Genomic DNA, 108700 nt, shown 5'->3' with positions numbered 1-108700 from the left:
AATAGCCCACACAACCAGACTCCGTGGTGCCAGCTTAGAATGCTATCTTCTTTTACCGTAGCTGTGCATACTGTAAGTCATCTTGTTTGAACGCATTCTCATCCACAGGAAGAGAATGCGCAGGCCGATGCACCTAATCAGAGATGGATTGCCTGTTTGCACAAACACGGCGTGAAACCTTTTTCAAGTCGTATCACATAGAAAATTGTGGTGCGTCAATCTCTTCCACGTAAATTTTGAGGACTTGCGAATGTTTTTTGACCCTGGATTTACGTCACAGCTATGATAAGGAATACGGAAGAGTGTTTACCCGCGTAGCAATGACGATAATATCGTGTGCATCATCCAAAAAATTTAAACTGGGGTTCCTTATCTCGATATATTCCTTCAGAAAATTTATTTCCGCAAGAAGTGAGGTGGCTGTGAATTTCCATGCCCAGAGACTGTGGTTGACATTTTAGTGAAATATATTTTCTTCGCCCGACCGTGATATAGTGAAAATGGAACACAGTTATCACGCTACAGAGAAAAAGAATATGTTAGTTCAATCTGAACAAAGACGCACCGAGGTCACTGCTTTTTAGACAGCGGTACGAGTGACGACCCAGCAGAGTGCTTCGGGCGTCATTCATTAAATGTCATAAAAAACATAAGGCAGGGCGATTAGGACCGTTGGCACATGTTGAGATGTATCACAAGGGCGCCATACCGGGAAAGCATGAAGTTGAAAACAGCACAAAAGACCACACACTTAGTCGCGCAAGTTTACTTCATGCGTCACATTATCATGACGGCTTAGTTACTTCATAAGTCACAGGCAATAACTTATTACGAACATAGTAATTAACTGTGTCACATCAAGGCAGACCGCTTTGCAAACTGCGGGTAATTCAGATATATCGTCGAGAATTTATTTACAAAAGTGCCAAATTATACATCGTCAAATAATTTATGGCTCTCCTACATTAAGTATCATGCGCTCTAGAAGAAGAGGGCACTGAGGAATATAAAAACCTGTGTAAGTAGAAGCAATAGAGCCCTTTTTAGGCTCGCATTGTGGTACCCGCTATTAACGCGACAGCGGTAGAGAGCTCGTTTCGAAAAATTCCGGGGCCGGCGTCGGCGTTGCTGTCGGCGGCGGCTTCGTTTTCCGTGGGCGAAAAACTGAGACACAAGCCAAATAAATAAATAATTAAAAACCATCGGTGCGAGTGAAAATCGAACCCAGCCCTATTGGAAAAAGTGAAATGGTGGACATGGTGGAAACCACCATCCACCATTATAGTGGATTAATGTAGTGGGTGGATGGTGGGTGGATAGAGGACGGTGGTGGATGGTGGACGGTGGTGGGTGGATAGTGGACGGTGGTGGATGGTGGACAAGGTGGGTGGATAGTGGACAGTAATTTAGGTGGGCAGATGGTGGACGGTAGCCTTGGTGGGTAGAAATTATGCTGTGTACAAGGTACGTGGCACGTACGGAGATGGCGGGCATATTTGTCAATGAACTATTTCCCTTTCAATGCTATTTGAGTTATATTTCAAAACATATTTGCCTGTTACACAAGGCATACAGGTTAACCACAGAAAACCAACTGGTAACTCTCAGCTTTGGTTCCAAATGTGTTATCAGGCAAAACAGGCACAATATTACCATATTTGCACTAAGCAAAAAGCAGACTGGCTCAGTGAATAAGTTTATTCCCTTTTATACATTGCTTGGCGTTATGCTTACTCCTTTGCCTCGACGAGCAGCTTCTGCAGAAAACCCTCGTAGAAAACCCTCACCACGACATCACGGTAGTTCCTCGGTGGCTATAATTGATGCATTTTCCAAGCAATGCATTTCTCCAAGCAACCTGAAAAATATTTAAAAAGCATCATTAAAAAATATAAATGATTTTTTAGAAATCAATATATTGATGCGTCTTACACTGCTCCTTTCAATCAAATAAATAGATACTCTAGTGAGTCCTTGTTGCAAGTATGACATATTGTTGGGCTAGTTGGTTCATAGGTACAGCAGACACCTTTAAAATGGGCGAAGACAACACGTTAGAAGACAGAAATAAACAGACACACACGAAGCGCACGGTGTGTGTGTTCTCTGCGCTTCGCTCGTCTTCGCGCAGTTTATACGTGTCTGCTGAACTTACGACTAAGTGACTTTTGAATTATTACAGTAAAATTGCACTACAAATCACTACAGCTGGTGAGGTACTACCGGCTGTTATGTTATTTTTTCGCGAGTTGCCGTAAGCGAAATAGTGCCGGCATTCCGTGCGGGGACAATTACTTGCCCTCGCAACAGGTCGGCAGCGTTCACGTGATGGTAGCCCTTGAAATAAATCTTACTAAAACCACAAGTGGGTCAGTTCTCGCGGCAATTAACCTACCCCTCCCAAAATGAACGCGCGATTCGCTAGCCAGCGTTGAGCAAGAGAAAAAAAAAACACACCGAAACCACAGCCTAAACTTTCAAACGTTGCAACGGCAAAAGAAATCCACATTGGACGATGCCGGCGCCCAGCCAACGGGGATACACAGCCGGCCAGTTGACGCTAGCGCTGCAGTGCCGAACCCCCACCCCATTCCGCCTTCCCCAGAAGCCCACCTACCACATTATATCGTCCTTCAGGGGCGGATAATGAACAAATTCCCGTTAATTCCGACGTAAAAACTTATGAGTATACAAGGGTGCTAGCATAATCAGTGTTGTTTATTGCATCACCAAATGAAACTTATCGCGCCTCACCGATTCCCAGTCACAGCACAGCCCGATGGCAGTAGCAATAATTTTTTTAGTTTGGTTATTACAAGTGCAGTGACGATTGTTAAATACCTGGGTAAGACGAGAGCCTTTCTGTCGAAAATTTGATCTATGCTTTCAGTTTTACGGCGGGTAGTGCGCCCGTCTCACATATCCAAGCACTTTGTAACAGTATCCATTAAGCTGTTCACAAACGTCGGGCGGGAGCAGCTTCAACACAACTGCAAAGACATTCAGCACCACCGTATTCAATATCCCTTGCCAATACGGATAGAGCAATAATAATGCATAACGTGCACAGAGTAGCACTCAGAGCCCTACCTTTCGCAAGAGATGCTGGCAGCGTACACGTTGCGACGTCCGCCGGTCTTCAGGTGATGTAACGAGTCGGCGTTGGCTGACCACCCCGTTTGCAGGCATCCGTCGGTCTAGAGGCAATATGGTGAGTTCATATGTGCACAAACTGTCACGTCGATTCTCCATGCCACAGCGCGCGTTGCGAGAAACTATTCCGGCACTCTTCATCGATGATGATAACCAACAAAGAAATCGTACTTGGGAAGCTGGCGCCTGCAGCTCGCTTAGTGTGCCGTGTACCGCGCATCACACTGATTCAAGATGTTCCGCCTAAGTCAATGACCGCAACATAAAACACAAAGCACGGGCACGCACGAAAATCACCCGCATCAGCACAAACACAATCACCACGCCATTACCACGTTGTAAGCAGCGCGCCGCCATGTTAGGAAAGAAAAATCTGGGAGGAGGACGACAGCGGCGATGCCAGTGGCCACGGCCAAAACGAATTTCACTTCCGACGATGTCGGACGTGACGTCACCGCCGCCATTGAAACAGCGCTTATGGCGAACACGGCCTCAGAGACGGGCAGTAGACATTAATCTCGGAGGCTAGGTTGTAAGGCGCTACCAGCACAGTGAAGAGGAGGGAGCTGGGAAGCAGCTGCTCGGCTCAGATAATAATAACTGCTGGGGTTTGACGACGTCCCAAAAGCACGATATGATTTTGAGAGACGCCGTAGTGTAGGGGCTCCGGAAATTTCGACCACTTTGGGCTCTTTACATGCGCCAATATCTAAGTATACGGCTGTGCTTTGCACCTTACCCCCGTCTAAATGAGGTTCTCTGCTCAAGCCGCAAATTGTTTTTGCAATACAGTACATTGTCAATCTGTTTACGCGAGGTGATTCGGTTGCAGCATGCATTTCACGGGCCTTTTTCTCAACGTTTACATCCGTAGCGCACATGATGTTGATGTTCACTTCCAGCCTTATCATAAATGTGAGCGAGCAGCAAATTCAGCGCGAATGTTAAAGCGCAACAGGCGTGGTCTCGGGTAGTTACATCCCACGGAAGTCCAAAAATTAACTGCTATCCAGTGATCACTAATTTTGCTTTTTCTTCGTGCTCGAATCAATATTCTTAGCCAAGAAAATCGTATTAAAATTTACTAATAATCAGGCAATACGCTCTTGAGCATTTTTTCGCGATCGATACAATAGGTACTGCAAACAAATGTAGCATTGAAAACGAAAGCTCAAGGGGCTCGTCCACTCACCACAAAAATATAGGTTTATTTCATGTCAGTCAATAAGAAATAAAGAAAAGGCATGCTCACAAGGGGTGTATTACAAATACAAAACAAGTTCGATCCTGTCTATTGAGTTTTACATTGCTCCATTAGGCTTTACCAACAAGCTCAAAATGCTGTTCATTTGCACTGCAATGATATTTCACATTATACTCATAGTAGTGGCCACTGCTTTCGAGTATTATGACGGTGTTTGGCGCAGCTTCTCCAGCATGGTGCAGCCGGTACACCATCATTTTCCTCACCCACCATTCCCTCGCTGCTTTCCACCATTCGCGCCATAGTGGGCGCTGTCTCCTACCCCTACCCAGTATTTTGCTGCTACTCTCCACCATCGTCCACCATCCTTTCCACCTTACCCAGCTAACGTACATCATGCCACCCACCACTGTCCACTAAAACACCATGATTTCCAGCATACCCAGCATTATTTCCACTATATCCACCACCTTTTCCAGTATTCACCATGGTAGTTTTTCCGATAGGGAGGCCTTTTGCATGGCCAGCAGGTGTTCAACTGTGTCTATGGCGCAGGGCAACAATGTTCAAGCGAAGGTTTCAACAACACAGCTTCCTTCAATAAACTCTACACTTACGGATCGCTTCGACACATTGACTAGCGATTGGATAAGTTTTAAGTGACAAAACCACAATTATGCAATGATATATCGTTGTTGTGGCTTCCTTCGCGACAATCGTGCACTTCTGCATTTATCAGCAATGGCATTTTCTTTAGAAATCATACCCTCTGCCCGATCTTTGGCTGAAGGCTATTTATCTCCAAACAAATGCCTTAGAGAAACATATGCAATTGCCGCGGCGGCTGCATTTTCAATGGAGGCGAAAATGTTTGAGGCCCGTGTACCTAGATTTAGGTGCACGCTAAAGAACCCCAGGCGGTCGAAATTTCCGGAGCCCTCCACTACGGCGTCTCTCATAGTCGTATCGTGGTTTTGGGACGTTAAACCCCAGATATTACTATTATTAAACATATGCAATTACATACAGCGTCGGCGACCCTACCTAAATCGAAGACCTACCTTGTTTAATGCTTCGCATCGGTGAAGCAAACTCCAAGGCTCATTTACTTCACCAAATTTCACGATATCTGACATGGTTGTCTAGGTAATCCTGGCTAAACCACGCAAATTTTGACATATTCTCATTAGACAGTTTCGATTGGGGTACCAACTATTTCCTACGTCCAGGATAATAGCCGTGTAAGTTAGCGACGGACTTAAATACATTGCACACAGTGCGTACACCTAATTGATTGTGAAACAGCTAAATGTAAGCAACCCCGCCTCACATATAGCCCGCTTAAGCTTACTGGAGACCGTGGGCAGGCAGATAAATGTCATTAAGGGTTTGGCGCCATTCATATGACCAGGCAAAATAAGCGCCATGAAATTTCGAGAAGCTTAGCCAAGATTGCTATGTAATGAGAATTCCAGAAGATCCACTGTGGTAATTGTTGCCATGCGAAGAAGCCAGCAACAAGTTGGCTACGCGAAATGATTTGTCTTTGAGACATGTTTTACGAAGATAGCTGAACTTTTCGTGTGAGTGAATTACCTGCTTGTCTGAGTTGCCTCCAGTTCCGACGTATCCACTACGCCATAATCATTATCTTTTTGCGAAGCAGGCATGTACCGACTACACCATTAATAATCACGTTGCGAAGTAGTGAGGTACCCGGTACCTCTTTGTACCACTGCTATACACGCAGCTATGTACACCTGTCAGCAAAAATTTTAGGAACGGGGAATTTTCGAAAAAGCTATATTTTCGCTTTATCTGTCAGCATGAAATCCTAATAAATACGTTAGCCTGCAGTTGGCATTGCAGCCGATACTGTCACCAGCTCCAGTAGAAGTGTTGCCCAATAACAGAGCAGAAATTCGCATTTGTAGTGGGGCCCGCGTCCCGTAAACTTTTGCGGACGGCTGTAAATCGCTGCGCGCTTTGTTTACACTGGGCTAATGATAGCGAATAATTTTGGCAGGGTCAATATTATTCGGTGGGAAACTTTGAACCACACATTCGTTACACAATTCATCCTGTGTGACAACTGGTGGGATTGCGCATACCTGCCACGAATCTGTGAACGCGGCTCCTCGCACTGCATGACGAGTGCACAGGGTTTTTACGCAGTTTCATGGACTATCGTGGGTCTGTGGAAGAACGCCCAAATGCCGCGTAGAATACCTGTGTGCAATTCTGGCTTGACTGTGTATCTAACGCTAAGGTACATTATCTACACATTCAAGGCTAGTTTCCCAGTGTAGCATGATGCCGAAACTGTTTCTCCTATGTACATAGGTAATTACTTGCTGAACAGTGACTGTGCAGGTACAGGCGCGGTCGCGTCTGTGTAGAGCGCGCGAGCAGCCGGTTTTTGCTCTGCGAGGTGACACCAGGGGGATGAAACTTCGCGGTTTTTCTGTCCCGTGACCGCAGCGATCCTAATGTTTGGGGGCTGTACTACCTACGAGCATGAATGAACGTTGTTGTTCCATTTTGTATTTATTACGAGGTTACTTATTATCTCCGGAGTTTTTAATACGCAAGTGAACCGAAAAGGTTGCAGTTCGAGATTGCGAAAATACGAGCGCCACCCGGAGTGGAAAAAGGGAACTGCGCCGTCCTATCTCTCACGGCGAAAAAGGGGCGTTTCTTGTGGCGCGCCCATGACTGCTACGGCCTACGGTGTCCCAAAGGCCGCTTTTACCACCGTAAAGTTTGTTTTAGCGAAAGCCTTGCAAGCTTCAGCGAAACAGACGCATGAATGGATTCGCGCCGTCATCACAAATCGTGCTGTGTTGAGTGGTGTCAAAATTCTTCACGCCACACCGGCATAAAAGTCTTTCGAATCCCGGCGGACGAAAGGTACGATCTGCATTCTGGTCGTTTTATTTTTCTACGCTTGCACGGCATATCAGGATGCGGTTGCAGCGGTAGCGTAAAATATCAAGTTGTGTTTTTACTGTATGAATATACGTTTAGGCAATAAAGCATTCAAACAAACTTTGCTCTTTATTCTTGTCTAATTTATGTGTACACGTAAACAAAAACAAAGTCTTACTTAGAATAAGTGGTGCAAAAATACGTGGATGGGCAAACCTTCATCAAACAGAACGCAACGATTGCCGTTTTGATCATGTGGCGGGTTGCGTAACAGGAAGAAGCTCGCACACTCGCCATCTGAACTCCTTTCGCTCGCTCAATTTGGCTGGAGCAGAGCTTGGCGCTAAATCCCTCCCCCGCCCCCCTCAGATCCTCAGTCCTCATCAAGATGGCGTCCCCCAGTGCGTGTCGGCAATGCACCGCCATGTCTTTAGTACCGCCCCCAAACACCAGACGTTCGTCCGGCGCTGAGAGCGAATATCGCATTCCATGGATGGTATAGGAAGTTTCACTCCCCTGGTGACACCTTGAGGCAGTTTCGGGCTCTGACGTGGTCATTCTGACTACCAGGCCGCGCATGCTCCTGACACACCATATCAGAGTCCGAAACTGATTCAGGGTGTTGCAACGCATAGCAAAAAACCGGCTGCTCGTGCGCTATACACAGACGTGACCGCGGCTGTACTTTTGAATCAGTGCACAGGATCCTTTTATCACTCTATACAGTATTCTCCAAGCTTGCGATTCAAAATTTGTTTATTTATTGAAGACAGTCACGAACTCAGCTGTCACAAATGCGTAGCTGCGCGGTTGATATGTATCTAATTGCAGTATGCCACTCTCTCTTCTGCAGCTTCACCGCGATTCAAGAATGACTGAGTGGCGCGATAGTCTAAATACCCACTTTGAATTATCTTATGTAGCATCTCTCTAGGGTTTTTTGCGTACTTGCTTCGTATTTGAGGAAATGTGACATGCTAAATGCGTGCCCTTGAAATTTACCTGCCGATATCATCAATCTAGTTTACGATTCTTGTGGGCAGGAATTTTCTAACTGATAGAGAAATCTATTATCCTGCATTGCTTGCCACCTCATGTTCCTTTAGGTATTGACGTATGTAGCTGTTACAATATTTTTTTTTTTTGCATTGGGGCAATGGTGCAGCGGGATCTTTGATGCATTCATCTTTTTACGAAACTTTGTGCAGTCCGTCTTTCAACGATAGAACTATCTTGTCCTATAGAACTAGCTTGTCCTTGTCTTTTGTGCGCGCTAAAAAAGTTTAAATTATGGATAGAACTACACTGCAAACCGTTTCACACCCTTATAGGTGTATTTGCGATAAAACACCTATCGTACACCCTTTCTTTTCTGTCAATATTATCCGAAAGGGTGTAATGTCTTCTTTGCACACCCTTCGCACACCCTTTTTCTATTTTTGGGTGTACAATGGGTGTATGTTCTGTTAAGCACCCATGGGTGTTCTTTGAATTCTACACCTATGGGTCAATTCACGCATTGAATTGACCCATAGGTGTAAACAGGTATCGTTGTATTGCTGAATGCAATTAACTGAGACACTGAACACCACGGGCAACGCCTCCTGAAACCACGGGTCACCACCCTGTTCGACACGGCGTCTTGGCACAGGATACTGTTTCACGAGGCACCTGAGTGTGAAGCTACCTGCTCGTGAATCAGTAATGGTTCACATTGGTTTGCTAAGCTTGCCACTAAATTTTCATTCTTTTAGTAGTGCATCACAAGTCTGCTGTAATTACAAAGACGCATGTATTTTGCCTACTTTATTAGGCAAGTGGTAGTGAAAATAAAATATAGCATCGTCGTGCCTGAGGTTCTGAATGCAGTGAGTCAACTGATGTTACTTATTTTGAGCTCACATATATTTAAGCCTTTACATACCGATTTATTTTTGAGAAATCGTTTCCAAAATAATTTTATTTATTGCTTGATTGGATTGACACGTTGAATGAATGCCCGAAATACATTCGGAATAATATATGTATTTGTTTAGCATTCATAAGCATTTGTTCAGTTTAGAGGTAGTTGGCTTCACTGCACTGTGATCATCGCAAACACCTCTCCTAACGCTTAATCTATAGCATACATATACAGTGAAATCTCGTTGACACGATTCTGCATAATACGTTTTTCAGCCTAATACGTTCTCCTTTTTATTTCCTGCCAACATCCCTTGAAAATATTGCATTTTCATGCGTTTAATACCATCACACTTTTGCCAAAACTGGATAATACGACCGCGAAAGTGGATCTTGACCGATAATCGAGAAATCCTGCGTTTATTCTTCGCTATGACAGCTCCCACCGCGTTCCAACAACTCACGATCTGCGCGTAGCAGAGCCGCTGAGACCACAGCAGCATCAGTTTAGCGGCGAAAAGATCGCTGCTAGGCGATCTTTTCTTTGAGATTATATATATACAGGGCTGGGCAAAGATACTTTGAAATTGTATCGCGATACGATACCAGATACTCGGGCAAGAAGTATTTGAGATACAGATACAAGATACTTCCGGAATAACTGTATCCGATACGATACTTCCCAATTGTATCTTAAGATACTTCGATACATTTGCAAATTTGCTATTATAGATCTATATAATGAAGCAGCAAAGGCCTATGTAGAAATGTGTTTACTTGAAAATTTCTCAACTGCCACCAACTTTGCTTAATTTTAATAAAATACCCGTTTGTATAAAAAAATACTAACTGTCTTGCTCAAGGTATATTAGTTTCATTCCTAAACAACTTATTGGGATTTGTTTGGCTGCTTAACATGACAGCTCTTTAACCGCTGCGCTATTAGTGGTTTTTGCTTCACACTTCTGTAACTTATGGTTGTCGCGGCTCTGCTTGTCGACCAGCTAGCAGGTTACCATCTACTTGCAAGAACCTTATTAGGATGCCTCCGCACGATGGCGCAAATACCGCTGTGCAGTCTTACCTTGTCCGCAAGCGTATTTTTGCTTTTGTAATACCGCATCCACCAACAGGTGTAGAGCAGCAACAACGCTGGTAGCGATATTGTTTGTGACGCATCGTGTGTAGACGATGAACTATTAATCGCACAATTGATTGAGGACATAAAACTGCTGTGATTTTTCATATTTTACTTATCTGCTGGCGTAAAGCGTTCGCTGGGAATATATTCACTAACGTGCAATCTTTTACCATTTCTTCTTCGAGAGAACCTGAGCCGCCAGGAAACGTCTCAGACGTGTTCTAGAGCCACAAAGCGCCACAGGTTATCACTGCTATTCACACTATTGCCACTTCTCGCTCTGCTTACCTCTAGATCTGTAACAATAAGAATACTTTAAGGTGGCAAAGGAAAATCAATATATTTAAGTCAAATAGCAAGGTGGTTCCATATTAAACAATCAAAGTGAATAAGTAAACAGGGTGTTTCACGTAAGTTGAACGAAATATGAAAAAAAAAAACATGCGGTTAACTGCCGCTGAATGAAACCAAAGGTATTTGGTGTACCGTCATGTGGTGCTCGTTATGCCATGCTTTGTCATAAGCTTAACTGGTTAATTAAATAAAGTCAATTATGCGACATTTTTAAATATCCACTTTAGGGCCAACTGCGCTTCGACACATCGTAGAGCGCATTTAAAAACGACCGATCCATTTATTTATTTATTTTTTTTGACAGCGTACATGCTCCGTGGTGAATATTTTCGGGCTTTTAAAAAAAGCCCGCGAAATATGAAATGAAACTACGTTCGCAGACAGTTAAAAAATAAGAATAAAGCAGAGAACGTTTTTTACAAAAGACATATAACAATAAACAGACGGGAGAAATAGATGGCTCAAAGCTTGCAGCAAGCGGCGCAAAGCTCGATACACAGCGAAGCTGATCGGTCTCATGCATATTTATTCTGTATCTATAGGCATAACTTGGCAGTAGCGAGGCTTGAACTTGACTTGAACTATAGCTTTAGCGAGGTTGAACTTGTCTTGAACTTGGCTGTAACGTTGCTGAACTTTTGCTTTAACTTAGCTTGAACTGTTGCTCGAACTTGGCTGTAGCGGGGATGAACTTTGCTGTTACCGCGCATGAGACCGATCAGCTTATGGCTAGGACCAGTCTTCGTCTTTCGAGTAGACTAGCAGACGGCATCGGGCGCAAGCTTCCATCGTCGTTGGCGTAGGCCTTCCGTCGCTTTGGGGTCTTCTCGAAGCCGCCGTTGCCTTTCCCGTTACCTAGTATTCTCTCGTTGTACGTACTCGGGGTCTTCGGCTCGCCGCCGTCGCTTCGCAGCCATTTGTTGGGCAACTGTTGCCTTCTTCATTTTTAGGGGACCAGTGGTGAGTAGGGGAATTTACTCAATTTCTGTGGCACATACCCGTTTACGATGATGACAGTATTTTGGTTCATCGGAGAAGGGAGGATGCAAATGGAGGACAGCAAAGAAAGCACTTGTGCTAACAATCAAATTATTATTAAAAGAACTTCTCTAACAATTTAACAAGGGGAACAAAGACACAGTACGTCAAAATATTCCCTCTTACGTAAATGCTCGTTCTATTGCATCTAACGTCGGCACCGATAGAGGGACGTCCTTTGCATGTAAGTCAATCTCATCGTACTTATGCAAGTCAAGCTTACATCCACGAGATCTTTCAAATCGCTGATGTGTGAAAGCCGCGAGACGCAAAGCAGCCCCATTCTTGCATTCTTGAGACTTTGCAACGAAGCACCACGCAAGACAAACTTCGATAGCGACAGTATAGCGGCATCAGAATTTGTGCGAAAGACGCCGCACGCATTGGAGTACGCAGCGGAGTGCAGTGGCTATGAACAAGTGTCATGACATCACCACAACTAAAAAGAAAGAAAACATCTAGGAAAAAAAGGGTAGGCTGCGCGTAGACGTTCGCACGCTTGTTTTTGTCGAGATGGCTCGAGCGTCATCACGTGACTCTGCTCCACCAATAGGGACGCCTAAACCTCATCACCTGTGCTCGCTGGAGCGCTCTGGCGGAAATATACAAGAATGTAACTGTCGTTAGTTTTATTGAGGTGGCTTAGTGGCAGCAATATCAGCTTGAGAACCGAAATTCCGGTCGACGTTTATTGTTTCGCACGGTGGTGCTTTTATAGTAGTATCTTGTATCTTAAGATACACGATACATTGCTGAATGTATCGGAAATACAGATACAGATACTCGTTTTGCGAGACGTATCGCGATACAGATACAAGATACCCAAAGAGTATCTAAGATAGTATCTAAGATACATGTATCTTCGATACTGCCCAGCACTGTATATATACATATATATTGCCGCTTTGTGAGGGCCCCCCGTCCAGTGAAGGGAGACTTTAAGCCCTGCTTGTAGTCATGCAGCCCTTACTGTGTTGTCGCAATGCTTACTGCGATTCGAATACACTGTGTAAAGCATAACAAAACATAACACTGCCGCAGAAAGAAAGCTGCGCCCACGCGACCCAACAACGGCCGGCGCAGCCGCCGCGGCCGCCGCGCGTGAGCAGCGCGCGGAACAGCTCTATCACCACGTGACTTATGCAACGCGCTCAGACACGCCGCCGGACTCCATCGTTTTCTGCGTGTGTTGTGCGTCGCCTCCCGATCGGTCGAGTTTTGCAGTCGGTGTTTCGGTTGTTTGAAGTGTGCCTGCTCTGTGTGCTCGTCCTTTACCTTCTGCCAGTGCTGCTTATTACGAAGATGCACTATACTCAAAGGGAGACCTGCAGCTTCATATCGTGGAGCACTCGAACTGAAACGGTATGTACCACTATCACGTTGCTACGGCCAGCGCTTTGTTAACTCCGAGAGCGCGATCTAATGCCGTTAACTAAGCTTTTCTTAACTGGTTGACGATCGGTGAGCATTTGTTAATGTAGCGAGCATATGTGAGTGCATTGTTTCATCGGGATGAAGGCAAAGTTGTGTGACTTTAGGCGCGGGCAGGCTTTGCTTTGTTTGGTGTTGAAAGCAGTGTGCGCATGCGCGGCTGTGATTCGGAGGGGGATTTGAACGCAGTTGTGGCGGTGCCCGCCTGTCGGCGGTGGTGTTGGTAGGGGGCCCCGCTCTGAATGAACCACTATTTCGATTTAACAATAGTTGGGTTGTGATGGCGCCTGTTACCTCTAAGCGTCAAGCGTGTCTAAGGCGCGTATGCTTCGGCCTGTTGGTAATTCAAGTGCATTTTTTGTCGCGCAAGAAAAAAAAAAGAAACAGGACAGAAAACAACGACGTGGTGTCCGCGTCGTTCTTTTCCGTCCGTGTTCGTTTTGTGTGCTAAAACTACCGTGATGCTCGGGTTGATGCGTGTGGGTCATTTTAACGCAGCATGTTGCTTCGTTTTAGGCACGCCGCGCGAAGCTCGCCTAAGTGCTAATACATTCCGTTTCGTTAAATTCGTACCGATGTTTTAATTCATCCGTAACATAGGTTTCCTGATAATGCCGGCACCCGTGCACGGGGAGCCGTTCGTTAAACTTGACTTGTGTTCGAATGAATTTTTCATGTCTATGTGTGGCCGAATCGCCTTAAATACCTGAACTGTGCTCGAGCATCAGTGTGCACTTAGACGTGCGCAGGGTTCCCCATCAGGGGGGAGGGAAGTAGGAAGGTTAATCGCTGCCCCCCTTCCCCCGCCTTACTAAAAAGTCAAAGTATGGTGGCAGACATTGCGCCCCCCCCCCTCTGTCTGAATTGACTAGGGGGGGCGCACCCTCCCCCCTTCGTGCGTACGCCTGAGTGCCCGCGTTCGAGCACAATTTATTTTATTCTGTTTGTTTCCATTATGTCTAGCTTTCATTATTTTGTTGTGGTTATTAAGAGTTATATGCGCCTCGCCTCGCTTTGGCGTTGTAACTTCGCTAAATACTTTTACGTGTACAAACATTAAAAAACGCAGTTTGCACGACCACCTCCAATGATATTATTTGGTAAAATAATGATTTATAAGAGATTTTAAATTCTCCAATCATCTTCAAGGCTGCAAGTTGCAGCCTTGAAGAGAAGTCCTTGTGCATAGTTTTGTTTTATATGCTTTTTATCGATGTGCAGGAATCCTTCATGCCACTAAATAATGCTCCTTTTTCTTTAAAAATGCGGATGATATTTGTCAAATAGTACTTTCTCTTTCCCAAACAAGCTAATTGCACGTAGAAAAGCTGTTAATTCTCTCCAGTTCCATATGGGGCATCTTATGAGCTTCATATTTGGATGGTACTATCGTGAGCAATATGAGCTCGAACATGCGAGCGCGTGGCGAACAGCCTTGAACCTTACGTCGGCTGATTCGCAGCGGCAGCTGTCGGAAACAAAGCGGAAAGGGCGCCGCGCTTCCACTAGCTGTTGCCCCTCCCGCTTCGATATTGTTGATGCGAAACAGCATCTTAGAGAGTGTCAGAGGCCGCTAGCGGTGATATGAATTCCCATCAACGCGAACAGCCACATCAGACTAGGTAGCTGCTGAGATATCGGCTGTGACGTAGCCTGCCACGATACGCAGGCCATGCTTGCGCATCGTTATCTCGGTGGTGTCGGCTGAGGATTTTGCCGCGCCTCATTTATTTATTTTGTTATCATTGCTAGCGGTCATTGGCACGCAATCAGCCGACATCTCGCAGCAACGCTAGCGAGGCGGGAGTACCAACAGTCAGCGGAACAGCCCCCCCCCCCCCCCTATCCCCTCCAGTTTCGGCAACGCCATCCACGTATCACCCTATCTCAGTTTTAAGGCTATTTTCCACGTGCTCGCATGTTCGAGCCCATATTACTCACGATAGTACACGGTACAGAAACTGTTATTTACTGAAACAAATAATTGAAGTCTGCGTAGCGCTTTCCAGACAATGATCTTTTTATTTTTTATCATGCAGGGAGAGAGCGTTCCAATAACACCTTGCATTGTGTACGATGGCCCCGATCTTCCCTATGCAAGCAAGCTTTTCCTCCCTGTGGACGAAGAACTGCTCTTCAGTGTGTCCAATGCCGAAGAATGAGTAGCTGCACTCATGGCAGCACATTGGCTGTTAAATATCGACTGCCATCACAAGGTGTTCTTCTTGGCCAGTGGGTAATGACTCCGAGGACACAAGTAGTAAAGCTCCTGAACATTTTCAAGAAAGCCTAGAAAATAGGCCTTAGCTTCTGCTTAAAGTATGTCGCCACCTGTGATTAACTCGAGCTTAAGCCATAAAGTTATATTTTCATATGGTAACGAGTAGTTATTTGTTTTACATTATACAGAAACGAATACTATGGCGGTACTGGTATTTCATTTCAATTTCTTGCTCATTTTCTTGTGACATTTTAATACAAGCCATTTTGTCTGCCGATTTCAACATTTTCTCGCAGGTCATTCCACTTTGTGGTTATTGTCTTAGTTTTTATATTCAAAGGACTTTGTGACTTTTTTGCAGTAGTTTTAATAATTGAGATCTTTTGCTATTGAAACTTTAGCTTAACAAAACTGCCAGTACTTGTCAGTGAAATTAGTGCATCGAATATTGTTTTAAAATTTATTTTTGAGCTATATGACAAGCTTTAAGTTTTGTCAATATTTTTTTAAAGAAATAAATACTCGTTTTATTCAATTACCAATGATTCTGTTGTCTTTGCTTGGAAAGGGATAATCTATAAATTTCTCTGAACATGCCCGTGTAAAATTTGATTCCACTTTTGTTATGTAGGTAATGCTTCTGCAGTGCTGTCGTTGTCATAACGTCCCTATTCCCATGCATTTCCTGCATATTGCCGCATTTAGCATGCGCTGCGACGTGCGCGTCATGGCCCGATTGCTCACTTTTTTGTGTTGGAGCCACAATCTATTGCTCTTGAGAAAGTGGGAAATATTTCATAATTCCAGCAATGTGCACAGTTTTCTACTTCACTCATGTACTTTCCCAGAAAAGAGATAATATGGAGGCCTGCTGTGGAACACGACGTTCTGAGTCCTTATAATGTTGTGTGAGTTGTCACGGAGCATTGATACCCTGCTCGTGTATCAGCTACAGCTGTGTGATGGCAGTGTTTACCCTACTAAGAAAGTCGACAACAGGCACAATGGTGTGGGCACTGCTCGAATTTGGAAACTTTATCAATCCACTTTCTCATCAAGGGATTGCACATTTCTGAACTATTTCCTTAACAGAAGAACGACCACACCGTACCTTGTGTGTTCCAGTTGATTTCAAACACATACACTGATGTTATGCAGCCATTTAAGACGATGGTACCTTATTTTATCAACTGCATAAGTGCAGCTATAAGAAGTGGCACCAATATTTCCCGTCTTGGGAAGGGCAACTACAGTGGGAAAATTCATTCTGGGGTGCGCCCAAAGGGACCAGGTGTCTGTAGTGCCCCAAGGGGGCTGACAGGGAAGAAGGTTCATTCGTGCTTCTCCCTGTAACTGCTACCTTTTCGAGGGCGGTTTCATCTATTACACCCCACTCGCACGGGTGTAGCTTGTTCTAAGACCCATACTGCACTATACGGCTGTGTTACAATGAAGCATGTTAAATTGAATTCCTCATTATGAAGTGGAAATAACGCCCTTGCTTCATATTTTGACACAAACGCCTTGGTCATTTGTGCTCCATGTCATTTGTGCTCCTTGTTTGGCGGCATACGCGATGCCGCTCCGCACACTCGAGAAAGATCATTGAATACCGTAGAATTTGTCTCGGATGTACGAGCTCTGTGTTTATTAAAGCTTGACTTTATTTTGTACTATTGGATAACTGTGTGAACATCTTGCAGTATGTGTCAACACATTTTAGGTAATGACTTTGTATTCAGTCACGATTGCACTGTTATGTAAGGGCCATATATGCCGTGCTTCATATGCATTATAAAATCTGTGCTGCTGCCAGGATTTTCCCTCTGTGGCAGGAGCCACTATAATAGGTCATGCGCCCTTGAAAGGACTAGCTAAAGGGTAAGCTTTCTAGCGTTTCAATGCGAGCCAACTGGGAGGGGGGAACCACTCGAATTATGGAAATTTTTGCCTGGGTGTTTGGGTGTAATTGTGCATAAACACCCTAACGCCCTTTTTCTCGTTTGGGTGTAATGTGCTTTTACACCCTACACCCTTTTTTTCATTTGGGTGTAATATGCTTTTACACCCATTGGGTGAAAGTTTGAAATTACACCCATTGTATAGGTGTAATCCTGCTTGGTACACCTATTTTTTGGGGTGTAGGGGTGTGAGTTATAGACACCAAGTTACACCCATACGGGTGTAAAGTGGTTTACAGTGTACTATTCTCAATTGAGGATTCCTTGTTTTGGGGTTAGCTTTCTCTTTGCAATGAATCATGGGCACATGTATAATTTAATAATATTTCAAATTATGCGTCCTAAAATCACCATATGATTAAAAGGCACACCCTTGTGCAGGGCTCGGGTAATTCAGACCATCCAGTGTTCTTTCACACACACCGATGTCATGTAGGTCAGAGAACTCCAGCCTCAGTGACAGTGACTGATTGTACCCCCCTTTGCACGTGCAATGCTCTCCTTCTCTCTCTATCTCTTCCTCTTTCTATTCCCGTTCCCTTATCCCCAGTGCAGGGTAGCAAACCGGAAGTTCGTCTGGTTAACCTCCCTGCCTTTCCTCTTCTCTTTCTCTCTCTGTCTTCTCACAGTACAGGGACATAGAATATTTTACGCTACTTGAAATGGGACCACCACGGCAGGAATGAAGACCGTGACTTTCGGGCCAGAAGTCAAACACCGGTGAGTTTATGGGTACATTTCAAAAGTAGTTTCGAAGGGATATGTTCACCACTGCTGCCAACAGGTGTCTGCCGCCACTGTTTCCAATGATAAGAGATGCACCCCACATAATACCGCGACTGAACATGGACATTTTGCCTAACAAGATGCTACTGTGTAGTTTTGAGCCAAGCTAAAGCTTGCAAGCAGCTCTGGAGAACGGCGCTTCAGACACGTCCGATCGCGCAAGGAGGTGCGTGTGCGGTTATAGGTCGTCCACATGGACACACGCGAGCATGTGGCCACTGCGAGCATTTTTACCTAGTTCATGTATATTGCAGACACTATTTTCATTTTTGGCGTTGCCGTACCTAGTTTAAATGACAACAGAGGTGGCTGTTGCTACTATAGGTGCCTGATGCAGCCGTAGACTTTTCTGTTGTACAACTGACATTGCTTGCCTTCACAACAGATGCGACCAATATGGTTAAAGCAGCGCAAAAACACCGACGAAGAAGGAGACACAACGAACGCTTCAACCATAATGGAACCTTACCAACTGGCCCAATTGTCCACCTTGATGCAGCAGAAGCGAGTTCTTTTGCGCTGGTGTGTTGTTACAACAGAGAGCCGAAATACCACAAAAATGCTTTTATTGCCGCAGCAATGCTCGTTATCATAACATGCACCGAATCGTCAAAACAGAAAGTTCGCTGAAATAACCCAACAAGTTTGCTGTATTACTACAGGTACCTGTTGACACAAGATTTCCCCAAAAGAGGATCGCCAGAGACGACAGGGTAGGAGCAGTACGTTATGTTCCAAAATACTAGACTCCACCATAAGGTCCTGCCATCCTATTCTCTCGTAATTTTCAACTGGGTACCATTCCCTTCTTTGGACAAGATTATTTTAAACTACAATATACGTCCCTTGTAAAGTGTACTTTGAATACTTCACATTTTATCATTTTTTATGCGTGTGTGCACGTCGAAGCACTACTTCATCTGCTCAGTCCTCGCAACCGTGCTTATCTGCCTGGCTATGCCCGCTGCGTGGCAAAGGCGTTGGCGATATCTCTCCAATGAAGCTTATATGTGCTAGCCTCGCCCTTGGAATAAGCACGGCAAGCTCTACTCCAGTGTACCCTGAGCCTGTGCTGCATGTCCCGCGCAGGCTTCTTAACACTATTGCAGAACAAAGTGCTTCATAAACTACTAGAAAAAACACAAAACCAAGGAAGGCTTTCGAATCAGCGGGAACGTTTCTTAGATGCTACATAAACCAACAGATAATGCAGCAACGCATGCTTTCCTTGCCTCCATTGTTTGTTGACGTTGTTATGTTTTGTCTCAGAAAGGAAAGTCTGCGTCAGCGAATGTAGTGTTTACAAATCGCGCGCGAGCGGGGGCGACGAACGTGACTGAAGCAGCGATTGAACAAGCGGACACATCTCCGTCGCTCGGAGGGCGCATGCGATGACGTCCCCTCTCGTGCGATGCCTGCCGTGGATTACTACCCACGCAGAGAGGAAACGCCTCGCCTGTGCTGAAGGAGCATGAAGGAACGCTGAGGGTGGGGGGTGAAGGAGGCAGGTGTGGCCCGAGCACCAACTGTGAACTCTGATTCTAAGGAAGCAGTCGCGATTGCTGGTGCACGCGCTGTCCTGGCAAGCATCAGTCGACGGCTCGTATACCTTTCTACGTGATGTGCTCTCGACACGAAGAGCGTGCCAAAAGCCGCAGCACTCCCTGGAAGAGCCGTATTCTCTTACACCAGCGTTTTGTAGAGTTAGGCGAGATCGGTTCCAAAGGAGTTATAACTGCCAGCTTTAATTCGTATAACATTACAATTTCTTGGTATCGCATTCGTTGCTTCGCCCTTGCGGTGAAACTGCCATTTTTTATTTATAGTGCAAGAGGTGTATTAGAGGGGTTGTAATGTTCACCGCAGTGCCCATCCTTACTTCAATTGGTCGAGTCCGAAATGTACAGAGTAAATGAGGCACACCTTGGGTACGAAAGAGATGATGAATAAGAGGAATGTGAGGTTACAATATATCTTGTAAAACGTAGATGACAGTCACCATCTGTAAACGAAAATTTTCGTTATCGCTACCATTTTGAGTTGCAATTGAAAGTGACCTGACTCTCTGGTTACCCAAGCTTATTGTACTTCAACTAATGATAGATCCAATGCTCTCTTACCGTGGGCGCCTTCGAATCTGACACTGGGCATTTGTCATATTATCAATTAACATTTATGCACACCTTTTGAGAGACGTAACGAACAAAAATGCTCCATAAGGATAACCAATTGATTGCACACAAATACTTCAGAATAACGCTCAACGCGGATATAGCAAAACCACTTCTCTCATCAATGCAACACAATAACTTACTTAATTCGCTAACACTCGCGATACCAATCAGAATAAGCCACAGGCGCTCAAGAAGCAACGAATAAGAATCATCGTCAAGCAATTGCGGCCCACAATATCCTGTGCCATTTCAAATAGATTATTAAATAGTCTATATTCCCCGAACATCTGTCAGTCAAGGAGACAGTTCTCTTTGTAAGTATTGGCGGAGTGTTTCCTAATTTCACAAGTCGCGTTCCAGTGAACCGTGATATTCCCGTAGGCCTTGTTTACAAAAATCTCGGTCGAGTATCTAAGGACGATATCAGACAGTTCGCAGAAAACAGCAAGGCGAATTGTAAAAACAAACATTCAGCTGCTCTTTCTAAATGCTGCACCAAAGGTCCCTCTACAAGCCGACGCTGCATCTTCGACATGTTGGGATCGTCAACGTAGTTGCACCAACTGGATGTTTTATACACGTTTTATTGATGTAGGTAGTTCTTTCCTTCAATATTCCTAGGTAATGCACATTTGTATCGCCTTTAATTGTATGCTATCTGAATCCGTTATTGTTAGTGGCTTCACGTTTTTCGGAAACACTTCAGCACAACGGAACCTAGATTTACACCTTATTGTCATATGCATAAAGATACGTCCTTACTTGGTACACTACTTTAAAGTGCACTACGCCATTTACAATTGCGTATAAACAGAATGTGTCGATGTTAGCACGAGCCTTTGATTTGTACGCTTGTGGCAATGAGACGTAGTCTTCTCGATAAAATACGGTTTGATGTATAGGCCGTTGTATTAGTGTAAACTACGCGGCAATCGGAATCCGTCCATATTGTACAGTTCTGAGAAAATAGCGTGGGAGTCACAACCTTTGTTTTGTCTACTTGTTGTCTTCAAAGAGGCACTAATGGAAATTATGAAATGGCGTGAATATTACCAATAATAATGGTAATGTTAATATTATTGCGATAGCAATTATATGGAGAGTCTCGGCTGGTTTTGCCGTCCCCGTCGCCGCCGTCATGCACCGTATATATATATATATATATATATATATATATATATATATATATATATATATATATATATATATATATATATATATATATATATAAGGCCCAAGGAAAAATAATTCAGAAAAAAATTAGCCGCGTATCTGCGTGCTTCGCCTGCAAATCTCGTCGAAAGACAATAGAGGAGCGCTGCGTTAGATGTGGGCGCCATCTGGCAATACATCGGGAAACGAGCTTGTGCAGAGGGCAAGGAGGAGGAAAGTTGTTTCGTTCCTCCGTGGCAGAGGGCTTTCGTTGGCGCGTCGCATTTTCAGCGCAGCTTAACAAACTAGGGCGAGTCGACGCACGAAAGAACAAATCCTAAGAAAGCAGCTAGTTTGGTTGCTCCGAGTAAAGATTAGCGCCATCAATCACGTGCATTTGTTGCGATAAAGAAATCCAGATATGGTTTGACGGTTGGCCGCGTGGCCGTTCGCAGGACGAACAGCGTGTGTTGGACCTCTAAGCCTTCCAACTGCGGCGTGGTTAACATCGAGCCAAAAACACGTCTTGCAAGATGAACCGCTTTAATGGAACAGAAAAAAAAGAAAAGAAGAGGGCGAGCCAGCGCTGCTACGTGAGCACGCGTCAGCTCGTGAGGAGCATCTATAATGATGATGTTTGGTCATCTGTAGACGAATGACGAAGAAAAGGAAGTCACAACAGTCTCCCGCGCCGACAGATGACGTTAGTTGGCTTCCAACGGGTAAAGTAGCTGTACGGGCCGCTTCACAACAGAGCCGTCGGGCAAGCATAAAGAGCAGGTCCTGACAATGCTGTCTCGTCCGCTGATCAGTTCTTCTATGCGGGCCAAACTCCACAGTTGCCTTGGAAGCTGTTTATCCCCGAGTAGAACTACGTTGCCTTTCTTCAAAGAGTCATTTCTTTTGGCTTGGTTGGATGTAAAGTTCCTGAGTTCATTAAGGTACTCTTTATACCAACGACACCAAAATGCTTGCAAATCATCTTCTCGCTTGCTCCAAAGTTTCTTCAGAGCATCGTTGGTAGACTCGGTGTTGATTTTCAGTTCGTAATGTGGTAGCGTTGTCAGTCTCCTTCCAACGAGAAAATCTGCTGCAGATAGGGGGTACGGTTCATCCACGTCGTTGAACACGTAAGTCAAAGGTCGAGAATTCACCACGGCCTCCACTTCTGTCAGTAGAGTAACTAGCTCTGTCCGACTGACAAGCCGTCGCCCAAGCATCTTCTTCAAGCAGGTTTTTACAGAACGAACGAGTCTCTCGTAGAACCCGCCCCACCAAGGAGCGCTCGGGCAAATGAATTTCCATTGGATCTTCGAGGAGGAAAAGAAGGCGAGTACGTCGGGGTGTCTTATCGTTCGCCAAAGCTTCTGTAGGTCCTTGGACGCTTTGACGAATGTTCGTGCGTTGTCGCTGTAGATAGTGTGACAGAGGCCCCGCCGTGATACGAATCTCCGCAGGGCGCAAAGAAAATTCACTGTGGTCAAGTCTTCAACCAGTTCCAAGTGAACAGCTCTTGTCACCGCGCACGTAAAAAGAGCGATGTAGGAGCGCTCGTGGGGATGCCCTTTGATGTATAGTGGCCCCGCAAAGTCAACTCCACTCACGAGGAACGGAGGGGCTTGAGTAGCACGATCCTGAGGCATACAAGGTGAAGATTGCTCAACAGGTTTACTCTGTAGGCGTTGGCAGATGACACACCGTCTTATCGTTTTCTTCACAGACTGTCGTGCTTGAAGAATCCAAAATCGTTCTCGAACTTGAGTCAGAGTGTCTCGAACTCCCCCGTGGAAGACCTTTGCGTGAGCATGATTGATTATCAGCTTACTGAGGTGTGAGTCTTTTGGTAGGAGGATGGGATGGCGAGAACTGTACGAGTCGTCAGCCCTGGGAGCTTTTCCTTGTATCCGAATAAGCCCGTTTTCGTCTATGAACAGTCTAAAATGTCCAAGTGGACTTTGTAAAGGGAGCGGTTTCTTGCTCGCGACACAGTCTGCTTCTTTACCAAAGTGAGATCTCTGTTCCTCTCGAAGCAAATAGCACTCCGCTTGCTGAATTTCCTCAGCAGACAGCTCCCCAGACCTATCATTTTCCTTCTTCAACCTTTTGGCATAACGGAAGACCCATGCCGTTACTCTTAAAAGTTTGGTGAGGCTGCTGAATCGTTCAATTTCAATCAGCGATGGCAGCAATGGTCTCGTATTAACAGCATGGGTACTGACCTTTAGTTCTCTCTCAGCTGCCTCGAGCTTTCCGTTTTCGATGTCAATCCTTCCCCCGTACACAGGCCAGCACGTATCAGACATTGCAAGCCATCTAGGTCCAAACCACCACAACTGCGACTGGCTCAGTTTGAGTGCAGACAAGCCTCGAGTGAGCAAATCGGCGGGGTTTTCTTTTCCAGGACAAAATCGCCATCTGGTATACTCAGTCAAAGTTCTGATTTCTTGCGTCCGGTTCCGCACAAACTCCTTCCAGGTAACGGGATCCCTGTTAATCCAGCAAAGTGTAATCTGGGAATCGGACCAAAAAGTTGCTTCACCAATACCAAGGTCGCAATTCTTCACGACGTAGGCGTACATTCGGGCTGCAAGCAACGCTGCCATCAATTCCAGCCTCGCTAGTGTGACCGTCTTTAAAGGCGCAACTCTAGTCTTTGCCATCAGTAGCATAGTCCGGACGGTGCCACTGTAATCGGCCGTACGAAGGTAGGCTGCAGCCCCGTATGCCGACTCGCTTGCATCAGAAAAGATGTGGAGTGCTGCCTTTTGGTACGGGCCTTCTCCGCCGGCTGCTAGGAACCTTGGAATACTGAGGTCACTAAGCATGGTTACCTCCTTGCTCCATTTTAGCCAGACAGCAGACAATTTGGGTGGCAATGTCTCATCCCAGTCGAGGTTTTCCTTCCATAGATCTTGTAAGAAGATTTTCGCCCGTACTAAGAAAGGTGAAAGAAACCCCAAAGGGTCGTAGATCCTTGCAACAGCCTGAAGCACAAAGCGTTTTGTAATCCGATGCTCCTGTATGAACTGGAGGATATCCTGGGGCTTGAACGAAAAGGTATCCGTCTTCTTGTTCCAATGAAGTCCCGGTACTTTCAGAGGTCCAGAAGGTGAGCAAAGAGATTTTTCTTGTGAAGTGATTCCTTGTTCGAAGACGGCAGATACTAGAGCATCGTTGCTGGCCCACTTGCGAATGTTCATGGAAGCTTGCCTGAAGATCTCAATAATTTCTTTGTGCATTTGGATAGCTTCTTCAGCTGTGTCGGCTCCAATCAGAAGATCGTCCATATATATGGAGCTTTGCAATCGTCGAGCTGTCACAGGATAGAGGGTTTCTACGGACCTGAAGTGGTGTTTCAAAGTAGCAGTCAGTAAGAAAGGACTTGAAGTAGCTCCGAAGGGCACTCTAGTCATTCTCCAAACTTCTATTTCCGGCATTGGGCTGTTCACTTGTGGGGAAGTTTTGAACCACAAAAAGCGGAGCGCATCTCTGTCTGGTTCTCTCAGGCCAATCTGTAGGAACGCCTTCTCGACATCGGCATTCATCGCTACCTTGTAGCGTCGGAAACGAAGCAGTAGGGTCACTACGTCAGGATTTAGATTTGGGCCAGCTTCCAGGTTATCATTCAAGGACTTTGAACCAGATTCGTGAGAGGATGCGTCGAATACGATGCGTACCTTCGTAGTAGATCGGTCCTCTCGTATTACAGCTCGATGTGGCATATAATACAGGGGTCCAAGTGGATGCTCTTCTGTTTCCGGTACTCTTTCAGCAGATCCTTCATCGAGGTACAGTCTAATAGTCTCATCGTATCTTTTCAAGAGCTCGCTGTCCTTGTTAAGTTTCTTCATCAAACTATGCAGACGTTTGGTTGCAACTGCATAGTTCTCTGCCAGGTCAACCCTTTCCTTCCACGGTAGCGCGACTTCGTACCGATTGTCTTTCTTCTTGATGTTGTTCTCGAATTTTTCCAGCACTGAATCGGCGACCTTCGTTTCTTCGTGTTCGGCCTTGATCCCGATACTTTCAAGATCCCAAAATCGAGTCAGAAGTTTCGAGATGTCTTGCTCTGTCACCGTGGCTCGAAGGACTACGACACTGGCACTCTGTATTACGTTGGTTGTAGCAGACAACGGCCCGTGAACAGTCCATCCCAGTCTTGTCTCGACAGCTTTCAGCTTTTCGTGCACAGGCTTCACGGTACCAGTTACTAGCTCCCAATAATAGTCTGAACCAATGAGGACAGCAATCTGTTTGTCTTCAACTCCTTGCAGAGAGAGAGCTTGCGTATCCAATTGCATCTTGTTCATTTCTCTCAAAACGTTTTCTTCTGGTACCGGAATGCATTCACTGCATATTGTGTCCACCACCAGCGCATCGATTGAAATCGGAATTTTCTCTTTCGCAGGGAGAATCGATACTCGCACCCTCTGCATGGTTTTCCGCGCGTTTTCACCACCGAACACGCCTACGGTCAACGTCTCCTCTTCTATTACTTCGCAGCCAAGTCTTTGGGAAGCTTTCGCCGTAATGAAGCTCCGCTGACTTCCGCCATCGAAAAGGACTCGGTAGCGACCAGATGTTTTGGTTCCTGATATGGTGGCCGTCAGAGTCTGCAGCATTACGACTGAGCTTGGCTGCTTGGAGATTAGATTGACCGATGCAGATAGCACCTTCTCCTTGTCGCTTCTGATCTCTTCCGATGCGCAAACGGATGTTGCGTGCCTTCTCGCACACTTTCCACATTTCAGCCGGCTTCTGCAATCTTTCGCCAAATGGCCCTGCTTTAGACAACGGAAGCATCTTCCGGCTTTGGTAAGCATCTCCTTTTTGAGCGAGAGGCTGATCTCCTTTTTATCACAAACTTCAGCAGAATGCTTTTCGGAACGGCAAAACAGGCACTTCTGCGGACTACTAGCTGAGCTTTGTAGAGCAGTTGTCGTGGAAACGTCTCGTGGATGGCTGGGCTTTAATCCTCCTTTCTCTGGTGTGCGACGACTTCTGTGTATCTCTTGTTCGGCCACAGCTTCCCGACAAGTCAGTTGAAGGTCGAAGAATTCCAAAAGCTTTTGAAGCTCGTTATCTTCTGCATTCGAAGAAGCTGCAGCTGATGATGATGCCTTGCGCGCCTCGTGAAACCGAAGTACCATGTCAGTCGGGAGAACTCTTAACAGGATTTCTCGCAGCATGGTGCAATAAGTTGTCGAGTTCGTGCCAAGCGCCTTGAGGCTTCGAATATGAACCTGTACTTTGTCGTACAGTTTCCTCAGCTGATGGACGTCTGCTGATGATGACACCGGTTTGAGATCCAGCAAACCTTGTAGATGATCTTGAACGATGATCTGTTCATCTCCAAAACGTTTCTTTAAAATTTCAATGGCGTCTGCATAGCACTCTTCCGTAGCTTGCAATCCCGATATAGCTGAGGCGGCTGCTCCGGTCACCAGACTGCTCAAGTAGTTGAACTTGTCAGCTATGCTCAGCTCGCTGTTGTCGTGAACTGCTGATGTAAACTGGGTCCAAAATCGCGGCCACTGTCTGCGGTTCCCGTCAAATTTTAGGAGTTCTAGCTGCGGAAGCTTGCTCTTGCCGGAAGGTAACGGGTGAACGTTAGTAGGGCGTGGGGTTGGAGGCGACAGACATTCATTCAGTTTGACGCGTAGGTTCGCTGTCAGGGTAACAACCTTGTCACGGTATTTTCCAGCGTCTAACGTCTCGCTGTCTAACAGGTCGTCTGGCGTCTCTTCAAAAATCGCCTCATCAACTTTCTCTATCTGTCCGTAAAAGGAGCTGATTCTATCGAGGAGTACACTTACAGTAGCTTTCGTGACCTCTCGATTCTCTCGCAAGTTGCCTTCCGCCTCGGCCAACAGGACATCGAGTTGAGACCGCAGGCTGTTGCGTCGTCTAAGCTGTCGTTCCATTCTGTCGCACGCAGTCGGGGAATCTCGCTGAGGTCGCAAGCGCCGCGTCTTCTTAGCTGTCGCGGCTCCGTGCGTCGATGATGTCAGCGGTGTCTAAAGGTCCCGGGTTTTCGGCACCATGTGTTGGACCTCTAAGCCTTCCAACTGCGGCGTGGTTAACATCGAGCCAAAAACACGTCTTGCAAGATGAACCGCTTTAATGGAACAGAAAAAAAAGAAAAGAAGAGGGCGAGCCAGCGCTGCTACGTGAGCACGCGTCAGCTCGTGAGGAGCATCTATAATGATGATGTTTGGTCATCTGTAGACGAATGACGAAGAAAAGGAAGTCACAACAGCGTGTACGTTTTACGCGTTCAATTTTTACAGAAACCAGAAAATAGGTCCATAGTAATACCTGGAGTAATACCTGGAGAGAAATCGCGAGACATCGCACTACCTCGACAACTTGTTTACCCTGTGTTAAATTTGCTTATATATATATATATATATATATATATATATATATATATATATATATATATATATATATATAGTCTCAAAAGAGCAACATCGACAGAAGTAGGAAGTGGTGGAAAGTATCAGTAGGAAGCACTACCTTTTTCGTGTCATCCTCCAAAACAGCAATGACTTCAGCTATGCCCGCGGTTAGTAAGAGTAGCCTAATTGACAACAAACAGGTGACGGTTAGCGTAAACATTCCCAGATGCTCTCTTCTATTAGGTTATAGTAGCGGTCGTGTACCTCTCATACAGTTCTCATTCACGTCAGAGGCCACGCGTCGATAGTGTAGCCAGGTACGAGTAGCGAACGAGAAGGAATGTCGCAAAAATATTGTCAAGTTTTATAAATGTGCCCAGCTTTAAGAATAATACTTTGGCCGTTTATTACTGAAGCGTATGTCCTTTCAAGTCGAAATATTCTTTATAATGCACTGAACCCCATTTTTTTAAAAGAATATGATGCTTCACTTTTGTACGGAAACAAGAGCATTTGCGTCTCGCAAATCTTGCACAAGTTTTATTAAATACTGCAACATACCACTTGAACGAGCGTCAGTCAAGCGAACTGTACAGTTGCATAACTTTTTTTTTTTTAGATCCCTCGCCGTAGAGCCATCGGACGCAATGCTAACGCGTTTCAGTTTAACGAAATTAGTGCAGAGCGCATTTCAGTTCTACGAACATATTTTGTAACAGCATCCAATGCCTCTCACGTCATATTCATCAGAGATTGTCTGAAAGACTAGATGCAGACAGCGCTTTGTGTTTTGTGGTGTGGTCACCTGTTACTCTCGCGTTGAGACATGGGACACATGTCTACAGAAGAGAATGTAGCGAGCGTCCTACATCTGGAAGAAGAAGAAGAGAAGGAAGCAGTAACCATTCTAAAGCAAGCACCAAGACTTTCATCTAAAGAAGCTGATGTACATGAATAAAGTAAAGTCCTTCGCTGCCCAGCAGATGTTGTGCCGTAGAAGGTTTATGAGAGCATGAATACGTTGACTCAATTCCTGAACAGTGCAGTCCTAAGTGCAGAAGTGCAGTGAAAGGCTACTACTTTTAGGGGCGTAGCTCCTCTTAGTCTAACCTTGTCACGTCTCCGTTGTCCGGCGTATCTCCCGGCAGCCGGCAGTAAACGGCAGTATCTGTCCGGTGGTGGTGGTGTGCGGCGTGACCACCCTTACTGCGCATGCGCATACCCTCTCCACACACCTCCTCTCCACTCCCCCTCACCATTCCCCATGTCCTCTACCCCTCTCCCATTTCCCTCTCCACTCACCCTCTCCCCTCCCCTCTCCACTTCCCCTCTCTACTTCCCCTCTCCCATAACCAGTCTTAAGAACGGAGGGGGCGTGCACACATGAAGGCTCCCTAAAGACAATGCGCTGCGACAGTACGTGATATGTATCGCCCTCTCCTCTCCTACGCTTCCCCCTCTTTCTCCTCTCCTACGGTCCACCCCCCCACCCTATCTTAACTCGCGGCGCAGCGGCGCTGACGAAGGCAGCGTCGCGAGGCAGCGCCGCGGCAGCGTCTTGATTGAAAAAACCGACCGCTCGCGCTGCACAACCGTTCACTGACCACCCCGTATATATAGGCACTGGATTTTGACCTCCAAGGTAGTGCGTGTGTGCGATTTCTCCTGTGCGTGATTAAACAATGAAAATTCACAGCGGACATGTAAAATTAAAGTGAGCTGCAAGTCGTTATAACTCTCTCGAACCTTTAGTATAAACGCGCCCGATCTCACGTCGGTGATGATGTACTGGGCAGAATTCACGGAAGACTCACGGTTTACCGATGAACCTCCACAGCTTCACCCACTCATCACCATTCACTCCGTGGATATGCTGTGATTTTTTTTTCAGAGCATGCTAAATACGAAGAAATTCACATTCAAATAGGCAGCATTGCCAATAAAAGGGTTCAAGCTCCATTTCAACAACTGCTGTTTTCTTTCGCTGTTGACAAGAAGTTGCAACATAGCCATTTTAGTTCAGCAAACTTTCACTTTGAAGAACTTTTTCCTGGGGTCCCTTGAAGTTTGTTCTCGTGAACTTTCATAGTATAACCCTTGAACATCGTGCAGGCGGTCAAGAACAATGAACATTGACGTGAACGGCACTTCTAGAGCTGGTTGACTAGTTCTTGCTTTCTACCATCTGTGGAACTGACATACATGTGCCAAGCAGAGCGAGAACAGGAACGAACGTAATGGAGGTCAACCCTGTTTTGGATGAAAGAGATTACGGGGTGTATAAAAAGAAAGAACAGTGATGAGGGTGCTATATCGGTAGAACATGTCTGCCTGCCCATGACATCAGTAACATAAATTACACCATTTCCCGCTAAAGGGGATAATGAGGCGATGCGAAGCCGGAGCACTTGCACGATCGCGTTCCGTTGGCGTTCGTTGGGCATGCTACCGCCCTTGCGTCGTGGAACGCGAAGAGGATCGCTACGCGCGTCTTGTGTTAACTCTAGCCTGGCCGTTAATTCTCACAGGGCGAGCGGGGAACGCGGTCGACAGGCTTGCGAGAGGGGGGCAGCGTAGGAGAGGAGAGGGGGGAGGGGACGCGCATGCGCTGGTGCTCATCGCGGCGCTGCGCAGGAGAGAATTTCGGCATGTCTAGCCCGCGTTTCAGAGGAAGAGTGGAAAGGGGGAGGGGAGGTGAAGTGGAGAGGGGTAAGGGAGAGGGGAGGGGAGAGGGTAGTGGAGAGGGGAAAAGGGAGAGAGGAAGAGGACAGGATAAATGGTGAGGGGGGGTGGAGAGGAGGTGTGTGGAGAGGGTATGCGCGTGCGCAGTAAGGGTGGTCACGCCGCACACCACCACCACCACCACCGGATTGAACGCCGCCATAAGATACTTCGCATCTAAAAAACCATATCGCAAGTTGGTACTGCCATATGCTGAGGAAAGCGATGTAAAATGAACCGGTGCAAACAGGCGCCTCACCAAGGCACGAGCAGCTTTGTGTCCTGTTGTTCGCCAACTAGCGCGTAGTAGACTTGAAGTAACATTCTTACTGCATGCTTGAATGGTATCCTTGAAGACGTAATTTCCTTGTAGGGCGCCTGCAACTACATAAAGCAGCACCTAATTGCCCTGTTCATAGAAACACCGCCTTTTTTTGTAATATTTATTATTGTGCGGTCCCACCCATCGCGCCCTATCCACAAAATCTTTCCACATTGCCCGAATGCATTGGAGTGGGCACCCATGTCTTAAGTAAGACCAGCTGAGCGTGCACAATCTCGAAAGTCTTTTTTTAGTTCAAAATGACCCGAACAAACAGGATTGCGGAAGCGCTGAGATTACATCCGCACATCTTTTTTTTTTTCTTTTCTGAGGCGCTTCTGTGTCTGCGAGTTCATTGCAACGCGCTAAGTCTCTATAAAATTACTCCATAAGAATGAATTTACAACGGGCTCTTAGGCCGCACCTCCATCTTACGCTGTGACTGTGATAAGTAGTTCGTGTAGGCCGCGCGTGTATTTCTTCTTTTTGTTTTCATTTGAAGATGCACCTGGTTATCGCAGTACACTTCGTACTGAATAATGAAACAAAAACTGTCGCCAGCGGATGCATGACTCTACATCCGAGAAAGTGCCTTGACGTCTTCGATTCCTCACAATTCTTGCAGGAGTCTTGAACAAACAGTGAACTGTGAGCTGACGTCTCTAGTGAGTGACGTCACGGGCACACTCACGACATTACTGCACACGATAGCGTACTTTGGCACGCCCCTTGACTCCTCCCTCCGCTCCCCAATCAATGACATTTTCGGACTGCAGAGTAGAGTAACCAATTCACCTAAGCATTGACGTGAGCATCTGCTAAGCGTCATTTGCTAAACCAGCTGCTGTCACGGACCTCGCAGGAGGTATCAATACCTTGAGCAGTGTGCTTGATTGCACTGGTTGGTACATGGTAGACGACGAATAAAGCAGCGCTTAGGACGGGACGAGAAGAAGACGCAGAAACTCATTACATTAATTTTCCGTATAATATTTTGCAGCACTTCTTATTATACGTCACGCGAGCTGAATTTTCGACAAGCCCATCATCATTAATAGGCTAAGTGAACACAGCAATCTGAACACCTAATTATCGTAGTCCAATAGCCATCGCATCGGGCTTGCGCGCAGGTTCATTCGCTACGTTCTTTCACTCCTCCGTCATCTCTGCGAAAAACCGCATCTTCACTGCAATGATGGGTGAGAACCGACATGGTGGTGGCTATTTTTTTTTTTACTTCTTAGCCATGGGTACGATTCTATCTTGACAGTGGGTAAGCGAACAGTTTCTATGTAGAGGATATATGTATATACAAGAACAGAAGCAGCTGACGCTCATGTAGAGCTTATCACGTATAACATGGTGGTCGAGTTTGGAAAGAAAGTGCTATCCAAACCAGCAAAGATCGAACTCTTTGTTGGGCGACCCTGTGCCCAGAAAACCAAACACTAAGTGCAACAGCGGCCTCCGCCTATAATTAACACGTGGGAATCCTCGCGAACCAGCTGCTTTGGTAATTGCAATGTAGAGCAACCATGTTCTTAATATCGTAGCTTGCTGGATGTGGACGAAATACTCCTCGCTTTGTCAATTTTGGTCGTGTGAGATACACATGCTCAGAAGGCCTCCTTCTTGCATGTGCACATATGCTCTCGTTTCGTGCGCTTGACTACACCAAACATTTCTCCAATCTCTGCTGGGTGTGTCCAGATAAGATCGAACACGAGGTCCCGGTCACTATTCCCGATTTTGATGAAACTTGCTGTAGGTCGAGGCATTACACCGAGAACAATGGTTTCGAAGTTAGTTCTGCGAAAAAAAAAAATTGTTCGCCTGAAAAAAAAAATATACTACTTCGGCCGCATAAAACTCTTTTCTTCCAATTTTGCGATTTGTGAATTTTGAGCGCAGCTAGGGAAAAAACGGTGCACATCTTCGTCACAATATTTATTCCCCTCAAAGAACAAGAAAAATACAATCTTCCGAGTCTCTTATTTTTCTTGCTTGTCGAAGCACTTTTGAAGAAAAAAAACTACAAACTTGGCAAATCACACAAAATACCTGTGTTTGAGGAATTTATTGCTGCAAACAGTTTAAAGTGAGGATAATAAAAATTGGTACATATTAACTTTGGTACCTTCGCTCTCTTTTAAAATAATTTTCGTTGTTTATCGCGCTCCCTTTTACTCGATGATTGGGCTGAAACGTAAGTCATTTACCAAAAACGCCGAACTTTGAAAATAGTTTTCTCAAAACCATTTTTAATTTTTTTAAAAATCCGTCCGATTGAAGTCAAGGAAGTCAAGGAACACCGTGCGTGAGCAAAAAGGAGCGCCCTCTGTAGCAACGGAGGAAAATTGCGCCGCTTAAGTAGTATGCTATGTCGCTGAGAGTTAAAGCTGAATGTGGCGTTTCTAATGGACAAAAGAATACACTTTTGTAGGACCGCCGTCAAAACCGGGCGCACGGTTGTTGTTGTTTTTTTTTTGTTTACTTTGTGCGGTAAACTTGGGGGGCCACGCCTGTCGGGGTGCTGCGTTCACCCCGGCGCGCTGCGCGACATGGACGGCTTTTGGCCAAAGGAGATGCGACCGGATGGGCCCTTACGGCAGGCTTCGAAGTGCCTGCGCGTCGCCCCGCGCGGTACTTGAGCTCCAGAGATGGGGGAGCCCATCTGGTTTCTTGTCGTGCCGAGAAAAAACATGGTTGATCCCTCCGTTATAGGAATCGGAATAACGCGAAAGTAAAGCGTGCCCTTACAGAAGTAACTGAATGTTTACTGTACATTGATATAAGAAAGTTTTCACAATGTATATTGATGCCTGGCAGCTATAGCACCGCTTAACGTGGATGTGCCCACTTTGATGATTGGTGGTACATCTCCATCCCGACGACTAACGTCCCTGCTAAAGATTCAACAAACCCTTGTGGTAGCTGTAGTAGTTAACGTTGAAAGCGTAATCAGAGGACTAGGTGTGATATCCAGAAGAGCGTCGCATATTGAACGCAGAACTTGGTCGCCATTTCGCGGCATGTTAAAATGTGATTGAACACCACGGCCAGACCACTGGGCCGGACTAGAGGGAAACGCAAAGCGCGTCATGCCGCCCCGGTAGCCCTGCCGCGATTTTTCTAGGGGCGAGCGCGTGAGCGGGGAACGCGATGTTACAGCAAGGTGAGGCAGGCGCGCGTCGCAGAGCTATGAGCGAGGCCGACGCTTTTACGACGCTTGGCTAAGGTGGCCACCTCGCGGTGTGTTAAGGCATTGACAAATTGAATTGAAAACGCGCCGAATGGGAGGCACGTGTAACGCGTTGCAGGTGCTAATCGCGGAGGACAGAGTAATGACCAATTACTTTACCGCTCCCAGAGGGCAACACCATCCAGCCGACCGGGAGAGTGGTAGATATAAAAGGCGCGTTTGTAAAGCCTCTAGAGTCTGTGATTGTGGCGCAGCGGATAGCGTGCCCGGCATCTGTTGTTGCGGACCGAGCGGTCGTGGGTTCGATGTCCGTTGAAGGAACTCTTTTTTTTCCTTTCGGTCATGTATAATTTTTCGACGTCATTTCCGTGACGGAAATACGTCACTGAAATCTTGGTGGACCCCGGCGTGTTAAAAAAGGAGCCCTTTCCACGCGGGCGGCAGCACGAAGGGTTGGAAACGCCGTCGTAATGACCCCGCTTGATTGCCCAGTGATGCCTCCCGGCTGCGCATAAATAGGCCGCCTACAGGCACTGGCGCCGCGTTGGCGACGTTTCGCATCGGTTCGGCCCCGCCGTTTGCCGTCCGCGCGATTCGCGGTCGCCACCCGAGGAGGTACAAGACAAAGCGGCCTTCTTTTTGGCCAGCGCGCGTTCGCCGGAGACATTTGTCACGTGTGGCGTGCATCGGGTGGCTCAAGCGGCGGGCAGGCCCTTGATGCTCGAATGCGTGAACGGCGAGGAGCGGGCGCACGTCGCTGGGCAACCGGCGCCCGGTCAGCTCCTTTGACAATTGTTTGCGCGCTGGCATTCCTTCGGCGTGGTAACCATTTCCGCACTTTGCTTTACAGTCTGGTTCGGCAGAATCGCTCGAGCGGGAGTTTGGTGTGACGAGCTTGTAATTGGTGCCACGTGTAACGTTGTGCACGGAGGGGGGAGCAGTGAAGTGGCCCGAGGGTGGTGTCCCTTCAGCAAACGTGTTTCACATGCCACCAGGGTTGTTTTTCTTAAGGACGTTTTAGGGGCGAAGCTCCTTAAGGCGGCACCCGTTCGTCCCTCGTAATCGTCGTCATCGTAGTAGTCCGTAACAAGTCTTACGCTTTGACCTCCAAGGTGGTGCCGGTGGGAGATTTCTCCTGTGCGTTGTTGAAGAATAAAAAATTCGCAGCGTGCGCGTTAACTAAAAGCCGAATTCTTCTGTCTCTCATTCCCCATTAGCAGCCATTGGCATGTTCCAGTAGGAAACGTTAGTAGAAGTAGAAGTGTAAGTGTTAGCTAAAAGCCGACTTCTTCTGTCTCTCATTCCCATTAGCAGCCATTGTTTACCTCCAAGGTAGTGCCTGGTGAGATTTCTCCTGTGCGTGATTAAGCAATAAAAATTTTGTTCAAAACGTCGTTGATTGATGAAATAAACCAACGAAAGACGCCAGATGTTTTGTAAAAGCAGAACGAAAGAACGCCAGTTGTTTTTCTTAAAGTGTAGTAGTAGTAGTTGTATGTAGCCACCTCGCCCGATCATCAACGGGCGAGGTGGACCGGCAACGGCGCGAGGACCCTGCCGTACGAGAGTTAAATCACACTAAAAGACATACTTTGCGGGCGATACACTCTAGTGAGCTTTCAACTTTTCGTCTTAATGTACATGATAAAGAAATTATTTCTACGAAAAACGCAAGGCACACCTTGAGCAATATATTTGGTATTGGGACGCTAAATGGAACCATGAGGCGATGCGAAGCCGGAGCACTTGCACGATCGCGTTCCGTTGGCTTTCGTTGGGCATGCTACCGACCTCGCGTCGTGGAACGCGCGTCCTGTCTTCCCTCTAGCCTTGCCTTTAATTCGCACAGGGCGAGCGGGGAATGCGGTCGCTCTTGGCGCTCTTTCGCTCGGGAGCGGACTTCTTCCTTGCATTTCACCGATCACAAGTGATAATGAAGGGACCACGTAAACCAACAGTACAATAAAAGTTTGATGTTTAATATATACACGATGTTTCACACTCTTTATATTATGTACTGGGCGCATTTCACGGAAGAGTTTCACGGTTTACAGATGATTCCCTCCGTAGCTTCGCCCCACTCATCATCATTCACCCCGTGGATATGCTGTGATTTTTTTTTTCTATTCTTTTCTTATCACTGCACGCGTACATTTCGCTCTAGGCACGTGTCGCGTCAGCTGAGTCTGCCCTGACCACAACTTTAGTTTACTTTGTTTTTATTTGCCTCTTATTGTGTGTTGTTTTGTGGCGAGGAGCAGGAGCCCGCATAAATGTAAGAAGGTGGTGACCTGGTAGCGAGTTCGTTGATTTGCTGCATGCACCGCCCAATTATAGGGCAAACAGGCGACTATTCGCCGACAGTAATGTGAAGGCGGAGCATCGGGGTAATAAGAAGCGGCCCCGGCGTTCCGTCTGGTGTTCTGAACCGGGCTTAGGGTGTTAGGCACCGTCGGCTCCGCCGAATCCCGTAGGTTCGCCCTACAGACTATTCAGTTCTAAAGTGTTTGTTTTCATTCTTTCTTTTTGTAACTTCTATGCCTGTAACTCTTCTGTAAATATGTAAATACAAGTTAATTGTCTTGATTTTCCTCTAATCTTCTCCAGTGTATCTTATTCTTCAAGCGACCAGCGAATCCAACGCCGCTATTCGCATAGCGGCAGTTCCCACTTAATTCTTCCCACTTCGTTTATACCACCTCGGGTGGTGCGTCTCGGGCGCCGAGTGTGGAGTTTTGTTTTCTACCTTCAAACTTATTTTCACCTTCCACATGTTTGTATCACATCGGGTGGTGCGTCTCGGGCGCCGAGTGTGGAGTTTTGTTTTCTACCTTCAAACTTATTTTCACCTTCCACATGTTTGTATCACCTCGGGTGGTGCGTCTCGGGCGCCTAGTGTGGAGTGTGGTTTCTCCCTATCAAAAGAACCTGAACTTTACTACTTTGATATTCACAGCTGTGAGTAAGAGGTATTTGTCACCCTGAACGTATGTGTAGACATGGCCTACATTTAAGTTACATCATTTCTCAAAAATGAAGAATAAATCAACGAGAAATGTAACCTTGTTTCACTCCAAAGAAAACCTATTTCTCAAAGAAAACTCTGAATATTAACTGGACATTACTGCCACCTGTGCGCTCTCATTTACGATATGTTGACTGCAGCAACAGGCTTATTTCAGTTGTTGGGTAGTTGTCGCTGCACATGTCGTGAGCGACGTTGGGCGCTCATCTTGTTTGCGAACGTTACGTGATTTTATTTTCTCGCGTCGTTGACATTACACAAGAAATCGTTGAGTAACGCCATTGACAGTTGACGAGACGACGTAATCACGAGTGGAGGCGTTCTTCGGGACATTGTTGATAGAAGTAACGACACGCCGGCGTTAGCTATCGTCCGCGGCCGCGTCAACGGCAGCGCATCTTTTTTCCTGCGCTCTCACCTGTACCGTCACGCGCGAGTTACGTGCGTTTTTTTCATAATTCAACAGTGAGCGGTGCTCCTGGAAGTATTCACGTAGTGGTGTTAGCGTTGAGAGTAAATTGACTGAATGTATTAGGAAGCACAAGCGAGCGCCTTTCGACGGAGACAATCGCATCATGCATACGTCGGCAACTGGAAAGAGCAAACTGTGGTGAGTTCTAACAAACAAACTCATTGGCTTACCGAGGCTAATCTGCCCGTGTTTTGTATCGCGTACAATGGTATGCGTAACTAGGTTTCTTCATTGCGTGGCCAATGTCGTGCGGAAGAGGCGCAACGTATCCCAGGCTAGAAGATCGAACAACAGGAATTACGAGCTAGAGGCAGGACTTCATACTTGAACACGTAGTGCAAAAGACAAGGACTCATGGAGTTGTTGGAAGACCAGACGAGCGCCTTCTTGTGTCCTTCTTTTTTGGCTCTACTTGTTCATGAATGAATTGCTATGAACTAACCCGAATTTCAGATCTCGTAGGCAGTACTTGATAAGCAGATATGTTTTCCTCTAGGCTGCTAGCTTACTGCAAACTTTTTCCAATTACAGGATGCGGTCGCCTCGTGCCTTGATTGCGACGGGAAAGAAGTAAAAAACTGGCGTTGCTTTATTCACGTGATTCTTTGTTCCTTGTTGCGAACCTCGACCTGTCGTGCAGCAATTCCGTTGATGCATGTTTTACGGGTACAAGGCCTAAATGGTTTGGTTCTCTTAACGTGGTGATGTATGCTGCGGATGCTGTGTTTTACTTTCTTCGCTTCTGCTCATGTGACCTTCTTCGGGATGCTACGGACGATACTTCGAACGTCTGAGGTTGGCTTATACTGCTCCGCGGTAACGTCACGAGGAAGGTTAGCCTTACACACAAAAATCGTATTCGCTCGAAACATGATCGCCCTGTCAGACCGCGCACGATAAGCTACGCAGAACAGCCGTACAGGACCTTTTCAGACAAAACACTTGTGCCTCACAAGTCAGCAAATTGTAGCGCTTCGAGAGCAAAATAGAAGATATAGAATCCCAGAGAGTTTCACTTACCAAGGCTGGCAGCGTTAAAGTGCTCTCTAATTTATTTCATCATGCATGTTCTTATTGCCGGCTTATCTACTTCAAGCACCAGCCCCGTGTATGCGTGTAATGCGCAAGCGGACACTAGAGGTCGAGACATGATTTGTCAGCCCGTAGGAACTGTGCATGGTGGTGGCCCAGGTTTGGTTCCCCATTCTGTGGATGATTTCTGATGATCAGTCTGTAGATCGCACCACGAAAACAGAGTATTTCCAGCGCTGGAGAGCTAAGGCAACATGATCGCCTACTTCCGTAGTCATTTCATGCCGGTATCAATGGATGTACAATGTATACCGTTAAAAATTAAGACAGCTCAGAACTTGCAGCGCCAAGACTGAAGAAACAGCGGAGCTGGGCAGACTTACTTGTTTTTCTTTATTTCTATATTTATTTATTTTTTCTCTATTTTGCTGTCTCTTTATTTTCTGTTTCTTTCTATTTATTTATTTCTCTCTCTCTCGATCTCTCGCTTCCTCTTTCTTTCTCTCCCCTTCTTTGTTTCTCTCTTCCGGTCTGCTTTTTTCTCTCTTTATTGTGCGTCTCTTACTTTCTCTGACTTTCTATCTTTTATCTCTTTCTTCCTTTTATTTCTCCCTATGTCTCTGTTTCTCTCTCATTTTTTCTCTCTCTCGGTAGCCATTCACTCGCCTATCCGATTTATTGCAACCTGTGCCGGACAAAGGGGCGCAGCGGGAGGACGCGCGCCGGGCCCACATGTTTGGGGAGCGAAACAGAAGATGACGAATAGAGCGCACGCCAACCGAGTTATTGCGTTGACTATTTTTAGCGAAAACTTTCCCATTTCGTGTTCAAGGGAAGGACATTCTGTAGTCATGCATATAGTCCATGAACTGTTCAGTCCGTTATTGCTTATTGGTTAGAAGCCAATAACAAGACTAACTTTTAGAAGTTTTGGCGGAATTGGTTCATACAAGTGGTGCAGTAAATTCTACAATTTTCTCGCCACCTGAGTGTCGAAGCTTTCATTCAACAGGTGCACACACGTCTTCTTTAAGGCGGAGTGAAGGCAATTCATTGCGATTCCTCTTTTAACGAGTTTGGAATAGGTTCTGCAGTAGCTCCGGTGCTTTGCGACATATTTTTGGCAGCTGTAGGCGAGCGCATTGAATCAAACATGCAGGATCCTCGCGTTGTAAAAATATGTAGGTTTGTAGACGACTTTCTGGTGATCTTGAAAGATGTGCAGAGTTCCGAATTTCAAGATATCGTCCACAATATTATCCAGGTCTTCACTTCCAACGGAAGTGGGCTCAACTTTACATGGGAGACCCCTGAAGACCACAAATTGCAGTTCCTTGACCTGAAGTTGTTATTTAGAAACGACCATATATGTTGGCAGTACAGTCCTAGGTCTCAGAAAGGGTTACTTCCTTTCAACAGTGCGCATTCCAAACTCGTTAAAAGAGGAATCGCAATGAATTGCCTTCACTCCGCCTTAAAGAAGACGTGTGTGCACCTGTTGAATGAAAGCTTCGACACTCAGGTGGTGAGGTTGGAAGAAGCCAGGTATCCGTCGGCGCTCATCACCGCAGTTTCAGAGGCATTGCTTCGAAGGATTAAGTGTCCGAGCACAAAAGCTAGCCAAGGCAAGCGAAAGCAGCCGATACATGTCATTCCATATATCCATAAACTGTCACACAACATTAAGAAGATTGCCTCGAGGCACGATGTTCAAATTGTGTTTTCTGCGCTATGCAAATTGTCAAAAATATGTACAATGACGAGAAAGGATGAGCTGCCACAGTGCACAACACAGCATAGGAACAGATTCACAGAGTGTGTGGCAAATGTTGTCTATGGGATTCCCTTGAGCTGCGGTCGCCGATACATCGGCCAAACAGGAAGGTGCTTCAATGAGCGCGCTAAGGAACATAACCTAAATGTTCGAAAAAAGTCGGGAGGCTTTTTAGCGGAGCACTGCAGGAGGTGTGGTTGCTCGCCGGCTTTTTCCGCTACAAAGTTTTTAAAGAAATCAAGTGACAGGACGGAGCGGGAAATTATTGAAGCTTTCTTTATTAACAGATCCTCTGACAACTGCGTAAGAAGGGCTTCCGTTTTACTGAGCGACGCCGAGATTCAGTATCTTGATGGTTTTATTTAGCTTCTACAGTGTTTCACCAATGCATATGTTCATACTTTCTCCCGTATTTTTTTTTCTTCTTGCGCCAGCGGGTTAAATAATTGTACCATTGTGAGCACTGTGATATTGCTGTTAGCCATGTGTTGATAAGTGTCCATTTCTGGGTTTTGTTTGCTTAGTATGATGGTCAATTGGCTCTTGGAAAGAGCAAAAATCAGGTTGTTAGTATATCGCGGTTGATAAACCAAAAGAAAAAGAGAAAAAAAAAACCGATCATTTCTGTTTGACTACTGATGTGTCATTTACCAAGTTTAAGCGCATTTATAAGGCAGTTGGTTGCAAAATAAATCCAGTTGTAAGTCAGCGCTCGTTTGTGTTGTGTGTTCTTGTCCGCTGTCTCAGTTGCGCTGTGCCTTCCCATTGCTATGAACCAACTCGCCCAGACCAAAGTCTTACTGCCGACGAACACGTCTGTGGGAGGCGCGTAGTTCAGTTGGCAAAAAGATAGAGGAACAATCACGCTGACGTCACTGCACTGTTGAAATGCTGACTGAGTGGCGGCGCGGAGGCATTCGCACGCGGTGTTCCTTTGAGAACTGCCGCAAGTGCCCCACATGCATTTGTGACGCCATGCTCGTTCTTGTACGCGTGTTTATCAACGCTGCTATCGCGCAGTCCGCACTGTCTTCCTATCATGCCCAAGGTCGATCCAAATAGGTCGCGAAGCTTCAGGCGAAAAGCGGTTCAGAACCTATTGCCAACGACACCAGCAAGGAGAATTATGGGTGCTGCGATTCAAGCGCGACTGTGTTTGGAGGGAACAAACACTAATACCGAAAAACCAAGTTTTATTCAAGGGCGAAACAATCTTTATGTTTTACAAATTACATTTATTTCCTGAATAATATTATGTACGTGTAATGTGCCAAGAATGTAGGATAGTGTTTAATTATTACGAAAAACCTTTTTCTTAGCGCCCCCTGAACAGAGGCGCACGTCATTGTTATTCAGTGCAGCCCTTGCGGTGCATCGAAAGGCGCGCTCGTAAACTCGTCTGCAACGACACGCCCCCTCACGTGTTCTGGTGTTTCGCACTTGCATGCGTTCTGTGAATTATTGTGGTGAGAATTTGATTTTGGTGTTCGCGAAATTGCGAGGTGCGTTTCATCGTTGGTGAACGTGTTGGCTGCGGTGTTCAACGGGCAACGGCACGACGCGGCTAACATTTCACGCCGAACGCTTTCCTGGGTACTCGCGGAAACGATGTGGTGTTCCAAGGATGCAATAGCAACACGCGTATACCTGGCGAGCCGTCTCTTCTAGATAAGACACCGGGGCAACGGTTCGGAGTAGTGTGCTTGCTGGATTTTCATGGATCAGTATCCCTGCTGCCCGGTTTCTTTCGTGAACACGCAGTGCCTACTTTATTTCCTGCTATCGGTGAGCAGATCGCTAAGTTATCTGTCGCGCTACAATTCGCATGTCTTGATACGTTACACGTAACGTTAATTTGTCGGAACATAAGGCAAAACATAGTGCATGTAGTGTACGCACTTTTTGTACTTATTACGACATTTGTTGCGCATTGTGTAGGGTGTGATAAAATTGCGTTATTGTGACCATTGAATAAAACTGAAATATCATTATTTTGGCGTGACCAGGCGTCATTTCTTCTCATTAGAACTGAAGCACACATGCAATGCGCTCTTTCAGTCCCCTGCGCATGTGCGAAGCAAATCAGCAACGTTGCAAACATGAGAGGTACGATGCTGTCTACTTTATTCACCCTGTGGAAGATGACAAGAACGCAGAATAAAAGCTCCAAGAATAAGGTTTCCTAGTAAAACGAAGGCGAATTGAACGGCGGTACACCTAAACACCGCTGTTTAGTGACGGGTCGATATTAGTTTAGCTAGCGTTGGCTTCAAGCGCACTCGCCAAGGGGTTGCCGGCTCGCCGTAGCGCGAGTTCTTAGCGATCAGGGGCCTAAGAAAAATATTTTGAGGTCAAATTTCGCGCTAGTGACAACAAAATGACGTCACTTTTTTTACCGGATATTGCATCACATCCGCTTTCTTTTTTGTTCCGCCGGAAGTGTTCCCTCCTCACACAGATGGCGCTAAGCCCCATGAGCAGCTGATGAGCCGCCATTTTCTGAACGTATGGGCTTCTATGGAAGCTTCGCTACCATTTATATTTACCTTGTCGTGCCCGCCGTAGTGTGAGCGGTGTGAGCTCAGAGCAAACGTGTTCGCGAGAAGCTCGGACCATCCTGCAAAGCACTCCTGTTTTGAGACTAAAGTGATCGCAGATATTCGAACGCACAAGTGTTCACCGTCTGACGGAACCCATCGCATTATGCGTACGTCGAAGACTTGTCAATCAAGAGCGGACGGCAGATGCCAAATTTCGGTGAGTTCTATTAAAGAAGCTGAATAGTGTACCTGGGTTACTCTGACTGTTTGTTGCGTTGCGTACAACAGTATGGGTAACTAGGGTATGTTGTACGGAAATGGAGCAATACCCTGTGCGAGAAGATGAACCATCCTAAGTGACGAGCTGGAAGCAGGGCCTGAGAGGCACTTATTTTTTGTTCTAGGCTGCTCGCTTTGTGCACAATTCATTTCCGACCGTAAGATGCGGTTGCCGCGTACGTTGGTTGCTATTGAAACCGTGCCAAAAACTGGCGACGCTTTAGCTGCTGCATGATGGACGAGATAAAGACCTAAACGGAAACTTGCAGTGTTTGTAAGTTGCGGATATGCTTCTGATTTTAGCGTAATTGTCACGTCATATTCATTCAAATGCGGAAATGCAACACGAATTCTTCATAATCCTACTGTGTAATAAGCAAATAGATAAGACCACCGCACCATGGTATACGGCGACAGAGGATGAAAATTTAACTCTGTGTGCATTTTCCTGTGTCTCAGAATTTCGGATGACATAATTGAAAACAAGCTCAAGGGTCCACGTCAATGATAGTGAGAATTAACCATAGAGCGGTGTGGTCTGGTTTGCGCATGATAATTACATGATAATTAGGCTGTTGAATAATTCAACCCGCCGCAGTGTTCTAGTGGTTGTAATGCTCAACTGATAACCGGATTCGAATCCCCACCGTGGCGGCTGAATTTTGGTAGATGCAAAATGCTAGAGGTCCGTGTGATTAGATTTAAATGCAGGTTAAAGAACACCGGATCGTCGAAATTACTGGGGCTTTACCCTACAGCGTGTCTCGTGATCATATCTTGGATTTGGCACATGGAATTTCTTATATTAAAAAAAGAAAGAAAAAACTCAGAAAAAAACTCCCCGCCCGCCCTTGTGTCTCTGTCCTTTGTCCTATCTTTGCGCTGTTTTCAAGTTTTAAGTTATATACCAACTTTCGCCCGCCTTTCGCCGCTTCTTCAGTTTGAAACTCAGAAAAAACATAATCCATGAGGTGGCATTTGCGCCTCATATTGTGCCGATTGAGAAACAATGACGACAAACAAGACAGACAAATATCTACGCAGAAACTAATATCGAGGTTGTTAATAATTAATAGCGTCAAATGAGAAAACAATGCTATTTGAAAAAATCTCTTTGTTTTCCTCTCCAAAACATATTTTTAAAATATATTGACATTTGCTTAGAGAAAGGATAGCGGGAATTTCGCTTCCACAAAAAGAAAGCTAACATGTTTGGCCAAAATATTCGTAGTTTATACACAAGTTTCAAGGCAAGACATCATGTACTTAACAACAAAAATTTGCCTGGAGCAGCATGGCATGTGTACTGCCAAACGAAGTTGTGAATACTACATTTTTCTTATGGCACTTTCGTGCGGTGGTATGGCTCTGTCAGTATTTATGCATCCTACTTAAGCTGCTTTACATTTCAATAAAAATTATGGATTGTTTCTCTATACTTTTTTAAATGAGCTCTGGACACTCGAGTGGCACGAGAAGCGGTATTTGAAAAGTGTTAATTTTTTTTGTAATAGTACGGTAACTTGTCTGATAATGGCTGGTTGGAACACAAAGTGCTGCATAGATTTACATATTTGGAATACCAACTGAACAAGTGTGGCATTGGTTTCTATTGTTAGACTACACCGTGACGCCGTAGCATAATAGGTTTGATTAAATGAAACAATTCCTGTATAACATCCATAATTGAGGACTCGTCTTCAGGAAATGAAAGCGTATTGACCTTTTAAGTCTTCCTTTCAATGCCCATCTTCTCCACAGTATCCTCTTAAAGCGAGTTTTCAACCGAACTCCGTGCAATCAACGGGGAGCTGCATTCTTAGAGTATAATAATAATGTGACCATACATAATAGAGATAAGAGCTATCACATTTTATTAGAGGACAAGCAACTGAATGCTGAAAAATACGCCGCCTTATCGTAAGCCGCTAGTGCTCTGACATGGTGTATACAAAAAATGACCTGCATCAAAAGAAAACAGACCATAAATCAGCGCAAAAAAGAACATGCTACTCTGCTGATAGCAGCACCGATGAGTCATTGCAGAACAGCGGGAGTGCGAACTTATCCCCAAACACCCCCCCCCCCCCAAAAAAAAAGAAAAACACAGAATAAAGAAGAGCTTGCACTATTTACCAAACACTTTTGTGAGAAACGGATAGGCTAAAAGACGGTGTGTAGATTTAAAGGGGCACTGACGTAATATTTCAAAGTCGAGATGTGCCCTTCATTTGATTGATCTGTATGCATAGGCCTTCTTCGCCAAATTCGAATGGCGTCCGTCGCGTGGAAGTAATTTTAGTTCGAGGGCAAACAGCGTATAAAACCTCAATGGCACCCTGCGACATCGACACTAGTGCTACTTGTTCGGTGTGATACATTCCGCACATACCATCCTGAGTGACGATACGCTAGTAACAATGGCGTCGACGATCTGAGTGTATTTATTGTGGCGCCGACATTTGCCGACGCCCGGCGACGCTCTCACTCCCCCAGCCAGTGGCTCTCCTTGCAGTCTCGATCTGTACCTGCGATTCATCGTGTCGCATCGACTGATTTGTCGTGTGCTCCTCAGCGCGAGTGCGATCAATGGGAGTGACTACGTGCCAGCCTGTCGGGGAACCGCTGCATAGTGCGGGCCTGCTCGTCGAGGCGCTGAAAAAGCGGAAAGTGCATGGCGTTTCGTGCATTTCCGAGCCGTGAACCTCAACGCAGCCAGTGGGTTGACTTCGTACGCGCCGTTGGACCAAGGTATTCGACGCGCGTGGTCAACAGCCGCTTTTGCTCACTGCACTCTGCGGCGGGCTGCTACAGGGTGAATCCTCTGTTCGCGAAGCAGTTGGGTCCGCCTGGCAATACGAGGCCCCTTCTCGAGGCCGGGGCTATTGCCACCGTATATACCGGCGTGTGCCCCACTGCAGCTGAAAGCAGCGATTCATTCGCCAAACGTCCGCGACATGAGGTGCGTAGGTGGTGTTCCTGTGCTCCGACAGTACAGCCGGGGCTGATAAATACATTGCATTTAAAGCAGAGCTGGTCAGGCGAAGATCGCGAGCCTGCCGGTTTTTGCAGATCGTTGTGATCATCACTTGTCGATGTTGACCGCGACGACGGCGACGACATGTTGGCGACAAAACCATGGCAGCACATGTGCTCCTAGCGGACGAAATGTCAGCTGAACGTGACGTCACTTTTTTGCGGCCGCGGGATCAGCTGGGGTGCGGCCACGGTGCGGCCTCGACATGGCCGCGAGGTAGCGCTGCCAGCACTACAAAAGGGTGGGCTTTCCACCCGTTTTGAATCGCGTTCGATGCCGGATATATTAATGAATATTACAGATATTGTTCGTCCCTCCGCTGCATTTTCAGTCGCGATTCGTTACTAGGGGGCCAACAGCTACTCGCGGATGCTAAATGGTCCACATGCGTAAATTTCATGTCAGTGCTTCTTTAAGGCTACATGCTCAAAAACTAAAGAACATGTCGCAGAAGTGTAGTATATCTGTACATTTGTATGCATTTATTGTCGTTTCAACATGCAGTTTACGTATTTAACGCAGGCATACTGCAAAAAACCGCCATAGAATATTACGACGCTACCATTGTATTGGATGAAAAAGTTGGAGTTTCTTTCATAATAGTTGGAAAAAATTGAAATGATTGTTAACAGAAGTGTTTTATTTTTATCATAATATATGCAATCCTAATTCGCTGTCAAGAGCTGTGCATCTAGCATTGTATGAGTGTGTTCTACAATATATCAAACATAAATTTTGTTTTCAGAGACACAAAACAACTATCTGAACACCATTACGGCCTTTTGTTGTGTAGTACGAATGGCGAGAGTATGAGAAAATCAGTAAATTTTTGTGTAATTAAAATTTATTCGTACATTTTCTTTAAAAATAGCAATTATGCAGTTAGTGAATGAGCCCGCATTGAATACCTATTCTTCATTTTTTTCTGCAGTATTTTGTTTATCAACGCTTTCCTTGCACCGTCTGAAATGTTAAAAAAAAGCAGTAAAGCGTGAGTGCAAATGTGGGCTTGAGACTTACTTGTGGCATTACAAACGGTGATATCCCGCTGTTCGGCGAACTGTCTTGTTCGCGTCCCGAATTTTTTTTTCTTTTTCTGTCATGTATTCTTTCAAGAAATCGTTGAAATTTTGTCCCCCAGATTCTTTTGTCTCATGTTTAATCTTAGAGAAGTAGTTAAACTACAAAGTTCCCTTCGGTGCTCTATTTGTTTCAGCGAGTATGAATTCTGTAGGCTACCTGCTCTAGTTTCAAACAAAAAAAGCGAAATTTACGAGACAAAGTACTGTCGCATTGTGTGGTTCCTCATAGTCGGAGTCTTCGGAACGACCTGGAATATATAAGTCCAGCTAAGTATAAGTTGACGATTTGTATTTTATTTTTTTTTTTCTGCATTTCACCTCCTTGAAAATGCGGTTTCTATGGCCGGCGTCTCGCCCTTTAGTATCCCTGTTCTAGATCACTCCACTAAAGGGTACTTGCGTGGTACCTGAACAAGAGCGCAGAAGACAGGACCAATAAGAGAGGACACATGCAACACTGTACTTGCAAATGAGCGTATTAGAATCCAAATTTTAGTCTTTAAGCCAGATGCTTCACTTTTCTTCACGGTGTTACTTGCGTCTTACATGCGTCGCCTAGCAACGCGTTGGAATAAGGGAAGCAGGAGAAGCGAGAAACGGAGAAGAGGAGAAGAAATAAAACGAAACGAAATGCCTTCGCGAGGCGGGATTTGAACCCGCGTTGTAACTATTCTTCTGTCCAGGCTCTCTAGCAGAGCAAGCATTTATGGGAACGATATGATTGCGTTGCTATAGGCGAGAGGATGACAAAAATGAGAGAAAAAGAAAGAAAGAGAGCAAGAAAGAGAAACACACAGAGAGAAAGGAAAACAGGGAAATAGCCAGAAAGAAAGAACAATAAGTACAGCAAGAAAAAACAGATGGAAAGAAACAGAAAGAGAGAGAAAGAAATCATAGCATAGCCACATGCAGCGTAAAATAGCAAGGACGTGCGAAAGGGAAGTGAGGATAAGGGGGAGGGAAAGCAGGAGGGGAGTTGGTAAAGCGCAGAAGAGCCATGTGCGGTAGAGTATAGCACAGGAATGGGAATGGAAAGTGAGGGTGAGAAGGAGTGAATGGAGGACAGGATGGTAACCAGCTCCGGTGTTTCCAAAGTGAGTTGTCTGTTGGGCTAGTTGGTGTTAAAACATGAGAACCATCGTTAAAAGCGCAACACCACAGAACACAAGAGAAGACCAGATGAGCACAGGCGCAATTGCGCCTGTGATGCGCGTGTGCTCATCTGGTCTTCTTTTGTGTTGTGTGGTGTTGCGCTTTTAACGATGGTTTCTTTGTTTCCAAAGTCTTCGCACGAGTAGTGCGTAGCTGCCAAATTTGTTTCTATGTTCGTGATTTATGAAGCTGTCTTTTTATCTTCATGCACAAAGTCATCAAGCAGTAATTATAGGATCACTGTGACATTTCAGTTTTGAAGTCATCTAAAGTAAGGCAGATTAAACAGCTCTTAACACTTTGAAGCCAATTTAGCATGCAGAATCTGTGAGAATCACTTACGCAAATGAATTGTTCATATATGTAAAATCACTCTTTTGAAAGTGGGATTGCCTCGTAGAACCGAATCTGCGGATGAGGATTGTCCATTCACAGGTTAGCCATGCCGTACATATTGCACAGAAACGTAATTAGACAATCTTTATGTTAACGTAAGTACATTCAAAGGCCTGTCTGGCTGTGTCAGACAATTCGTAACGCTGAAATGGGTCCGGTAACATTTGTTTAGGTGAACCCAACGGTTTGGTGCCTGTTCGGTCCCTTCCTATGTGGGCGACTCTAATGCTTGCGAGCGTGCCCTCGCGTCTATCATGTAAGATCAGCTCCTCTTGTTCGTCGCGTCAGGAAGACGGTCCACGTTAAAAGAGAGCATTGTCCCCAGCGACCGGATGATGCTGCCATTCGTGTTCTGAATTTGACACGAAGGTAGTAAGAGCCTCCTTGCCGGGTTCATTTCGGTGGCGGTCACAGAAGCGCCTTCAATTCATTGTATGATCTCGCTTGTCCTATTGTTCTACAAGAGGGCTGCCTTGCGCTTCCATTCACCAAACATCGTTTCTGTGTTTGTGAATTCTGTCTGCTTTCACCGATCTAACTTGCTGAGCCTTCACTAGGAAACACCTTGTCGATGATCCCTGTTGTTTTTATACGAAGGTTGATCCTTGAGTCTTGAAAAGGCTTTCGCAAGAAACGGTGCCGTATCCGCAGCTCAGAAACAACAAACGGCCTACAAAGGCAAGCTTGCGACTTTGAACAAAAGTTGGCGCTACATATACAACGAAAAATGTGTCGTCATCCTGTCTTCCAGGCACATTTATCCGCCCGAGCGCACCGTGCTTGCAAGCGGCCACAATTTCAGCGTGACGACGACACGTCAAGCACTCCTGAAGGTCACTGCGACTGCGGCAGAAGGCATGAGGCAGCTGGACGTGGCGTCAGACATAACCTCCGTTTAAAGACGACCGCTACCAGTATCCTATCTAAAATTAGGGAACCAGCACCGTTTCAAGATGTCGAGGGAGGATGACAATGTGTTTCGCTTGCTTAAAGAAAATCATAGGGTTGTTATTCTAACCGCCGACAAGTGTAGCACACCTTTTCTACAACTAAAAAAATCTCAAGGAAGACCCCACGCCGGGACCACAGAGAGAACCAGACGAGCTCCATGTTGATGTGCTCGAAAAACAGCGTGAAGCAAGATCCTTTCACTTGTACTCGTCTGCCGGAATGGCTCTGCCCCGGTATCTGTGGGGTTCCCAAGGAACATCAGCCCATCATGGCTCAAGGCGCGCGAGCTAGGAGTTCTTTGGCTGTGCTGGTTTGCTCCAGTGTTCAGTGTTTTATTTTTTTAATTTTTTTTGTAGCAAACAAATGTTCCAGAGCAATCAAGCGGGCCTCGACCAACAAGAGCATCGCATGGCTTGAGGTGCCCAAGGTACAGCGTTCTAGCGGGGCTCGCTCGCTCGGTTACGGCGAGGGGCAGCGTTGCTCGATCCAGAATTGGATGTCTAAGATATATGCTCTAAAATGTCGGCGGTAGTATGCTTGCAAGTTGGGGCCCCACGTTCCGAAGCCGAATGTCTTACTGTCTGGCATTAACAATCAGTGTCGGGAAAGGTTATCTTAACCATACGAGTGTGCTGTACTGCCAGTACGAAGCAAATGTAATATTATGCAATATGTATCTGAGGTTTTACGTGATAAAATCACGATATGATTATGAAGCACACTATAGTACAACACTTCGGTTTAATTTTTCCCACTCTGGGTTATTTAACGTGCACCTTACTTAGAAGGATGAATCTCTTTACAATTAACTCTCGTGAAAATGCCGCCTACGTGGCCCGGAATCGAACGCGCGTCCTCGAGTTGAACAGCGGAATATCTTACCAGCCCTCTCAAGGACAACATTGACAGCTGGTACGAAGCACACCATAGCTCCGACTATATATAGTCGGTACAAAACAATCTATACCTCGGTGAACCACAAGCGCCGGAGCCCACTCATGAAAAGTTTATCCAGTTGAGAGATCAAGACAAGCTGGAGCGCATACGATTGGCATTGCCAAATCCTGAAAGGCAAACTGCTGCCCTCCCTAAAACCAAAGGTACGCAATCATTGCATAATTAAAGTTCCAGCATATGGAGATGAAACTTGACGATAAAAATGACTCGAGAGAAAGTTTAGGACCGCACTGCGCCCAGTGGGACAGAAGATGGTAGGCGGGACATTAAGTGATTGGAATGGAGTAGAATTGGTCAGACATTAAACAAGCGTAGCTGATAGCCTGGTTCATAAAAACGATAGAAATTGATGCTGGCGGGTAACGTAATGCGTACCACACGCAAGTAGTAAAAGGAGCGTAGTGGATACTAAGACAAGGAAAAAGATGGAAAAATGGAATCAGCGCCTGCGTGACAGCGCAAATCGGAGATCATCAAGAGATGCCTTCGTTCTGCAGGTGACATAAACATAGGCTTAAAATGACGCTTATGTCTAATTGTGGCTCTTGCACTGGAAAGAAGTTTACTCGTTGATCTAATCATTTTCAACAAGCTCCCCTACATTTATCATAGTACACCCCTTTTAAACTGGCACTGCCCCCTACCCGCCCCGTTTTTCTGCTTATTGACACTGCTTGACAAGACAGATGTTAAGCTCGTGTTCTCAGTACCACAGCTGTGTATTTCATAAGTAAATACTGCGCCGCGTTGGGTACTCTTCTTTGTAGCAGACGTATACATTTGCGTATCGAAAAACATCTTTGAGCATGTCTTGCGCAGTTCTTCTATAGAGCATTTGAAACGTAATGCCTCGCATGGGTAAGCATCATATGAGTGTAGGCACCCGTAATTCACAAAACCATCAAACTTATTTTAGTGCAATATTTTTCAATCCATTTCATTTTACTCGACGTCCCATTTTATACTTGGATGCAACGTTTCTAGACCAGTCTACTTGTTTGGATGACTCAATGACTATTTATCTACCTTATAGAAAACCGCTAAGATGGCTTCTTTACGCTAACTTGGCTTCAGCGGTGCTGCAGTGCTGAGCGAAAAAATAAAATCTCATTTACTAACAAGTCTCAGTTATGAGACAGTCACTTAATTGCATGATGTGATTTCTTTTACCCTACAAGATAAACAATGAAGTAGTACTCGAATGGTCGCGTAGTTTTGTAAACCAATCCATTACAAGAATGGTATTCCTGTTTTACAGTTTTACAACACGATCATGAAAAGCAGTTACACGATGTAAGAAATGCGAATTGTGTCTTAGCTTAAATATACGTTTTGTGAATATTCAGGGGAAACACTATACGGGAATCTCATGTGACACTAAAATAATCTTCAACAATTTTAAACACAATTCCAAGCAATTCTTGTTCACTCAATCGCTTTTAAGAAATATGGATTAAGAAAGGTCTGTACGCAATAACACTTCAGTAGAAGTAGTATACTGGTAAACACGTCAATGATTGCAAGAAGTAATGCATTGTACGACCGTTTTAACGGAGGTCTTCTTTAAAGTGCAAAATTTCACACTGTAGCCATTAAATTGCGACGATTCTGCGTCCTTTTCTAAAGACTCATTATAATCACAGCACCTCACATAGGCTATTTTTCATCAATAACGGCTTTTCAGCTTCGTAGACACATAAATATGCATTCACAACGAGGAAGAAGAAGAAAATAGGACCTAATGGGAGAGCTTTCGTATTAACAGAGAAAGCTTTTAGCCATAACAAAAAGATCATTCTCACATGAGTGCAGTGGCCTCAAAAGGGTACTCTTCTGGTTGCTGATCGGTGTAGTAAACGACCGCAGCGCTTGTATTTTCAGTACAAAATGTATCACGAGTTTGGAGATCTGCGGGATAATGTTATGTTATCAAATATATACAAACAACTGATGCGATTGGGGAATCTTGTACTGCGACGAAAAAACACAAGTAGGCAGCAACAAGCGCGAAAACGAGACCTGTCTAACATTTGGTTTTCAAGCGAAGTTTAGTATAAGATACAGATTTTGGTGGTGGCGGCAGCATTGTACGCGATAAAGCTGGTGACGGCGAGTGTACAAAAATGCGGTTCTCGAAGATTCGCCGGTCACATACGTATTTGTACGCGCCGTTTTCCAACGCCGTTTCCATCGTGGGCTTGCCGTCGATCAGTCGTTTATGATATGGCAATCTGATATGTTATCGTGGTCACTTAGTTCCCGCTGCCATTTTCATTGTTGCTTAGATAATAACGCATGATCATCATTGTTGCCTGTAGCAACTGAAGTGTTACGCTGTTAAGCTAGTGGATGAAGCACCCATCCACGGCATGGAGAAAGGCAAATGTTGGGAAGGAGAATTTCACAGTGCGCTAGAAAGAAAGAAAATCAGTAGGTCAGCGAAGCACCCGCCGTGCTTCGTTTGACCCCACTTTCCGCCCTGTAAAGGAAGCGCTCCCAACTTTTTCATGTGGCACACATTGAATAAACTCATCTGGTACGCAGAATACCAAACGCATGACCCGCATATTCCACATCATGACTACGTACGACCTAAATACCTAATCTCCGTCTCTAACATGTTTACAGATGACAGGCTAGTCTGTCAACTTCCTCCTTTACTGATATGGCACGCTTCAAAAATTTCAGAGGCGTGCTTATGAGCGCTCGTGTGTGCAGTCTTAACTCTGCCCCATTGTCTTTCATCTTCCATACAATATAAATATACGCATCTCGCAAAATCACTGCGCCACTCATCTGATTAGACCATGCGTAACACGCTATAATTTCGTATTAGGACACCCAAAAGAAAGCTGACCTTTAATAAAATATCACCTTAACAAACGTTGTCCGTATTTTCTAGCGTTACAAAACTTTAATCGAATCATTCTTTCACATCCGAGATAGACAAGATATACATGCTGCCATATACGTGACATACACAAAACACATTGAAAAAGACATGACCAAGGCAACGTCATTTTATGTCTCCTCAAAAACAGAGCGATGCATAAGGAAGATGAAATTGCTACCTGATAGTTACCATCTATATATATACATTTACAAAGTATATTTCTACAGCGGAGGTAATAAGCCATTTCCCTAAGAACATAAAATAAGTTGGTAAACTAAACGGTGACAGCGCTCTAATTGTTCAGTATACAGGATGGCCATGCTCTCTTAGATTGAATTTAAAAAGGTGGAATTGCAATTTTCAGAAATGTACATAGTATCCCTGACTTTTGCAATTACAATCCGCGGTTTTTTAAATGCGAAGCATTTTTCAGCGAACCTCAGGCACTTTGGGCGTTTCTTTCTATCTATCTATCTATCTATCTATCTATCTATCTATCTAGCCGCCTACGTCTGGGCGCTCTCCTGGTAGTCTCCATAACTTGTAATATACCAAAATTGGCCTAGCAGGGGATCAGTGTAGGACGACACGAGTCACTGGTCATGACATGAATAACGCAAGATACCTGTCACGTACGTCATGAAACCCTTTCTCTCAGTGACGTGTGGCACATACCCGTAAACCAGAGGTAATGTTAAGCGGGTATGTGCCACAGGTGACACAGAGTCTCAGCCAACACAGTAACCACGAACACACACATTGACACGCAAGGAAAGTGATAATAATAATAATAATTGTTGGGGTTTTATGTCCGAAAACCAGGATATGATATGAGAGACGCCGTAGTGAATGGCTCCGGAAATTTTGACCATTGGGTATTCTTTAACGTGTACCAAGATCGCACAGAACGCAGGCATCTAGCATTTTGCCTCTATCTAAATGCGACCGCCGCGGCCGGGATCGAACCCGAGACCTTCGCGTCAGCAGCCGAGCACCCTAACCGCTACACCACCGCGGCGAACGCAAGGAAAGTGAGGAAACTGAAGACAGAACACCCCTGGAAGACGCTCAACTGCCATGCACTCGTCCACATGGTCCGCAACGTGGACCACGGGGATTACGCAAAAACCGGCGTCAATGCTTCCTACAATACATCTGCTGAGAGAACCAGGCCTCTCATCATTACCGGTGTCTTGAACATTGATTTTTCAAGACCCAAAAATGCTGGGTCCTTATAGTGCGTGAAACACGGATTGGATGTGGAGAGGGCATCAAAAGACCTCGCTGCCGCGAACACGACAGGAGGCATCATAGATCACTTCATCTTAAGAGGCATCCAAGATTTCCACCAGTTGTACTATACCTCGCACTTAACTACACTTAGACCCCTCGTAACCGCAATCGCGAACGGATCCGATTAACAAGTCTGGTCCAGCTGCTGGTGCTCACTGATCACGGTGATGATGACCTTGTTCGAGAACTGTCAAGAACCCCTTCTACACATACACACGGGTTCGTGAAACAGGCGTGCGTTCTCCGTCATAACGGACAAGTATAAGCATTACAACTGTAACTGTGACTGTAACGTACGTGCAGTGCGCCTGCGCGTGCTATTCGGCTGGGTATATATCTCGGGAGACTTTCCTGAATAAAGCTCAGTTGCGAGTAACGCCTGTCCTGTGCTTCTGTGCTCCTTCTTTGTCCTGTTCGGATTCGCGCTATCCAGTATCCAGTTTATAAGCGCTACATATCAACTTACCGCGTCTGGTGTTGGTAACACCCATGTGTCTGTTGCCATCACTACGCAACTGTAAACAACATGTTACATATAATAGATATGCGACTCTTCAACATATGAGTGTGCGTATACCACTTCCATAATTCTCCAGCGCCATTCCGTAACGTTTCGCTCAATGTGAAAAATTACGCCACAGTCACCATCCCGCGCATGCTTCGCATAACATCGATTCCCACGGTACGTGGGATCTGTCAATTTTTTTTAAATTTAGTTATGACAATAATCTTGAATATTTGAATAGAGCACGTGTAAAATGTATGCGTAAAATGTATGACTACATGCCAGAGCTCTGACATGACTCCTTCCCCACGCCCCCTTTTTATTTCTGCTTGCCTCGACCACGATGATAACATCAGCATCGCCACATGCCATACGAAATGTTTGTCCTATTCACTTATTTCTCTGATCATGGAGGACGGGAACCACAATGTTATATCAATTACTACATTGTTGCTTCCCGCCTACGTCATGAAACCCATTCGCACAGTCAAATGTGACACATACCCGTACACGTGTGGCGCATGGTATGCGGGCATGTGCCTCAGGATATCATAACACACTTTTCCTCAGCAGGAGAAATACATACGTTTTCTTATAGCTGGCGATTTTAATGTAGCATAGCAGCAATTACCCATGTATTTATGTGACTCAACATGTTATAGACTAGCGTTGCTCGTCCCCGCAGGAATACGCCAACGGACGCTGTTGGCACTTCATTTCGGCAAAAGTGAGATCTGTGCTGAAACGTGAGTGCCGGCTTCACGTCGGACAGTGCTCCCCTTTGGACACCAGTGTAGAAAAACGTGTGGTTAGCCTACGATATGCACAGTACTACTCTTACTGCACACAGACGTCAACCGACCTAGTAATATTTGACTCAGAGCGCCGTACAGGCCACTACTCGCTGACGCCTTCACGTAAGATTGATTCCCAAAGTGTGTGAGATCTGCAATATTTTTTTTACTTCTTCCCATTCTCTTCGTAGGTGAAATTTCCCCTCAGTGCAAGTAGAAAATTAGCGATTCCATTAATCTCACATTGACAGCCGATATTCCTGCTCATGTCGCTCCCAGTAAAATGTCCACCGTTTGTACTTCTTGAGTAAGACGTGTTCCTGGGCGAGTTGGTTGAAATCTACGGGGTACATTTTAGCGCGAACTATGAAAGAAAGCACGGGAAAAGAGTAGGAGAACGCAGAAAGGTCGAGCGCTAAACTTCTACTGTTTATTCGAAAGGTGTACAGACGCCAGCAGGTCACGGTCAACAGACGCCATTTTCTTGGCCTCTGTTGACCGTGACCTGCTGACCTCCTTTGACGATAGGTTCTTCCTTAAGGCTTTTAGGTATGTTGAGGAATTTTTAATCATTTTAAAGACTAACCACGCTTTTACATTTGACGAGTGCCTTAGTGAAGTTTTAGATGCCTTTCGGCTGCAGGGAAGGGCATGTTCTTTACACATGAATCCCCTTCCTTTAACACTCTCCAGTTTTATTGCGATAGCAATTATATGGACAGTCTCGGCTGAACTTTGCCGTCGCCGTCTTTGCCATGCGCCGTATATGAATAAGTATGTATATATATATATGAAAGCCCCAAAGAAAAATAATTCAGAAAAATGCTTCCAAAGCGCGGAATCGAACCAGGTACCTCTTGCTCCGCAGCGAGTGGCGCTAACCGCTATGCCACGAAACGCAGATCCTCCACATAGCTAACGGCGAGCGTTATATACGCACCCTTTACCGCTGGACGGGCTCAGAGACGGCCGGCGCTTATAAGCGTTTCTTCATTACCAGCGAGATGGCGCTAGGAGCACGACGAGCGCATTTAAAAGTCGTCGGCGAGCTCGCTCGCTCCTTATATTTGCGCAGGGAGAACCTTGCCCTTCCGCTGTCTGCTCGCGCGGTTTTCTGGTGGTGAGGGGAAGAGGGTTGCTTCAAGCTTTCACCGTGGTGTCCGCGCTCATGTTACGGAGCGTACGAAAGTCACTCGAGCTCAAGGGACGCCGCTAAACGAACAAACAGACGATGAGCGCGAACTATCGAGTGTCACAGCTCGACACTTGAAGCACGCTAGTTTCCTTCGCTGCTTCGGCCGCTTTTGCAACAGGAGCGCTGTTCAAACTGAGAGCAGCATTAGTTTCTTGCTATCGCATTCATTGCTTCGCCCTTGCGGCGAAACTGTGACTTTTTTAGACCTGTCATTAACCTTTGACAAAAACCATCTTTGTTGGCAGTACAGCCCCCGTGCATAGAAAGAGATGCTCCCGCACGATTCTGTCCACTCTAAGCTAGTAAAGAGAGCAACTGCCTTGAGTCCGCGCTTATGAAGACGTGTCCTCACGCCATACAGGTTAGTTTTGAGAACCAATTGGCAAGGCTATATGTAGCCGGCTTTCCGAGCTCGGTCTTAGTGGCCGTTTCGAAAACCCTTCGCCAGAAGGTGAAGAGCATAAAAAAAGAAAACGTATAGCCCTGTCCAAAAGGAGGTAAGCCCGCAGTGGTCCCGTACGTCCACCAACTTTCCCACAACCTCAAGAAGGTGGCGAATAGATACGATGTGCCTGTAGTTTTCTCGGCCCCACGCACATTGGCCGGACTGTGTCCGCGAATTAGCCGCGTTGACAGAAAGCTCGGTTGCCAGAAGAAGCACACCAGACATTATGTGAAATGCAAGACGGGCGTTGTATATGAGACACCGCTGTCATGTGGGAAGACTTACGTTTTTATCCTTAAAGAATAAAGGAAACGCGCACTTACCTGCGCATTGTGTAGCCTGCAATTGTGAGCCCCTGCTTCATGAGATCCAGATAATAGACAGTAACAGTGACACATTAGCGCGGGATTTATTGGAGGCGTTCCAAAATAAGAACAGAGGCACGAGTTGTATCAGTGATACGTCTGTTTGTCTGTTCCAAAACCAGATGCAACTATTTGATATAAAAAAGTGATTTTTCCCCTTACTGACGCACGCATGCCCAAATGAGTATTTGTTGCTGCCTTCACCTTTCGAATAAACAGTTAAAGTTTAACAATCGACCTTTTCTGCTTTCTCCTACTCTTTTCCCGTGCTTTCTTTCATAGTTTGCGCTAATATGTACCCCATATTTTGTATTTCTCACAAGTTAGTGGGATCTGATAAAACACTCCCACGCCACTGCACATATATAATTGCATGTTCTTTTTGCATAGACCACCGATGCACTCCTCACGCGAAATATGCGAACAGAGCAGCTCAACGTTTTTTGATTACGAAAGCAGTTTGCTTACGCTTCGGTGGTTCAAAACCTTTTTAACATTTTGTGTAACCCTGTGTGCATAAGGAACCACTTGCGCTTCTTTTCCACACGAGACGTCTCACTTCTACCGCTGCTTTTGTGCGTGCAATATGAACTTTTGAAGGAGTGTCTGAACTAACCCTGCAATCACCGACTACAGGAACCAAGCTTAATTTCGTCGTTTAAATTGTTCTGAAAAATTTCTCGGCATGTTGGGAGTACATGATCTGACACGAGCGCACTCCCAACACAAAGGAGCGATTCTCTTTTTAGATACATTGTATGTGAGGACGAATATTGCAGAGAAACGATTTTCATTGTATATTACCAAAGTTTTTATGTACAAGTTTCTTTGTATAACTGTCTGAAACCCCTTATTTAATGACCGAATGGTCCTTTAGGTTATATGAAGTAAAAAAATAAACTTTTTAACTCGCGGACGGTGCGCTTCGCAGATATGGCGTTACCTGAAGCTGAAGATCTCGGAACTCTAAACTTCATTTGGATGTCATTTCGTGAGTGCAAGTTAGACATAAGCGGTAGTGGTTAAATTTCTTTAATACATTCTGAACCTTAGCACTATTCGCTGCGAAGCTTTTTTAGACGCACAAAAAAATTGTCCAGATATCTGAAACCTTTCATAATATCATCATCACTAATGGTGTTAAGTCGTTCCCGGTCAATATCAGCTGGAAATATGTTGGAAGATTAGGAGTTAGGCCACATACATCTGCTTTGTCACTGCAGGAACAGATTTTTGTGAAACTTTATAATGGTGTGTTTTAGACAAGATTCCTCTAAGGTAATCAATTTCGCTGCAATCAGACCTGTAGACGTCTCCAAACGGACTTGAGGGTTACCTTCAATACAACTCCTCGCACATGTATGAAGCCGACTTTGCGAAATGAAATGAGACAGGTCCTATACGTCAATCAGGCATTTTCGCGATGTGTCACCTGAAATTAAGTAGCCCGACAGTAAGATGTTTAGAAGGTGAATAAACGGAACAGTTCTTGAGATCATCCATCGAACATATCATATGAGGTGCCGATACCAAGATGGCATACTATTCCGGCCTGGCTGTTTAACAGGTCCTGGAAATTATTTCGAATTCTTTACAAAAATGTCAAATGTCCGACATCTTTGTGACGCGCACTCTCAAGGTTTAGAGGGAGTGCGTGGATCATGCTATCAGTTTCCATGGACACATTCATCTTCAGAGCCCAAATGCCGGGTTGGGCGCCATTGTAAAGAAGCCACCAATTCGCATGAACGGTACTCGTCAGAGTATCAGGCGCTCCTCAACTGTTAGAGCTTGGGCGTGTGACTGGCTCAGGCGGCTGCACTTACCAACTGGAACTTGAGAAAGACGAGACCTGCGCTTTCTGAAGCCAGCCTTGGTAGGTGCTCCAAGCGTTGATGTTCGCCACGGGGAAGGTTGTCAGCATCGGGAGACTGTTGCTCCTGCATGAGATCGCTCGACACATTCACGGAAATTATGTCCGGCTGACGCTACAGACGATCACGCAGATGCGTTGTCGCTGTAATGCGACAAGGCGGAGCAAATGTAGAGCTACCACCGGATAGGAAGTGGTGCGAAGGTCCGCGTAGGCGGAGGAGCCGCGTTTCAGCTTCTGTGGCAGCTGCGGTGACTTGCACGTCGGCCGATTCTCGATGCGAAACGTCACTGAAATTTTTGCAGGTAGCAGGGCTCTTAAGGCCTGCCCGGTAACCTTTTACGCCAGCACTATGAAACGAAGCGTCGTCAAGAGAAATGTGTTCCCGGTTGCGTGTGCGACGCCATTCTAGTTAATCAGTACCCGTATGCAAATATTTTTTCCCGTCTAGCCTCGTTCTTTGCTCACAAGTGATGATGATGATGGTGTTCTCTGATGGTGCTCACCCACAGGCTCCTCCGCAGCGCCTCGTAGCTTCTTTATTCTGTTCCACTTGTGGGTAACCTTCGATAATCACCAGATCACCACCCTTGCCTATGTGAGCACTGGCGGTGACAAGACGCAGCAGCGAGGACAACTGCGCATGCGCTGGGATGCGGACACGCTTCACGACCGGGCAGGGCGAGCAGTCAAGGGGGAGTTGCCGACAAACTGTCGCGAGGTGTGCGGGTTTGAGCGGCCTGTGGTCCGCCGGGGCCAGGGCTAGCGGGACCGGCGCAGAAGTTGTGCGCGGAAACTGTTCGCAAGCTTCTTCTTATGTTTGGCCCTTTCGCCGCAACGTTTGATGGATGTCTTGTTACTAATAAATTCTTTTTTGAGTTATCCCAACGTCGACGAGCGGCCCACTTCTTGGAGTACACACCAAACCCCACAACTGGCGCACAACGTGAAATTGGCCCCGTCTTGTGCCAGCAAGAATAGATGCGGCACCGCAAAAACTGCTGGAAACCATGGCACGCCTCAGTGTAGCTTCTGTAGTGTTCTGCGCGGCGAGGGGACACGCCGAGTCCGCTAACTATCTTGCAGCGAGGGGCGTGGCGATCCCGACCGTCGGCGGTGGAAGAGTGCTGGTGCACTCTTTAGGGCAGCCGGGCACACCGGTGCAACGTGAGCCCCCCGTCGATGTGGTCGACGTTGCGCAGAAGGACGATGCTGATGGCGGTGATGCAGCAATGAACTAGGGTGAGTCCTATTCAAATAGATGATGAGGAGGCCGTCAGGGAAGACGAGAGGGAGAACGTTTTCGCTGCAACAGAGGTCGGGATCGCCACCGACGAGGCTGATGCGGCTTTGGTGATGCAGGCCGACGAAAACGTCGGCTTGAACACGGGCGTCGCCACGACGACGGAAGAGGACCGAGCCGCCGCGACGTCGAGTGTGTCGACGTTGACACATGCCGCTGCTGCCGACTCGAGCACGGACGGCGGATAAGGCAGAGGCTCTTGTCAATACACGACGCCTCCGGTCGGTCAAGGGGTGACGCAAAATTATGAGCCTCGGAAGGAGGACAAAGGTGGCGGTGATGCAGAGGAGGACGACCACGCCGCCGCAGTGATGGCCAGTACAGAGACACCGATGCCAGTCGCAGATCGCGGCAACGAGACAATCGCCACGAGAACTGGTGTAGGAGCAGCTGTGGGGGAGACCAAGGATGCCGCCGAAGGCAGCAGCGCGTGGCCAAGAGCGCCGCAGCGCCAGCGACAAGGGCTGCCGGCATAGCTACTAATGCGAGGCCCAAGGCAGCCGCGGACGAGGAGCCCGTGCGCAACCTGTGGGGCAGTGGACTGGCCAAACCCAACTGAGAAGCCGATGTCCAGGCGCTCTTCAGCAAACGTGTCAAGGTGGTGTCCGCCAAGTTCAGCACTATCGACAACACTACCAGCGCACCCAGTTTCAGCCTCCGAACAGTGAGGACTGCAGAGGAAACGGCCAACTACGTCGAGCGCTGGCACGGCGCCGAACTGAGCGCAGAGGTGCTCTTCGTCGAGCGCACGAAGCACAAGCCCAGTGGTGCCCTGTGCAAGCCTCAGCCTAAAACGGAGACCGGAGCTGCTGCGTGGAAAACCGCCAAAACAAAGGACGCCGTAGAGGAAGGCGGTGAGGCGACGCCTTTTTTGCAGAAGGGGAACGTGTCAGGAACCCTCGAAAATCACCAGATCACCACCCTCGCCCATGTCAGCACTGGTGGTGACGAGACTCAGCAGCGAGGGCCATTGCGCATGCGGCCGGTTACGGACAAGCTTCATAACCGGACGCTGCGTGCGGTAGAGGGGCAGTTGCCGGCAAACTGCCGTGAGATGTGCAGGTGTGCGCGGCATGCCGTCCGCCGTGGCCAGGGCTAGCGGGACCAGCACGGAAGTTGTGCGTGGAAACAGTTCGCAAGCTTGTTCTTATATTTTGCCCTATCGCCATTATGTTTTAATGTAGTCTAGTTACCGATGGATTGTTCTTTTTATTTATCCCGCCGTCGACGAGCGGCCTATTTCTTGGTGTAGGCACAGAGCCCCACACATTTTGCCCCTTGATGACGTTGCTTCAAGCAGACACACCGCGTGCCGATTTCACAGATGAGGTAGCTTCGCTTGCTCGTAAGTGTATTTTAAGTGAGGAGCACTTGAGAGGCCCGAGCTCTCGTATGCTGTCATACGTTGTTGTCGTCTCACGTAGCTTGGCGTAACGCGAGCAAAACCAGGTACAGCATAGCTATTTGTAGAATATTAAGCGCGCCGTTGTGGGAAGGCGAAGGCTTCTGCCTCTTGTTCTTCGAGCGCCTTGATGATGATAAGAACTGCGGAGCGCTCTAGGGGCTCGGGCTGTCCTGTGCTGTCGTCGCTTGACGTAACGAAAAAATAGAAAAAAAGAGGAAGCAAGCCAGAAATAAAAGGCAGAAAGTAAGAGAAAAATATGAAGAAAAATAGAAATAAGTTGAAATAAAGTGCGAGAAAAAGACAAAACGAAATAAGAAAAGAAAGAGAAAACCAAAAAGAAACAAAGACGGCTGCCGAGCACCACACTTCATTCAGGCTTGGCACCACTGGTACGAAGATCCCTTAATTTTTTGTGCTGTTATTTCGTAGACTCCCAACGCAACGCCAAGCGGTGCCACTGCTCCATCTATGGCGGGAATATCGTAACTGGGAATATCCGCTACACCCTCATTAAGCCATAACACTGCCGCCCCGCGCATGTGCACAGCTCTCGGATTGAATATGTGGTGCGTCACACGACCACTATTGCTCAATAACCGGACGCTACGAAGTCGCAAAGTTGACCGACCGCTTAGTGATTGGATGATTGTATGTTACGAGCAGAGGGTCGAAGAATGGTTTCTCGTGTTCGCCAACGCAGGCTTCGTGCCTTTGTCGAGATGTGGGGGACTGCTGAACAGATAAATGACAATGTCTTTACCGTGAACAATGTAATGAGCCATTCGCCACAGGGGCTAAGAACGAAGTAAACGCTGGGGTCTCATAAAAGCAAGCCAGAACCAAGTGAACCATATGTACGAGATCGCCCAGGCGAATGAAGGAGCAGTCACTCTCGAAGAGGCCCTGCTAATACATTTTTGTTCGCTCTGCACGGCGTAACCTCGAAATTGCCGTTGTGAAGTCATCTTCTGCTTGACGTTTCAATAATAATAATAATAATAATAATAATAATAATAATAATAATAATAATAATAATCATATCTGGGGTTTGACGTCCCAAATCCACGATATGATTATGAGGGACTCCTAGTGGAGGGCTCTGGAAATTTTGACCATCTTAGTATTCTTTAACTTCCGCAGACATCGCAGAGTACTCGGGCCTCCAGCATTTCGCCTTCATCGAAATGCGACTGCCACGGCCGGGATCTAACGCGCGACCACCAGGTCAGCAGCCGAGCACCGTAACCGCTACACCACCACGCCGGGCTACATGATGTTTAAGAACTTTTTTTTGAGAAGTGTAATTCAGGGGATCAAACTAACTTATTGTAACCACACGCATCTAATAAAGTACCTAGTTCTTAATTATTCGTCCCCGCTGCGGCAGAGCCGCTTCTAGGGCCGCGACGCCGCAGTGCCCCAAGCCGTGTTATGAGTGTGTGCACCTACAGCCTTGTCCACGTCTGTGTAGAGCGCGCGAGCTGCCGGCCTTGCTTTGAGTGGCAACACCTTGCGGTGGTTGCGGGGTCTGATGTGGTTTGCCGAGGAGCATGTGGGGCTTAATACACATTAAAACAATCTATACATTTATGGCAACATTTAAGAGTGCCATTATTTAAGCAAAATTCCGCTCCCCCTCAAGGCACTTGCCGTATTTCAATGCTAAAGAATGACGCGTTTGCGCTGATAACGCGCGCCTTACTCTTTCAGTAAAAACAATGCGCCCTTTCTGTCTGCTCCGAGATACGTGGTCATATGAAGACGTGATAACCTAGGATACTGCGCAGAGCCGGCAATACTAAGGCTCTTAGCAACAGCATTTCTCGCTTAGAACAATCTGTGCAGATCTGCATGTCTACTAGGCCGCGCATGCTCCTATGTAGACCACAACAGACCTTGCAACCGCCGCAAAGCGTCGTCCCGCCGAGCAAAGCTGGCTTACACAGACGTGGACGGTGCGCTACATGTCCGTTCCGCCACCGCTGCCAAATCCGGTGACAAACCGCCTTCTCGGCCGCGTGAGCGTCATTGCGGCGTGGTTGTCACGCGCCCAAACTCGAGCTTGGGTTCCCTATGCGAATAGTTACTTACATGAAAGTGACACGTGCCTCTATAGAACTTGTTGCGAGTGTGTTGGACGTTGCAAGATACCATTTGCGCAGAATTCACTGTATTCGGCCCGCATAACAGCCTTCTACGTAGATGCGCCTGCTGATATCCACATATTTATAGATCACAAATTTATCTCCGCCAAGTATTTTCATCCGACTGCTCAGTGCCGTTAAGAACCTCGTTAAGCCCCCTCAAGTCCAGAGTCATAAATGTGAGAGGCGCAGTCTGCAGCGAGTGCCTGCAGGCTCTTTTGCGAATGGGTTTTGGTGGCGCTATATTGGGCTGCTAACCTTGCCGAATTATAACTTTTAACTACTGAAGCAACAGCGATACGGTAGAAGCATACGCATGAAGATGGTTCGTTTGCTTCATTGGACGTTTCAGACCTTACTAATTCATGCAGCGATATGCAAGCACAGATAATTGAGCTAGGGCTAAAGCGTTTCAAAGAAATTTAAGGACTGCACTATGAGTCGAATTTTCACTCACGAAATGACGTCCCAAAGATGTTTGCAGTTTTAACCTTAGATACCTTTTAGGAACGCCACATGTGCTACGCGTGCTGTCCGCGAGCAGAGAAAGCTTTATTAAGGCGAAAACCTTGCCTCATCAAACGCAAAAAACGCCGACTTTCGCATCGGTGGTGCCAACAAGAGTGATGGAAAAAAACATCACTGGATGACGTCACCATATGACATCATCATGACGGCACTATGCCGCCATCATGATGTCATCGCATGACATGCATGACATCACATCATCGTCACATGGTCAAAGGTGGGCCGATCACGGAGGCAGTGAGAAACCAGGTGGGCTGCAGAAAGCCTGCAATGCCTCCGATCCTGGAGGCTGTGAGAAACCACGTTAGGTGTAGGCATCTTTCAGAGGAATGCGGGGTAGGATCGATACATCGACTAAGAATGAGAAGGAGGTGGCTTTCGCTTTCGAGTCGCCTTAGGCGAATGAATAAGGGACCCTGTGAGTTTTTTACGGCACTCGTTCGCATTTTGAAAATCTGTCAAGAGGGAAGTCACTTCTTTGTGTTTGGAGTTGGCGCTCATCAAATATCTTCGATATCTATATAAAGGTGCATGCAATCTTTCTATAACAAAATGAAAGATTTTAGTCAGGTTGATTCCTGCAGTCTATTCATACAGCGTGGTTGATATCCTCCTTCGGGCGTTTATGTAACGCTCGGAAAAGCCGCCGCAGAAGGAGCGATGCGCAATGCCATCACCAATAAAGCGGTTAGTAACATGCAAATATTTGTAAATGTCTTACGAGGTTGCCAAGATGGTACGTTGTCGTCTTCAAGGCTTTGCGTATATATGCTTCTCCTGCGAAAATATATCTTTATTCAAATAAAGATATATTAAGTATAAAATAAGTATGTAACACGAATGAACGTCATGGGTAACGTTAAGTGGGCGACGAAAGTGCGAAAGGTTGTCATTATATAAAAGAAAGTATGGTGAGCTAGTTGAAATGGTTTCATCATAATGGTCTGCCTTGTTTCAGCGATGAACCAAAATTAGGTTCGATTACTTAGACGACCACGTTGTGTAGGAAATCTAAGTCTGTATAATCTCAAAAACTTAGCGCAAAACGTATGGCCACACGAGAGAACGTTTTTCTTCGGAGATGAAACTATAAGGCACCATGTTTAAGAAATTTCACATATTTCACACATTTCACATATTTGACTTGCGTGTGTGGGAATCTTTGTGATTGTTTCAGATCGTTCTGTTAAAGGGCCTCGAAACAACATATGAAAATACAATAAAGGCGAGCGTTATTCTTTCCTGGCATTTTCCGTCTTTTTGGCGCAATTCATGACGCCGCAGTCTCCTCACGTGACGTCATCAAAACATAAGCTCTCGATCGGTCTATATTCCCTTCAGGGGCAGCGGCTACGTTTGTGTACATAACTTGTTTATGGTAGTTCTGTCAACTTGTAGCTAAAAGAAATCAAGATACATTGCTCATTGTATGTATTGAAGCTTCCTCGGTGTGTTGCGTGTGACTGTAGCCGATCACTTTAGTCAAGGCGCTCTGATGTTCGACGGGTCGTTTGACGTACGCCGTTCCAGGACAAACGTAAAAAGCATTACTGTACTTTTTCTCGAAATAAATACAACCATAAAATAATTGAGCACACATTCGGCACCGAAGATTTCCTCCTTCTTAGGCCAATATTCACCATCACTTACTACAGAGTATTAAATATCTAATTATATGCTAAGAAAAAATAATTACTGAAACTCGCACAAAACATGAAATTATTTATTTTCTTTCTTGAAATGTAATATTAGGTGCCTTATAATTATACCTACATTTGACACATTCATTGACAGCACATCACAATTCGCGCCTGAAGGCGATATACGGGGCATATGAGTTGTGAATTGTCTCCTACCCTGTTTTGCCACAGTAACACGCCTGTTCTACCGTGTCTCGCGTGAATTTGCTGCGCGATCAATTGACGTTTTGTGCGTTTTCAGCAGCAAGAAGCTGAGATACCAGCGTATAGCCGCAAGGCCCAAAATCCTGATGGGCTGAACGCTTCCTGCTGATATTGTCCACGTGTTTCATAAAGAAATAAGTGTCGAGGAGGAGATGAGGCCTGTAAGAAGGGCTAGTGAAGGTGAGACAAAAAGTCACTGTTTCGCCGTAAGGGCGAAGCAATGAATGCGAGAGCAGCAAACTAGAATGTCACACGAAGAACGGCAAGCAGCTCGATACTCGCAGCGCTCCGCTCAAGCGCGAATGACTCAGGAAAACAACGCACACACGACGAGCGCGAACAAACAATTGCACAGTTGTTTTTTTTTTCTTCGTGTTGAGCAGCACGCGACAACCCAAACCGCTGTTAGACACTTTTTTTTTCTTGAAAAGTGCGGCGCATTGAGTGACGCCTTCTTGTCTGCTGCCACGTGGTGGTGTTCAACCCATTGTGTACCCGGCGTTCCACGTCGCCAGTGGGCACAGAATAGGCCTCTCTTTAGTGCGCGTCTCAAGGGAAGTTTTCACACATAACAAAAATCTAGGAGCGTTGCTTTAATGCGCGCCCTTCGGGCAATCTCGCTGGTGATACAGCACACGCTGAAGCACCTCCGAGCTCTGCGTACCTCCAGGGGGTAAATGGTGTATATAAATAGCTCGCCGTTAGTATTCCAAAGAACAGATGACACGTGGCCTATTTCTCTAATGCGGTACGCTGCGGGGAGAGGGGTAGCAGGTTCGAATCTCGGTGGCACGCTTCCGGAATTTTAATAGCAAAGCTGATTGGCAAATCATTCCTTCTCCGGCCAAACAAAAAAACTAACATGATCATAGACGGGTAAGTCTCACTACTCATTATCATAAAGGGGTGTGTGCCGCAGAAATTGGGTAGAGAGATAGAGGGACCACATTAATTTTAAAAAAAGTAGTTCATTGCGGGTGGGCCCCTTGTTCCAAGGCTCATTATCCTTTAGCGGCTCGGCGGGCCCGACTTACGGTTGCCAGTTGGCTTCCCAGGGTCCGTTCAGCGAGTCGCACCTCCCACGAGCGCGTGTGTATTAGATACGTACGTCCCATGTGGACAATAGTGGGTCGCTAGGGACAGCGCTAGGTTATATGTGTGAGTATTGGAATATCTCCGCACTGCGGAGGTATTCCAACACTCACACTCTCTGGGTACATGACGTGAAGCTTAAGCAGATTCGGAAAGCTGTTGGTCCGCAGGCAGCGCCAGTAAGGCGCTTGGTGTCTTTCGAGGTCCCTGTGAGATGGTGCCCCCATGCGGCGATCTAATCTTTGTTTAGGATGCCATGCCGTGTCACCTCATCTGTGTCCTCTTCAGTGGCGGGTGGTCCTGGGCCTCGGCCGTTGAGTACTCGAGCTTGGCAATCAACCAGTTCATTGTCATCCTGGTCCGCATAGGCCGATCACAATCCCGTGATCGAAGAGGAGTTGCTTCTCAGCAGCTGGATGGCCCTTCTTGGTAATATGCCCTTGTGGTACATGCGACAAGCTGCCTGCGAGTCTGAGACCACACAGGCAGGGATACCTTGTTCGTCTGCCATTCGAAATCGAACTACTCACGACAGGTCCACTAAAAATGAACAAGGCAACACTTAGCCCAACAAAAACAAAGAGTGAAATATTTAGAGGCAAAGAAAAAGGTAGAGAGATAATAAGATACTTGAATGGCAAGAGGATGAGAAAGGAGGTGAGGGAGAGCAGGAGGGAAATAGCTATAGAAAGAGGTACAAAGAAATAGATAGAGGGAGATGGAATTACACACACACAAAAAGCGATAGAAAAAACAGAGGTCAAGACAGAAGGAGAAAAAAACAACGATAGAGAAGGAAACACAGAGAAAGAGAGGAAATAGAGAGAAAGAGAAAAGAGATACAGAGAGCGAAAATGAGAAAAATGTATCGTGAGAGAAAGAAAGAAACAGTGACGAAAAACAGATAGGCAAAACACAGAGAAATAGAAAAAGATAAAGAAAGAGAAAAATAAATAGAAGCAAGGAAGGCCACCCAGCTCCTTGCCTTCCTTCAGGCTTCGCACCGCTAGTGCGAAGTTGCCTTAATTTTTGTCTTCTGATTTATTTTTCTTTCTGGATTTATTGATACATACATATATATGCATTTCCGGGACATGACGGCAACGGCGTCGGCAAAAACCCGCCGAGAGTGTTCATTTAATTGCCATCGCAATAGAACCCTTTTGTATTCGAACTCGGAGTGGTTTAGGGGCCCTTTAGGAATACGAGCAGAGCTCGAGTACCTAATTATAGAGTTAACACGAACACCTGTGATAAAGCTGGAAGGTTCAAAAAGGCATGTACAAAAGCGGACTCGTTTCACCGACCATAAGATTATCGATGATAGGCGACGTCTTTTGCCGCTATCCTTGCACTTTAAGTGTCATTCTTTTTCTTCCCTTAAGTTCACCGTACAAGCAGCTTCATCTTTACCAGCTTGAATTATTGCTTTCTTTACAGTCACAACCATGTCGTAATGTGACGGGGCGGTTAAAGATGTCGCATACATCAAGAACAAGGTGGGTAAAATATTTACTCGGCAGAGCATACTCCTCGAACGTCCTAAATTAATGCGGAAAAAAATTATGGCAGCTTCGCACAAGTGGCGCCAAGCTTGAAGGATCAGCGCTGCCGGGTGGCCTTCCTTGTTTACTTTATTTTCTCTTTTCTTCTTCTCTTTCTTTTTCTCAGTATCTTCTATTTGTTGTAGCACTTTCTTTCTATTTTGTTTTTGTCTCTTTCTCATTATTTCTAACTTAATGTGTCTTCCCTTTTTTTCTCTCTCCACCTCTGCTTCCATCTCTCTTTCTTTGCTTGTCCTTATTTCCCTCTTTTTGTCTTGCTCCGTTGTATTGCGATAGCAATTATATGTACAGTATCGGGCGGTTTTTTTCCGTCGCCGCCGTCATGCACTGTGTATGTGTGTGTGTATATATATATATATATATATATATATATATATATATATATATATATAATCTACAAAGAAAAAGAATTCAGAAATACCTTCCGACGCGCGGAATCGAAGGGCCGACTCGGCAGCGCGCGGCGTTAGACGGCCAGGCCACGAAGAGTAGCGTCTTTCAGCATGCTAACGGCGAGCAATTTATATACACCATTTACTTCAGCGTGCTTTCTTACTCACCAGCGAGATGGCGCGAAGCGCGCGAGGGGCGCGCTTTAAAGGTCACCGCCCCGCACATAGTGTTGCGCGCGCGCGCCTCGGTGCACTTCGCCCTACGGGGCGTGGTCGCCTGCGTGCGTCTCATAGAGGGAGCAGGAGGGTTGTATGTCTTCTGCTTTCACCACGATGTCCGCGCTGAAGCTACAGAGCGTACAAATGTCACTTCGCTAGCTGCAGCGGCCGCGTTTGCGAAACGCGGCCGCGTCAAGTGTAACAACTGTCACACTTGATAGTTCGCGCTCACCCTCTCTGTGTTCTTTTCGTGCGTCCTTTGCGCTTGAGCGACGCGCCAGAAATTTCAAGCTGCTTTCCGTTCTTCGCGTTGCATTCCAATTTGTTGCTATCGCATTAATTGTTTCGCCGTTGAGGCGAGCCCCATTGAGCCGTTGAGGCGAGCCGTTGAGGCGAAACAACGACTTTTTCTCTCTCTTTTTGCGTCTGTCTTTTCTATACCTTTTTATGTCTCTCTTTGTCGTGCTATCTTTCTTTCTACCTCTTTTCTGCTTCTTTGTTTCTCTCTCTTGCTCTCTGTTTTTTAAACTGTTTTTGGTGTCCGTTTCTTTCTATGTCTTATGCTCTTTCTCTCTATTCCTATGTCTCTCTCTGTCTTTCTATTTTTTATGTTTTTATTCTTTTTTCTCTTTATTTCGCGCTTTGTCGTTTTTTCTATCACTTCTTTTCTCTCATTTTGTATGGTTTTCAGTTTTTATTCCGTTTGATTCGCCCTCTCTCTCTTTCACATGTTCATTTCCGTTTGACACTCACAACCTACTGAACAAGGTAGTGGGGCTTGCCGAATTCCTTTGGCGCATAGCCGCTTGACCACTTCCGCACGACGGCGCACAAGCTACGGATAGCTTAAACAGCTTCTCTTTATAGAGGAGGAACAGAGCGCGTGCAGGCTCACGATGATCATAGTTGTTTGCGACGACAAGTAACCGATAGGTAAACAGTTTCGCTGTTAAAAATGTCTTGAAATGTACGGCTATCTGTGACACAGACCTGGTTCGAGGTGACAGAGTAGCCATCTAATTCCATTACAACTGCGGTGGTAACGCACTGACTCATCCAGTATGACTCATTGGTACTTTTCCTTGACCAGTTTCACCCTTTCCCACTTTCCAATTGAAATACCTATCACCGGTTGAATCTTTCGAGTAACTGTATAAAAAGTCTGTCTGACTCATTATAAATACTCACTCACTTACTCACTCACTCACTTTGTGAACAGGTAAACAATGCCGTTCTCTCCTGATTTAGACGCTTGTGTCGTCACGAGATTCTCAAGTGTCTTCCGTCCATCCAGTCCAGCACCGTGCGTACCATTCAAGGGAACAAGTACTTCACTGAGCTTCAGCTGCAATACAGCATATATATATATATATATATGTATATATATATATATATATATATATATATATATATATATATATATAATATATATATATATATATATATATATATATATATATATATATATATATATATATATATATATATATATATAGTTGAAGGAGTGGTTGTCTTTGGTTGCCGCACAAGTATGAGAGGTGGCACTTCAAGAAAACTTCATTTTTACGTCGACGTTTCGGTCAGAGCCTGACCTTTCTCAAGACGAAATGTTCGTGCATATTTCCGTGTTTATATGGACACCAAATGAGAGAGGAAGGAGGTGAGAGAGAGAGAGAGAGAGAAGGAGCGGGAGGGGGAAAAGTTTGCTTGGGGCCCATCAGGAGCGACGAGTAACACGCCGCCGCCAACAGCGGAGTGCTTCGCGACAGAGCTTACACTTATGCGACGCATAAGTATAAGCTGCGACGCATAAGTATCGATGGGCTGCGCAAGTCCTGCTGGCCTTGTCAGCGGTGTCTTGGGTCGCCGACAGTCCCGGCATGTCCTCACGTAGCGAGCGACGTCGGCGGTAAGGCGTGGCCAGTAGTATTTTTCTTTTATCCTCGCGAGCTTGCGGGAAAAGCCGAGCAGGGCCTGCAGAACTTCTGGTTGCAGTGCTGAAGGTACCACGTAAAGGTAGTTGTCCTGGGCCGGAGAGAAGTTCTTCTTTACGCGGGCGTCGTTTTTGAAGAAAAAAGACGCCAATCTTCGCCTGAATACCTTCGGAACAACGGCGGTCCTGCTCTTAAGGTATTCCACAAAGCCCCTAAATTCCTGGTAGGCTTGCTGTCGTTCAGCGAAGTCATCGGCACTTACGGTTCCCAAGAAGCAGTCATCATCGTGGTCGTCGTGCGGCGGCGCATCGACGGGCGGGGGCACGAGACAGGCAGTTGGCGTCGGAGTGTTTTCTTCCGCACTTGTAAACGACGGTAATGTCGAATTCTTAAAGTGTTAGGCTCCACCGTGCGAGGTGACTTGAAGGGTTCTTCAAGTTAGCTAGCCAACACAAGGCTTGGTGTTCGCTCACAACTTTGAAGGGCCGGCCGTAGAGGTAGGGGCGAAACTTCGATGTAGCCCAGATGATGCCCAGGCACTCATTTTCTGTTGTGGAATAGTTGGTTTCTGTCTTTGATAGCGACCGGCTGCCATTACTGATGACCCTCTCCAGCCCGTCAGTCTTCTGCACAAGGACGGCGTCGAGTGCTACGCTGCTTTCGTCGGTGTGGATTTCAGTATTAACGTATTCGTCAAAATGCACTAGTATCGGAGGCGTATGAAGGCGTCGTTTCAGTTGTTGAAATGCTTCGATTTGCGCCGTTTCCCACTTGAATGGCACGTCGGTCTTCGTGAGGTGAGTTAGCGGTTCGGCGATTCGTGAAAATTCCTTGACGAAGCGTCGGTAACAGGCGCACAAGCCGAGAAATCGGCATACGGCTTCCTTGTCGGTGGGCGGCGGGAAGGCAGCGATGTCAGCTGCTTTCCGCGGTTACGGACGAACACCATTTTTGCTGATCACGTGACCCAAAAACAAGAGCTCCTAGTACGCGAAACGGCACTTTTCTGGCTTCACGGTGAGTTCGAAGGTCTTGATTGCTTGATGTACAGCTTCAAGGCGCCGGAGGTGTTCGTCGAAGTTTGAGGCAAACACAACGACGTCGTCGAAGTACACAAGGCACGTCTGCCACTTCAAGCCAGCCAGTACTGTATCTATAACGCGTTGAAAAGTCGAAGGTGCCGAGCAAAAACCAAAAGGTATGACTCTGAACTCGAACAGGCCGTCCGGTGTTATAAAGGCAGTCTTTTCTCGGTCTCTCTCGTCGACTTCAATTAGCCAGTAACCGGTCTTGAGGTCCATTGACGAAAAGTACTGCGCGTTGCGGAGTTGATACAGGGCGTCGTCTATCCATGAGAGAGGGTACATATCCTTCTTTGTGATCCAATTCAGGCGACGATAATCGACGCAGAAACGCAGGGACCCATCCTTCTTCTTCACCAACACCACGGGAGACGCCCAAGGGCTCTTGGACGGCTGGATGACGTCGTCGCGTAGCATTTCGTCGACTTGTTTCTTAACGGCCTCCCGTTTCCGCGTCGAAACCCGGTAGGCACTCTGACGGAGTGGTCGAGCATTTTCTTCTGTTATAATGCAGTGCTTAGCAAGGGGCGCTTGTCGGACCCGCGATGATGACGAGGGACAGTCCTTGTATTCCTGCAGAAGACATCGAAGCTGTTGCTGTTGGCGAGCAGGAAGACTTGGGTGTACGCCGAAGGGTGGCTGAGGTTCGAGATCGTCGTCGTAGCTTCGTCAGAATCTGAAAAGGCAAACGTATCGCTGACGGCCAAGATTTCTTGGATGTATGCAATCATCGTGCCCCTGCTCAGGTGTGTGTATTCTTGGCTGAAGTTTGCTAGCATCACGCTTCCTTTTCCTTCATGCAACCGAGCAATGCCTCTTGTGACGCAAACATCATGGTCTAGCAGCAAACGCTGATCGCTCTCGATGACACCTTCGATGTCTTCAGCTTTTTCGGTGCTGACCGGAACTATCACGCTGGAGCGAGGCTTAATGGTAACTTGATCCTCGAGCACGTTCAGGGCATGTTGACATAGATTTGTATCCGGCGGTTTCTTTTTTTCCGACGATAGGATTATCGACTTGGTTCTTAAGTCGATGACGGCGCCGTGATGGCTTAAGAAGTCCATGCCAAGTATGACGTCCCTGGAGCAGTGCTGCGCGATTACGAAACTCGCAGGATACGTTCGATTATTTATTGTGACTCCTGCTGTGCAAACTCCAGACGGCGTTATTAGATGGCCTCCAGCGGTACAGATTTCGCGGCTTTCCCAAGCAGCCATTACTTTCTTCAAGTTCGCGGAGAAGGGTCCACTGATGACGGAATAGTCGGCTCCAATATCGAGGAGAGCGGTGATGTTGTGACCGTCGATGAGAACGTCGATGTCGCCAGTTCGTCGCGTAGCATTGTGGTGAGGCCGCGGCGTCGGATCTCAGCTACGTCGGTTCGTCCCGCTGCTTCGACGTTGCGTCGTCAGCTGTTCTTCGGGTCACGAAGTTTCGATGTCAGGGCTCCGTGCGGCTTGCGGCGTGTTCTTAAGGTTTTGTCGCGGCGTCGTCGTCGTCTGCGGAGGATCTTCGGTAGTTCGTCGTACAGCAACCACACCTCCATCGGTTGCTGCCCGTAGTTTTCCGGGTATGGGCTCGCGGAACGGCCCTTGTTAGGGCCGCTGAACTGCTGTCGCCGCTGAGGGGACCTGTAGCATGCAGGCGACGGTGAACGCGACGTACGTCGAGGGGCCCATTCAGTGGCAGCCAAGTAGTCGGCGATGTCGCGTGGCATCTCACCACGCTGTGGAGGCGGTGCGTTGAAGGCGAAGCCACGTAGTCCCATCTGTCGGTACTGGCAGTGGCGGTAGGTGTGGCCGGCTTCGCCGCAATGGTAGCAGAGTGGGCGGTGGTCGAGGGCGCGCCAAGCGTCGGTCTTCATCGGCATCTATCGCTGGACGTCTGGTGGGCGGTATGTCGTCGGTGGTGGCGGCGGAACTGCTGCGGCGGCGCGGCGTCTTGATGTGGGCGAGGAGAGGGGGGTTGCGTCGGGCTGCAGCAGCATAGCTCATGGCTTCTCGCTGAGCCGGCGGTGCTTCGGGAATTCCAAGCGATTGCTGGACTTCCTCGCGGACAACGTCGGCGACTGAATCCACTTTATGCTGCGGCGAAGTTAACAATTTGCGCAGTTCCTCCCGCACAATTCACGGTGATGGTTTCGCGCAAGTCGTCGGCGGCCAGCGAGTGCACTTAGGAATAGGCTGCAGACAGCGGAGAGCGGTTGTATTGCTTCGTCCACATGTGAAGTGTCTTTTCGATAGTTGTGGCCTCGGTGAGGAATTCGGTGACCGTCGTGGGCGGGTGGCGGACAAGTCCCGTGAACAGTTCTTGTTTATCACCCCGCATAAGCAGGCGAACTTTTTTTTTTGTCTTCGGGCATCGCAGCGTCGGCCTGGCCGAAAAGTCGAGTCATCTCTTCCGTGAAGACGGTGACGTTTTCGTTTGGTAGCTGCACTCGGATCTCCAGCAAAGAAGCGGCCCTTTCCTTGCGGACGACGCTTGTGAGCGTGTGCAGGAATGTGCTGCAGAAAATGTCCCAGGTTTGAAGTAAGGGCTCCCGATTCTCAAACCAGATTCTTGCTGCGTCTTCCAGGTATAAGCAGACGTCACGCAGCTTGTTTTGGTGCTCCAATTGTCAAAGGCGGCGACACGGTCGTATGTTTCAATCCAGGTTTCCAGGTCTTCGAATGATGAACCGCGGAACGTTGGTGGCTCCCTGGGTTGCCAGAGCAGAATCGGTGCAGGCGGCACAGTGGCTGTCATCGCTGACGTGATCGAGGTCAGGGTCTTGGTTTGCCGGGTCTTCTCAGGTAGAGGCCCGTACGATGGCGGAAGACCGTGTTGCCTGCGGCTTGCTCGCTGCTCGGTGTTGGCGTAGATGTCTTCTATACGACTTGGGCTGGGTTCACGGCTTGACGGGGCCGTCCGTAATATGGGCGAACAGCACCCCGACCAGATGTCACGGGGTCGTGACGTCGACGAAGACATCAGTCGTCGTGTTCAAGCTGAAAATCTTTATTTGGCCGAACTTGTGGCCGGGAAATGAAAACTCAAGCTACAGCAATACACGCTGTACACTGATAGCGGCGAACAGGGCATTGGTCGTCGATAAACTGAACATCGCTGGGATGCGCCTTATTTCATACGTCAGGCATCGAACTTTCCAGCCTTACCACTGGTGATCGCGCAAGCTCTGGAATAATCTTGACTATTCGCGTCATGTGCGCAATCTTAACAAAATGATATACTGCAATCTCGAATATTCTCAGACATTCTGGCTCGCTTTGCGAAAGGCAGCAGATACACGTGCAATTTACCGGTAACAGAAAACACAGAAATATAAGAGCGTGTGTGGCAATATATACATATTGTGAAGGTGTTTATTTCACGGCACTCAGCGGCAATACGCAGTGGCGACAGTAAAGGCAATGGCACGGACTTTGAGCGTGGGCGGCGATGTCTCAGGAACGAGCCGAAGAGGACGACCCACTAGAAGCCGCTGGAGAGCGCAACCCATTATGAAGTACCAAGGTTTCGCCACAATATATATATATATATATATATATATATATATATATATATCGAAATACTACAGTTCAGACGACGACGCCCGAACGAATGCATGATGCTGTTTTTTTTACAGATGAGGAAGATGAAGTCCAATAAATATCTGCACTAATTTCCCCCGCTGACGGAAGCCAGCCTGGCCGCGAAGTACGCTGTGGAACGCACATAAAAGCACTTAGGCGGCAAACGTGGACGACCTCTGTCCGTGGGAGCATGAACAGGTGTGACAAGGTAGTTATATATATATATGCAGACACGCACTCGGGGACGCCATCTTGATTAGGACTGAGGATCCGAGTGGCGGGGGGGTGATTTAGCGCCAAATTGAATTTGGATGCACCAGCAAGCCAAATTGATCGAGTGGAAGGTATTCAGATGGCGAGCGCACCTCCTTCCTGTTGCGCAACCCGCCCATGCTCAAAACGGCAATCGTTGTGTTCTGGTTGATGAAGTCTGTTTCGCCCATCCACCTATTTTTGCACCACTTATTCTGAGTAAAACTTCGTTTTTGTTTACGTGTATGCATATATTAGACAAAATTAAAGAGCAGAGTTTGTTTGAATGTTATATTGCCTAAACGTACCATTCATAGAGTAAAACAGAACTTCGATATTTAACGTTTTTAGTCGCATACAAAAGTGGCGTCCTGATATGCCGTGCAAGGATAGAAAAACAAAACGAGCAGCATGCAGATCGCACCTTTCGTCCGCCGGTATCCGAAAGAATTTTATGCCGGTGCGGCGTGGAGAATTTCGGCACCACTCAGCACAGCACGATATGTGATGGCGGCGCGAATCCATTCATGCGTCTGTTTCGCTGAAGCTTGCAAGGGTTTCGTTGAAACAAGCTTTACGGTGGTAAAATCGGCCTTCTTGAAAGCTAACCCGTGACCCGACAGCAAAATCGGAACGACAACTGGTGGAACAGTTACGGGTACTGCGCAACAAGGGAATCATTGATCAAGCGTTGTACCGCCGACTGTTTTCTTCGGATGGGGCCACGCCAACAATTTATGGGCTGCCCAAGGTTCACAAGGAGGGCTGTCCTCTTCGCCCTATCGTGTCCTTCGTTGGGTCACCAACTTACAACTTGTCAAAGTTTCTGGTTGGGTTGCTGAGACCGTTAACCGAGAACAATGGCCGGTCAGTCAAAAACTCTCGGGAATTTGCGACTGTCGTGCGTACACAGCAGCTTGATGATGATGATGTGATGGTGTCGTTTGATGTTGTTTCTTTATTCACAAATGTTCCTGTTGCCCTGGCAATTGAGGTTGCGGAGGCTCGTTTGAAAGAAGACAGGAATTTGCAAAGTCGTACGTCGATGTCGGTGGAGGACATCGTAATTTTGTTGCGGTTTTGCCTGAAACAAACGTACTTTAGCTTCAACAACACAGTTTACCACCAAATTGAAGGTTGCCCTATGGGAAGTCCAGTCTCCGTCACCATGGCCAACTTAGTGATGGAGCACGTCGAAACACGGGCGCTGGAGGTTCTACCTTTTCAGTTGAAACTATACCGTAGGTACGTTGATGACACTTTCGTCATCCTGAAGAGGGCAAATCTGGTTGCTTTCCATGAGGCACTGAACGGCGTACATCCTGCCATTAAGTTTACCTATGAAGTAGAGAAGGATAATGCCTTGCCATTTTTGGATATACTTGTCCGCAGGGCTTGTAATGGCGGGGTGGAAACAACAGTGTACCGGAAACAATGCGATACCGGAGGCTTTTTGTCCTTCCACTCACATCACCCGGCCGAGCACAAACGGTCCGTCGTGAGGACGTTCTTGTCCCGTTGCGATACTGTGTGTTCTGAACAGCACTTGCGGCGACATGAGATGGAAAATGTGGTCGGTGCGTTGGAGCAAAGGCATTACCCGAGGACCTTTATCAACGACACCATGAGACGTATGCGAGGGGGAACAAGAAGTGCGGCACGAGAGAACACAACATCCATAGTTTCCATTCCTTACGTCCAGGGCGTGTCAGACTCTGTTCGGAGAGCACTTCGTCCGCTGGGCATTAAAACCGTTTTCAGACCTCATTGTACCTTGGGAAACGTGTTCACTAAGCCTAAAGACCGCACCCCTGCGAACGATCAAAGCGGGGTCGTCTACAAGGTACCGTGCGGGGACTGCGACGCTACATACATCGGCGAAACAGGCAGGAAGCGGTCAACGAGGTTCAAAGAGCACAAAGGGGACGTCGCCAAAGCCACCCATGCCACGCATTCCAAGAGCGAACTCGTCGAACACTGCTGGACGACGGGGCATGCCTTCGACTTCAGTAATGCGACGACGCTGGCTCGGGAACAAAGGTGGGGCAAGAGAAAGCTTCTCGAGTCGTGGTTCATCCGCCGTGACAGGTCGGCGTGCAACAGCAACCGTGGCCCCCTACCGGATGTGTACAGAGACATACGAGACTAGAAATAGACTGGGTTACCTTCGCTCATTCGGTGCCAGTTCATACTGAAGATGCCACCCGCATAGGTGGCGAAACGTCTGTGTAGTTTTTTGTTATATTTTGTTGTGTTAAGTCGGAGTATCTGTTTTAATCATGAACTCTCCCGGCTTTTGGAACATTTTTGCACTTCCGAAGGCACGCAGAACAACAAAATTACCGCTTATCGCAGTTTCGACCACCGTCGCTATTGACGCGATCATAGATTGCGCCCGGGCCGCTCGCGTGCGCAGAATAAGCATAAAAATGAACCAACTTTGCCGCAGCCTCTGAAACCTTGGTCGCCAACAGCGCGACTGTTGTAAGGTAATGGATGGCAGCTGCGCCTTTCTGAAGGCACGAGGCCATTTTTGTTGTTCGCGAACGCTGTTTTCGCTCCTTTGCGCCGCACATTTAACAAGAATTGTTGGTGTTTAACGCCTCAAATCTAGGATACGATTATGAGAGGCACCATAGTGGACGGCTCCAAAAGTTTCCACACCTCGGGTTCTTTAACGTGCACCCAAATCTAAGTCCACGGGCCTCAAGCATTTTCGCCTTTACCGAAAATGCGGCCGCCGAGGCCGGGATACGATTACGCGACATGCGGGTCAGCAGTCAGGCACTGTAGCCACTAGACCACCTTGGCGGGTACGTCGCACATTTGCAACGCTTCATGCTTGATGTGTTCCGAGGAGCTTCCGAATTAACCGGGTTGCGGCCAAAGATGACCGCATTAACGAGAGTTTGATGCCAATAAATATGACATACGCTTGCCGGAACCAGATAGCGCGTCGAAATATTAAAATATTCCAGATTAGCTAGTGTCAGTTGAAGAGCCGTTGTTGCATGTATAATGCGCTACAGGAATAACTTCACTGTTTTGCACATTAGCTATATAACTGACAACGGAAGCGATGTAGGGAATGAAGTCCGTTTATCGATTTATGGACCTCATATATTGCCGTGCACATTTACTCCCCAATTATAATAAAAAATTCAGGATCCCTTTCCCTCGCGGGATTAGAGGGCTAGCAAAGCTTCGCGTTGGCATCACTGACCTACTACTCCAGTGGAGTAGCCAGAAAGTTCCTTCAGTGGGGGCTGTCCTGGATTCGAGATCGGGGCAGGACAGCCAAGTATGATCGTCTGTCATTTGATGCTGTATGTCATTGAAGAAAGACATTTCGGGAGGGGCGTGTGCCTGCACGACTCTCTTTTTGTGATTGTTTATCTCTGCTTTCTTTCTATCCCCGGCGAAAACGGAACTGCTCTTATTGGCTGTGGGTAGGGCGTGAGGGCATGCCTAATGACTCACTTTCCGTGCCGGCACCGGAACCTGAAGTCGTACTTTCAAATTGTCGTTTTGCAGATTGGATGCGGCTTCCAATCTGCAAAGTGACAACGAAGAAGAGCTCGCGCAGCAAGAAACTAAAGCGAGGTTCACGCCAGATCCTTTTTCCAGTGAGCCGTCCTATATCCGACCTTCTGCTGTTTCTGCGTCGTGACACAATTGTCATGTGGTCATGACGTTGACGAAGGCAGCATTCGTCGTGTTCAAGACAGAACTCTTTATTTGGGCTAATTTGCCCAGGAAAGGAAAAGTCAAACTACAACCAATACATGATGTAAACTGACAGCAGCGAACATTGTATCGGCCGCCGATAATCAGATCAGATTGAACGGCAACGTAAAAAGATAACCTGCGTTCGTCCCTGTCGGAGCATTTGAGCCAGCCAGTTCAACTTCAGCCATGTACTCACAAGCCCGACAGCAAGCGCGCTACTATGGCCTCCTTTAGGTACGCTCGCTGGAGCCTGGTTTTTCGCGTATGACACCGCCACCAAAATCTCTGAGTCATAACTAACTTCGTTAGAATACACCGTTTATAGCATGCTGTCAGTATTCCGGATATATGCGTTCTACACTTCTATGACTTGCGTGACGCACAGGGCCGATATAGACAAGCAAACGCATCGCATTAGTTCGCTCTCGTAGTCAAGCGTCATACCATCAGGCCCTAAAGTGTTGAACGGCAACGGCGAAAGTTAATCTGTATATTACGTATAAAACATATGAATGTCAAAAAAAGTAATATTGTGGTAGATAACTTTCTGGTGCGCGAGGTTATATGCCATGACCTTTCGGGAGCTGTGCTCTTGATTTTAAATTGCCATAATTTGTAGCGAACACTCTCATAAACATGTAGGTATGGTGTCCGTATCTGATATGTATAATGCATTTGCTAAGCCTTAATGGTTTTCCAAGAAAATGAGAATCCATAATGACTTCTCAGTCTGTGTTAAACACTATGAGTTCCAAGTAACCGCTGACTGCGATAACTTAGAGCTCAGCAGCCTTAAACCGTTATTTCCTAGGTGCGGCAAGCGCATGAAATTGTATACTTGAAAAAACTGTATTAGTAAATGCTAGGTGGGGAACGTTTGCAATATGTGGAATCTTTTTTTGCGCAAGAGGAAGATTTTATTTAAATTCTGTTTTCTTGCGGTAGTTGAGAGCAGGGTAATTTAACTAGGATAGCGTTCGGATAGCACGTAATATACTAAAAGCTCGTTAATTCTGATTTGACAGGCCCAGAAAAAATGGCCGAATTAACCGAATGGCGAATTATCGAAAGTATCAATAAAATGATAAACGGTTGTGTTTATTACATGAACGGATTATCATGTTCTTCGTTGATTCTTAAAACCTGTACTTATTTCGCATAAGATCAGTGTAAAAGTCGCAATTTTCGTCATTCATGACTTCGTCCACAATGTGATTTTGGCACCGTGCCTTAAGAGGGAACGTGCACTGAACCCATCCCTTATTACGTACCGCCACCACCACGCGCACACGACGATAATCTTTTCGCCGGTAAAAGCGCCGGCAACTGATCCTTCGTCAATCAGAGTGTAGCAAGCGAGTTTTATGGCAGTATATGGACTGTGGCTGAGGCTCTTCGTCTTCAGCGGCTTCCACCATGCTTGACTTTGTGATATTGCGCGTGCATTGCCCGAAGTCGAAATGAAGCTACCAAGTACCGTATCCGCTGTGGACAAAACCATGGTAGCTAAAGACGATCATAGCGTCCGTGCAGACCTTAAGGCACGCGCAACCTACGTCCAGAGTCGAAACGAAACACCTGAGCACCGCATCTGCTGCTGAATAAACCTGCCTCGCTGATGCCCAGTCATGTATGACAAATACACAGTTCTGAAGACACGCGGCGAGAACAAAAGTACTGATTGTCCCAGCTTTGACCCCAGTCGCTATACCAGCGCGACCATAGACAGGATCCACGCAGTTTGCGTGCGCAGGGCAAACTGAAAGCGAAGCAAGTTAACCGCAGCCGCTGAAGCCATGGTCGCCAACAACGCGGTTTTGGTAAGATTGTGGATAACGACCACGCCTTTATGAAGGGCTGTGGTCGTTTAGGTTGTTCGCGAACGCCGTTTTCGCTCCTTTGCGTTGCACATTTGCTGCTCGTCTTTCTTGGCGCGCTACCATGATCGTCCGAATAAACCGGGTTGCGGCCAAATAAGAAAAAATGACGAAAATGCGACGCCATTAATCAATCCATGCTAGCCAGGACCTGAAAACACGTTCGATTCATGGGATTTTGCGAAGTGTTGTAGTCGAATTAAGGAGCTTTCACTAAGTTTAGGCTTCGAGGGTAGCAAGCGTTGACATTGATGATGTTCCCACAGTCGATCGCCGTTTTTAGAAAGCGTTTCTACGTGCTTGCTCTGCTAAGGTGAGTGTAAAATGTAACGCAGGGCATGTTGTTTTCAGTTGCAATGGAAATGTATCTGCATTCTTTTAGAATGTGGTCTAACGGTTTAGCTGATATACGTCTTGTATGGAACATAATAGCTTTAAGAGGGCAAAATTTGGTTGCTTAAGGCTGGACTTTTTTGACACCCATGAAAGTGTACTGCTATATTTAAATATTAATTCACTTAGAGTAGGCCCACAAAATGGTATGATGCTGTTGGGGCAGTAGTTGGGAAAAATGATAATTGCGTCTGTATTCGTATTCCTTTGGCTGTCGCTTAATTTCGCGCCGTTTACGATGTTTTTATAGACATTCATGAAATTTCATATAAACCCTTTTGTCGCGTCTTTTCGCACTTTAAGATATATTTAAGAACTAATGCAGCCTTCCACACACAAAACTTCTGAAATAGTTGATGGTGGGAGTGCTTTTATTGAGGTCAATTTCGCTGCAAAGGTGAAGCAATGATTGCGATTGCAACAAAGCATGAGAAATGGCACAACTCAAAGAAAACGCTACGTAAGGAAACGCGGCTGCTGCAGCGAGTGAAGAGAATTTCGACTGCCTATGACTTCACTGCAAATATTGGGCGATGATGGCACAACGTGTGGAAATGTAGGCATATGAACCGCCGACTTATCCCCTGGAATGATCGGCGACGACAACGGGTGACCACCCCCGGCTAGTCAAATTACGCATTTCCTGCCGGAGGTACGCAGTCTCCCTCCGCATACACCCCCCCTCCCCTTCCATGCGCCTTTCGCGTGACGAAGACGACCCGCGCACTTGCACTCACAAATACAGCATGCAACGCTCGAGCGGTTGCTATCAATTTGGACTTTACACAGAACTTGAGGGCGTCGGTACCGCAAACATCTGCCTTGAGTGTCCGTATATAAGGGCTATCGCAATAAAATTAGGTAGAAAGCTATTGCATCTTACGTCCTTTGTCTTCGTGACATTAATTGTTATCATCACGTTGTTATTGTGAAATTTTTGTTGAACCTGTAAAAAAGACAGCCGACAAACAGTGGTAACGTTTTTTTCTGTAGCCGTAATGGTTTTGAGAATACATCAAGAAAAGTGATCATGAGAAAGAAGGACAAGTAGACAAGGAATCAACTATTCAATTTACTGCCGGGGAATGGGTAACTCAAAGTGGCAAACCGAAAACCGAAACAGAAACAAGCTAACGGGAAATATGCAAAACAAATTAGACTGTATTTCAAACTAATAAAGAAACACTGCTACGTATGCTTGTTATTTTTCTGTTCTAAAAATTCAAGACTTCGTACCGTACAGTATATAAAGCATATTGTAGGACCACTACTTGTAATTTTTCCGTCATCAGTGAAAACTGTTTTAACGCCAGTAGGGACGCCTGTAATGGGCGGGATGACAACCGTCGCTCTAGATCAATTGGTAGATTATCGCAGGTCTTATCAGAAGGTTATAGGTTTTGTCCCAGTGGCGGAAAGTGGTCGTTTTGTCCACTTTCATATCTTCACAGTTGTATAATAATTACTTTACTACAGTTAAGGACTACAAAAAAATGTCCCCTATACCTTATTTGGCCACATTGCCTCGTGGCTTTATTAGGTTGTGTCTGTAAAGAGACGTGCCCTTCATGAATTCCACCTTCGTTAATTATTAGCGAGGACCTCGTTGCGGCAGACTTCATGCTTTCAGGTAGAATGCGAGGGCTTATTCGTCAGCTGCCACCTCGTAAATAGATCAAATGCTACATGACGTCAGCTGACAAAAAAAGGAGTGTTCCTCACTCGACGTCGTCGCTACGAGTGGCGCTGGCTAACGCTCACAGAAATACCAAATAAATTGGATGGGAGGACAATTGCCGGCGTAGTTCAATGGGCAGAGCATTGGTCTAGAAACATGGATAGCCTAGAAACATGGATGACTTCAGTTTGTGGAAGGCGACGGGAACGTCTCGAGATGCCTTCTGGGAGAACCTCATATGTAACGTCGTTGAGACGTTGTACAATCTTGTAAGGGCCGAAGTGTCGGCGCAGCAGCTTTTCTGAACGGCCGCGCTGTCGGATGGGGGTCCACACCCAGACTTCATCACCAGGATTGAAAGTAACTTCTTGGTGACGAAGATTGTAGCGGCGTACGTCTGCAGTTTGGCGACACTGAATGGGACGTCGTGTGAGTTGACGGGCCTCCTCGGCGAGTTGAGCGAACATCGCAGCATCCGTGTAAAACATTCCTAGGTTGTCGGGGAGGAGCATGGTGTCGGGCATTGTGGTGACCCCTCGACCGTAGACTAAGCGAAAAGGGGTGAAACCTGTACTTTCTTAAACTGCAGTATTATACGCAAAAGTGACGTAAGGAAAGATATCTTCCCAGTTCTTGTGGTCAATCATTACATACATTGACAGCATGTCTGCAATCGTCTTGTTCAATCGTTCAGTCAGCCCGTTTGTTTACGGGCGATATGCCGTTGTTTTGCGATGTTCCGTGCCACTTAACCTCAAGACTTCTTGCAGCATCTCTGCGGTGAAAGCTGTCCCACGATCAGTGATGACGACAGCGGGCGCTCCTTGACGGAGGACGACGCTGTTAACAAAAAAATGGGCGACGTCTGCTGCGGTAGCTTTTGGATGTGCCTTTGTTTTGCAGTACCGCGTTAAGTAATTGGTAGCGACCACAATCGACCGATTTCCAGACGTAGATGTGGGGAATGATCCCAGCAAGTCCATGCCAATCTAATGAATAGGAGCCTTCGGTGTGACTATTGGTTGTAGCAGTCCCGCTGTTTGTATAGGTGGAGTCAAACGTCGTTGACAGTCGCGACACGAGCGAATGTAGAGTTTCACAGTCTTCGCGAGACGTGGTCAGTAGTAGAAGCGGCGAATTCGTTGCAACGTGCACGTATAGCCAAGGTGTCCGGACAATGGCTCGTCGTGACAAGCACGTAAAATGTCGTCCCGAAGCGTGGTTGGCGCAACTGGCAGGTATGTAGCTTGCGTATGGTCAAAGTTCTTCTCATAAAAGACTTCATCCCGGAAATAAAAGGAGGCTAGCGAGCGTGCGAAACTTCGAGGAGGGTGGGATGTGCACCGTTTCGGGTAGTCAATGAGTGGGCTGAGCTCCGAGTCACGCTGTTGCTGAGCCAAGCTGGTTGCTGAAACGGCAGAAAGAAAAGTGTCGTCGTCTTCAAGGTCAGTGTTGGCATTTCTGACTGGTGCATGTGAAAGACAATCAGCGTCGCTGTGCTTCCGCCCAGACTTGTGTACGATGGTGACGTCGAATTCTTGTAGCCGAAGGCTCCTTCGTGCTAGACGACCTGAGGTATCCTTAAGATTCGCGAGCCAACAAAGAGAATGGTGGTCGCTAACTACCCTGAATGGGCGGCCGTACAAGTATGGCCGAAAGTTTGTTATGGCCCAGACAACAGCTAGGCAACAGCTAGGCGATATTCGTCGCTGAAGTTCGTGACCAGCAGGTGAGCTCAGACAACAGCTAGGCGATATTCTTCGCTGAAGTTCGTGACCAGCAGGTGAGCTCGTCTGTTGCTAGGCTCAATGATTCCTCGGGCAACGCAGATGTGTCGTGAAAGAAGGAAAGATAAATTTGCCTCCGCAGTTACAGCGTTGGACACGTCCTCTCCCAATTACACAGTGACCAAGAGACTGCTTCGAGGCGGCAGAGTCACAGAATCATCGACAACACGTAACGCTGTCTTCGGTAATTGGGTACTGTCAGTTGCAACACGAAAAGGTTCCCCGAACAACACAAGTAAATCACGGAGGTCAATGACTGCGCCGTATTCAAGAAGAAATTCCATTCCCAGGATGACTGGCCGAGAGCACACAGGCAACACGAGCAAAGACCCCGTAAATGTAGACGCACTGATTCGAATACCTGACGTGCACATTCCAGTCGGCATCACCAGATAGCCACCTGCCATGCGCAACTGAGGTCCTTGCCACGGTGTGGTAACTTTAGTCAGTTCAATTACCAATGCGGCGCTCATACCGAGTAGTCGGTACCGGTGTTAACGAAGGCGGTGACAGCGTGGTTGTCCACGAAGACGGCGATGTCGGCATAAACGATCTTTGAAAACATTGAAAAACATTGAAAAACTAGAACGGCCGTCGTAGGGTCGTTGCGTCGAGGGAGGGTCTTTTCAAGTTCGTCGGTCAGCGACTTCACCCTCAGAAGTCGCGAGTCCTAGTTTCCCTTGCGAGGACTCGGTGACCGGCTTTTGAAAGGAACGTAAGATGTCGAGGGCACGCTAGGTGATGTAGACCGGCGAGGCGATGGCGATCTCGATTAGCGGCGCTCAACAGTCGAAGGAATTCGCTGGCCCGTTAGATACGCCTCGATTTCGGGGGGGGGGGGGGGCGCTCATCGTAGCGTGGCCATCGAGCATCAGGGTGGAAGTCGCGGAGACCTAGTTGGCGGTACTGACAGTTGCGATACACGTGACCCGCTTCGCCACTGTGGTATCAGAGCGGACGATTATCCGACGTGAGCCACACACTTGCCTTGCTGGCACTTTGTCTCCAGGCAGACGGCAGATATATAGGTGCGCTCGGGTACCTTGAGCCGGGAGGCGGACTCGAAGCGATGTCCGGGAATGGATGCGTAGCCTGGTTCATTGTCCGCATAGTGAGACCTGCTGCTGGTGGTGCAGAAGATCGTAGTGCCACCGCATATATCAGGACAGGGGCCTCAGGTATTGGTGGTGCAAGCGGCGCAAGAGGTGCGACCGCCTGCCTTATTTCTTGCCTGATTACGTCCGCGAGTGCAGTCACAGGTGGTTGGGATCCTACTGCGTGGAGTTGTCGCAGTTCGTCCCGCACGATACTTCGTATGAAGTCTGCGAGGGCCTGCCTCTCGATGTCAGTTCCAATGGAGCATGCAGTGGCCGTGACGTCGCTGTGTTCGTACTGTGACGACCGCTGCTCGAGACTATGCTCCATCGTGGTTGCCTCACTGATGAAGTCGGCCACAGTTGTAGGTGGATTGCGCACGAGTCCAGCGACAAGCTGTTCTTTCACCCCACGCATCAAGTGCCGCACCTTCTTCTCCTCTGACATGGCAGGGTCTGCACGCCGGAAGTGACGAAGCGTGTCCTCGACAAACATTGAAACTCTCTCGTTCGGCCGCTGATTCCTGCACGAGATGGCTTGTTCATCTCTCTCCTTCCTTTCGGCGTTGCGGTACGCGCCGCGGAGCTGTCGACTAAACTCTTGCCACGTCACAAAGGAGCCCTCGTGGTTCTCGTACCACGTTTTCGCAGAATCTTCTAATGCGAAGTAAACTCTCCGCAGCTTTCGAACATCGTCCCATTCGTTGATGCTGGCAACCTGATCAAAGTGATCGAGCCAGTCATCAACATCTTCGAAAATGTCTCCATGGAATGGTCTTGGTGTCTGTGGCGCATGAAAAACATGCGCGAGAAGAGAACAATGGGCTTCGTTAGTTTGACTCGCCTGGCTCATCGTCGGAGTCGTCATCTTTTCGAGTCTCGATTACAAAGGACCAAATGCGGGGGGTAATACTCGCAGGCTGCGGCTCCTTCTTGCTCTGGGCGATGTAGCTGTCTCCAAGGCGCTAGGAGGGACGGTAGACACTTGGGAGCCATAGTACATGTACCCAGCACCTCCACCAGTAATATGGCGGGCGAAACAAGACAGTCAACCAGGATTCGACGTCTGCCACAGAACCAGAGCAGCAAGAACGTTTTTTTTTTCTTCTTCACACCCAAACGTGTATATGCCACAGCGGGATGGTATGTGTCAATATATAAGTAATAAACAGTTACTAAAGTTGAGGCCGGTGGACCAGCCTTCGTCAGAGTGAATTCAGTTCACGGAAACCGTGCATTTAGAGATGTAGGAAAGCGAGAGGATTGTAGTTGTGGAAGCACCTACAAAATCATTTTGACCGGTTCTCGATGAGTCGCCCCACGAGCGTTCAGGGCTTAAAGTCGGGGGGCCCGGGGGTGCCCAGCCCCCCTTCATTTTTAAGGAGAAGCTTTCCCCCCCCCCCCCCCCGGCAGTCGAACTGTGGCACTGCAGCACCCATTTGACAAGTGGAGTTTATTTTTTTGGCATTAGTGCTTTGCGCGGGGACGTTATACTCGGCGATTTTCCGAATAATGATTTCGTCGCAAATATTTGGTTGATGGGGCGTTTAACAAAACAGAAGAAAACACGTATCGTCGCACTGCTGAATGTAATTCACCGACACACTGAACACCGCATGCAACGCCCCCAGGAACCAGGGGTCACCACCCTGTTCGACAAAGCTTCTTGGCACAGCATACTGTGTCACAAGGCGCCTGAACGTGAAGCTACTTGCTCGTGAATCAGTAATGGTTTACCTCAGTCTCCCTAGTTTAACACTCGATTTCCTTTCTTTTAGTTGTGCATTACAAGTCAGCTGTATTGCCAAAGACGCTTGTATTTTGCCTACTTTTTAGGCAAGAAATAGTGAAAATAAAATATAACAGTGTCGTGCCTGAGGTTCTCAATGCAGTGAGTCAACTAATGTTGTTTACTTTGAGCTCACATATCTTTAAGCCTTCAGATCCCGAGTTATTTCTGAAAAATGGTTCCGAAAACCATTAGGCAGATCTGATGCCTGCGAAGCAGTCAGCGTATAGTGAATGCTGCATTTTTTGGCTTCGACGGAAGCTTTACGAGCTGGACCGAGGCGTTTTTGTAAGTGTAGTAGTTGTTTGCACATCTTGGCTTTACCAGACACGTCGACTACACTGGCGTTTAAAGGGTGGGTAACTTATGGTCTGACGTAAAGATAGCACTCACTTTGAAGCACAGACGCCAGTATTATCGGAAGGAAGTGCACTTTACGGTGCGATGATGCGAATATCATACGTAGCTTTCGTTAGCGTAGCCCTCGTGGTCGAGCAACGCTTCAATATAGCTCGCTGAATCATAGGAATACAAATCTAATGTTTATTAGGTTTCTATAAAAGCGGCGCCAACACTGGAACCACAATTGACGTTAACCCGTCCAGACGTCTGTATCATAGGAGTACAGAAATGTACGTAAAATTTATTGCTTTGTTACAAAATTAGATAGCCAGCACTGGAACGACAATTGACGTTGCACGGACATTACGCCAGTATAGTCTTTTTCCAAAGCAGTTCCAACACGCGGCGTGAATCTATGGTAGAATACACGAATGCTACACAGAATGCTTAGGTTCGATTCCTGATAGGATTCTGATTTTTTCTCTTTGCATTCTTTAGGTCAATATTGCCGATGTCGGGTTTACTTAATGCTCTCGCACTGAAATTACCCAATGTCTGTTCTCGCCGTTCCTGGGAAGATATGAACTCTCAATCACCTGTGGCGCATACACGCTTACCGTATACTGGCATGTGCCACGCGTGTCTGGAGAAAAGGGTTTGATGACGTATGCGACAGGATTTTCACGTTATTCATGTCATGACCAGACAGTCTTATACGTCAAACCCTATTACCTTCCGCTGAAAATTTTGGCCTACACCAAGCTAAGGAGGCGATCACGACAGCACCCAGACGTAGGCGGCTAGATAGATAGATAGATAGATAGATAGATAGATAGATAGATAGATAGATAGATAGATAGATAGATAGATAGATAGATAGATAGATAGATAGATAGATAGATAGATAGATAGATAGAAAGGCTCAAAGTGCCTAGGGTTCACTAAGAAATGCTTCGCATTTGATAATTTCATTTAATGCTTGAATGGATTGCCACATTGAATGAATTCCCGACATACATTCGGAATAATATATGTGCTTGTATACTTGTACAGCATTTATAAGCATTTGTCCAGTTCTATAGAAAGTTTGCTTCACTGCACTGAGATCACCTCAAACACCTCTCTTAACGTTTAATCTATAGCATGTGTATATACAGTGAAATCTCGTTGATATTGATTCTGCATAATACGTTTTTTTATTCCTGGATATATATATATATATATATATATATATATATATATATATATATATATATATATATATATATATATATATATATATATATGCTGCCGCCTTATGAGGGCCCCTCTCCAATGAAGGAAGACTTTAAGCCCTGCTGGAGTTCACGTGTTGTGAACCGTTACACAGATATTTTCTCGAAGACCAAGGCATAAGGGTGTCAGGGGAACGGTTCTGGAAGAGCCCTGCGCAATTTTGTAGGCTCTCACGTTGACAGTGACAACCCCACCCCACCACCACGTGATTTTCATGGTTGTGTGCGATAGTAAAACCACTCTCCGTGCCCATAGAAAGCAGTGGTGCAGTATGCTCGCAGTACTTTACACAAGCGTGGCATGCAGTGCTACTGTATAGCTGCCCTACGTGTCCATTACAAGCAGTGGCAGCCTATATGTCATTATTCGGCCTAGGTAGCATCTAAGCAACAATAGTGGCCTCTAGCTCCTTGAAACAGGGAAACTAAGAGAAAGAGGTAAATTGACAGATACTTTTTTATTTCATTTCATATTTATTTTACACAACCATTATACATAGTTGCCTAGGGGATCGGCGTAAAGGTAAAGAAAGCCTGACAAAGCGCCGATTACCCGCGTACAAACCAGTAAGGAGAATAATCAGTCATACATGACAAAACAATCAAACATCGCAATTTTTTCCGAAATCAAGCCGTTAGACGCAAAAATATGTACATAATTATGATTAACATGCGAAAACATGAAAGGGGGGATAACAATAGGCACACAACGATGCACAACTTCACCTGTGACACCGCCCGTGTAGTGCACCTGCTTTAGTGTACTAAATGAAATCAACAGTATATCTGGCAGACAGACACCTTTCTGGATACGAGTCAACAAAGACGGGTCACAGAGAAATAAAAAAATCTTGAGCCTTCCCGTATCTGGGCATGTCCACCTTCCTGGTCACTTTCTGAATGACCAATATGTTATTATTTTGGAATCGTGTTTTCGAACTCACCACTACAGCGAAGTTCGTGAGTGCTATCTTATAGACAAGTTTAATACCATTACATCGGGTATCAATGAAACTATTGGCAAGCTCCCATGCTCAACTGCTAGTTAGAAGATATGCGTTACGAGGAAGTCCTTTTCTATTTACATGCGATGGAATTTTTCGCACGAAGAAGCTTAAACATATTTATTGATTTATTTACTCTTTGACGCATTAATTCGTTCATTATTATTTATTTTTTGATATTCATAATCAAGTATGTAATTTATTATAGCAATATATCGATAGACCGTTTCACCACTGCATGCCACGTTTGTGCAAAGTAATACAGATATATAGCACCACTACTTGCAGTGGAAACGTAGAGTGGCTTTACAGTAGTATTGCATGCCATGCTTGTGCAATTTACTATGGGTATATTGCATCACTGCTTTCATTAAGCACGTAGAGTGGCTTTTCAATATTATTACACACAACTATAACAATTCCTCGGGAGTGGGAGTGGGGCCGTCAGTGACCCCGCGAGAGCCTACAAAATTGCGCAGGGCTCTTCCAGAACTGGTCCCCTGGCAACCATATGCCTTGTGCATCGGAAAGTGTATGTAATGGTGTACAATACAGCTCTCTCGTGGCGCGACTCATCGACAACAGGCCAAGCTGATTTTATGGGTGCTTCCAGAAATACCGGCTAAACGCGTGACGTGGCACGTAATCTTTGCACGAGGTGGCAGCAGCGTTCGTGCGTTGTCTTGTGGTGCAAGTGTTGAAGCGGTACTTAGTGCTGCAGAAGTGGAGGTCTGGCAGCCGCTCCGCCAGAACCTTGCATGGGAGAAGGAGGAGGGGTGGTACGGTCAAGCCGTGAGGCTCCCGATCAGTATTGCCATGAAATAGAAAACGGCAAGGCACATCTGATCAACCAGGTGACATAGCTCAAAAGCCTCGAATGTGTCGTCATAGTCAAAAACAGCGCAAAATGAACACACATACACACAGGACTACCTCTGTCACAGGACTAACAAAGGATTACTGAGTCTTGTCCATGTTTTTTAGCTGTTTTTGAATATGAACGCTTGCCAACTGACACGTATTCACACGTCATTTCATCTAGTCATTTCATCTAGTCATTTCCCAAAGCAAGTGGTTATGGCGCTCGACTGCTGACCCGAAGGTCACCTGATCGAATCCCGGCCAAGGAGGCTGCGTTTTCGATGGAGGCGAAAATGTCAGAGGCCCGTGTACTTAGATTTAGGTTCACGTTAAAGAACCCCAGGTGGCCGGAATTTCCGGAGCCCTCCACTACGGCGTCTCTCATAATCATATCGTGGTTTTGGGACGTTAAACCCGAGATATTATTAGTGTGTTCGCTTTTAGAATATTTTACATTTAGAGAGTTCATGATGCATCTTACGCTTTATTTACGCTGTAATATTACGCTTGTGGGTTGCAGTGAAATAGCAACACAGGACACGGCCACTAGTCAGTACTCTGTAAGCCTCACCTATTATTCTTATTTATTATTCAGCGCGCACAACTACGCGGCTACACTTGATAATGCCTCAGGGAAGCCCGCTAATGTACCATCTCTGCAGGAAATTCCTCGGTTAATATTGCCAGGTTCAGCTACCAGATTATACCTGTCCGGAGCAGGTCGCACCAATGTGCTACAAAACAGCGACTAGCTAATTGAATCAAAATACTCAAACTACAAATATGGAAATATGCCCAAGAGAAAAAGGTTCAACAATCAAGTTACTTTTCCCGGTATGTTTACGCCTACTTTATGAGAACATATGAACGTAGTGCACTAATTACACTTATAAAAGTGGTGATGATAGCACCCAGTGTTTCGCATTGAAATTACAAATGTCTCGTTGTGACAGACGTTAGCATCAGAACAGATATTGTGAATGCAAAAATACTAATTAACAGTTTTATTATCAATACCATATGGTAATCAGTAGAAATTCGCCAATCACTTGGGTATTCTTACGGTTGTCGAGCTGACAGATGCGTATATTACCAGCCTTACATCATACTTACCATTTGAAATATTTTTTCAAATGCCTTGTACATTTTGTTTATCTTCTCTGTGCTGTCGCTAGTCTCGCTGTCCAATGTTGTATTGTCGTGGAGAATCCTGGCGTATACCGTTATTCCCTCCCCAATTGGCGTCTGAGGCTTAAACGTCCCTGTAAGCAAACGCCAATGCACAATAAATAATCTTTATCTTTCCACCATGCATTTACTTTAGCCTCCTTGTCACTGTTCAGCTGACATGAAATTCCGCTGCATTCTGGACGATAGAGTTCTATTGCAGCAGGTACGAACGTCGGATGTTCAACTTGGTGGAATTACGGCCAATATTACCTAGAAATTCTGTACGGTAAAATAAATAGCACGGCCAGAAGAATTGGGTTGCCTTCCGTACATTGTGTTCACCTTCTGATGTCCAATCTTTGAAGAAGGATAGATTCATTTTTACACAGAAATAATTCATTCATCCATCCTGTCGCTAACGGATGATTAGTGTGGAGCAAGGGACAGGGCGGTCAGTAAGACATCTGAAAACCTACATAAGCTTTACAAGAGTGTGAAGTTGGGATGAGTGCTTATGCATAACTGCTCACGTAGCGCAAAACTTTGATACAGGACAAGAGAAGGGACGAAGACGAGCGCTCGATGAAACGAACGTCAACATAAGCTTGTGTTTGGTTTACCCTGCAGTGAATTATATTTCATAAGAACATAAGGAGCTACCCGCGCAAGCACGCTTCTTTCTTGCAAGCAAATGTTCTTATTTATGGCCACTGTTTAGGCTGACATACGTGTGGGGTGCTCTAGTCCCCCACCCCTCTCTCGCCTCGCGACGCCGACGCTGGCAGCGTCTGCTAGCGAGTTTCTTGAATGAAAAAAACCGACTGCTCGCGCTGCACAACTGTTCACTGACCACCCCGTATATATAGGCACTAGATTTTGACCTCCAAGGTAGTGCCTGCGTGAGATTTCTCCTGTGCGTGATTAAACAATAAAAATTCACAGCGTACATGTAAAATTAAAGGAAGCTGTAAGTCGCCTTGACTCTCATCGACCCTTTAGTATAAATGCGCCCTATCTCACGTCGTTGATGATGTACTGGTTAGAATTCACGGAAGATTCACATACGGCGCGTGTCAATGGTGGAAGGCAATCGTTCGATTTAGTGCGGCGACGTACGCTAGGGGTACCGTTGTAATGAAGGGACCACGTAAACCAACAGTACAATAAAAGTTTGATGTTTAATATATACACGGTATTTCTCACGTGTTTACTTGATCATGCACTGGGCGAATTACTCGGAGTATTAACGGTTTACCGAAGATTCCTTCCGGAGCTGCGCCCCACTCATCATCATTCACCCCGTGGATATGCTGTGGATTTTCTCCCCTGGTTTCCCGCAACATTATTGTTGTAAATAAATCAAGAAAGCAAGAAACAAAGGTATTCAGTCCCGTTGAAGCTTAAGCAGAGGGATGCGATTTGAGATATTTCCGGTTTATGATTCGGCTCTTGCTGCATGGGAGGTCAAAGAGCTGATTAATATGACGAATGAGACGGTGTACCGCCATGACATTTTTCACTGCAGCTTCTCATTTTCTGCGGGTGCCCGAAGAGAACCATCGAGGAGCGATTTCGAAGGCTGCATAATTTAATTGCGAAAGCTTGGAGGACGCTTCAGCTTCGCCTTCCAGAGTACAACGCGATAGCATAATCGAGCCCCGTTAGCATTGCCTTCACAATCGCTAGCCTGGCTTCGCTTCTCGGTGGACACATCAAACGTGGTGCAAGGAACGGAACGTGTGCGCGCGTATTGTTGGACGTTTCAAATTATAAGGTGCGTTTACTGCAAGTGCAGTAGTGAAGTGCCGAGTACGCCGTAACTCTGCCTTTCGCGAATTGGCAAAATACCCTCAACACGTCCGTAAGGCAACACGCACACCTCCGCACTTTGTTGATGCTTTTTCTGACAGCGATGAATAATTATGCCCGACCACTTTTTAATAGGTGGGCCTACCACACACTAGCTGCGCAATACACGTCCTGAAGCCTGGAATGATTCTACTCTTCTGCCACGAAAAATGACATCCATTAAGCATATTCCTCATAATATACGACATTCATAATCGTGTCTTTTTTTTGTTTGAACCAGTTTGAAGCGCTGGAGTGGTTCTGTGTTAGAACAACTGGCTGTCATGCAGATGGCCTAGTTTTGATAATATTCGCCTGTGCTTCTGCACTTCTGCGCTGCGTGCTCCTCATCATTACCATGAGATAGCCTGGGTTCAAATCCCACTGGAACCGATTTTTATTATTTATGTGTTGCCATCTATCTCGAATCTTTGTACATGAGTAGCACCGATATTTCGGTCACGAACAACGACGCTGACACCGCAATTTCTCCGACACGGACTATTTGGCGTTGGGATGCCCACGAGAGCAAAGGCCCTCTCTGGAAAGCCAATGAACTTTCTTGACAGGACGTGGTTTCTGAGCTTGTTAACATCGTTAATATGCTCGGGCAAGAGAAAGAAGACATCGACTAACATCACCCAAAAAGCGTGCGTTCTCTATAATCAGTCTTGAATGTGTTTGATGTTTACTTCAAGAATTATATAATAGAACGCCAGTTTATATCATCTATAGTCGCACGAACAAGAGTCACTTTCACTTTGGATATGTATTTTCCACTACAGTAGCCGTTGAAATCAATTGTACTAAGCATCGTACAGTTGTGGATAGAAAAAATGAAGCCCTGTAAATGTGAATCGAGGTTCCGATCGGAAACTGACAATTTATCCGAAGCGTGTTAATCATTTAAAGGTTTCAATACTCACCCTATAGTGCATCGTTTGAAGCAACTCAACAAGAACTAATTATCAGCGCGCTCTTTTTTAATAAACATGGTGCAAAAAGGTGGCTTCCACCATAACCTTGCCCATTTCAGAGGCGGGGCATCCTTGCTTGCAATAAAATATATTGCGATGAAACAAGTTCGGCTTGGAATAATGAAGGAACATGTGGAATGTTGGATCATGTGGGAGACGTTAAATCATGTCTATTTGCCGGAGCACTTCAATCTACAACACTCTCGTTGCAGAAGAATATTTCTATGATATTTTGCATTTTGCACTTTTTGCTTACACATGTTTTGCTGGACAGCTTTGCTTGCACAGCTTTGCTGGAGACACTACCATGTTAGACGATCGTTGGACGGGCCGCGTTCGAGGACCAACATCAAGGGTATTTTTTACAGCCAAAAATGAAGGCATGCGTGCTTTTCCAGCCTAATAGTTTATTCTTTTTATGCAAGTGTTGAAGCTGACAAATGGCAGAATAATTAGATAATTAGTTACAGGCTAATTAACATTACTTACTGAAACTCACGCAGAACAACACATTCCTTCGTTTTCTTTCTTGGAATGTAATAGTAAGCGTCTTGAAATGCGCCATGCGAATTTGGCGCTTTGAAGGGGCTAAGCTTCATATAGGAAAGTTTCTCTAGATATGTGGTATGCAGCCGAGTGGCACGCGCAGGCACACTGCACGTACAATACAGTCACAGCTGCAGTTGATGCAGACGCGTTACAGTTGTTATGCTTATACTTGTGCATTATGACGGAGAACGCACGCACGTTTCACGAAACTGTCTGTATGTGTAGGAGGGGTTCTTGACAGTTCTTGAGCAAGGTCATCATCACCGTGATCAGTGAGCACCAGCATCTGGGCCGGACTTGTTATCGGATTCGTTCTTGATCGCGGCTACGAGGGGTCTAATTGTAGTGAAGTGCGAAGTATAGTGCAGCTGGTGGAAGTCCTAGATGCATGTTACGATGAAATGATCTATGATGCCTTCTGTCCTGGACATGGCAGCGAGGTCTTTTGAGGTCGTGTCTACATCCAAGCCGTCTTTCAACCAGTAAAAGGACCAGGCATTGTTGGGTCTTGATAAGTCAATGTTGAAGTCACCGGTATTGATGAGAGGCCTCGTTCTCTCGGCAGGTTTATTGTAGGGAAGCATTCACCCCGGTTTTTTTGTAATCCACGTAGTTCACGTTGCGGACCACGTGGACGAGTAGATGGTAGTTGAGCGTCTTCCAGGGGTGTTCTGTCTTCAGTTCCCTCACATTCCTTGCGTCGGCCGCGGTGGTGTTGCGGTTATGGTGCTGGGCTGCTTCCCTGAAGGTCGCGTGTTCGATCTCGGCCGCGGCTGTCGCATTTCGATGGAGGCAAAATGCTAGATGCCCGTGTACTATGTGATCTCGGTGCACTTTAAAGAATACCAGATGGTCAGAACTTCCGGAGCCCTTCGCTATGGCATCTTCCATAATCATATCGCGCTTTTAGGGCATAAAACCCCAAAAATTATTATTATTATTATTATTATTATTATTATTATTATTATTATTATTATTATTATTATTATTATTATTATTATTATTATTATTATTATTATTATTATTATTATTATCACTTTCCTTTCGTGTCAATGTGTGTGTTCGCCGTTACTGTGTTGGTCGGGACTGTATACCGGTGGCACACACCCGCATAACATCAATTCTGGTATGCGGGTATGTGCCACATGTGACTGAGAGAAAGGGTTTCATGACGTACGCGACAGGTATTTTGCCTTATTCATGTCATGACCAGTGAAATGTGTTCTTCATAAACTGATCCCCTGCTATGCCAATTTTGGTATGTTACAATTATGGAGACGACCAGGAGAGTGCCAGGACGTAGCCGGCTAGATAGATAGATAGATAGATAGATAGATAGATAGATAGATAGATAGATAGATAGATAGATAGATAGATAGATAGATAGATAGATAGATAGAAGCGGCCAACGTGCCCGAGGTTCGCTAAGAAATGCTTCGCATTTAATACACTGTGAGGTACTCACTATGCTGTAAATTATCATAATTTTCGTGAAGGAGGGAAGCACCCACTATTCCATTGTTCGTCATTCTGCGGAGAACCGTGGCACCCGCTACACATCTGAAAGGCGTTATATGCACTGTTTTGATGCTGTGCCTGATGACGATGAAGCACTAGGGCTGAGCCCTTTGTATAAGGCTGCAAGCCTTCAACGACCCACTCGATGCGCAATTCGCATTCTGGGACGTCTGGTTACAGAATTCACGTTTTGTGACGCCTGATTGTTATTTTACCCTTCTACCACGCTATATTACATATGGTAATGTGATTCCTTCCCGACATGGAGCCTGTATAGGGTCTTTTAACACGAAAGTGTTTTATGCCGGGATCCACGTGACGTATTTCCGTCACGGAAATGACGTCGAAAAAATATACACAATCAGATGGCAAAGTAAAAAAGGTACCGCCAACGGGCATCGAACCCACGACCGCTCGGTCCGCATCAACAGATGCCGGGCACGCTATCCACTGCGCCACGGTCTTTTTTTTTCTTTTTTTCTTTCATGGTACTTATTCAACATAGGATAGCACTTGCAAGCAATTGAATACAGACAAAGAACTAATATGTTGATTATGCTCTTATCGCAACACAATGACGAACAGAAGGCACTACAGAATTCGCAATCACCTCTATAGCGGATACATCACGTAACTGACTTTCCAATTGTATGCTAGAACAGCGGTAAGGATAAGCACCTCACCAATGCCGTATACCATTCTGGTTGATATTCCATTTGCTCGTAGACATCTCTTAGCTGAGTGACCAACCTAATGAAGTGGGCTGTTGAGGAAACTATCGGCTCTGCGTTTCTCTGCAACATGCGCGTCTTCCACAGACTATGCATTCCAATGAGAAGAAACATGTCGAATGGTATGTCATTAAAACTCGCTGGCAAGAGATATCGCACGGAATGGAAATTTAGCACAAAATATTTTTGAAGAGTTCGTTGGAGCACATCCCAAAATAAGATTGCATCTCTGCAGCCTATAAAACAATGTTCAATTGTTTCTGGCACATCACACAGAGGACAATCTACGGACGACACAAAAATGTCTCTTGATCGGAGCCAAGTCTTCACAGGCAAGGTCTCTGAATGTAATTTAAAAAAGAATGTTTTTGTCGATGGTGTCAGCGGCATTTTACGTACTCGATCTAGGACATCATGTCCTGGCAGTCCCAAGTATTTTGCACGATATAGCGGTGGCGGAAACAGCATCGTTATTAAATCTCTGTAAAGATGTTTGCGGGATACACAGCACAAATATTCATTTGAAAACCTAACTGTGACAAAACGAACAGATAAATAAACTTCTCGCATATATCCCCACAAACGTGGTCGTGGAGAAGAATCAGATGAAACTACTAGATCAGACAGCACATTTACCAGATTTACCTGCAAGAATGCTCGAATAATAGGGTGAGAAACGTCGCCGAAAAAGAAGTAGCGAGATACAATTTGCCACACCTACAGATGTACTAGACCTAGCCCACCTGCACTAACTGGTCTGAATAGATTGTCTCGTCTCATGGATTCATATGTTGATGACCATATAAATGTTGCAAATTTACGGTGAAAGCTCTGAATATGCGATCTAGCACAATGCAGCACTTGTAGTACGTAGAAAAGTTTTGTAGCCAAAAACTTGTTGCACGTTTCCGCTTTACCGAGAATTGAAAGGTTATGTGGTATGAAAGATTTAGCATAACGCTCAAGGCCTGCCACCCTATCTTTCCGGTAGTGTGAGCTTGACTTGTGTGCACTTAGTGGAACACCTAGATATTTTGGCGGCACTACAGGCCACTCAATACCGGCAAACTGATCAGGTGTAGATCCCCATGACCCAAACCACAAACCTCAACTCTTAGAATAGTTTGTTATAATAATTGTTCTTCCCGCCTAATAGCGAACGGTCGTCTCTCGCAGCCTATATCTATCAGCTCTTCTGTTAAGCAGGGATGTCCTATATCGCCGCTCCTTTTTTCTCTATACTTAGAACCGATGTGCTTGCGTATTATTCAGTCACACAATATTCACGGTTACAGACTGCTAGAGAATGAAGTTAAAGTTTTAGCATATGCAGATGACATTGCCTTTTTTTGTATTGACAAACCCAGCATTGAAAGGATTGTTGATGTAGTAGAACAATTTGGTAGCGTCTCAGGAGCACAGGTGCACTGCGCCACGGTCACAGACTCTGGAGGCTTTACGAACGCGCCTTTTATATCTACCACTCTCCCGGTCGGCTGGGTGGTGTTGACCTCTGGGAGTGGTAAGGTAAAGTAATTCGTCATTGCTGTGGCCTCCGCGACTAGCACCTGCAACGCGTTTACGCGTCCGTCCCATTCGGCGCGTTTTCAATAGAAGTTGAATTTTGTCAATGCATTAACACACCGCGAGGTGGCGACCTTTGCCCAAGCGTCGTAAAAGCGTCGGCCTCGCTCAGCATCACGCTAATACAAACCAAATACACCATCTCCCGCTAAAGGGGACCATGAGCCGATGCGAAGCCGGAGCACTTGCACGATCGCGTTCCGTTGGTGTTCGTTGGGTTATGCTACGACCTCGCGTCGTGGAACGCGAAGAGGGACGCTACGCGCGTCGTATGTTCAATCTAAACTGGCCGTTAATTCTCATAGGGCGAGCGGGGAACGCAGTCGACAGGCGGGCGAGAGGGGGGCAGCGTAGGAGAGGAGAGAGAAGGGGAGGGGACGCGCATGCGCTCGAGCTCATCACGGCGTTGTGCAGGAGAGAATTTCGGCATATCTAGCCCGCGTTTCAGAGGAAGAGTGGAAAAGGGGAGGGGAGAGGGGAAGTGGAGAGGGGTATGGGAGAGGGCGAGGAGATGGGAGAGGGCGAGGGGAGATGGAGAGGGAGCGGGGAGATGGAGAGGGAGAGGGGAGAGGGAGAGGGGGAAGGGAAGAGGGTGAGTGGAGAGAGGGAAGGGGAGAGGGGATGGTGAGGGGAGTGGAGAGGAGGTGTGTGGGGAGGGTATGCGTATGCGCAGTAAGGGTGGTCACGCCGCACACCACCACCACCACCACCACCGGATTGAGCTCCGCCTTAAGGTGGCGGTTCCACTACCACCATCTTGCCAATAGTTCGAAAAACGACAACAGACGACGCCACTCATCCACGTTTGCAGAAAGCGAGAAAATTGCGCGCGCAAGTATGGTCAGCGTCGCCTCGCGCGTGTTTTATATGTTATATGTCGCTCTAGGTGACGGTAATCGGCCGACAAAAAGCAAGGAGCACAAACGCGGACGGCGTCTTTCACCTACAATCGGGGCCAACTGTTGGCGTCGTTTCAACGACATGACGATAAGTGGCCCAGTTTGTAAGGACAAACGCTCGCTTCCTATTGCAGCCCTTGAGAAAGGACAGCGCAGCGTCTAAATACAATCGCTTGAGAACAAAAGAAAAAAAACGCACACACACGCACACTGGTGCGTACAACAGCGTGCACTTACACACGCACACACACACGCTCTCACCCACACGCACGCGCTACGCTCTCACTAACGCACTCACTCACATAATATAATGTGCCTCAGTGAAATAGTATTGAACAAAACATCAATCCAACGCTTCGCAGCGTTTCAGTGGAATTGCACGGCCGCTACTAAAACAATCATTTTGGTTCATTTTAGCGACCGTGCCAGTGACTTTTATAGCATCGCGCGAGCGCATGTCTTTTGTGTGTGTGTGGGGGGGGGGGGGGTGTGGGGGGGGGGGCGTGCTTTTGCTTATTACAATTGGAGGAGGAAAAAATGGACAGACAGATTTCAGCAAATTATAATTCGAGAGTTATCTGCGAAATTTCATCCTCTCAAACTGCAATAAACGGTTACCAAAATAAAGTACATCTTGATGATCAGTTGAACACATGACTACCACTAATTACCGGAGTTAGAACCTCCTAGAACACATGCTTCTGCCAGCGAGACGTCTGACAATGAATGCGTTTGCGTGAGGAAGAAGACAATGATTTTTCCATGTGAGGCATAATTTTTTTTCTCTTGGGAACAGTAATAAACCAAGATGGTTTGTGCGTTCGAGGGCAAGACACCCCGTTATTTTCGTCTCTTTGTTCTCATTTGTAACATTTCGCGACGCTGTGCAGGCGCGTTCGTGGTCGTCTCGCACGAGCGTTTACAACGATGAAAGCCAGGCGCAAGACGCGCGTAGTCACACATGCTGCTGACTGAACTTCTTGTATAGCTTCCACAGCGTTGCATATATTGTATGAAACTGAGTATAGGTACATCGGCCAGCGTAGGCGTGCACACGAGGGGGCTGGGTGCCCGCCCCCCCCCCTCCTTGGGAGGGAGAGAATACAACATTTATTGGTAGAAATAAGTCGCTATTGGGGGTGGGCCTCCTAGTCCGGAAGACCATTGGCTCTTGCCGCCGCCCGGGCACGACGGTCGACGAGGGCTTGTTGCTGCACTGGGTCAGAGCTGGACAGGGTCGCCTTGGGGGCTTACATGACCGGTCATGTAGGCTTTTACAGAATCCAATTTTTATTTATGCTTGTTCTATAAAAGCATGAATACACTTATTTGTTGTGGAAAGCTGTGGTTTTTCCTTTATTTTGACTTACAGGCACCATCGACAAGTTTTCCATTTAGGTTGCCGCGAAAGTTTTTCAACAAAATGTTCTTCAGTAGCATATGTATCGGCACTATTTTGTTCATGTGGCCACTCTCACGTGCGTCTAAGTCAGGTTATTCTTCGTTGACCAGACATTGCACTGTCCGCCTTGTACTTTGCTACGCACTAGTTGTTATCCGATCATTAGTAGTAGTTCTGGCTACGCAGCAAGCCGCTTTACGACAAAGTAGCAGTGCGCAACAGCGTTATCCCCACTAGGTAGAGTAGTCCTCCTCAGTCGAACTGTTTCCTGACACCGTAGCGCTCATTAGTGGCAAAGACAGTGATCGCCTTATCCGAAGTGAGTGCGTCTTTTCACAAAGCACAATATAACTTTTCCAGGGTCCCGTACATTGAATATTCTGCCACGTTGACTAGAACGTTCTGCATCTTCAACAAAGTCTCGCTTCTGTCGCATCGTTGCAACTAGGATGTAATTACCTGATTGGGTACAACTTACCACTACTGGTCAGTGGAAGTTGTCGGCACAGTGCTCGACAGGCATACTTTGAAAATTCCGGCAATGACAAGCTTTCATACGTTCACCATCGTGTCCCCTTTGAAGCGGCGCTACATACGTATCATTCACACGGCATGCCAGCGTCCTTCCTTTCACAATTTCGAACCTCACAGGCACGAAAACACTCAAAGGAACGCGCAAAACACGAGCAGCTGAACCACAAAGAGATGCACATTACTAAAGACGTGCCGGGGAACACTAGAACGCGTGACGAACGCGCAATCTTCCTGCATACCGAAACCATTTGCCGCTTGATGAGACCGCCCCACCTGCTGACGTGGGGCGAGTGGAAAGGGTTTATCACTAAGCCCTCCTCCTTTTACGGTTGGCGTTTGTTACGCGCGGCGACTAGACTTAGCTAGTGAAGGAAACTATGAGGCCTGGAGATATAATTCATGCCTGTTCTACCCGTTTTATTATGTTTAATTGCGCCACTTTTGGCGAACGCTTGAACTCGCATAAAGCAACTTGATGTTTCATTTCATAGATGGAGCTACCACCAAAAAACGCCTGTGAGACTTATGATTCATTGAAAATATTTTGTTTGAAGCACTGAGTGGTCAAGTTAGTGAGCACAAGTAGATAAAAGACACAATATGCATCTACTAATGTGCAATACTCGTTGGCAATTAGCGTCTAAAAGAAAAAAAAAGCGAGTTTCTACGGGACTGGTCAGCAGGAAAATTACGTAAATTCACTGCTGTCTTGCAGGTTCCCTAATAAAGATAAAGGAATTTTCTCTTCATAGAATCATAGAAAAGGCCTTGCTTCTTCATTATGTAGAAGTTCTCAGTATCAGCTTGTATAGTTTTGTCGCTTCATCGGTAATGCGTGACCAAGTACAGCCATAAACTGCCGCATTGACACAATAATAATTCATCAAGTTTTCGTCAGAACACAAAGCAACTTCGCGTGGAAAATAAGTGTAATGTAGTCTACGTAGCCACTAAATATTATCGTTCTGCTTTGAAAATTATAAAAGATATTCTCACATAAACGTTTAATATTTCGCCCATTTTCATTGGAGCGTAAATAAATTACTAATTACTTTATGGCTAATATCTCTTCATAGAAACCTTGAATAGCACTTCTTCTAAAGGCACGGTAAATTTGGTCTTGTTATGTTCAACAGTTTCGCCGTACTGGCAGTACAACGGAGGCTTGTACAACGAAAATGCCTTTTGTTGCTCACATTATTTTCATTGCTATTAGGTAACGCTTCCGAACAGGCATTAACACCAGGTGTCATTAGAAAGCGGAGATCATAAGCTTTCTGAATTATTACAATTAATATTTATTTGTCAAGCGCAGAGAGCACAGTGCGTCTGCAAACAATGCGTAAAATGCGGAGGGGGGTTCGCCGGAGTGGGACCGCCACCTTAAACAGCTCTGCGACGCGCGCCTGCCTCACCTGGCTGTAACACCGCGTTCCATGCTCACGCGCTCGCCCCGAGAAAAATCGCGGCCGGGCAACCGGGGCGGCACGACGCGCTTTGCGTTTCCCTCTAGTCCGCCCGTGGTGTTCAATCACATTTTAACATGCCGCGGGATGGCGACCAAGTTCTGCGTCCAATATGCGACCCTCTTCTGGCTATCACACCTCGTTCTCTGATTACGCTTTCACCGTTAACTACTACAGCTACCACAAGGGTTTGTTTAATCATTTAACATGTACGTTAGTCGTCGGGATGGATATGTACCACCAATCATCAAAGTGGGTACATACACGTTAAACAGCACCATTAGCTGCTAGACATCAATATACATTGTGCAAACTCTCTTACATGAATGTACAGTAAACATTCAGTTACTTCTGTGAGGGCACGCTTTACTTTCGTGTTATTCCGATTTCTATGACGGAGGGATCAACCGTGTTTTTTTTTTTTTTTTGCAAAGGAGTTTCAAGCACTGCGGTAGAATACTGGGCTCCCACACAGAGGACCCCGTCGGAAACCCGCTCCATCGAGAATACTTTTTTCTTATTATTTTTTCCTATTTAGCGTGATAGCGGTTACGGACACCGGCGGCAGCGGAACTTGGGCACCAAAAACGGCTGTTGTTGAGATCTTCTATCAGCTTTCACTGTAAAACAAGGTCAGGTGTTTCAAGGCATTGTTCCAATCTGACTGAATTGAAAACCGTTCAAGAGGGACCGAAACATTTGGACAGTTGAGTAGTTTTAAGTACCTCCTAATTTAGAATAATTGAGCATTATTGTACAATTCCTTGACGATCAGTTAGCGTTAATGGAGGCATCCAGTGTGTTAAAGTGGGCTTGTTGGTGGATGTTGAATGGCCGGTTTGCTGAGGGCGAGGAAGGACAAGAACACAAGATGGACGCAAAGGGCCCAGTCGAAGCGCTTTCTTTCACATCAGGAGGATCATATGGCGGCGTATATGCCACGGTTGTTACGCACGCGACGAATGGTATGTGAAAAGCAAGAACCATACTCTCAGATCACGCATCAGCTGAAATGAGACAAATACGGACAGAGAGATCGCTCTGTATCATGACGACACAACGTAATCGTATTGTAGAAGCACTGATAGTCTCGTCTAGATACGTATCATGTGAGAGGCAGGAATCAGGAAACATAGGCAAGCACGTTTTGCAAAAACATACAGCCTTCTGACGTCGTACTTGACTTTGGAATCGCGGGCGATAACGTCAGCATCCTTCGTGGTACGCTGATGGAACATTCAGAGCAAATGAAGAGTATCACGTTGACGTCAAGGAAGTGATATGGAGTTGGTGAACTAGGTTACCTCATGATCTTTGATTTTATGTGAACTACTGCTTGTGACGACGTTTAAGCACTATATTCAGGGAGGAGAGCCAACCACACTAATGGGTTAAGCAAAGGCACAAATATCCAGTCTCCGATTAGCTGTCTCAGGGATTTTGTGGTCGCATTCCTAGACACTAGAACTTTTAGTTTGACAGCCACTAGCAGCCATATACATAATGATATTTTGCAATAAATAGTACCATATCATTAAAATTATACAGACGAGGCATGCCTTAGTATTGCAATTTACTCAATCTTGAAAATGACCCCACAAATTGCATGTAGGACGCTTGAAATTTGCCTTCCCGAGTGGAAGGCGATAGCATAATTGAGCCCCGTTCGCATCGTCTCAGTATTCATTTGACACCTTGGCTTATCGGCCGCGAGGAGAGGAGCGTCCGTGCGTGTTGTACTGGCCATTTAAACTCTCCTGGAAGGTGTACTGCAAGTAAAGTGGGCAAGTGGCCACCATTCCATATATCACACTTTTGTGAATTATCGAAATACCCGCTACGCGTCGGCAAGGCAATGCGCCCACCTACGCAGCTAACACATTGTTTATTCCATGGTTGTTGATCTTGATGAATTATGCTTGAAATCTTCGAGATGCATGGTTTTAAACCACCCAGTCTTTGCACTTAACGTCAGCAAAGACACGTAGTTATGACAGATCTTCCAAATGAGGACTGATCATGCATAGTACTTACTGCTGAATGTTTTCAAAAGCGCAGCCGTATACTGTACGACATCGCTCCTCATTGACTGCATCAGGGTTTCGCTGCTCTACTACTTCACCAGTGAGCGCTTACTTGATAATGTAATGCCACAGCCAGGGAGCCATCAAAATGCGCCTGTCATTCCGCAATGCGACAGAATAACTTACTTGAATATGTAAGTGTTCCGGCGGCCGTCATCATGAGACATACGCGCAGTAGAAAGCTGGACATGGTTGTCACGAAATCACTTATACTGACACGATTGGGTGTCCTGAAGGCGTGTGGTCAATCTATTTCTACTTATAATTTACACGACTGCACCGTGCTGCTTCACACATCAAGATGACTCATAAGTTATCTACGCTTAAAAAGACATGTTCTCCGAATTTAGTGGTCTTCATCTCGAAAGGTCAGGTCATAAAATGATTGAAGTGGATCATTGTTTTAGTTTACAATAAACGACACAGAAGCGGGTGTCAGAACAGATGGTTTTTTTCAATGCCGGCTTGAACGCTTCGAAACCGTTTAACATTTCGGCTAAATAAGTCAGTCTGTCCACGTCTTCTTACAGAGTGAGTTTTCCTGCATGCGAGGCAGTCTTCCGT

The 108700-nt window shown here is 46.4% G+C and overlaps 1 protein-coding gene across 2 annotated transcripts; it reads right to left on the bottom strand.

Annotated features, from left to right (window-relative positions):
• Positions 1–47033: 47033 nt before the first annotated feature.
• On the bottom strand, positions 47034–108425 carry LOC119401877 (uncharacterized). Of its 2 annotated transcripts, XM_037668883.2 has the most exons (8): positions 108263–108425; positions 94488–94636; positions 84429–84491; positions 71912–72048; positions 66253–66308; positions 52591–52696; positions 48827–48892; positions 47034–47213 (listed from the first exon to the last, which is right to left on the bottom strand). In XM_037668883.2, exons 1-8 carry the CDS (start codon positions 108324–108326, stop codon positions 47159–47161), a joined length of 696 nt encoding a protein of 231 aa, XP_037524811.1. In that variant the 5' UTR covers positions 108327–108425; the 3' UTR covers positions 47034–47158. The 2 variants fall into 2 exon arrangements, with proteins under 2 accessions (XP_037524811.1, XP_037524813.1); XM_037668885.2 differs by lacking the exon at positions 84429–84491.
• Between the last annotated feature and the right edge of the window lie 275 nt (positions 108426–108700).

This window comes from Rhipicephalus sanguineus, chromosome 8 (assembly GCF_013339695.2).
Source record: "Rhipicephalus sanguineus isolate Rsan-2018 chromosome 8, BIME_Rsan_1.4, whole genome shotgun sequence".
NCBI lineage: Eukaryota > Metazoa > Arthropoda > Arachnida > Ixodida > Ixodidae > Rhipicephalus > Rhipicephalus sanguineus.
Note: the sequence above shows the minus strand (reverse complement) of the source record. Positions and strands in the feature narration are given on the sequence as shown.

Excerpts from the sequence above, each read along its gene's own strand:
- LOC119401877 (XM_037668883.2), bottom strand. The coding sequence starts at position 108,326 with ATGTCCAGCTTTCTACTGCGCGTATGTCTCATGATGACGGCCGCCGGA. Across the intron at positions 52,697-66,252 it reads CGTACCATCTTGGCAACCTC|ATCTCCAAACTCGTGATACA; the intron begins GTAAGACATTTA and ends ATTATCCCGCAG. Across the intron at positions 48,893-52,590 it reads TTTGAGGCCACTGCACTCAT|ATTCGGTTCTACGAGGCAAT; the intron begins GTGAGAATGATC and ends CCTCATCCGCAG.